This window comes from Diadema antillarum, unplaced genomic scaffold, assembly GCF_040938485.1.
Source record: "Diadema antillarum isolate AM-2024a unplaced genomic scaffold, OU_Dant_1.0 seq00000942_RagTag, whole genome shotgun sequence".
In the NCBI taxonomy this organism is placed as follows: domain Eukaryota; kingdom Metazoa; phylum Echinodermata; class Echinoidea; order Diadematoida; family Diadematidae; genus Diadema; species Diadema antillarum.
Window position 1 is genome coordinate 132,598 of NW_027271792.1, and position 132,077 is coordinate 264,674.

Consider the following 132,077-nt stretch of genomic DNA (forward strand, 5'->3'; position numbering starts at 1 on the left):
AATTATAAAGAGCTGACCTTCAGTGTAAAACTGAAGTACATATGTACTTACTCTTACTCACAACATGATTGTATGGGATGTGTGTGTATATCATGTGTGTGTAAATAGGTGTATTCATGTACATTGTATATTCATGTACAAGGTGTATGTACATTGTATATTCATGTACAAGGTGTATGTAATACTGTATACACCATATATTTAGCAAGTCTACAATTTTACGCTATAAATCAGGACTTCCTTACAATTTCACAGGTGGTCACAATTGTGGAGCAGGGCCTACAGTGCTGATCAGAAAATTGTATGCATGCACGTCACATTCAAGTCGGGATGAGAGTTAATGTTTTTACGTTTTTAAATTCGCGAACATCACCCAACTCGCGGAGTTCGCGAAAATGAAAACCTCTCAAAATATTCGGCGTTTACAGTATATGAATGTGTGCAGTGAGTTTGTTTGCCTCACCATTGATGGAGCATGATGTTAATGTGCAATAACCCGTGTAACATATGGACACATACAATGTTCTGTATAATACCATGTGCCCATTCTCTGTGCATTGACATCCACAGTTTTACAGAAATTTGGGAGGATAAGATAAGTGGTTTTAGAGTATTTTAGAGCCTCCTAGTGAAATATTTCAAGGGCCTTTACCGTAAGGAGTACGTGTACTGTGTGGCAGGGGCCACTTCTAATTCAACCCAGCTCTGCATTATTGTCAAGACCTGATTTCTTGTACAATATTGTTTCGAGGTTTCTAAACTTGAAAGTGCAATTCAGATTCCATAAAACACAGTTGTTTGAGAAAGCCTATCAACTTGAGGGTATGACATACACACTTATTGTGCTATCTGCAATGATTCGTTATAAGAACATAAAAGAAACCCATTTCATCCATGAAACAACTGTTATAATAGAGAAAGCCTGTAAACTTCAGGACTTCACATGAACGCTGTGCTCCATTCACCCAAAGGGGCAGTGGGACAAGGGCCCCAAACTTTGACCACAAACAAGTGGCCATTCATTCTACCTGCCCATTGGTCAGGCAAATTGCCCTGGGCAATCATGCAAGTAGCACCATGCCATGGGCTGTAGCAATTATTTGTCTTGTAATATCTGTGTCTTATAGGTCAATCACAATTTGTATTTGTGTGATTGTAATCATACAGCATACTCAGCTCAATAAACAACTGGACTGAAAGAATGTTTGTTTCAGAATATTTTGTTGAACCTTGATGAAGCCTTACATCCAGTTTCAGTGTGGTACAGCAGCATTGCATTGTGACCAGTTTAGTGCCCCCCACCTTGCCAAAACCTTGTTTGAGGCAAAGTCCTTTGAAGGACAAGTCCACCTTCATATGCATGTAGATTGAGTGAATGCAGCAATATTAGTAGAACACATCTATGAAAGTTGGGGGGAAGTCAGACAATCCAGCAAAAGATGAATTTTTAAAGTATCTGGGTATGCACAGTCACTGCTGGATGAGAAGACTACTGCAGTGTATGATGTCACATGCATACGATATAAGGAAAATATAAAAAGAATTTCACAAAATTGTATTTTTTTTTTTTAAAGTGCATATTTTCTTGACTTGTCACTGACGTACCAAGGTAATGTAGCTCCCCCTGTCTTCTGAAAGAGGCAAATCAAGTACAAATGTACATACTCTTTTATAATGTGAGAAGAGTGAAAATATGTTGAATTTTGCTTTATAGTGTATATGTGACCGTGCACCTCAAAACGAACATAAAGTCGCTCACACTGATTTTGCGTGAGGACTGAAAATAAGTGAAATGGGTCAACCTAGCCGAACCTGACTTTTTCATATTTTTTGTAAGAGCGGGTCTTCTTTAACATTATGCTAAAATTTGGTATCATAAAACGGGCAGGAAAGTGTGATTTTTTAGCAGTTTATCTCGAACATTTTTGGTAGAATAGTGTGATTAGGTGTGTCTGTAGAATCCCTTTTTCATTTCTGAAAAACCTTGTCCACACTCTTCACTTTCAACTCTAGTAACTTTTGAAAGGATAGTGCTACTGCTTTGAAAGTTAGCATTAATTATGGACAGAATATGTGAATGAGGCATGCTTAATTTCAGTTTAATCTGATACTCTCTTCATTGTTGTTACTCTGGTGGTTTACTTCTGTTTTTTGTCTCATTCATCGCACAGCCAGCACGGTTTGGTAAAGATTAAGCGCTTGAATAGACACTGTACTTCAGAGCCTCTTTTCTCAGTTCACACTTTTCCTGAGTTTGTGCTTTCTTTCCAATATTTAGATAGGTTAGGAGAGTCCATTTGATTTGAGTTATACATCATTTTAAAGCTTAAAGTCTGCTCTTTCAGAATATGGTCTTAACTAAAAAATCATGTCTGGCGACTTTTTGTTTGTTTTGAGGTGCAGGGTCACATATGCATATACACCACAAGGTGTAGTAGTCTCCTCATCCAGCGATGGCAGCCTTGAAACTTCAAAAATTCATAACTTTTGAACAGATACAATTTTCCTTAAACGTTCACCGATGTGTTCTTTTAGTATTGGTGCATTCTCTCAATCCCTATGTTTATGAAGGTGAACTTGCTCTTTAAGTCTGCAACATATCAATAGTCATCCCTGCCAGCATAGTCTTATCCCTGACTTACCGATGAGGAGTTGAGATTCCCGATGTGAGCGTGTGAATGTCATTACATTCATTTCTTTTTTACAGGACTGTATTATGTCATTCATCCTAGTTTAAGTTCTACTGGTAAAGGAAAAATAGGCAGGTCAAAGAACATCATCTGCAGGCATTGAAACTTTGGTGAACTTTTGTGTTGGAATTCAGGTGGGACAAATTACATGTACATGTTGCACAGTATTTCCTTCTAGGGTTATGTATATTCTGTGACACTGTACATCACAGAAGCGTACACCATTAAAGCAGCATGTAAACTGTAAAAGTTGTACACATGTACTGATAAAACCTCAACTAGGTTATCAGATAAGAGTGACTTCACATTACTATAGTCTATTTCAAACATACATGTAGTCTGGTATTCCACTTTAATTAGCACTGACATCACTATCTCTACATTGTAAGCAGCTGGCTGAAATGAGCCTACATGTCGTCACTGGTTACTATGAGGAGAAGAAACAGTGGAATCTAGTTATATACATTTATACAAGAAATAAAGACAAATATGGCAAATTGTGTTGTGCTTTTGTTTAGAAATTTATTAAAAGTGTATCGATGGTTGCAATCATAGATTTCCTGCACATTAAAGTACAAGTATGGATCAAATATATACAAATTACATTCCATTTCTGATACAGGAAAACAGTACAATGTACCAGAATTAGGTCTCACAAAAAGTTGGCATGATGATCACTTTGCTCAACAAGTTGAAGTTGATTGCAAAATGGGCATATGGATCAGTCACTTCCAGAAAGCTTTAATACAAAGAAAAAGAGAACATCAAAGCAAATTGACTGTACTGCACAGTCAACATGGATGCCTGTGATTTTCACAAAATCACGGTATCTCCCATACGTACACAGCCCTTCTTTTACACTATGATGAAGTTCATTGATAAGGACCATTTTTACCTAATCTTAGATTCCAACAATTGCCCTTCAACTCATCAGTAACTGAAACGCCTGAAATCGCCTGTCTGTTTGTTTGTTTTTTAGTTTTATGCTTTACCATTTTTTGTTTCATATAGAATATATAATTAAATGTAATTTGAAAGAGGTCAAAGGTCAACAAAATTATGTCAGCATTATTTCCGTGGCACACCATTCTCTTGGTACAATCTTAATAGGCTTTCAAATCAACATAAATACTGTATGATAGACAAAAATAAACATGCAGTGAACTATTTCACATCATTTAGAAAGTTGCCAAAGTGAGAGCAATATGGTACCTTCCAGGGAACTATAGACCATTAGGTACATAATTTTCAATTGCTAAAGGGTTAACATTTCCATCAATCATACAAATATTTATTAATTCAGTTGCCATAACTAAATATAGTCAACCTTGCCTATCAGTCAAATCTATGTGGACTTAAGAAATACATAGCTTCAACTTTTGAGAAAACTGGACTTCTGGAGGATTAGAATTAATAGAATATAAAGAGAAGAGGACTTCAATAAGCTTGAAAAGACCTTCAACTTAAGTGATTACTTGACTTATGCGAGGTGGACTTGAGCAGGGTTGACTGTACTACCACTGGTAAACCTAGCTAGAATTATGATTGGAAAATATCATATTAACCAATTGAAGTATTGACCTCCGGTCTTGACCTTTGACTTATTCCGATAGGAAAGTTTGCACAAATACATGTACATGTATCTGTCTATTCATCCTGCATCTACCTTTCTGAACATAATGTCATTACCACCAAACATTTCTATAATCTGTCACCTGTAAGTGATTGTCTATCAATTCTGACCTGTCCACTAGAATACACTACCATTCCTCACTTGTCAGAAATGTAACGGCTGGAAAAGATTTTTTGTTTTGTTTTCTGAGGATTTTTTGCTGAAGTACAGAGATCTCTGATCACTGACCACTCTTATTTCATCTACCTGGTAAATAATTGCAAAATTATTTCTACCCTTAATACCAAATTGTATCACCAATGAACATTCCAAGATCAAGTTACGGCTGAAAATAACATTTAGCCAAAGTTCAGTGACCTTTCACTTCTGTCCTGGAGTGATTTTGTCCCAAATCTTATGAATGGATAAATTACACTTCACATAGCACACCTGCAGTTGGTAATTTGGGTTCAAATTGATTTTTGGCTCAGGTAAGCTGAAAAAGTAAATCAATATTTGTGTCAAGATCAGTGGAGACAGTTACAAGCTATTTAACAACTTAAGACCCCTGTTATACCAAGAAAATTGCAATAAACCATACTGAGGCCTGCCGTACTAGCCAGTATTTTGGTGTAATCACACACTGGCCCAAACACCATACAATGTACCATCTGCAGTAAAGATTTTGGACAACCTCTTAAGGTAGTCATGGGCCGGCCCAGCAGTGTAAACAGGATCAAGGTTTGCTCATTTTAATGCAGTGTTCACTAATTCATGCTTCATTTACACACGCCTGGTGACGAGGTCACTGATGTGTGAAAGCAGTTACATGTTATTTGAAAAAAAAAAAAAAGATTGGGGGTTTGCATTGTTGGAAAGACCTCTCACACCGTGGCAGTCCTTTACATGGTGCAGACTAACCCCGTGTATACTCGGGTCAAATGCCTGTTAGAACAGCCTGTCCTCCTTGGGTCAAGGGCAATCTTTAACTTGCTTGTTAAGCATGAATTAAAATATATCGCAGATATGTACGTCAAACAAGATATTAGAAGAAATTAGGCCCTACATGTTTTGGCAGTGCCCTATTGAGGAGTTCAAAATTACATTGTAAGTGTCATTAAAAAGAGCTGTCACTCAGACTTGATCATTCTATACTTGATAGGCAAATTATTGAGTTTGGTACATTTATCAAGTCTTTAAAAATGAATTTAGAAAATATTAACATCATGCCATGCCATTAATCATGAAATTGCATACAGGTATATGATATTCCAAATAAGGTAAAGTAAATTTTGATTCTACATCACTGGAACCTTGTTTCCATTTTATGTTGGCTAATTTTATAAATGCTTCATTCAGTTTTTAGAGATGCCTCATGATGAGGTTGTGTATATAACCACTGTCAAATTAGCTCATTGGGAAAAAAAGTCAATACACTTACACTGTTTTTTGTTGTTGTTGTTTAGTCCTCGCACAGTGCTGCAATTGTTAAGGGCATCCTTTTGTTGGTCACTTACACATGACTTGGAATAAATCATCTCAGACATTTTTTCATGATGTTAACAACATAGATATTAATATGCAAGCACTGTATGTTAAATTCATCAAGTTATCTTTGTCTTAGTAACTTTGAGAAATGCTTAATTCTGTCATAAGAAAAAAAATTATAATTTAAAAAGTTTACTTCAAAATAGAGATAAAACATTCAGTATTTTTGTTTTCATTTTATGAACTGTGATATGAAAGATTATACTCTTGTTCCATAAATATACTTGTGATACATATCCTTATGAAAATAAGACATGTTGAACTTCTTCATATGAACTACTTTGTACTTGCTGCTCTAGCATTCACATTGTTTCATAACGGCACTGGGATAATTTTTTCAAACATATCTTCCTAAATGTGATTTTTCCAATAGAAGACTGCTGAATCAAAATGAGTATTGCTGTAAACCAGGGAGAGTGCTTTGATTTACTATCAATACACACCTATGGAAACCTAATCACAGGATGATTTGACTTGATTACAATACATACAATGCAGGCTTTCTTCGGTCCTGCCTGGTCATTGATATAAATCTTGACAAATGCTCAATTAATACTGTAAACAAATGTTTTAGCTGCATATAGAGTCTCACTATTGTAGTAAATAGTTCTCTACAAGAAGACAAACACAGCCTATATGAAGTCACCTTGTTTGCATGACAAACCCTGTGAGACCCTACCAATCAATGTCTGCTTGGCATTGGAGCAGGGCCGTATATTATCTACACATGTCTGGTCATATCACATACAGTAACATGTCATTTTGAATCCCTACCTTGAATTACATCTTTTTTTCTTCTTTTATTCTCAATTTGTGAATAAATGGTACATGGCTTTCCTCTGGAAGGCAACAAACGTGTTGAAGGACGTCTTTTAAATCTTCTAGCAAATTTCATGAAATTTGAGATGGCCAAGCATGTGAGAGGAAACTAAGTCATCTTGAACCCATACTTCAGAGGTGACCTGAATAATCACAACAGGGGGATTCTAATTTATACATTAAAATATATATCCAAGTTTGTACATCATAAGTAAAGTCATTGTCATAACTACATTGGGTCTTTAGTTACACTGGTAGTATCAGATCTTACCCATCGCAGCTAAGAAATTGCATGATCCAATCACCTGTGTGCTGTGCAATGTACATAGTTTCATGCGTTCTTGTAAATTTGTACATCAATTGATATAAAACCCTTTCTCCAAACCAACCACCAGACAAGACACACGTGCTGTGCTTTTTTGTCTTTTTTTCTTTTTTTGCCAGTACTTATTATCAACATTCAGGATCTTGCACATAAAACAAAAATACATTTTATATACAAAATAGAAATCACATTTTGCATGTTGGCCTATATCTCATTATCAAAATACATATTTCATTTTTGCACAAACACCATCACTATATAATTTTATTGTATACATGTGGTACAGTTCTCAAGATAAACACCTCTTTGAAACAAAACCTCTTTTTAAAATAACAATCTTTTCAAGAAAGGAAAACCAAGAATAACACATGAAGATTATTGTGAGATGCATAAATGTGAACAGCCAAACCTTTGGTGATCTCCATATTTTCTACAGTGAAGCTGTACCTCATTTTTGACTTTTTTTCCCACTCTATGGTAAGGCATATTGATGGGATGATCTACAGACAGAATTCTCGTCACAGACAAAAGTATCTACACAGTCTGAAAGACATTGTGGCAATGTTTTATCATTCCACCAATTGGTTACACAGAATGTTAATTACCATGACAGATTACTACCATGAAAGTATACTCTTATGTACCTAGCAGGTACCAACCCCCAATAGAAAAAAAAGTATACATATATAGACAAGATTGCTGAATACAGTAATTACCATAAAGACTAAAAATTGCTGCAATATATCCTAAATGATTTGTATTCTTCTATTCAGCTAAAATTGATGGCATGAAATCTGTAATGCAATGACTTCAAAACCTGGTAAAGTGATGACTACATAATAAGAGCAGCCGCAGTGTTAAATGCTTGCCATTTTCAGTACTAAAAATGGGCAATGAGTTTCATAGAGAGTCATAGTCCTTGTCAGCTCAAAGTTAGTTTTCTTCTCATGTGAACGCTCCCCACACAAAATACAAAATGCCCCTCAACCCTAAACAGGCCGGGCTTTTTTGGCTATGCTAAATCCGAAGGTGGGGGGGGGGGGCTGATTCTGCCACCATTATTTCTTTGATTTTTGGTTACTTTTGTTTTTTTAATGAAAATTTTCAAAGACCACCTTTCTATCATAAAATACCAAAAATCAATTAATCAAAGTGATGAATAGTAAAAATAGTCAGGTTTTTAAGAGTTTCATAACAGAGCACTGTTTTCAATAGGAAATGTAAACAAAATCCCAAAATTGTGCCCGTTTTGGGGTGACATGCCGTTATAAAAATGGGTGTGGCTTCATAACAGTACGTGCGGGCGTTGCAAATTTGGTCTCAAATTTGTGCGAGACTTTAAAGAAAAAAGTTAAAAAGTCAGAAATTTTGCATGAACCACCCCCCCCCCCCCCCCCCACCCCCCCCCCCCCGGCCTGATTAGGGTTAACCTGTTGAAGAAGAGTCCCGAGAATACTTGAGCAGGTGTCTATGGGAAATGCGTGTTATAGCAAAATCAGTCCATCCTCAACGGGTTTTCAAAGCTATTAAAGAAATAATACATATCAGGATTTCAGAGAGTATGCATGAATAAATATACATTATTAAACAAAGCACAAAGGAAGTTACATAATATATCATCTCAAACCAGAACACATTTTCCCTCCTACTCTAGAACCAAACAAAACAATAAGAAACAGAGCCTTTGATACCATATCTAACCATAACAAGATCCAACAATATGAACACAGCATAACTGTCTATTCACATTACATGCAATAAAGAGGTTTTTATAATATATAAATATATATTACTCTCTTGGCATCAGCATACAACTTGTCACCTTTCTTGTTTGGTCAGGATGATGATCATGATTCTACTAGCCTTTAATTGGCTGAGTTAAAAGGAAAAGAAAAAAAAAGAGAGTGAAGTTTGGTAAAGACATACAATAAATTCTACTATGGCATATGGTAAAAAGAAGCAACATTCTAGGTAATGCCTTCATAGTATGAACAGTATGTGAAACCACTGACCAATATTTCCTCTGCACTTCAGTCAACTTGATGTTGATCTACATCGCATGAAATTGTCAAAGTACTGTAGAGCCCAGGTTTGGTGCATTAAAAAGAAAACTTTCAGCTACAAGAAAATTGGGTGCATGAATTTTGTTGAAAAGGAACAAAAATAATACTACTTTGTTATTTCTGTTGTGACTCAGTGGGTAGGAAATTGTATGAGTCAGATTATGAGCTAATCACAATTGATTTTCTATGTAGGCTCTTCCATGTCTTACTCTCTGACTCAAGACTTAATTTGGCTGTAGACCAATGTCAAACTTCTCAAGACCACCTAAACAAAATATGTTTCCATAGCTGGTGTTAATAGCTCAATAAAGGTGAGAAATTTCATTCCATTATGAAATCATTTCCTGTAATCAGACTTCTAGAGGAGAAATAACTAAACATTTCACCATCAGTATGACACTAAAGTCTTCCTGATGAAAAAGCCAGTCATATACATGCACAGAGTATTACTACATGCCATCATGGCTTCATTCACATTTCCAACCCACAACATTGCCATTGGGCAGATTTTCACACAGCTTTGAAGATCATTGCTTCATTAAGTATTCAGATCAAAGTCTGCAAACACATAATACGCACAGTGCAAACCCATAGTGTCGCGAGTGATTGAACTTGTGATCCACATCACAGCTACGTGATGGAATGAGGAAGGTGTACTGTATTATCTTTTCTGAAGAGAAAAATTATCATTTCCCACCTTGTAGATGATATACACTGCATATATGCAATGGGAAGCAATATCTATGCAAGTTGTTAATTTTCAGATTATCAGTTGACTTGCAAAATATGGTAAAATTAAGATCCGAATGAATCTACAGCTCATTCAGTATTTGGGAATTGATCTTGTCCAAGTACATCACAATCAGGTGACTTTTAATGTCCTTATGCTCTTGTTTGAATAAAGCAGTATACTTTGTTAGAAAAAAATATAGAAAGGAGCATCAGTGTGAGAATCTTACTGCTAAGACTGAAGTTATGGAGTTACATATTTCAGTGGTCAGGAAAATATTAACATTTGACTGGAGGGGTTCCTTTGACTTTTCATAGGCATCATATGAACTAGCCCAAGATCTGTAAGAACATCAATTGTATGTGTCAGTATGTTGTGCATATTGGGAATCAAAGCTTTGTCCAGGATTACCAGACATCAGAATCTTACTTTTAGTCCTCAAATTTAGTCAACCAGGAACACCAAGACTACCACTATTCTTCTTGAAGCAAGCCAACCATTGCAAGCTGTGGTACCCCTCTGTTACTTTTGTATCATCTATGATTACCATGATGTAATCTGTCACAGTGTAGGGCTTGCTATCCATTTAGACTTGTTCTTGTAGACTGTAACTAGAAATTAAGCCTCAACCTCTTGAACAAAAATGTACACCCATGAGTAAGGCAGTCTCAAAGGGGCATGTATATTTCCTCCCCTTACAACACACGATTACCCCAATTATGGGGTTCATATGGGAATTCACTGTGAAACTAAAATAATCGATTCGTAATTTGTCATGAAAGCAATATTTTGAGGAAAATTCTTGATGTAATCACAGGTTGACAGTGACAAAATACAGTATTGGTAGCTGTGTGGGTTCTCATTCATTTTAATTTGTTGGTTTTTAATCATCCCTCGTATGTACACTTACTGAAATAAAGAGGAAATGTCTCCTAAGAAGATCGCAAATGAATCTCATGGCTATTGGGCATAAGCCTAAAAGTTTGGGAGTCCATGCTCAGACTGTTACAAAGAGCAGTAATGTTGATACCACATAACAACCATCATGTATACAAGTGGAATTGACTAATGAAGGCAATTTGGAGTATAGCCAGGCCGACTACATCATCCCAGCTATGAATTCATGTTGAAATACTAGTGAAGCCCCTGAGAATTGAAACCCATTTGACCATCCTTCTAAATCACTTCATTGCCACATTCCTCCATCCTCCAGGAGGGGGTGAAGACACAGCAAACTGATTACTATACACTGTACATGTAGGTGAGTTCCTTGCCAATGTTTTGATTAGGAGTGACGAGAGGATTGAGCCAGCTGAGGGACATCTTGCTTCCACACACAGCTCTAAATGCCATACAGCGTGTTTTCCTCATCCATGTAGCCTTCTGTTTCTTTAGCTGCTCAATGCCCTGAGAGTGAAGACACAAAGGCAAATATACTGATATATGCACAGAATGATACATTATCAAGAACTACAACACCTATCACAGGCCTGTCACTACCAGTAACTACTATTACTCACTGATAATGTCAGTCAGTGACACCAATTAGTGACAGGACACTTCGACTGTTAAGATGTCTGCATCAACCAAACTGACTTGTGAAGAACTCAAGAACATAAGCATCAAATATCTACATGATGACCTTAAAGGACAAATCAACCCTGAAATCAGTTTGTGTGAATAGAAGCAGCAAAGTGAGAGGAACAAGACAGAATGAATTTGAGCAAATTTTTATCAAAACTTAGAAAGCTACGATATCCTGAAGTTGTGATCAATGAAGCACAATTCGGCAACTCTGTAATGTAGCATGTGGGCTTACCTTACATTTGCCCTGTGCATCTCATCTCTCTCTCTCTTTCTTTTTATCAATGACAGATTTTTTCTTTTTTTCATGCAGGGGTTGTATGGGGAAACATTTACAATGACTGTATCAAAATACAAGTTCATCTTCATATACATGTGGATTGAATAAATGCAGCAAAATTAGTAGAAGACATCAGTGAAAGTTTGAGCAAAATCCAACAATCTGTTCAAAAGTTAAGAATCTTAAATTTTCTAAGCAGTCACTGCTGGATGAGAAGACTACTACAGTTTATGATGTCACATGTGTAGAACGATAAAAAGAAAATAAAAGGAGAATTATACTAAATTTAATTTTTTGAAAAAAGTACACATCTCCTCGACTTGTTACTGACAAATGTTAGGGTAATGTCATTTCCCCTGCCTTCTGAAAGAGGCATGACCAGTGCTCTTTTATTGTGAGAGAAAAATGAAAATATGTTTAATTTTCTTTATATTTTCTTTATATCATTCTATATATGTGATATCACAAGTTGTAGTAGTCTTCTCATCCCAGCAACGGCCGCATTGAAACTTTAAAAATTCATTACTTTTGAACTGATTGTCTTACTTTTCTCAAACTTTCACTAATTTGTTGTACTAATATTATTGCATTCTCTCAATCAAGTTGTATATTAGGGTAAACTTGGCCTTTAAGGGTGCATGTATGGTCTGAAATTAACTTGATGGAAAAAATGAAAATTTATGATTTTATAATACAAAGCAAAGTGGGCTGAACTTGTTATATGTGATGCAATGACAGATACTTTGCAGAAACTGAGACAGCCTATCATCCAGCGTGCAACACAATTCCCCTGGTCAATAACATCAACCCTTTTTCTTACTTTTATTTAAAGTCTTCCAAAAGTGCATAGGACAACTATCACTAATCACTAACTGCATTTAAGCCGATAATCACATACCATCCTGGTCATATCGGTAACACTAGAAAACAAGTTAGCATAAGGAGAACCTCTTACCGTCTCATCAGTACAGATGGCATGAACCTGAGTACCAAACATGATTGCAGTGAAGAGCACAAAAAGCATGGCTTCTATGGTCAGGGCCAGCATGAAGATGACTGTGGCTGGTGGAGAGAAGTAGCTGCAGTCACCTGTAAGAAACATACATTATACATTACTAGGGATGAGTTTACAGTCACTACAGGCTGCTATGTATGTACCGCTACATTCAGATAGTTTGTGACAAGATATTATTACTGACATATCAATATATTAACAACAGCTAGTTGAATGTGGCTGCAAAATACACATTATGTGACTTGAGAAGGGAAGTATTATACCAGTAACTCATTGACTCAGTGGTATAAGACTTGAGAAGGAAAGGAGTTTTTTTTTTTTTCCCAGCAATTCATTGTCTTAATGGTATAAGACTTGAGAAGGGAAGTTTTCTACCAGTAATTTATTGACTCAGTGGTGTATGACTTGAGAAGGAAAGTTTTTCTGCCAGTAATTCATTGACTCAGTGGTATAAGACTAGAGAAGGTTTTTTTTTCTTTTTTCTTTTTTTTTTTTGGGGGGGGGGGGGGTTACCAGCAATTCATTGTCTTAGTGCTATAAGACTTGAGAAGGGAAGTTTTCCACCAGTAATTCATTGACTCAGTGGTATAAGACTTGAGAAGGGAAGTTTTCTATCAGTAATTCATTGACTCAGTGGTATATGACTTGAGAAGGGAAGTTTTCTCATATACATTTTCAAAAGAGACCTACTGAGCAAATTTTCTTCCTTGCAGCAATCTATGGCCAATTACCTCAAGTCTAAAATCTCAAGTCATCAAATGATACTCTAGAATCATATTTCATAATAAGCTAAAGAATGATTTTACATTTTATCAGATGACATATCATTTGTGGATATATAAGTTATTGTCATGTGATGAAATACTGTATACGCCATATATTTTGCAAGTCTAAATTTTTGCGAATCGGGAATTCCCGACGATTTCGTGAGTGGTTAAATTCGCGATCATGGAGTCCTTTACTGAATGGAGAAATGTACACGCGTACGTCACATCCACATCGGGATCAGTCCATATTTTCGCCTGTCTTTAATTTTGCGAATAGCACCTGACTCGTGAAATTCGCGAAAATAAAAACCATGCGAAATATTCGGCATATACAGTACATTAATTGTATAGCTATGAAAAATAGAATCAGAAAGATTGTCATTCCCCCCCCCCCATATTTCAAAAGAGAATATCATGAAATGATTGTTATTTTAATTGATATATTTACTCCAAACAGATCATTAAAAAGTGACCTAAAGCAATGTTCAGACACAGTAATAAAAATAAGGAAAAAAAAAAGATGGATGGTTATATGAAGTGTGGTGAACTGTATTTTAGCTCACTAGGTGACCAAGCTGTGTCAAAGAATAACAAATCACTTGAGGGAGGCAGGGGCCAAGCTACCTGACAGGCAGCATTTGGCAGGGCCGATAAAGCAGGCTAGACACCGAGTACATGTGTATCTCCCCTCCCTCTCTCTCTCTCTCTCTCTCTCTCTCTCTCTCTCTCTGCTAGCTGCTGCCCAGTGCAGACTCCTCTACCAACCTTCTCCAAACAACATCAATCCTTCAGGGCAGTCCAGACAAACACAGCTCTCTCTCTCAAGCAACACTTGGCTTGAGTGCCCCTCTCAGTGAGCCTTCCTCCACACACCTTGTCCCACTCTTCAAACCTCCTACTCTTCACTGTTGGTCTCTGTCAGTCTTAAAGAAGAGCAATCTCAATTACAGAAGAATTTCCTTGGTTGGTATTTGGCCGCAACAGTAAAATCTTTTTAAAATGGTACCTTCAGTTCAAGTTATATGATGCCAATTCCTACTCCCTCAGACCCACTTAGTCTCATGCCCCAGCAACCCATCTCACCAGCCCAGCAATTTTTCTCATGCCTCCTACAGGAGGTGGATACAGGATGCCTACATGGCGATTTCTTACAATATACAGCTATTTACTATTCCAAATGAATAATCCAGAGGTTTCTATAAAAATAAATTGAGTCATCTACTGAGTCATAATGGTTATACATTTTACAAATAAAGACTCAAGTTTGGATAAATGCTTAAAATGTTGTCTTTTAGAACCATATCCATGTCACAAACAGATGAGAATTATTCATATAAAATTGCATTATGGATATACACCAAATTGCATCTAATCCCAAAATGAACTAGAAATGTCGCTATGGCGACTGATGCCTCCGCCATAATGCATGATTCTCCCAATACGTGTATAGTACAATGTCTGCACAATGTGTGATGACAGTTTCACATAACTGGCAAAATATTGAAATGACAGGTTTGTCAGAAATATTTCGAATGTTCACTTTCCTTGAACTAGGTTTGCTATAATTGTTCAAGAGTGCAGGTACACGTATTTGGGGAATTGAGGATTTTTACTTGACTTCTTACCGACCCTTTTATAAGTTTATGCATTGTGTAATTTTCAAGGTATGAAGAAAGAGTGTAATTACAGTACAATATAGATCTTCTTTTTGCATTTAAACCTGGCCTTTGACCCTTAACCTTTGACCTTCTGGATGTAAATTTCCCAGAGAATCTCCATTAGGTAATACATGTATATATATTAAGTTTTAAAACTAATAATGCAAGCATTGCACATACTACGGTATGAGGGAAATAGTAAAATCTTGAGGAGTTGACCTTGACCTTTGACCCCTAACTATTGACCAATGACCCCTAAATTCCCTAGATAATCCCTGCCAGTCAGTACATGCATATGTATCAAGTTCCATGAAGATACATTGAACCATTTGCGAGGAAAGTGAAATTGTAACATTTTCACCTAACCTTTGACCTTTTGACCTTTGACCATATGACATGAAACTCTCTCTGGAGAATCTTTACACAGTAGTACATGTCTACACTAAGTTTCAAGAAAATACCTACCGGCATTGCATGGATACGGGGGAAATAGCAACATTTTTAGCATTTGACCTTGACCTTTTGCCAATGTAACTAAATTCCACTCAACTAATTGCCCCGTCATACATCATCCTTGGACCAAGTTTGGTGAAAGCTGCTTCATTCAGTTTTGAGTTATCACGTAAACAGATAAATTTTAGGATTCAACCTTGATCTTTGACCTTTGACCTCTCTCTGATTTCACTAAAAAACTAATCAAGTAATTGTCCTATCATACATCATCCTTGGACAAAGTTTGGTGAAATTTGCTCAATCCAGTCTTGAGTTATCACATAAACAGATACAATTTCGTGATTTGACCTTTACCTTTGACCTTTGATCTTTGGCCAATTTCACCCAAAATCTTATCAAGTAATTGCCCCATCATACTTCATACTTGGACCGAAATTGGTAAAATTCCAGTCCATATTACTCAAGTTATCGCGTAAACGAATGCGGACGGACGTACATACGAACGTCACGTACGGACAGACGGAGGGACGGACAACCCCAAAACATAATGCCTCCGGCACCACTTCGTGGCGGAGGCATAAAAAGCTCGATACCGTAGGAGGGGGTCACCACCTCCTACACCCCCATCCTCACAGTCGTATGCTGTTAACAGTTACTCACTCCCAGTCAGTTGAGAAACTCGGCGTCTCTGCTCCCTACAGAAAACATACACAATATCCTAAAATACATGTAAAAGAGGGAAAATGTCCTTCAATGACTAAAACTGTAGCCTGATGATTATAACCACTCAGCTGGGAGAACCTGAGTGTTGCCAGATAAGAGTTATTATTCAAACCTACAGTAATCACAAATGTCTGTGTTGAAGCAGAGTCTTGGACTGTGGGCTACTCTGCAGTCACTGTTGAAACAACAATCTACCTTCCTGGTCCGAGCATCTCACCAATAAAAGATAAATCACTTTGCCAGAATGACATCAGCATATCATCATAATGATCATTTTCCATTCTATTAAGTCACACTTCCATTATTCTTGATACATTTCTGTAATAGATACTCGTTCTTGTTATCAAACACTAAGTTTATTTCTATTTATCTATGTGTAGGCCTCCTTTCTACGACCTCACCTCTAATCTATTAACTCTTTATGTGCAACGTTCCCACAGCCGACTAAGTCAACAGCTCGCAAAGTTCGCATATTTTGTTCAAACGCACATCCCTGCTCAAACTGATCGATAAATCCCCAAATGCCACGTGAGTACAATGAAAGCTTCACTCAAGATTCCATTCCTCACACAGCACAGATAGCTTACATTACATGGTGATCGAATAGAGCTGTTCCATAGGGATTTTTTGAGTACATTCTAATTTTCTTTTGCGCCAGTGTCTGCAAAGGTCATACCTCCCAGACCTGAACAATATAACATAACTACAGGCCATCTGCAAGAAAAGTAACCACAGCTTTGTCATAAAATTTACATTAGTGCAAAACTTGGAATTTTCACAACTTTGCTCACTGCATGTCTAGCATACACATTTTCATGAAATAAAGGTACGCAAAACATTATCCAAAAGTGCACATGCGTTGCCGTGTCAGAATAATGTGTCACACAGGGGGTTACACCATGGCACGCACACAGTGTTAACATCAGCTCTGTCCCTTTTTTTCTCTGTCTCATATGTCCATCAAACTACTAGCAGTCTACCACATTGCATTCACACAGTTCATCATCTTTCATGATAGTCTTATTCATTTTCAAATATGTTTTTGATTTTCAAATACATTTTTTTTGTGTTTGTTAAAGGCATAATTTACCATTTGCAGATGAAGCAAAAACCCAGCATTAGTGCTTTAAAATAGTTCTAAAATATGAGTTACGGATGGAAACAACCACTGTAAAAATTTGAATCCGTATAATCAATGTTAAGTGTTGTTAAATACACAAAATGTGAACAAAAGTTATAATAAAAATGTTTCCAGACTAAACCGTCTACAGTTACGGTTTATTGAGAAAAACCCTGATATCTCCTTAGATTTTAGGTTTTATTGCGAAAATGTTATATGGTAGGATGTTTTGTGATACAACAGACCTTCACATATGCATCAAATGTAATACTGTATCTTAAGCATTTTTGAAATCACTGCTCCCAAAGGTAAACTGGACCTTTAAGATTTCAGGATAAATTGCACCAAACTTCTGTGAAATTTGTTTTGAGTGTATTTCCCTCAAAATTTGAGTTCAGTTAGCAAGAGAGTAATGACAGATTTGATTATGTTCCCTTTCATTTATTCAAAGAAACATAGTGAGGGGCCGCGGAACACTTTTTTTTTTTAGGGGGGGGGGAGGCTGCAAGACGGGGGGGTTCAAGTACAGTTACCCATCCCCTTACATGGGAAGAATGTGAGGACTGAACTTTTCACAATTTCATGGGTATTGCAATCCCCCCCCCCTTTTTTTTTTTTGACGAGCCAAAAAGGTGGGAGAGGGTGGCTGTAGCCCTCCTCCCCCACCCACACTATGTAATGTTACATAGTTACATTAGTCATTTGTTAATGTTTGTACTATGAGAGTAGAGAGAATGCTACAACCCTGTGCTTTACAGATAATTATATCAACAGCCTAACAAAAAATGAATTCAGGTCATAGAATTTCCATAACATCATTACAAATAATCTTTACTCATTTTCTGCACTGGTCTTAACTGTGCTAAAAGGAGTAGAGAATGCAGAGTACTGCTGGAAAGTCCATTCACTACACATGAATTTTCTGCTTTCTGTCAACTGGTATCATACTCACGTTGCACGAAGGAAATATGATTTCCCTAGAAAGTAATCTAATGCAAATGGTAGCTACACTCATCTTGTGATCATGAGAGATGGAAGGATTCTTCTCGCTGCAAATGACCAAGAGATGTAATGCCATCAAGTTCTGTGCATTGCATTTAAATCTGATCATGCATCAAAACTGACAAGAAGACAAGACGGTTGTGGTGATGAAGTCAATAAATTATTCCCAGCGAGAATTTCCCGCAGTAATCCTCATCCTCCAATCCCACAATGACATGAATACATTGGTTGCCTAGTTTCTTGTTCCACAGACCTAGATTGACTCAAGCCAGCTATCCTACCAGCAGGGTGTGGCTGGATCCTCACTAAAGACTGCCGTCATCTCCACACTTTGATGTCATCAAATATTAACTTCAGTCATAAATCACTATCACTAATAAATCACACTTTGCATTTCATACTGACAGTGCTTCCTACAAAGTATTGCAGACTGATCTTTAAACAGAGGAATACTAAACAAGGATTTTAAAACATTTAAATGTAATATATGGCTACTCTGAAATAAATTCTACTGTAAAAGTGGATATTTTTGCGCGACTAATTTTTCGCGGTTGGCCAGGTAAGTACAGTTTCGCATGCTTTTAATTCCGCTGAATCAGGACATCAACTACTGGAACATATGGCACGCAAAAATATTTGTGTGCTTTTATTTTTGCGCTAGCTTCTGGTTGCGCAAAATGCGCAAAAATTTCAACACTGCGAAAATTTCCACTTTTACAGTATACTGTGACAGTCTATATGTGACCCTGCACCTCAAAACAAACGAAAAGTCGCCAGACATAAATTTTTAGTTAAGACCATATTATGAAAGAGCAGACTTTAAGCTTTAAAATGATGTATAACTCAAATCAAATGGACTCTCCTAACCTATTTAACTTTTGGAAAGAAAGCACAAACTCAGGAAAAGTGAGAACTAAGAAAAGAGGCTCTGAAGTAGAGTGTCTATTCATGCGCTTAATCTTTACCAAACCGTGCTGGCTGTGCGATGAATGGGGCAAAAAACAGGACGTAAACCACCTGAGTAACAACAATGAAGGGATTATCAAATTAAATTGAAATTAAGCATGCCTCATTAACACATTCTGTCCATAATTATTGCCAACTTTCAAAGCAGGAGCACTATCCTTTCAAAAGTTATTAGAGTTGAAAGTGAAGAGTGTGGACAAGGTATTTCAGAAATGAAAAAGGATTCTAAAGACACACCTAATCACACTATTCTATCAAAAATGTTCGAGATAAACTGCTAAAAATACACACTTTCCTGCCCGTTTTATGATACCAAATTTTAGCATGATGTAAAAGAAGACCCGCTCTTTCAGAAAATATGAACAAGTCAAGTTCGGCTAGGTTGACCCATTTCACTTATTTTCAGTCCTCACGCAAAATCAGTGTGTGCGACTTTATGTTCGTTTTGAGGTGCACGGTCACATATATTGTACATGATGAAAGGAATACAAAAGACACTCTGCTGTGAAGCAATCTATGTTATCATGATACAATGCTGATATGATGCTTTAGTTTGTGTACCATGGTATAATCCATATTAATAAGGGGACAGTTGGTAGACAGCCAGGTAGAGTAAAAACTACACCAATAATTTCCTGATTGTAGCTCACTGAAAAAATAAAAAAAAATGAGTTCGCATAAAAGTACAAATGGTTTTTAGGAAATGGAAGTAAAATTGTAATGAAGACAAAATAAAGGAAAATGATAACAGATATTGACCTGCTATGTGAGAGACAGCAAATAAAATTGGACATTGGAGCAATGTAAGAAGGTAATACTGGGACCTCTATGCAATGTATCATGTATGCATTTTATAAATTAATAAATGGGGCAATTCCACGATAACACCGTGGGTATAATAAAGGGTCTGGTACGGTTGGGGAGAATTCTGTCAGAAGTGGTGAGATTGCTGTGCAGCAAATCTTCCACGTTCTCTCATCCTTCTTTAAACCTCTTGCACCAATCAAAAACATGTGTGCATGACATCGTCTCATCTCCATACACTTGCCGCAGCAATCTCAGCACTTCTGAAAAAGTTTTCCCCAACCATAAAAGAAACTTCAAGTTTGTTCGTTGCTCTGTGCTCATTGCTGAACAACCTGAAACACAGAGGCCCGAATTCATGAAGGAGGTACAATCTTGTCCATGGTTTAAACATAAATGGACAAAGACCGTAGTTTTTTATGGGGCGCAAAGTGTCGCATGGCCTAGTTCGTTGCGAAATCAGTCCTTTCTTCGATGAAATGTTGTCATTTCCTTACGAAATGATCATTTTGTCGATGAAATGACTAATTTCGTAACGAAATAGGCCATGCTACACTTCGCGCCCCATAAAAAACTACAGTCTTTGTCCATTTATGTTTAAACCATGGACAAGATTGTACCACCTTCGTGAATTCGGCCCAAGTTATAGAATTATGCAGAAAAAAATCTGATGGCCGCAGAGAGCTTAGATCACAGTTAAATACTCCAGATAAATTACTTTGAAGGTGAAATCTCTTAGTTCGAATTTGGGGTTTGAAATAAATCTTTTATGACACAAGTCCTGGAACTTTTCTGACACACCTCGTATACAATGATCAATGCATGAATGCATGAATACATGACATGATTCTATTTTTCTCTACTGTGTAAAGGAAAGGAAAATGGAACCTAAGAAGAGTTCTGAAAACAAGTTTACAAGAACACTTTCACATTCTATCTATAGTTTAATTGCTAGAATAATTATTAAGAAGGGAGAAATTGTGACATTATTGTAAACATAAACTTCTCTCAAAAGTATGTTCTTCATCATACATGTACATAGAAAAAAGATTCAGCTTGGTGAAAGTATATCATGTGGACAGGGAGGCATGTTTGTGTGGATACACCACTGCAATATTTCACTTCATTATTTGTCCTCATGCCTACATACCCTGAGGCAAAAAATTGGAAGAAAGATGGAAACCTAGGTAATTTACTTGCACTCAAGATTCACATCACAAACTGGACAGCATGATAGAGTGAGAGATAGGAAGAGAGAGAGAGAAAGATGAACACAGTATCTTGTCAAAGCCAATATGTGGATAGAGAACAACAGATATTCAAGAATATCTACTTAAAAACAAAATCAATCAAAAGCAAATCAATCCCAGGGATGCATCTGCATTGTTAACATCCACAAATATTGGTTTGTCATCTTTCATGACGCACAGGAATTCAGACAGAAAGTACACTTATTACAAATCCCGGTCCCACAAGAAACCAGGAATTCATATCCATCAAGGTCTGATACACATCCATTTTCCCTTCCGCAGAGGCCAGGTAATATCTGACCCTCTTTTCCTCTTTCCCTTTTCTCCTTATAATGTAACTTATTTTGGTTTCTCTTGTGAAGCTCTGGGTATATTCAGTTCCCTTCATAGTAGATGGATGATTTCACGTAGAGAAAATGTCATGAGGGACTGCGATATTCACATTTGTCATGTGATATCATGATCCCTTCTCACAGTCTTCAAACTCTCATTTCTCCTGAATTCTTCTTTGACACTCTCTCCTCCATCTCACTTCTACTGTACAGAGGAAAGTTTTTAATAATAATCAACCATATACCTGATTATTACTAGAGGAAAGAAAAGCTTACAGTTCACTATCCCCAGCAAGCTTACAGTTCACTATCCCCAGCAAGCTTCCAGTGAGAGTAAATTTCTTGATTTCTTTCATGTCTTTGTCTCATTCTTCAACAAACAGGTTTATCCATCTCTTCTTTGTCACATGTCATACAGAACAAGAGCCACAACTACAATCGTAAGTAACATACAAAGAAAAAATAATTTGTATAATGTAGGAGGCTTATTACTCTTACATTAGCTCATAAATTCAAGAAAAACAAGTGAGTTTCATTTTGTTTAATAATCAAACCTCCATGACTGCTTTCACTTCAGCCAAATATTCTGGCATTCCCTGCAAGAAATTTGTATCTTTTCTTCATGAACTTTTGAAAACTTTTGTTAGTCATTCACAAAAATTCTCTGCAGACACTAATATTCATGGTAGTGATAAGGGCCTTTAGCTTTGAACACTTTGGAGAATAAAGAGTATTGAATGCACACTCTCATCAGAAGACAAGCTACACCATTACTTTGTGTCATAAATAACTACCATTCAAAGAGTACAAACTCTTATTTGAGCTCAGCTACGTCTTAGAAGACAAAAAAAAAAATGACTCAGAAGAAGTGGACATGGTGGGCAGTAAAGTACAGGCTTGGAATGTAGCCATGTACCAGAAGGATATACAACTTGTCATAAGAAATGACAGTTTATAGTCTGGATGTGTCCTGTAATGTCTAGTTTGATCCAGCTATGAGTCCCTCACACTCAATTTTGCTGTTGTTGTTCTGATGTCTTTCTAAACATGATTCACATCAGTAAATATTCCTTCTTCTTTTTTGTCTCAGTACATCTCCCAACCTTATTTTTTGATCACATCAGTAAATATTCCTTCTTCTTTTTTGTCTCAGTACATCTCCAAACCTTATTTTTTGATCACATCAGTAAACTTATGGTCAGGAAATGTTTTCATATTTAGGGCGCGTTCATGTGAATTTCGTAGCCAGAATCACAAACGTGAATCATGATTCAAAACGGCGTTTCAAATCACGATCTCCGCGGAAGAGCGTTCATGCGGGCTTTCACAACGCTGGTTCTGGCTCAGCTCATCCATTGCCATTGCGCAGCGCACTGCGCAGTTTGACCTTGTCTCTTCTGCAACTCGAGCCTGACCTCCTGTTAAATCCTTCTGCCAACTGATCAGTCAGTTTATTGTATGCCTTTCCGTTTTATTTCAGTAAATACCTTCCAATAAGCTGCGGCATTCAGGCTCTGCCCACAGATTGAGGAAAAATCTTAATTCTTCATCTCTCCAATTGTTTTTCTTGGTAGACACAGCTGCAGCCATTACAATTATCGACTCAATCGGAGAGTAATTACACGAATTATTATGTATTATTATAATAAATAGCTAGCTAGATACTATAGCATAGAATCGGTGTATGGCGTTGATGTAAACAAACTAGTGCAGTGCAGGTATGGTACCGAAACACACGATTCACAAGACGTACACAAGCGCGCGAACAGAACCAGAAGCTGTGGGCAGTGGCTGTGGGATACCCCGTGAGAAAGGCATGCGCGCAGCGCACAATGACATCATAGAATCATGATTGAAATCACGGTTGCGTTCATGCGGTTTCTGCGATTGTTATTCTGGCAGAATCATGATTCAAAACGCCCCTTTTTCCGCGTTTCAGATCGGCATTTTGAAACGCGTTCAAATGGAAAAATCGCATGAACGCAACGCAACTAAACGCGTTTAGAAACGCAATTCTAGTTTCGCATGAACACAGCCTTAGTTAAGCGTAATTCTACATTCATATTACTAATCTGAATGGCTTAACTTTCAAAAACTTGATTGTGAAGGTATAGCCCATCTTGACCATGTATTAACATCCACCATGGTATCTACGTTGGTGAATACTGTACACAGCATTAAGTGACTCAGCTGTTGTACAGAAAGTCATTTGCAGTTAGCAGTTGGCAAGGAGAGTCTCTTCTGTGTCTACAATGTAACACTTGATAACTCTTCACAGTTAAAATGTGTTTCTGAAACGTAATTGCAAACAGTTTCTTTCAAAAGTGTTAACACCAAGTATTACAAGTCCCTCAAATCATAATCAACTTAGTGTTGATCAGTAGATAGCATATAACATGAAATCTGTCTTGTCAAATTGTAGCATGACAGATCTACTAATGTGCATGGTCAAAAGGATGTCTTGCAATTTGCAGTCTAGTATTTGACTCTAAATAAAGGTTAAGTGCTACATTTCCATTTTCATCTACTATATGTTATAATTTTTCATTTTGATTATCTTTTGGTCTTCATTTGCACATGATCATTATTTGTAAGCAATTGTTATTTTTATTCATTTATTCATTTCCTTTGGTGGGTGTACAATCACAAAGTCATTATGAATGTATGGGTGTCGTGATATCATTCTTTTTTAGTTCCTGTCTAGGAAGTCCAAACATTTGATTCCATTTTGCTCACATGGAAAAAAAAAAAAAAATCCCTCACTCCATGTGCCACCTGTCATCTGTCACTCTACCTTTGGCTTAAACCAGAAACTAGCTTTCAAAAACTACTTAGGAGCCCATGAATCATGTACACTGTATGCATGAAATATGTGAGTTCTGCTTCAATAATCCAGCTAAATTCAGGTGGTGCCAGGATGGTGGATGGAAACCTGTGTGATGTGGATGAAATATCATGTCTTCTATCTCCACAATCTTCCTCCCAGTGTAAACACTGCAGTGATTGCTAATCATCAGCTATTCTCTACAGACCGGACTACTTGTCAAAGTGTTGCCAGTTTACCATACATGACAACTTAAAGCTATCACTCAAGGCTAGAAGCTGATTTAATCAACAAAAAGGTTTCTTGTATCGTAACCATTACTTACTCTTTTCCTTCTTTCTCAGTCTCTTTCTCTTATATCAGTAATAAATATCCACTTTAAAACTTTACAATATGCATGTCTATTTTTTGATACTTCTGAAGAATTAAATGAAGGCACAAGAAGGCTGGACATATCAACTAGCACTTCTTCATTATTTGATTAGAGAGAGATGAAAGAGAAAACTTACTCGTCCAGGAAGTATTGACACAGCTGAGAAAATGAGACACGACCAGGATGAGGGCGTGGCCAGACATGAGAGCAATATACATCTGTGGAGAATATTCAAAGAATAGAGTTAATATATTGTAGCAATATGCATTAAAGGGGATTAGCAGACATGATACAAGATGTACATTGATTAAAAACTTGTTGCAAAGGTATGGTGTTTGACTGCTTAAAGATGCACACCTTGAAGGTGACAAAATCTTAAAAAGTAGAGTGACATGAAGCTCAATGGATCTTTTGTGTATTTCAGATAAATGTTTCCTCATATTTCAGATAACTGTTTTCCGAAAGAATTTCTAACAAAGGCCTCTTTTGGGGGAATAGTTCAGAGATTTTTTACCTATTATACTACAAGCAGGATTTTGAACTAAAGGTGTGATTTCTCATCAGTAAAAGTTTGATTGTACCAACAATAGGGTCTAAGATTAGAAGACAGATGGAATAAAATAATTTTGTAATGTGGAATGAGGAAACAGTAATATCTGTTGAAATGAATATTCTAATACCTCAGCTGTCACACACTGTTTAGCTTGTATATAATAGAGAAAATTAGTTCCATCCTAGTGAGAGTAATAATAACAAACATGCATTTATACTTTCATATTTCACCAGCTCATGCCAAGTTCAAAATAACTTTAATGAAAATGAGAATGCCAAGCCATCTGCCCTGATACCAATATAATTATTCCACTCTCTCACTCACCCTTTTCTCTCTCTCTCTCTCTCTCTCTCTCTCTCTCTCTCTCCTCATCTCTGCTTTGCCATATATAACTACATTGGGATTTTTTTCCTTTCATAATGTAGAGCAAATCAATAAGCACCTGCCAAACAATATATGCTTTCATTAAATGCATTTGTCTGTTCCCTCAGGGAATTCCAATATTGTTGGTCTATGAGAGAAGGGAACAACTTAAAGAGATTTCGAGGGTAGCCTCCACCCGCCTTAAATGTCTGATCACACCAACAGCAATACTCAAAATCAATTTTGTTTCACCCTTCGTTTCTCCTTCACCCTTCGTTTCTCCTACACCTCTTGTGAATGAGACTGAAACCGATCACTCTTTGCCGGTTCACCAACTATGCCATCTTTGGCTTTACACAGACAAAAAGGAAAGCACAAATTCCTACTAACCCTTTAAAATATAAATCATGTCATTAGTTATAATACATTTAACATTAGCATTAGTGGAAAATTACATCTCACTTGGCTTTGACAGAGTTCTTTTCGTAATCTCTTTGATAAAATCTCTGAAAATACTAGTTCTCTCCTTGTGGACTAACTGGACATTACTGTATATGCCATATTTTAGCGAGTCTAATATTTCCTGAGTCAGGACTTCCCAACAATTTTGTGAGTGAATTCACGATCATGGAGTACAGCACTGAACAGAGAATTGTATGCATGCATGTTACATTCATGTCGGGATGAGAGTTGATATTTTTGCATGTTTTAAATTAACAAACAGCACCCCATCCGCAAAATTCGCAAAAATAAAAAATTCAAGAAATATTCAGTGCATACAGTAGTTTCACTGAATGTCTGCTCAGCATTAGAGTCAACATCTTATCCCAGCCACTGACAGAGAGAGAGAGACCAATTAATGTTTTACCCATTGATGACGGGCTGATTTTGCTAAAAAACACTTTTCTTGTAGACATCTGCATAAGTATACTCTGGACTAATCTTCAATGGGTCAATGAATTACTCCTAGAATGAGAGACAACAAAACATACTTGGATGAATGTGTCATGAGGTGGCATGAGGCATTCAGTACAGAAATGCCTACAGTTGTATCTAGGCCTAACCAATATTTCAACTCATCTGCCTTTATCTGTAGGACTAATAGGAACAGATACTGACATATGAAGGGCACATTAGGTAGACTGTTATAACAACATTCCACACTATAACAAAACTGCTAAGATATTCAAGTAAGCATCAGCCTTTAGATGAGCTTCATGAGATCTGAAGCAAATGGTGTTAAGATGATGTCTAACTATACTGATCAGTCAAGAGCCCCACCCAGCACTACATGCCTTTATACCGGCATTCTACCAAGGTGTAGCAGATGAATGGATAGGATGTGTGCCATGGAGGGAGTGATGACAAACACACATGTCAGTGAATGAGGAACATGACAAAAGAGTCTGCTTCTAATTCTCACAGCTGTTACCAACCCTCCTCCATCATCAAAGTCCATACATGCATACATACACATACACACATTCAATCAAGCACTAAACATTTTCTAGCCAAGCTAAGATATGTGGTTGTTGCTAATCTGAATTTCCAATAGTAAGTTAGATCTCAAGAATACTGTACTTACGGTTTCATATCTTGTATGGAAGGAAAGAAGTGTGCCATTCACACAAGTATTCAACTCACACTTGCAGCATACAGTAAAATAAATTAACTGTGATTATGCGATGTTTATTGCTTCAATACAGCTTTATACCACTCATGTTCCTTGCCATATCTTTCAGTGTATGGTCCATATGTTTGTCCCAATGGAAAGGCTTCAAAAAGGAAGAGACATTTACTACTAATAATAACAACTGTGATTAACTACACTGTATAAAGTGATTAACTACACTGTATAAAGTGATTAACTACACTGTATAAAGTGATTAACTACACCATATAAAGTGATTAACTACACTGAATAAAGAGATGTGAAACAAAGCTTTATGTTCAAAGTAGACTCAAAGTTCACTGGATATTTTTCTTCACACAAACCCATATTACTTTCGTTGTATTTTCCTCATATTTTTCTTACTAGAATTCCAGCAATAAAACATTTGATGACAAGACTTAACACCCTACATTTTTAATTTCAGTAATTTTTTTCCCAAAACTTAATTCCTTCCCCTTGTCATAATTATGACGGCTGAAAAAAGAAGAAGATATGTACATGTCATAGAAAGCATCACTAAACCCACCATGTTTCATCGGAAAAGAGTGATTTTGGTCATCACTTTAGATATGACTGTATGACCCTCCTTCTTATTCTGTGCATTCTCAACTTCTCACTTTTTTCCAGAATGATCTCATTTCATATTTTTACACACACTGAAAATCTCTTCTTCTTTCTGCTCTTCATTCCTCTTTTCTCCCTCAGTCTATACACAACAGTTTTCTTGATTACTTATTGTATATATCAACTTAATTTCTCTTTTCTCTGTCCCCCATCTTATAATACTAACCAATTATTAAGATTTCTTGATTTCTTGAAAGCTCCTAGTTTTATTTAATCATTACTCTTTCATATTGTTGAACAATCTTTTTGAAGTTGTTGCTTCAGCTTCCACCTGATTTTCACATCACTCCTCACTATGTCATGTTTCACTATCCATTCCTTCTTTATTTCTATGTCATCTGTATTACACCTCCCTCTATACTCCAATCAAATACATCACACTCATTCCATTCAACTCTGTTTTTTCCAACAATACTTCCATCACTCACTCACTGGAAATGCAGGCATTCATCATATACCAGCGATGTGTGTTTTGTATGCTCCGGGAACCTTTCATCAACAGCACAAATTTCTAATTCATATGTCATCTCTCTGCCAAGTGAGCAAATGGTATTAAAGACTGACTGGTGTTTGCTGAGGGCAAGACATCCCAGCCATGTTTGCTGGTGAATACAGGAAGGAGAAGAAAACATGTAGAAAGAAAGATGGACATCAAAGGGCAGAACAGGTATTGATTGGTTTGAAGACAATCTATGCTCCAGTAACAGACTGTGACGGGCAGACCTAATTTGGGTTTGTAGGTAAAGAGAGGGGGGGGGGGAGAGAAATATGGGCAGGCCTAATTTGGGTTTAAGGGTAGAGAGAGGGGGAGAGAAATATGGGCAGACTTTACTTGGGTTTGAAGGTAGGCAGAGAGAAGGGGAGAAATATGGGCAGACCTAATGTGGGTCTGTAGCTACAGAGGAGGTGGGGGGGGGGGGGGGGGGGAGAGATAGACAGGGAGAGACCATAGAGAGAGACAGGGCCAAGGTGCTTCTAGATGTTATTCTAATGATTCATGCAGAGTCAATACTGGCTAGAACATGAAATATTCTCTCTTTTTTTTTAGTATCTACAACAAGAAAAGCATTCTTCATGCAAAATTTGCAATGCAGCTAATGGACTGAAAAGTAAAACAGGGCTTTAGTGTGTGCATAGAGACAAGTGTAGCCTTACAAAAACTAAGATTTGCATGAACTATCTGCAGGAAAAGACCATACATGCAAAGTGCATAGTACAGATAGATCCAAACAATTCTTTATTTGACTTCCTGAAAACTACATAGAACACCTTCTTAAGTAGGTACATCTTCTAGTGCAATAATAATTGGTCTATCAGTATGACAGGTGTGTGTTTGTTTTGTCATAAATAAAAAGTATGTTTTATATTTTATAGCACACTTTACTACACTGGGGTGACAAGAGCTTTTATCTCAAATTTTGGTGAAAATGACATTTTTGGACTAATCGTCAGATAATCAGTTAAGTGATGTCCTGTCCAAATCCTAGCTGTCTTACCCTAAAAATGAAGCCCTCACAGCATGTCGAGGGAAAGGCTATCCCATTTGATAAAGTGCTTTGGCTGTAACTTTTCTTTTGTTCTGTTTTTGCTCTCCTAAACATTTGACAATTTTGTTCAAACCGGTTCTTGTTGCCCAAGCGACGTTATGCCTCTTGTCCTATTAATACATCTCATTTTTTTTCCAGCTGGAAGACTTCTCCTTCTCTTCTCTCGTTTATATTTCCATCTTGTCTCTTTCTCCTCTCGTATCAGTCTTCTCTAATCATCATTCTAGGAGTAATTGACATGATGCCCACATTTTGTGCTCTCATTGTGTGAAATTTGGCCTTCCCGTTTAAAGTTCCCCTCCACTGTTCCATGAAATAAATTCTTCCAACTTTAATTTATTGATTACATATGTGTCTTTATGATTGCAAACATTGTCTCTAGTACTTTGACATGTTTACTTCGATTTAATCATCATGACACCTTATCCTATCTCTATTCTCCCCATCATCTTCCTACATTATGCTGCCTGGTATGGTTCATATTAAGTATGATATCGTGGCTAGAAGAACTCTCCTGACAGGTAAGACTGCATGGATGAAGCTGTGTCATTTTTTGGCAGACCATTATGTTTCACTGCATTTCATTCTCTTGTGCTCCAACAACATGCTTTCCTCTAAGCTAGTCTAATACTAACACACATGATACTACACACCTCAAATAAGATAAATCAAATATTTCTAAACATATTCACAAAAACTTGCAGCAACAGATTAGCCACATGGAGACGGCACTTAAAGTGGCAGCATAGGGATTTTAGTGGATCAATGTGTACATCTCTGCAACCAGTCATAAACAATTCAACCTCTGTTCTCTTTCAAGTGAGATGAACTTCTTAGTAAAGTGTGCATTTTCTAAACCCCTAAACAAGCATGCCATGATAGTGCATATTCTCTTTTTATCAAGATGAGAGCAAAGGAAGGAAACTGTAGCCACCAAGCTCTCTCTGAACATCTGTTGGCATTTACTTTCAAATTGACATCTCTTTCAACAAAGCTTTCAACCTTATTTCAACTTGTTACCCCTATCATGCACTTTCCTCTCAAGCTCTGCACATACGCACATACACACACACACATGTTTACAGACACACACATGTAACTGCAAACTAAATAAAATATTTCATCAGAAGAGGGTCTTCCAAAAATTGACTATCAATTCGACATCAAATAGACTACCACTCTGTAGTGACCAGAGGGTATATTGACCACACACACCATGCACAGACAGTCAGCCTAAATCTGTGCCATGATAAGTCATTTGAACCAGCACACATCCAATCCTCTGCTTCGGCACTCAGAGGAAAAATGTCAACACACATGCTTTTAGTTCTATTAGGGAGCAATTGAGTGGGGTAGAAAGCTAACTAGAAGCAATTGCTCAGCCTGGTTACAACCTGCTGCTGAGTCTCTACCAGTCTCTTTCACTCCAGCCCCATCTCTCCATGGCAACAATTTGATTCTCTCTTCTATATGTAAATGACTGGACGACAGGATGCAATCTGAAACTAATCATGATTCCCTCAGTGCAGTCAAGTCTGTTCCCTCTGCCCAAGAAGAGAAAAATTATCTGTGGTGTGGCACAATTTTACTCGACTCCAGAGAAATGAAGCTTACTGCACTCATTTTCATTCATACATAACATGTTTCAGTTTCTCACTTTGAAAATTAATGAAATAATTATAATGTTCAATCACTCTCTCATTATCTTGCTCATCAAACAAAATCCCATGATTAACAGTAATAATGACATACAAACAGTGGAAATAATGATGAAACAGGTTAGATATACATGTAAGCCTACGGACAGAGGTGTGTAACAAAAACAAAAACAAACACAACTTTAGGAAAAGTCAATATGTACTTACCGTAAATAGAACAAAGTATTTTTGATTTGACTCTCCAACACAATTATTCACCCATGGACAGTGGTGGTCCATTTTCCTAGTCGCCATAGCGAGAGGAAAAAAGGAAGGAACAAGACACAAATACATTAAAATTACTTACAGGTCAGAAGATACCTTTAAAAACAAGATTCACATATGGCCCAGTTGTCAATTGGGAAGGATATTTTGCAATCCTTTGATTCACTTATAGTAATGAAGAAGCCTGACAAAGGAGGAACACACACATGCTAGCATACACTCAGGTTGATTGTTGGTACATAATGGGATGGTACTGCAGTTAAGATCATTAACACATTTGTTGATCACATGTACATTGACGTAAATTCAATCATTTTTTTCTACATTATACAAGTCTTATCTTCTTGTTGGACAAAACTGGAACAAAAAGAACATTTCACTGAATAGCCTTCTTGTTACATTACAAACTTATTTCATCCATGATAACAAAATGAAATTATCTGTGTGACATGAGTTTGCATCTGTCCTGCCATTGATGTTCAATATAGTGGAACTTCCTATTAAAGTGCATCACATCTTTTCAGATTCTTTGTTTTTCAGCATCACTGAATGACATGCCACATTCTTGCCAAAAATTGATCTTTAGAAAAGTACAAAAAGTCAAAATGAAATATTTGATCAAGGGAAATTATGAATGGAAATTAATGCACATATGTATCTAAAACAAATATTGCAATATCGCTTTATACACACTTCAATTAATAATGAATTGCCTTAATAGTATGTGTGCCAATAATCCAATCCAGAAACCAGATAAGAACACTTGGAAAGAAATGCCAAGCTTTTAATCCGACATGTAGTCTGATGTGTATATCGTCGCTGGGGCGACAAGACCTCGTATCTACAAAATGTCAAATGTTCAGGGGAGCCAAAAAACATGGCGGCCAAAGCACTACAGCGAATGGGATAGCCTTTCCTTGGAAATGCCGTGGTGGCTTCATTTTTGCGTTAAGACACTTAGGATTTGGACAGGACACCACTTAACCAATTATTTGATCATTAATCAAAAAAAGTTTACTTCATTTTCACCAAAATTGCAGATACAAGGTTTTGTCACCCCAGCGACGATATGGGCTATTTTAAAGATGTTAGATGGTGAGAAGACACTGGTAGACACAGAAGAGAATGAAAGTTTGGCATCAGAATTTGAATAGCATAAATGGGTCATGCTTCAATCTGAATTAATTTCTTGCATGTCCATGAGACTTTAATCTTATACAAGGCTATGTGCAATACTATGAAAAAAACAAATTAATTTCATAGAGATTAACACTGAAGGGCTTTTTGAATGAAGACAAGACAATATCTTACAGTTATCATTTACAAAATTACACATATAACAGTGATTATGAAAATAGCTTTTAGTGTCCTCTAATTTCAAAGTCAAATTACCATTATGAGAAATGTTTACTCAACTAGAAAATAACGTAATGAGTGAATAGAAGGTAAAAAGGCAGTGAATTTTCCATACAGACTTCTTGAAATATGTCTTACATAACATTATGAACTGCTGTACCCAAAGTAATTTCGATTGCAGTTTTCACTGTAGGATATACCTTCAAAGACAAACCACAAAGTGGCTTAAATATCTCTTGTAATCTTCATTGCTCTTGTAAGGATATCTGCTAGATGGATGAAATCGATAATTTTGCAAATATTTGCACAATATAAATTTTAATGTATATTTCAGTGCACAAAACTTTCAACAACAGAGGGTGACTATCATCCACACAACAGTAGAATGAAATAGGCTGCATCAGAATTTGAAAAAGAAAAAATGGGAGACACACTATGAGCACATATCATATCATGAATAGAACCACAGAGTATGGTAGAGTAAGATAAAACATGGGACAGTAAGATAGCCTTATTACGAATTTCAACAAAGTTATGGCTCAATTACTGTTTACTGCAGGCCTTCTGAGTTTACATACTCATATCTTTCATGTAGAAAGCACAGATATCTTACTTGATGCATCGTTGACAAATGCTACAATGGTGTGCCCTCTCTGGTTTAATACTGATGCACTTTGGACAACGGTACACCACCTGGCCGACCTTTAACCCCAGATTGTTTAGTTGTTCTTTGGTTGCATTGCCTAGGGGAACGGCACCCTGTGAAAATAGAACAAAGTTTATTGGGTGAGGATTGTATTCACCTGTTGGCTAAGAAGAAAACAAAAAAAAAACCTTTGATGCTGTGGGATAAGGCATACAAGTAGATAAATATTAAGTAACTTACAGGGAAACATACTTTGCAGTAAGACACCAACTTGTATTAGGATCCAGAGGCGGCGCACCGGGCACACGCCCCCTATTCCTTTTTTGTTAAAACGAAAATAAACAGAAAAAAGGGGGGCGTGCGCCCCCCTTTTATTTTGTAAAGGCGCCTCCCCTTTACGCAATTCCTGGATCCGCCTCTGTGTATAAATCGCTTGAGCTGGCACTTGACCTTACATCTAAGAAGTACTGACAAACTCATATAGAAAATGTTTGACAAATCATAAAATGCCAAAGTAGTTTTCTTGCTGTAGACGTCTCATCTACTTCTCTCTGGAAGTCATGTGAGAAGAATGAAATCCGAAGCCATCCTCTTCTTGAGGCAGGTCCTCCAACAGACAACAGCTGGTATCAGGTTAGATGGCAGCAACCTAAATCTGGGTTTCTTTCACAAACAATCAACAGTAACTAACTCACAAGACTGGCTCTCTCCCATACAATCTATCGTATCCATGTGCAAGGGCTGAACTTTTTATGGGTTGTTCTCTCATCCTCATACACAATGCAGGAAATGTCAATGTTCAAAGAACTTTGTTACACTTTTACTTCAACTCTGACCTTTTTCCAACTTGGGAGTCAGTCTTTTCTTTTTTCTTTTTTTGTGGGGGGTTAGGAGTACATGTGATCTGATGAGGTTAGGAAAGAGACAGGGTAAGGTGAGGACAGACAGGGAGAGACTGAGTTCATCTCACTGACAAGACATATTTTAATATATTTGAACTGTCCCTTTAATCTCCCCTATAATAAGTATAAACTAGATGAGCGCATAAATGAGAGATGAAAAAAAAAAGAGAGGTTAACATCTGTTTTCTAATACCTTGGTTTGTTTGTTCTTTCAGTTGGTAGCGTGTGAATTAGAGGCAACTCCTTACCAAATTCTTTAAGCAAAAAACAAAAAGACCACTGCTACATAGAGTGAAGGGCACATTCACTATCAACAGTTCTGGGTAAAGAAAAATATCTATATGTGCATGAGTTTGTATTCTCAGTTGTAGAAAGCAAAGTTACTTTGCTTGGAGTCACAGCCATTTCCCCATCTTTTTTCTCCCAATATATTCCTAATGACTGCCTCTCCAGGTTACTCTGTACCTGTGTATAATGAGAAACTCTCTAGCTTGACTTTTCCTTCTATCCCTTTCCTTACTCATAAACAATACTATCACTACACCAAAAACAACAACAGCAGTGACAGCTATTATATGTGCCCACGTATAGTGAAATGACAGGGCAATGATTATAAAGGCAATGTCTGTATCAGGTATCGCTCTTCATTATCCTCCTGAAGTCAGTCTAGAATCTCACCCTGACCGCTACCCCGCCCCACCTCATCCCCTTCTCATTCTGTATCCTCACTGCTTGAGAGTCACGCCTAAACAGATCCTACTTAAAAAGGCCAAGCTAAATCCTCTATACCCTCACCAAAGAAACCCAAGTGCTTCTCAAAGATATATCCAAACATGATCAACACAAACTATTTGCAAGTCTGACATCATTTTCCTTAGTTTTCCATTTCATATGACCTTTATTATGGAAAGTACCATTCCGATGCAATCTTTGGATGTGATTTTATGGAAAGTGGATGAGAGAATCTACAAAGACTGTTTCCATCGTTGGTCAACATCCAAAGTACAAAGAGTTCATGTATTCATGAATAAAACTTCTAAGGTTGGTGCACTCTATCTGAATTTTTTTTTTTCAAAAACAGAATAGAATTTTTTGTAAAGTATCTTGACTCTACAGTGCTATGCTACTTGAAAACTAACAGCATGTCATACTGCCTCCATAATTTATATTTTGATAAAATCAAACTGCAAGTTATCTCTGTTATTCAAACTGATAAACAGAGATATTTTCTCTTCATTTGTTGGTTGATCAAGAGCTCACTGCTTATGTTCACTCATGATCTCTACAATCTTGATATGAGAAACATATGAGCCACTCCAAGACTGGGAACAGTGTGTGTCACCAAATATCACTTTCAGGGGGCTGTCAGTAAAGTTACTCCTCTTTAAGGATTTCTCATCGTAACAAACATAAAACCTACAACATCATTTCATTCTCTTACTAATCAGGGCGTTGAGCACATGTTGTAAGTTCTCGATATTACTGCTCTTTTATTTTGTTTGTACAAAAAAAAATGTATCTTTCTTCATATACATAATGATCACAAAGTGTGTGTGTGTGTGTGCGTGTGTATGTCTGTGCACACCCACACATGTACACCTTTCTAATCAGACATTAAGTAAAGGTATGAAGTAAGTTTATAATATCAAACATTATATGACATAATGGAAGTACAGTGTATGAGTACAGTGACTTCACATCTACATTAGATGACTTACAGTGTAGTGACTACCAGTGTAGATGACTTACAGTGTAGATGACTTACAGTGTAGTGACTTACAGTGTAGATGACTTACAGTGTAGATGACTTACAGTGTAGATGACTTACAGTGTAGATGACTTACAGTGTAGTGACTTACAGTGCAGATGACTTACTGTGTAGTGACTTACAGTATAGATGACTTACAGTGTAAATGACTTACAGTGTAGTGACTTACAATGTAGATGACTTACAGTGTAGTGACTTACAGTGTAGTGACCTACAGTGTAGATGACTTTATGGACAGTGTAGATGACTTACAGTGTAAATGAATTATAGTGTAAATGAATTATAGCGTAATGACTTACAGTGTATTTGGCTTTATTAACAGTGTACGTAGATGTAGATGACTTAGTGTTGTGACTTACAGTGTAGTGACTCGCAGTATAGTGACTTACAGTGTAGATGACTTTATAGTGTAGTGGCTTACAGTGTAAATGACTTACAGTGTGTGATAATGACTTACAGTGTAGATGACTTACAGTGTAGTGGCTTTAATAGTGTAGATGACTTACAGTGCAGATGACTTACATTGTAGTGACTTGCAGTGTACATGACTTACATTGTAGTGACTTGCAGTGTAGTGACTTACAGTGTAAATGACTTACAGTGTAGTGACTTACAGTGTAGTGAATTGCAGTATAGTGACTTACAGTGATGATGACTTACAGTGTAGATGACATACAGTGTAGATGACTTACAGTGTAGTGACTTACAGTGTAGATGACTGACAGTGTAGTGACTTTAATACAGTGTAGATGACTTACAGTGCAGATGACTTACAGTGTAGATGACTTACAGTGTAGTGACTTGCAGTGTAGTGACTTACAGTGTAGATGACTTACAGTGCAGATGACTTACAGTGTAGATGACTTACAGTGTAGATGACTTACAGTGTAGTGACTTACAGTGTAGATGACTTACAGTGCAGATGACTTACAGTGTAGATGACTTACAGTGTAGATGACTTACAGTGTAGTGACTTACAGTGTAGATGACTTAGTGTAGATGACTTACAGTGCAGATGACTTACAGTGTAGTGACTTACAGTATAGATGACCTACAGTGTAGTGACTTGCAGTGTAGATGACTTACAGTGTAGTGACTTACAGTGTAGATGACTTACAGTGTAGATGACTTACAGTGTAGTGACTTACAGTGTGGACTTACAGTGTAGTGACTTGCAGTGAAGTGACTTACAGTGTAGATGACTTACAATGTAGATGACTTACAGTGTAGTGACTTGCAGTGTAGTGACTTACAGTGTACATGACTTACAGTGTAGTGACTTACAGTGTAGTGACTTACAGTGTAGATGACTTACAGTGTTGTGACTTTACTGCAGTATAGTGACTTACAGTGAAGCTGACTCTAACACAGTGTAGTGACTTACAGTGTACAAGATGACTTACAGTATAGTGACTTCCAGATTTGGTAGAGATTAAATCTGTCACTGATTACTGTATCATTGCAGCATGATGCCAAACTGATTGATTTTAGTAAATTAAAACTGAGCATCACTCATGTTACAAGAGCCATCTGAAATCATGACACAAAAGTAAATGTTAAGACCACAAAATGTTTTATTTCATGCACACATCATATACATGTACGGTATGTATTATTCTCAACTGTGCAAATTATGGCTAGATTGTATACGATGTAATTACCAAACCTGGGAATAATGTGTTATTAATTTGAGCAGGGACCAGCATATTTGTATGAATGAATGACTGAGTAATGATTAGTGAGTAGGTCAGTGAGTCACCAAATCAAGCAGTGATTATTTCCTATGCCTCATTTCAATGCCTCCAGTCCTGTGATTTTTCATAATGTGTACTGCAGGCATTCAAGACACCTTGTAGTCGAAATAGCCTTCTTCAACCACACACTGTGATTGTGTGGGATCTTAGCTCTGACAGATATTTCAAGATACTTATCCTTATTCAATTTAGTCCAGTCAAAAGACATTGTATCATAAAAGATATTCTCAAGATGAACACGTCTGAAGAAATACTGGATAGTCTAAAGAATGAAATCACATCCGTCTTACACAAAATTTTAAAAAATACAGATTTGGGTGAACTTTGAGCATGTTTCTCAATGCTTATGATTGGGTAGAAATGCAGCCTAAATACACTGTTTTGTTTCAGAGAATAAAATGTTAACAAGAGGATCCCTACGCATCAATTATCAAAATCAGTGAAGACCTAAAGGAAGGGGCCAGAGAAAAAGAATACAGGTGTATACACTTCTTATTTTACCCCCCTCCCCCCCCCCAAAAAAAAACCCCTCATAATGGGGAGCTCGCTTGATACACAGCAGCAGCTAATTTTGTGCACAGAAACATAGTTTACATCCGCAGAAGGTCATCCTGGTAATAAGTTTTGGTAAGATTTAATGAGTAAAATGCAATGTTCTGCAGCATGTGAGGTGTTATTTGAAAGTATACACACAGAGAATTACATCTTAGCACGAAAGGTTGATAAAATTATAGATTTATACAAATGATGCACAGGTTTATGCGTCAGTAGTAATTGTGTGCATAAGGTAACTACAAGGAATGCTCAACTCACGAGGCAAAGCCAAGTGGGCTTAGGCTAAATTCCATAGTTACCGCATGCACACTATTCCTTCTGATGCATGAAAAGACATGTACATCATTGTTTTATAAAACAGTGACAAACTTTCCCCGAAATCCATTGTTTTAATCATATTTCTGACATTTGCAAGTCTTTCTTTTTGGATTGTCAAAGATGAAACCATCACTTATGCGTGGCTAGCCATCTCTTGCCATGTGTACAAATGTTTGCCAAGTGCCTGAACACAGGCCGCTTGTTATTACTGTATGTACAGCAAGCTACACTTCTTGCTAAGTGTGCGAATGCTTGCTGAGTGCTCAAACTATTTGTTACAAGTATGCATGACAACATGTTTACTGTGTTTATTGCCAGTGATCAAGTAAGCTGCCAGTAAAAATTGATTCATGGTTCTCTAGTCTCTCTACTCACTCTATAAAGCACACTGATAACACCTTGAGCCCAAGATCAAACTACAGTTTGAAACACATGCAGAGATTCAGAGCTTTACACCAAACAGACGGCTGAGGCACAGTCACCTATTTATATTTATAAGTAACAATCATGATAAGCAAATAAATGGATTTTTTGTGACCATTTTTTTCTTTTTTTGAGGGGGGAGGGTGTATACCCTTATTTTTTTTTTAAATCATGGCTACTATTGAAACACTGATTAATCAATGCTTTAATATCTGCGTCGATTAAGGGCAATGCGCCAATCAGTTGCAATGATAAAAAACATGATGATTTGCTCAACCCCCTCACAATATGGTAGACTCATCTCTAAGTGAGAGGAGAGTGGTGTAGAAGAAAAGATTGACTATCAGTCTCCTGTCTACTGATGAGCCAGCTAACCTTGGAGTCTCAAGAGACTTGAGGGAGGTACGAAGGAAGATTGTCCACCAGTCTCGAGTCTACTGATGAGCTAGCTAACCTTGGAGTCTCAAGAGAACTCAGGGAGGTGAGGAGGAAGTCGGCCATCTTGTATATATTGCATTCCATCAATATTTCATTGACTTCTCACAAACAAACTTTCTGTCAAGGATTCTCACTATCCTCCAAATGGTCACATCATTGAGTTCAACTAATCCAGTATCACCCTTCTCCCATGATACCAACTCCAATCAAGCCTTTCTGCCTGCGGCTGGCTGAGAACCAAGTTAAGCCATACCAAGAATAAGACTGGCTTTTTACTTTCATCAGAAGTACTCTGTGTCTCTCCATCAAAAATTTCTGAAGTACTTGAATCATCCAGGTCATATAAACATGAATGCAGTTTACACATTGTTGATATAGAAAATTAACCACGAACGAGTGCCAAGTATGCAAACAATGTGAAAAAATTCTCAACAGTCAGTCTCTCTCTATACTTAGAAGTAATTCAAGTCTGAAAAAATACTTTGTAACTCACTTCTGCACACCATATTCTTTGTAGTTTGAAATTTGTTTTCTCCTCTAATGAGATGAGCACTATCATACCTCACACATGAAGGAATCCCAGCTTCCTTAGATAGTCTCTCTTTATCTCATTGCAATTCACACACAGCCATGTATTTTTCAAGATAGCAAAACACACACTTCAAGCATGCAAGCACTCCAAATTGAAGTGTTTTAGATACACTTATTCTTGAATGAATATTTTTTTGCTTCCCACAGATTAAAGCTGTAAGGCTTGATTCTGAGACAGGTGACAAAAGGAACCAGAGAATCACTCTGAGAGCACAGACCTCTGCCAAGCAGCTCATTCCCACCAATGATGATGTTCCTCCATAGAGATCAGTGATTTCCACCCATACATATGCATGCTAAAAGTTGCCCGAATTCCCAACAGAGAAGCCTTTTGTTACGTCATCAACCCTCAGCTGCGTACCACGCCTTGCTCTAGCAGAAACTAGAGCACGCACTTTGGGGCGCATATGGTATATGAAAACCTCAAAAATGTGCAGCTTGAACTCCCAAGTAAGTTCATCTACCCTACCTGCCAAAATATTGGAAATCCTTCATAAAATCCATAAAAGTTTCTGCATCTCTACCCAAATTCAATCATCTGTTCCTCGTGTCATTCTCAACCTTTCCTGCAAGTTTCATCTAAATCCATTCACAACTTTTTGAGTTATTTTCAACATGGACAAACAAACAGTAATGAAAACATAACCTCCTCCCTTGGTAGAGGTAATTAAAGAGGCAAACCAGCAAACGCTCCTCAGCAAGCCATGATATATGTTGTTTTAAAATCTGGGGAGATGAATGTACTGCTTCAAGAAAGAGATCTATGTACGAGGGAAGAAACGGCTTTAAACCTCTTCCTGCATTTCATGATTACAATTTAATCTGGTAGGTCTAAGTCAGTGCAATGACATAGAATGCATTAATACATTCTAAGATTTGTGCATTTCAATGATTTCTAGCACTGTTGGACACATGCAAACTTTTCGATGGAACAAAAGGAATGTCAGCTGTGTTTTCTACAGAGAATAGGGGGTGAGTCACAAGTCAAACATATCTTAAAGTAATCCTCTGGGCATTTCAAATTATCAAAATTAGGCTTTTCTTTGAAAACAAACAGAAACAAAAAAAAACACATATATAGAAATTGTATTCCAATAGAGCAAGGCTGACATTCGTTCTGGTGATAACTACACCAACACATCTGTCAATAAATATATCTTTTTTTTTCTCCCACTCTAAGTTCTCTTCACTACACATCGATGGTTTCTCTTATCTCCACAGAACACTTCAGTTCCCAATTCTGGCCCAGTACTCTCCACTCACAGTAAAACTTGACCTAGAAATTTAACTAATCGCGTGATCTGCTACGTGCAGTGACTGAAAAGTGTGAACGGTGCATTTTCATCAAGTCCCATTGCGATCTAAAATCTGTTCAAATTGTTCAGGGAGAAGCGATGCACAAGAGATATCTCCTTCACTGCACACAGCTAAGCTGCTTTAGCATCTCTAATTCCCATCTCCTGCACAGCAATGGACCTGACATTGACACAAGGGTAATGACAGCATGGTGAAATCCTGCTGGTCAATAACAAAACAATCAACACTAAGTGATCTCCTTGTTTGGACACCAAGTATCATTGTCACACTTCACTTCTGCATGAGTGCCATTGCGGTACAACAAAATGCTCTCAGCAGTGAACAGGGTGAGTGATGGAATTCACCTCTTTTTTTCTCCCATCCCCAAACCCTTCCCCGGCCCTCGGGGAATCTGCTTTTGCCTCAAAGCCCCTCAAGTGGATACCTCATCAATATCGCATCACTTCAGATGAACTTGATATTGAGTACTTAACAAGTGCGTGTGAGTTTTTTTGCTCTCTCCATTCGCTCTTTCCTCTGGAGACGCCCAAATATATACGTTAATTGACTTTATCCTGCTGGCTACACTAGTCTTAATTCAGCCTACATATATATATGTAAAAACAAGATGTGAAGAACAAACTAACTTGACTGACCAGCATGCAGTATGGAAACTGGATGGCACAACATTTTGATGGTCAGGCTGGGGGAACAAACCTAGGTCTCCAACATCAACACAGTTCTTGTCATCGCAACACCTTTTTTTTCCCCACAACGAAAGCAACGGTTTGCTCTTTTCATCTTTTACTTGATGCAATGTGCGCCAACAAGCCAATTACCCTAGTATCATCATCTCATGAGTCCCAAGTTCATGCCCGTAAAAACCTACAATCTTTGATTTCCTGAAGAAAGATAGTACACATATATGAATTATTCACCCATATATGAACTTTTACTGCTGAAAACAAACGGTGTTAATTACACGCAATAAGGAATATACAATGACAAGTTTGAATCCAAACTTGGTTTGTAGTATGAATCCTGCACAGACACTTGTAAGCAACATTTAATAGCTTTTATAGAGATGTTTAAATGTTGATTTTGATATCAGCAATAAAATCAGAGTTTGTCACTGAACAAGTGAAAGAAGTTACAGATTCTGTAATACTTCAAATGCATGGATGGTTTCTCTTTTTTTCTGAACAAAAGCAGTAAAAGTTTGTACCATGACCATAATTGCTGGATGTAAAGTCATGAAAACATCTATCATTTAAGCCAGAACATGACACGCAAAACTGAGATATTGTAAACAATACATGCTTACAGGACTTTTTCAACAATGCAAATATAATACAAGGCATTCATCTTTACAGCTCTGCAAAGTTTCCCAGTGTGTGCTCCATTCAGTCCACTAGACTCCATATGGGATAAGATAAAAGCCTTGTTTATTTTCCTCCTCCGCTTCATTGATATGCTGTATACTTTCTTCTCTAAATCTGAGAATCTTGCTTTCCTGACGTCTCCTCAAACAGGATGCTGTATTCTCTGACTGATTGATTAGCCTGTATCTGATCTACTACAATCCCTGACTAGCATGGCACAAACTAATTAGGCTGCTGGGTGGGGGAAACATTTTCCACCATTGCAAGTTCTAAGAAGACAAACAAAGTATAGCTTCTTACACTAGAAGAACATCTTGATATAAGGTACAAGAAGATTATCCTAGTTATACTGGTGCATGCATTCAAATGTCAATTTATGTTTTGTGTTCTGAAGATGCAGATGCTTTAAGCAAACTTGACATACAAGAGTACAAATGTATCCATTATTTAAAAGGAACAGACATGCTAATCTTTTATGTCAGTTAATTCACCTCATTACATTCCAGTTGACAAGCCAGATGAAAAAATATGTGGTATACACAGTACATTAGCACACACAAATACAAACAAACATAAACCCCACAATCTAAAGTGAATGAGTAATTACCTGGGTTTTTTTAGCACTAACAACTAATTTTCACAGTGTCACTGCACAACAACAAACCTTGCAAATGTATGGATTCTGTTTTCCGCCACTGGAACCATTATGGACTTAACTCTTGCAAATTTCAGCTGTGCTAATACCGCTGACTTTTATGTTGTTGTGGACGTTGTTGATGTTGTTGATGTTGCTGTTGTTGCTGCTGCTGCTGTTTTCAAGGCAGCCATGCATTCTTATTGACATATTTTATCTTGCAGCACTTCCGTGAAGAGTAAAGTTACAATGGTAAGGTAATGTAAGGTTAAGGAAATGCATAACAAATTAATCCCATCAGGATGGTTCTGGAAATGGAGGAAAGTCTCCTGCAAAATACCATTTGATGATATGATAATTTACATCAGTTGTTTGATAACATAGCAAATTAATTGATATCTCTGAAAATATACTGTTTTTTATTGTACAACAAATAGTACTGACCATATCTGGAACAATGTTCTCCTGCACATAGAATGCAACAAAGAATCACACAACTTTCTTGACTAGTGGTAGAACTTTGTATCCCTATACAGACATGGGAATATCCTGCTCCTGTTGTTTATGCACATTAGATTTCACTATTTTCCTTGCCAGTCTATGAGGAAAAAAAAAATCATCATCATTTAATGGCCAGTGATGACATGACCTACTGTAGCCATTGTGGTTATGCAATATAGAAAGATGAGATCCCATGTGATTGATCTCGCTGTGATGCAATCATGTAGCAATCACATGATAGTCAGTGCATCAATGCCTCAGTAATGGCAACACTCACTAATACTCAATACTCAGATGCTCAGTTGTCATGAAAACCTTTCATTGCTTGAAATAACTTGAAATAGTAAAGGCATCAAGATATACCCCAATGTTTGAATCTTTTATACTTTCTCACACACAATAAAAACCTGTTTCTCTCTCTCTCCCTCCCCCCCCCCCCCCCCCCCTCTCTCTCTCTCTCTCTCTCTCTCTCTCTCTATTTTGGTGCATGTCTGTGTATTGTGCGTGTGATTTGGTTTATTGTTATGGAGTGTATGATCATTAGCGTGAAGATAATCCTACGGCTAAATGTAATATTGGCATATACCGTAATATAGTAAAACTCATAAAGAAACACTGCAGAAGGCTTGTGAGTGCCTACAAGTCCTCTACAGATGTACATCCTCACTAGCTTAATTATGTGTTCTCATACGTAACCCTATACTAGACAAAGACTGACTGAAAAGCTCATCATATCTTACAACCAAAGTGAGTACATCATGGTCCTTGGTTTGTTTGTGTCATTGAAAATGTCATCTCATTGATATATTCACATCTACCGCTGATTCCAACACACTCCATTCATCACTCCCACACACCACCTGTCCCTCATATTCAAGACTGCATTATTCACAACAGTCATACATCATCATGACCAAATACCTTTCACAGCAGTGTTTGCTACAAAATGAATCGCTAAAAGACCATTGAAAGTGAAAAATGATAGATGAAGTGTTATCACAATCAAATGGACAACTCACCATTAAGTCTCTGCACATTACAAAGTCTGTGCTTGTATACATACATTTGCCTCCAGGCATATGGTTCATAACAAGATTTTTTTTTTTTTTTTTTTTTGGGGGGGGGGGTCATTTTTCAATCAATTAGTGCTTGTAGTCTGTCAGTGCATATTAGTGGTATCCATTTCTTTTGATTAACCCTGAAATCCATTGAGGGTATAAATTCCTGTGAAGAAGTCACTTTGGATTTGCCAGGGAACCTTTGACTCCTGTTTCTGTGCCTGATTTACACTATGATATCACTTGGCCTGTCTCATTCACTAGTACACAGCAAGGAAATCAGCATTTTGTCAGAGCTGCCAATTTTTGTAAAGCCTTTCAGTACTTTGATGGCTGAAATCAGTAATTTGCACCTTTTTGAGTGAAAATCAGTAATTTCCACCTTTTTTTCAGGGAAAATCAGTAATCCTTAACAGTGTACTAGTTGGCAGCTCTGTTTTGTCCATAACAATTTCCTTTGCATAATGTGCTCTTAATAGATCATCAAGCTTGGAGTGTTTTACATATTGCCAGCCGGGGCCCCTGCCTACCTAAATTAGCATCCATGCCACTCAGTACCTGAAGGAACCCTTGTCTGCATGTATTACCATAAATCACATCACCCAGTTCCCACAGCTCCAATCACTGTACAGAAGTCAATTGAATAGCCTGGCCTGAAGACAGACAATTTACACAATAGCTCCTTCACCAAGCATACCGCCATGTGCCTCTCATATTGGGTTACAGCATATTCATCCCTTGGAAAGTAAATCATAACCAACGTGTGCATATTCACTATAATAAAGTAGGAAATGGTAACAAGAAATTTCACTCAGCTGCTACTAGTAACAGAAATCTGGCCAGACAACCTGACACCAAAGCTATCCAATTAGAAATAGATGGAGACAGTAGATTACTTGAAGTCGCCATGTGGCACAGCTTTGCAGTAAAACAGTTTTCCAAGTTTAATGGACAAGTTCACCTTAATATGTGTGGTTATTGAATGAATGCAGTGAATATGGGTAAAACACATCAGTGAAAGTTTGAGGAAAATCTGACAATCCATTTAAAATTTTCAAATTTTTGAAGTTTTAGTGCTGCTATCTCTGGATGAGAAAACTACTACAGTTTGTGATGTCACACATGTGCAGAATGATATAAAGAAGATATAAAGAAAATTACACATACCTTCACTTTTTCTCACATTATAAGAGAACACCTAACTTGCCTCTTGCATTGATCACAAAAGCAGAGGGAATAATATTACCCTTGACATATGTCAGTAAGAAGTGAAGGGAAAGTGAATTTTTCATAAAATGTAAATTTTGTGGAACTCTCTTTATATTTTATTCATCATTCTGCGCATGTGACATCACAAATTGTAGTAGTCTTCTCATCCAGCAATCACAGCAATGAAAACTTCAGAGAATCATAATTTCTGAATGGATTGTCTGATTTTCCTCAAACATTCACTCAAACATTCAATTTTGAGAGGAGGTTTTTACTACCTGTTTCAAAGAAATATTATTGTTCATTAAGATGAAGACAAATAATTGCTTTGGTAAACAAATATGCTTTATTGGTAAAACTTATTTGATTTTTCAACTAGGTCTACATACATCAGGGTCAACAAAAAGAATCACAGATGCAGGATTGCATGCCATGGTGTCACAGTCTTGAAGTATAAGACCACAGATGAATATAATTCTGTTCTGAAAGAAAAGAGAAGGAGAACTTCTCAAATGGGCTACATGTCCATTTTGAAGATGCCCTAGCTAAGAGAGATTGATGATGATAATATAGTCACAGTATATCCAAGATGAGCAAGAAAATAATAACTTTGTAGACAAGGTGTTTACAAGCAGCTGGTCAGAGGGTTTACACTGCCCTTATCCTACAACAACAAAACAACAAAAAGAAGAAAAAGACTCTCATCAATGCAGCAATAACTATAGTACAAAGACCTGGGCACAGCAATGGCTTACTATAAACATCTGGAGGGAAGATTTGGATTTGGGATTGAGGTGAGACATAAATCTAATATTCAGTGCTGACTTTCCACACTGCTGACCAATCCACAAAAAGTTTTTCTCAACTTTGACTGCCATGAAGCAATTCAAGCAAATATTCCGGTGAACTAGTAGATGCTATGGTAATAAATGAAGGGAAAATAGGTCACTTCTCTCTGCACATCTCAGTATCTGTTATTCTTGTATATTAAATGCTGCCTTCCAGCAAACCAACCAACCCAAGGCTTGCTTCAATCACATGGTACAATGTCCCAGAGAGTCTTTGCTTTGAATATTAAAGACAGTCATTACACAAAAGCCTATACCAGCTTTGTGAAACATGATATCACATGAAACAGGATATCAGTATCATTAATGACTGATATCATACATAGTTTTGCAATTCTATCAAATCTACAAGCAAAAAGCAATGTACATGTAATACTTCTAAGAATACTGAAAAAAAAAGAAGAAATGTTCTTTTCAGAAACAGGAGAGCCGCTTCCATTTTGGAGTATATTTGGGCAGATAATTAAGTGCATCGAAATCAAAACTCATTTCCTTATGCCTTATTCACATCATTCAGACTGTACATTCATGCAGTCTAATCTATGGAATGATTGAATAATTGATGCACAGACCTACCCTCCTGACTCACTAGGTAGCAGGCATCCTAAATGGCAAAAGGTTCCAATCAATACAGAACCCTAACAGCCAGTAAGATGGCAATCAGAGGATTTTTATTAATATTGCATTTATATCTGTTCAATTAATAACAGATCATTTTCAACTTTATCACATTGATTTTCCTAATCTATAAAAACAAAATGTCAGTAATCAGTATAATGGCATGTTGAAAGTATTCCACATTTGCTTTGATCTCAATGAATTCTGCCGCTAGATGAAATAGAATTACACTCTAGCAGGCCAAGGATTTTTTTTTTTTTTTTTTTACCAGCAGGCATGAAGCAAGCACCATAGATCGGTTGGAGGATTATGTGTACAGTTGCAATTCAATCATTTAATCTATCATGTCCAACTGTGGTAGAGATTTCACTAAGAGCACTTGCATAATTTCATTACATGACTGGGCTTATTAATCTCTACCAGTCAGTATGCGATCCATTCCCGCATTGCCTTGATAAAAATGGAGACATTACGGCTGGAAAAATAATAATAAACATTAAAAAATCTGCATTTAAGGTAATATCATGGCTTAAAAACTAACAAGTTTATGTTTCTTGAAATTATCATGAGTTTGATATCTTACTGTTCTCCCATTTGCTCCCAAAGTACAATAAATGTTTTGAAATGTGAAGCTTTTCAGATACCATGAGGCCTGTGCATCCCTGCATACACGCCATGTACATGTGTAGATGCTAATTACATGCCAAGCACACTTCATTTCTACCAGACACATGACTCCAACACCATTACTTACTACTTTTAGTCTGGTGTGGCACCATCTTACTGGGAGCAGGTCACATCAACTCAACTCCTCAACTCCTACATGTACATCATCCTCTTTCTCTCTCTCTCCCATCTACAAGAGACAAGTATCACACCTTACTCACCGTGGTAACGGCCTCACTCCCCCTCTGAACCTCTCCTCTTATCATCAAATCCACTTAACGATCCTAAAAGGGCCACTCAGTAGCATGGGTCAATGTCCCAAAGGTTGGGAAGATTCATTGATTTGGAACCTATACTCCTTAGGTGTCAGTATCTCCCCCCAGGGTCTGCCCTTTCCTTCCACAACACCATGCTCTGAGTCAATCTTAGCTGAATTAATGGCTTCATTAAATGAGCTCAGGGACACTTGTACATGAAAACAGAGAAAGTTTTAATGCAACTTTAGAAGGACAAAAAATTATCTGCTCCCATAACTTAATGCCATACAAACTGCAAAGGACCTGCAAGTACTTTGCTGTCCTCGCCAGGATTCCAAAAGATTTACTCCAGTGTAGCCGATCAATGAATTCAGAGCAGGTCACCAATCCTTTTTACTATAAAATCTGCAAGAAATTATTTCAAAGTTTGCTGGATAGAAATAATCATATCCAGTATCAGCTGCTTGAAAGACAGGATCTTGTTCTCAAGAGCAATCACACACACATACACGCAAGAAGAATTTTTTTTAACCCGTTGAGGAAGAGTCTCAAGTATACACTGGTTAGTGTCAACGGGAAATGCGTGTTGTAGCAAAATCAGCCCATCCTCATTGGGTTAACAAATAATCTTGGCTTTGGTTTCCTCACACAATATAGTGTTGTCATCCCATTCATTTGCTATGGATGTTGTGGCTTCCATATTGAGGACAAAGGTTTCAAACTGCAAAATGCTGGGTATGATGTAGTTGTTTTGTTTTAAGTCATCCTAACAGCACATGCTGAAGTCGCCCCAAAGCAATGTCCTCCCCGGTAATGTCACTGTCATAATCAGACTTGACTATCATCAGAGCAGATTTACTGGTTTCAATTTCATTTTTATGACATGCATTCTTTTATTATTGTCGATCAAACAAACTGATCTCCCATAGCTTCCACAATAAATAAACTCTGATTCCCTTATTTCCTACTCAATGTCCTCTCCTGATTGTCCAGTGTAATATAATGGTGTATCATAAAATGTCTATTGCACATCAATAGTCCCTGTCTTTCCATCCAAATGTTTCCACGATCATTCTCTGACTAAATATCATAGATGTATTTCATCTATCTACTCAATCCCATACTCTAAAAATATTTCTTCTGTATTTTGCACACTCTGTCATTTCCTTGAATTATTCATTTTTTCCCTTTACAAATCCATATACTTTTATTTCTTCTCTGAACTATCAGAACAGTTTGCTTCTCACCATATCCATCTTTGACCCCCTTCCCCCCCCCCCCCCTCCCCACTACAACCACCTAGCCATGATACATGAGATGTAATCCCCTTTGCACCAATTTTCTGCACATTTAGCACGCTTGGCTCCCCTGGCGCCATCACTAGACAAATTAGATCTTGTCGACAGGAGAGTGTTGGCTGGAATACTCATGCTCAGGTTGTGCCCTCTATGATATGGGAGGATTCAATGCAGTCAAACTGAACTCATTTATTGGAGTATCTTTTGTTTTGGTTTGTATCTCAACATATACAATGTCAGAGTTGATGTTAACAAGTCATGGGTGACTTTGTGGGAATTCTAACCTCTACCATTACTCATAGCTATTGTCAATCAAACTATTATAAGATACTGCACATAAAGTTTTCACAACCTTTCATGAAGGGCATGTTTTCTTCCTGTCAAGTTATTTGCTTTCTGAAGCCTTTGAAATCCTGAAGTTCATCATTCCTCCACAGTTATCAGAACAACTGATTTTTGGATAACATTTGGCTTGATTGATTGGTACATAATACAGTCTTTTCTTCACTTGATCTCTCTTTACAGCACTGCTTTCCTTTGTTTTGTTCTGGTTTGGTTTGGTTTTTGTGTTGTTGTTTTTTTTCATTGCTCTTCCTGTGTTCAGAAATATGTAATAAACATCACTACCTTTCTATATAGTGTAGTCATCCTGTATCCAGTGGTATCAATATGATCCAATAATTTAAATTCAATATATTCAATTTTCATTCTATTTCAAGTGTCTCTCACTATATTTGTCCCAAAGTAAGAACAATTTGCCAGTGATGTATTCTTTGGTTTTCTTTCACCATATAAAGTTAAAACATGCACAAACACACACACACACACACACACACACACACACACACACACACACACCTGACACAAAATGATGTAAACCAGGTATTCAGACTGATGTCTCAGATTCTGGCAATTCGGGCATCCTGTTATATTATCTGTCTTCCTTAAAGATTAACCATCAGATAAAGACAGCGGTAGAAGCTGGGACACCATACACAGTGGTGGAGATTGCCCCAGTCTCTTCAGGGAGGTAGACTCTCCCTTCTACTAAGTAACTCCCTGGTCTGTTGACAGTGAAAGTGAAGACTGTTGTTGATCCACACAAGCTGCTTGATGGAAACCAGCGGTGAATATGACGCTCACAAAACAAGAATAGCAAGATGAGATCTTGCACCTCACATAGTTGGGTTTTTTTTCTTCACACGTACAGTGTCTTCTCCCTTCACGCTACATTCACAAATCAATAAGTGAGAGTGGGGCTTGTGTTATCACCACACTCTACTATCTGGTCTTTGGAAAAAAAGTGACATATAGCTTGCAAACAGATGAGACCAAGTAAGGGATAGTGAGGAATATTCACCAGTCTGTAAGTTATTATATCATAGCCCTGAGTCTTGTAAGAATGGAAGGCTAGTATCACAGGGTAACACACTCAACATTATGTTTCTACTTCAACTGGATATGTGTCCAATCATGCATTTATAATATTTTTTTGTTAGTAACAGCTGGCAAAATTGGTGCAAGACTAGAGCAATGACATTGATGGACTAATAATCACTAGAGAATGATGACTTATAAAAATAGCATTTGTTAACTTTTGAACATGTTTAGACTTCAGATGTGGATGATTTCTGTCAAAAAATAGATACTTTACTGGCTAACTCCGTAACAGAAAATATGTGACTTTTCATGGTGATACGTACATGAAAACTAAACCCCTTCCAACTTTCATTTTCACCCATCCCAAAAGCTACTATGGGAAAGGTTGATATTCTTAATCCACAGAGACACCCTCACACAACCAAACCTAATGCACCAGTCATAGACATCCCGGATCATCCAAGACCACCCCGGATCCGATCTGGGGTGATCCGGGGAGAGATCTGTGTTGACGCCTTGGACATCCTTGGACATCCGTGCATGTCCGTGTAGATCCGGGGACATCCAGGAGGCCAACACGGCAACTTTTGGGAGGTCAAAAACATCCGGCGTCATCCGGGGATTGCCGTGTTGGCAGAGCAATCCGGGATGCTCCGTGTGGCTGCCATGTAGCTGCCATGTTGATCCGTGTAGATGCCGTGTTTGTGCGTGTAGACGCCACGCTCTTCCAGCCTTATCCGTGTAGCTGCTGTGTTGATACCGTGAGTACAGTCATATCATATCAACGCTCGTCAACAATCCATCGAGGTCGAAGCTATCCCGGATCTCCCTGGATCACCGTGTAGATCCTTGAGGATCCGTGTTTAATGTGACTGGGGCCTAACTGGCTATCAAGGTCCTCAGGTTATGAACGTTTCCAGAGTTTTCTCATAAAACCTTTCAGACTCTACATTCAGCCTGGTAGCAATCACTGAATCCGAACAACCAACTGATAGATGATGATATAGCATCATCACCAAAAGATGAAGAAACTGAACGCTCCTCATTCAGTCTTACACCTAAAATCTGTTGCCCGAATGAACGGACCCAGAGCATAGGATTAAGGGAATACATACTGTTATCAACAAATTATAAATCTTATCACGGCAAATTCCACATTTCAATGAAATGATTTATGAGTTCCAGATCTAAAATTAGTATACATGAATTTTTTAAGGTAAATGTAGACTGCTGAGTCTTGCACATAGGCCCCAGAGAATGGTCTCAAATTGAATAATTCAAGACTTCTACCTTATATAGATTGTTGTATCAATATTAGTAAAAATGTACCAGTATCTATTACAGGATGATGCATACTAGGTATTTTTTAACCCTTCACAGCCAATGCACACATTGTACTGCCTCCTGATGGGAAGGATAACACAAATATTTTACTTTGGTATACTAGACATGTCGACCTTAGAGCTGCATGTTTGCTTCTAGAAATGCCTTTTGACACATTTACACTGAAAAACCAAAACAAAACAAACAAACACACACACATACAAACACACACACACACACACACACACACACACACACACACACACACACACAGAATACCAAAAAAATTACAATAACAGAAAATCACCACAGCATATCACATTTAACCCCCCCCCCCATTTGTATGATTTACAGAATTTCATCATGGTATCAAAACTGTCATTGATCATTTCTGCAATTTGCACAGTATTGATATTTATCTATCAGAGAAACTTACAGTTGTAGATTGCTCTTTAGTAGATTGATCAAAATTAACATTCTGCCATATAAGCCATCAGATATCTTTTGATATCAAAAATTGTATTCAGTTAACTCCAAAATATTCTGTACTAAGCCATGCTTTTAGCCTTTCAATCACATACTGCTCCAAATGAAATACAAATAAGTTCAACTCCTGTACAATTCAAAAATAAAAGGACACCACACCAGACACAATCTGCGCATGCAGTTTTATCACATACAGTGTGGAAAGTGCACTAAACTCCATTTTTGGATTGTATTATAATGATCATCAATTGTGATGAAGAATAACATATTACAGCAACTATCTGATTGAAATGCTGCACAGTAATAATCCTGGCATTATAGGCAGCGCAAGCTGAAAACTTGTGAAATCCTCACGGTTTAATTAGTTTGAAATCCATGTCTGTGGACAACGACACACATGAGACCACATCCAGGGCCATCAACCTTCTTTTGCATTTAACTTTGACAATCTAGTCATTTATATATGTAGGCACGCGTGATAAAGCCTTCTTTGCACACGGAATGGATGCTGCTAATTGGAATTCCATTAAAAGTAGTTAATTTCATGCCATTACAGGCTAATCCCATTTCTCGTTAGAACTGAACACTCCTACCACTGCCAGAGCTACCAAGTCTCACGCATTCTGCGTGAGACTCAAGCATTTAGGGGTCGTCTCACGATCTCACGCATGGCACCCATTTTTCTCACGCATCGGGCGAAGTCTGCAACTTTAGCCTATAATAATGAGCATAGCTCAACAGATTAAAGTGATAGTTGCAATTGAAGGTACATTTCCCTTTTGTCTTTCAATATAAGTAAAAAATGGTCACTTAAGTATGCACCTGATCGCACCATTAAGAGCTAAAAATTGAAAAAGCTCCCTACCGTGGGAGGCCACAGGGGGGAAAACCCCTCCCACACCCTCACTCGCTGGCACATTCGCGCGCCGAGATGCCGAGCAATGCCGAGTCATGAAAATCTCACTCATAAAATTTTTTTGAACTTGACATCCCTGCACTGCCAGTGATTCCTGATAACACACACCATTTCTTACCACTGAATGCACTGTATACCATCACTCCTCTCTGAGAGAAATGATGTACTATATGTAAACTCTTACAAATCTAATTAGCTTCATGCTTCTAAAATATACTTGCTTTTTAATTTTACTGTCTGTAATACGGAATATATAATTCATATTGATTAAAACAGATGAAGGGTTCAGGCTTATGTTTGTTTGTGTTTTCTTTTCTGACTACAGAAAGAAGCTTCCACTATGCAAGGCACAGTATGGACATACTACATGTTGGTACAGTATTCATCGCATAATCGGGCATCTGATAACCGGGAACCTCGCTTAAATGACATACGCTTCCCAGAAACATTTCCAATGCACGTTATTTTCACTGGATAATCGGGCGGGGACCTCTGATAAACGGGCCAATTTTTCTTCAAGCGATCTTTGATTTTGTTGATACATGTATTTAAAAAACATGCCTCGCTCACACAACTCAGGCTGTGTACGTTGTTTAATCTCAGTCATACACTTTGAGGGCAAAGTCTAAATTCCTCGTCTCTGAGTGTTTCAACTTTCAATACACTGTGATCTGTGCGTACGTCACAATCTTCCTCAGTTGTGAATGAGCTAGAGGGTCGCGCCGAGGGGTAGCGTGGTAGTGTATTCATGCACATGTACAGTACGTCAGTATGTATGTGTGTGTGTGTGTGTGTGTGTGCACTACATGTTATGTCGTATGCCGTAGTGTATGGTGAATGCTCATCGCGAAATCGGGCACCTCGCTTAAAGGGGCCTTGTTTGCTACTCCCAACCTGTCCCGATTATGCGATGAATACTGTATTTTGGATCCTCTGTCCTTGACATAGTGCAAAGTTAACAGAAATGAAAAATTCACATTTTGGTCAATGTATTACTCCTATAATACTGATAATTAAGTCTTCTTTCAATTCTGGAAAGGTTGTACCAGTATTATTTCAGACCATGTATCATTCGGTTCCATGACTGCGACAACTGCTTACATGAAATATCTGCATAAAGCCAAACATCAATTCTACCCACAAACATAACCCTAACCCTAACCCTAATCCTAAAACCCATCACAACCCCAAACCTAACCCTAAGTCCTTGGAGAAAATAAGACCGGAGCAATTGTCGCAGGAGCAAATGTCACGTCACCGTATCATACAAGGCATCGAATGTCTTTATTACAGACTATACCTCAATATGTGACTATCACATGATATGGGTTCATAGACATCAGATCCATGAGAGATCAAGCAGAATATGATGAAGTAAAATTGCTACCTTCTTTCCCCAATAAATTCAATGCAAGCTGTTGCTTCAACCTGCAAGTGCTATAAAGGCCATAAAATGGGACAGTTCCATACTTCCTGGAAAGAAAAGAATACTGTGGGGTCAACACTGAATCACTTTTATAGACAACATCATCCTTTTTCAAACCATTGATCAACATCTGTTGAAACTTTCATGATAGATTAGAGAAGTTTCAGGGATGTGAAGTTGACTGTTGTGTGTCTGTGTGCTCGTCTGGAATCTCTATATCTCATCAGTTGGCCATTATAGGTGAAGACACATTCAAATCTTGATGGACCAAGTTTGCAGGCTTGACTCTTTTGATGGCATACCACGTTTACATTATTAACCATACCTCCAGACACCTAACAACAGAGAAACTGATGAGCAATAAAAGAGACGGTAGAGAGACGTATGAGCCAAGAGTAGTCTACTCCCTAGACGTTGTGCTGGTGAGACATTGAAAATGCCAAATAAATACTTCATACAGTATATGGTGGAATTATGAGTGAGTTCTGTTTTTTCAATTTGGTGCACTGCAGCCATGACGTGACGAACAAGACATGGCAAACAAAGGGGCTAATTACATGACATATTGTATACAAGACATTCACATAATTTCCATTTTTGAAACAAAAATGGTGTACGCACTTTGTTGAATTACTTCAAACTTCCTTCACTATTTGATATGCAGTGGGCATAATAAATGATCAGTATGGCAAGTCATGTAAGATACGCAATGAAGACAACTGGCTACAATGGACATGGCACACATACAATTATAGGATCAACTCAAAGCATGCTTTAAGAACAGTGCCATGTTAAAATCACCAGAAATCACATGAGAAAATGTTTTGAACATCCTGAAAGAGGTATAATCATATTACATAGACAAGTCTAACAAGAAAGTCTGAAGGTAATATATTGATAACAGAACTTTAAACCTATAATTTGTGTAGTTCACAAGGGAACAAAATATAAATAACGATAATTGACGAAGTCTATCCTCAAGTACAAGTACACTTATCAATATACATGTAACTGTAAGTATTTATTATTCTTCACTTTGCTTGAATTCACAAGAACACCAAAATTGTGTATCAATTGTTACAGTTCTCTCTTGAAGACAAAAAAAAAAAAAAAAAGGCTGTATATTCTACATGTAGATGTTTATTATTCTTGGCATCGCCAATCTAAAAGAGTGGGATAATGAGATTTCAGAAAGTAGCCATGCCAACATGGCTTCTCATGTATGACTTTAGTATAAAGGCCATCTCATTCTCATTGAGTGATTGACCAAATGGTCCTGTCTGACACACTCAGTCTGCCTACAGTAAGAGTACAGACATTATTAGATCATAATAACATGAAGACCAGACATGCCTGCATTGTAAAGACACAACATGGTGCCTTATCTGCTGGCAAAGGCTAGACAGACAAAACAAAATTTCAGAGAGAAACAAACCTGCTACTGGTGTTCAAGGCCAAGCATTCCGACAATGTGCCACCCCACTATAATCTGTATGTCACAGTGCACAATATCATGCATAAATCTACCTGAATTGGTGCACTATGTGTGTATACCCACAACTACTGTTGAACACCAACTGTTGCATGCACCCTTTGTATTACACTATATAACCCAGTTATAACCTCTACCCCTCTCACAGATTAGGAACTCTAGAAATCAGAATATTTCTTCTTCTAATCAGCAATTATGATTTGGAAATTCAATTCAAGGAGTGACAAGGGCACAGTTCCAATATTCAAGGAATTCATAGGTAGGCTTTAACTTCATGGCAGTGCAGTAGGGTAATTGCAGTAATCACAGTTCATTTGCTCCAGACCTTGAATGTACTGCACCAGAAATTATTCGAACAAGATCTAATAATTCTAAAATTAGGGACATGTAAAACATAATTTTTCAAAATGCATTCAGACTGGTCTTGGTGAGATGGGACTATAAACTTCACATGCACACAACATGCGCTTAGGCAGGGGCATGTTGTTTATCTTCTTTTTTTTTCCATTACATACATAACAAGTCATTTTGTATGCTACTTGTAGTGTATAAAAACAAACATGTTTAGCAACATTTTTTTCATGAAAACTGACACTTTATGATATTTAATATGTGATTCACATTTCACATTTACTTTAAATTTCATAATGATATAAACAAGAAGAAAGAATTACATGCAGGCAAAATACGGAAACATGAAACTTTAAAACTTTAAAAATAAGAATGCACTGATGCTTCAAGCTGCTTGTTCCCCTTGTCAGAAATGGCTGCATTTATGTTTGCAAGCAGTACCCCTTTCTTTCATATCCACATTTTCTTTTAATTTTTTTTTTTTTTTTAGAATTAAATTGCATGAGCATGGTAGTACAATAAGGACACATATCACAACACAGATTTTTGACTCCTTGTTTCATAATTAGGAATCAAAAAGAACAAAAGAACCATTTTTCCATCATGCTTATAATTCCCTGCAGTTTGTTGCAGTAGCTGTTTCTGAGTAGAAGTGCAGTGGCCATCATTGCATATAATGATGAAAGACTCTCAGTAAATACATCTCATGCTTTAGTAATAAATGTCAGCTAGAATGCCAAATAATGACTATTTGAAGAGAATTATATTGACATTATGAGTCCCTGGCCAGATATCATGATATTGACACAGTAGCTTCATATGGTGAGAGAGTTGGTAATATGTACAAAGTGCATGTTCAGCTTGCTTCATCGATAATCCAGAGGCCTCCTACCATTACTGTAAAAGTGGAAATTTTCGTGGTGTTGAAATTTTCGCGCATTTCGCGCAACCCAAAACTAGTGCAAAAATAAAAGCACGCGAATATCTTTGCTTGCCATATGTTCCAGTAGTTGATGTCTTGATTCCACGGAATTAAAAACACGCGAAACTCTTCTTACCCTGCCGAGCGCGAAAAATTCGTCGCGCGAAAATAACCACTTTTACAGTATTTTCATTTGGCTCTCATTCTGCATGGAATGTTTGGGAACTATAAAACTGTGCAACATTTTCTAAATGTTATGTAATCTCAATTATTACATAAGATTTTTTAATCAGTGTTCTGATGTCTGATGCATTTATAATCAACACATTCTTTATAGCAATGAACAGGATTGTGAATAGTTCACAAAACTGTACATGCAAAATTCTGTAGACTATCATACTACTTTAGAAATATCAATCAGTACAAAGAACTCAATATGTTTTGTCATGGTAGGAAGCAACTCAGACAGGAATACATTCCTTATCCCTGGTGTAAAGATTTATTATAAAGGTTAAGATTTAGAACCAAACTCAATAGCCAAAATGTTTTGTCTGGTTATGCCATATCCTAGATAAGAGTTAGTTAACAAAGGATATAAAAACTTTAAAAAAAAACTACACACAGCAATATTCTTATGAGGCAATACAGTTTCCTTCATCTTCATTCTTTTAACAAATTGAGAAATTGAGTGGTTGTATGGATCAGCGTGCCTTGCTTGAATCTTAAACTGTAGATGTAGGTTGAGAAGTGTGAGATAAGAGAGAATCTAGAATCAGCACAGGGAGATAAAAACAGGGGGACTCTCATCTGAGGTGATGTGAGCATGAAGAATGTATGAGGCTTGGTAACACACATTCTGTTGCCAGAGAGCAGTCAATTTATCATCCCAGTGAGTGGATCATGTTACATAGTATAATATATTCTAGATTTAGTTGACTTGAAGAAAATTAATGACCACATCCTGCTGGAGACAATGAACCATCAAGTCAAGTCCATTTCTATGGGTATGTACATGTAAGACTGGCAAATTGTGATATCATCCTTTGTAGCAGTGAAAAAAAAAAGCATGATGACTAGTATAACACTGTCATTATTTCAGTCATTGTGCAATGTATAAAACCCTTCATGTGTATTCATTTAACATTTTTCAAAGCAAATGAAGACAAAAGCTATACTACCACATGAACAGCTGTACTCACTGGATCTGTCAACATTGACCTTGCATGTGAGATTGAGGCGAAGACAGCAAAGAGGTTGAAGAGAAGTCCATGGATGATTGTGTACGGCCGGATGCCAGCCGGCAGTAAGAGCACCACATTGACGGCAAATTGGCCATAGCCAATCAGGAGATAGGTCATTACAGCACAGATGATACCACATGGGTCCTATATGGAACCAGAAGAAGAAGAAATGGATATTGGTTATCATCACTATGACTACTACATCACTAGGCCACTGGGAACAAGTACTATAATTGTCTGACACTACCTACTCAACTAAATGGATAATTGATTTAAAGCTTATTAATCATTTAGGTTACCTGGGAATTCTGTCATAAAGAAAATTACAAAAGCTCAGCAATTAATTAGATATAAACAAGTGACACTGGGACTATAGGGCAAAGATCATACTTATGGTTGTACAATGTATTATCTCAGTCTTGCTTCCTTTACTGAAGTACCACAAGAGAAATGATGGAATGTGATACACCTGGTATTCAAACCATCTATATAGGTGATAGCATAGAGAATTTACACTAAGCAGTCACTGTGAACAAAGAAAAAAAAACAGTTTATCAAATCATTATACCTGGGCCACCTGGAGAAAATTCTACAATATCCATCAAACAACTAACCAGTATGAGTGTAACACTGTCATACAAACTCTCAATACTACAGAGCAGTGGCTATGGCTACTCAATGATAGAAATGCCACCCACACACACTTCTCAGTGTGTCACATGACCTACAGCAAGCAAGAGAGCTTCAGGGATTTCACATCTAAGCCTGATAGCAGGGAGAGCTGAGCTCTTTAATGGTCATGTGTAGACATACAGGCTTATCAGTGAAAACAAAGGGAATATCCCTCCATGGTGAGATTGGATTTCACTTTGTGCACAGCAGTCAGCACTAACACAAGGCTTGAATAATATACTGTGTATGTTCAGATAACTCTAATTGGCCATAACACTTTGACTAAAACTATTTCGAGTTCAATGAGTCACAAAATGTGTAACAAAATATCAAATTTACTTCACTTCACTACCAAAAATCATGTTTTATCAGTAATACTGATCCTGATATCACATAAAAATGGCCAGTGCAAGCCACCAACACTCATCATAATGGGTCAGTGAGGACTGTCTGTTTTGGAAGAAACATTACAAATACACACACATTATCTTCAGCTTGTTGAATATTTGGTCAATCCTAATACTCTTCTTTCATAATCATTTAACTCTTGCTGGAAAAAAGCCATAACTACACTCAATATAAGCAATTCAGTTATTAAATGAAAGTACAATGGATCTCACACTTTTATTTCAATTACAACAAAGATGAAGAAAGCAATTATGATAAAAAATTGCTTCTTCACATCACGTTTACGGATGAATGAAATCTCTGTACTACAACAATTAAAACAAATCCAGCTTCTTCCAATCTTTACACTTGACTTGGTAGCTTTTGTACATTACTGGGGACTTTTTCAAGCATGCTGATTGTCAGTTTTTATAAGTGATATCTTTCCCAAACTGATGACAGTTTTCTGCATCATTTCATCATTACATCTGTCACATCCAACATAATGTGAATCAATAAGTGATATGAATTATTCTATGTATGAATGAATTCTACCAGAGTCACTGCATATGCTACAAGTCCTTACTGTGGAGATAATGAATACTGTATTGGATGCTTCCCAGTCATTTTAATTACCGGTAAACACCACTAAAATATTCAAAAGCACACACCATCATCAGTTTTTGTTATCTTGTTCAAACTCGGACCATAAACAATACCACAATCAGAAAAGAAAAGTTGACTTTCTTGTGCTATCTTAAAACATTGAATGGTCAGTTTCTCTGATTGGGTTTTTGGCTCACTTGTTACTTATGAGTATAACATGCACACAGCTTGGATTTATGTTTCCTTAGGTATGTATGCTGATAGATTTCATTGTGACATAAATAAATTCTCCGGATCAACTCTATAGCCTAAAATCAGGATGTTTAAAGATTTAGGCCAACTTTGGGACCCACTCATTTCCAATATCAGTTGCATGTGAGTCGAGTCTCAGGAACTAGTACATGTATAAATGTCTATCACACTCTGTGTATAGGTATGTGACTTTACTGCACACAAACACTTCATTTCAACTTTGAATGCAGACAATTAACAAATATTTCATCAGCCCACCAACCCATCATGCAATTTACGGACAAATGACTGTTCCTCAGTTGAATAGATATTGTCAGAACAAGGGAATCCATCAAATAGAATACAGCATCATGAACTTTAGCTGTTTGCAATGAAAGCTGCAGAAGTGTACCAGTCCATCAAACCATGGGACCAGGAAGATTTGGTGAAGAAGCGATAGTGAGTACCTGGTATCCTCTGATGACAGCAGTATTGTGGATCTGAATGGAAAGCTAGCAACACACACCACTGATTTGAAGCGCTTCAGATAATATCATACACTGATGTATATCTCACTGTGAGCGTACATGGACTGCTCAGAGACTCAAGCTGAACCTACAAATCATGTATTATGCCTTTGGTGTGTGCCTCTACTTAACTTTATACAAACACAGACTGGTACAAAACTTCTACAAACAGTAGCTTCATATACTACAGTAGTTTGTACACAGTCCACAAACCTAGCTAAACACTTAAGTACAAAAAAAAAAGTTTGTAAGCAAGAAATTATCATCCCACAATCTGTCACCTTTGCTTAGCCACACATGTACAGTATAACGGTGTTAATATAGCAAGAAATTATCATCCCATCATCTGTTGCCTTTCCCCTTGGAATGCTACAGTATTAGCAAAGACTGTATTTATAGATATGTAATGGTACAGTTTTGTATGCAGGGAGGTCACCTCCCTGGTATATGATAGAGCCACATTCATTTGAGCTCTGCCATCAAAATTACAATAGTCACCTGTATTGTTTTCTCCAGGTTGTTGTACGATTTTAGCAAGCAACGCAATACACTGATTGTTACCTACATAATGCTATTAGGAACAGTGATGTTATGAAAGTGACAATTCCTATTGGTTTTTTATCTTCTTCTTCTTTTCTTTCTTTCTTTTTTTTTTTGCTTATTTTACAAGTAATCATCTTATAGCACTTGTACTTGAAGGGAAAAAATATATACAGAGCTCTAAAACCAAACAACACTACACATCTTATTATGATTAGTGTTATACACTCTGTAAGTTTGGCTTTCTGACTGTCATGTCCATTATTGCAACAAAGTTGAGGCTGTGTGTCTTATGTGTGTCATTTCTCTTAAATAATTTTACGTTCACTACGCTTTGTTCCCTTACGATGACTGCACTGTACTACAACCAATATTTCCATTTAAATGATACTGAAAGAGAAAGAAAATAAGTGAAAGAACTAGAGCAAAAAATTGCTAGGTGAAATTATGTATAACTATCAAGAAGATTTCTTTTTTTCCAAGAAAATAATTTCTGATAATAAAACAGTAATGAAAGCTCAAGAAAATTCAACTCAGATATGAACACCTGTAAGGTGCAAACCTGACTATTAATTGGAGCTGCCTTGTATCACCAAGGTAACTAACACCTGTCGCCAAAGGGCATCCTTCCCAAAGAAAGCACCTCACAGCAGTCATACCTGCATCCAGGGACTCACCATGGAAAGTCACAAGGAGACACTCAGGTTTTAGATTCTTTTTTCTTTTCTTTTTCTTACTCATTTCCTTTCACTGCGACTTGACAGTGTTGTCCTTCGGTGATTGCTGACTGATAATTGCTTGCCATGGGCTAAACATTTTGTTCTGACTGTGAAACACATTATGTGCCAAAATAACATGCTGACGGTAGATTATTCCCTCTGCATATTAATTATAATCATACGGAATCTATAGACAAAAATAAAAACACCCATGCAGCACTTATAACATTGTGGACAACAATTCTACTAGCCTCAAGTCTTGCAAATATAACATATGTCCCTCAGTGCACTGACCATCCTGCCCAGAAACTAATCCCAGCATGGTGGATTCATGAAAGTTGATCACTAGTAAACATGGATTCCATACTAAGATTGGTATCTACTGACAATTCTCCTCATATTCCTGTTTACCAGTACACTCTCAGCTATCATCTCTCTTCCAGCATCCTTGAGTCTGTCACCTCTCTCACATCCACTGGGTTTTTTTCTGCTGTTTGTGGCAGCCAGTCATTTCAAGCAGAGCTCCATTACTGCCAGGAGGAAAGTCAACCTCAAAAATTGATCAAATACTTGAAACATTTTTCAGAAAATGAAGGAATGGATCAGATAACTTGAAACCCAAGCCTAGGCTGCCATCAAAGGCTGAAATACATGGGTCTTTCTCTATCTTTCTTTCACCTGTCCTCAGCACTGAATCCCACTCGGACAAATCCCCTTGAGCATGTTCTTGTTTGGTTCTCATTTTGGTTTTTTCCCTCAAACTGCCACTGCTCAGGCAAGAGACAGTAGCTCAGATGGCAGGTTGGATGACAAGGGTCCTGCATCATGACACAGTTGTCATAGTTACTGCCCACTGTGAATTACAGTGAAGGGAACTGGGCAAATGGTACACTTGTATATATGGGCTAACAAGGTCAGTCAGAACTCACTAATGGACGAAGCATGCCAGACCACATATTCCTACACCCTAGACTTCATCTCTATGATGATATCTCACATCCCCTTTCTCCCTCTCTCTCTCTCCCTCTCTCTCTCTCCCTCTCTCCCTCTCTCCCTTTCTCCCTCTCTCTCTCTCTCCCTCTCCTTCTCAGTCTTTCCTTCTTTCTTTCTCGCTCTCTCTCTCTCTCTCTCTCTCTCTCTATCTTTCTTTTGTTCTATCACTACCATACTCCCTGAGCTTTTATCTGTACCATATACATGTACATAGATCATTCTGTGCTGCCGTATATTGCAGATCTTAGTTTATATAATCTGTTTGTTGTTGGGTTTGTGTTTTTTCAATTGTGGAGGCATGCATCTTATTCCTAAGAAAAATTAATACTTGTGTACAGTCATCCAGAATTATTCCATGAAGCTGCCATACTTCAGTTCCTTTCAATACTTGTCTCAAAATTGATTACTGATATCAAAAAAAAAAAAATAATAATAATAATATCTATATATATATATTTATACAGCGTGTCCCAGAAAAAACAAAACCGAGTTTCCTTGCAACTTTTTATGACTGAAATCATACATTTTCTTTTAGAGATATACATCAATGGAAAGATAAACTTTTCTTCTTTCATTTGATGTACAACTTAATGTTCATGGTTCATGCATGACTGAGTTAGAACAACAAACAGTGGTGCTATCAAATTTTCATTTGCACTCGCAAATGGTGACTTTAAGTGAATATTTCAGACTTTTAAGGCTACGTTTTCGAAAAAACAAAGTTCATAACCTAAATATCTATATTTTCTTCTTTCCTTTGAGATCTTATACATCAAATATGAATAACCCATGCTTGAGGGAAATGTGCATGAAAACATGCTTCATTTCTACCGATTCTATAAACGGATAGTCGAAAACAAGCATTCAGCTCTCCCGACTTAGCATTAGACAATGGGCTCACCTGCGCCATTGAATTCACACAAAACAATGGCAGTGCTACAGTGAATGTTGTTCGGGAGGGGGGGGTATTTACAGAGAATGCTGTATGAGACAGAAAGCCCTTTGTTGTCATTTATTTAGAATAAGCTATGAAACTTAACCAATAATTGAAGACTAATACCGTGTGTATTCTCAGGCTGCATGCAGTCCAATGGCTATGGAAAATCAACCTTACAACAGTGGTAGTGTACACAGTTTGATGATTTTGTATACCTCAAACTTATCTCACTGTTTTCATTCCTCTCTTCATTTCTCTCACAGGTGGTTCATCCTCCATCACTGACAGAGTTTTGAAGTTTTTGAAGGGGGAGGCAAAGCAGGAAGAGGGGGGGTACATCACCTTTTTAATCACTGAACCTGCGCTTCTAACATTTAAAAGGTACAAGTGCAGGGCTCAAAGTCATCTTCTGTTTTTGTTTTTGTTTTTGTTTTTGTTTTTGTTTTTTGAGGGGGAAGGCTACGAAGGTTTTTTCAGTCGGTTACTCCCCTCCCCCTTCAACACTCCTCTGATGAACACCCTTTGCTCTGTGGTTTGCTGCATGGTCAGGCAAGCTCACGATCATGTGCTAATTTACGACCTTATTCCGAACCGTTTGCAACATTCCCTTTACCCCCTCCCTTCATGTTTGTGTAAATTCAATGAAGCATGAAGGCCATTGTTATCTGTCAAGTCGGGCAGGCATCGGGAAAGCTACCTGGCTCCTTATTCACTATCCATCTTTCTGGGTAAAATGGAAGCATATTTTCAAATGAAGTTTTCTCGAGCAAGCGTGGAGTAGTTTTTACGCATGAGATGTCATATGAAAGGAAAAAGAATGGATATTAAGGCTATGGTTTTATTTTTTGCAAAAAAATTGCTGGAAAAATCTGAAAAACTTACTCAAAGTTGCCATTTGCTCGTGCAAATGAAAATTTAGTAGCACTACTGTCTATTGTTCTAACTCAGACATGCATGAATTATGAACAATGAGTTATGCATCAAATGAAAAAAGAGATGTTTATCTTTCCAATCATACATGTACATATCTCATAAAGCAAATATATGATTATGATCGCAAAGAATTGCAATGAATCTCGGTTTCCTTTTTTTCTGGGACACGCTATATATATATATATATATATATATATATATATATGTATACATATAACATATATGACTCATGTTTATGGCTCTGAGGATTGAATAAAACTTGTAGGATAAGAGAATTCATTGATTGCTTTGATTAATCAGAGCATATAATACCCACATTTGATACTTAAATCAGCTATATCCATGTATAACTCTAGCTCCTATTATTACACTCATACAAGGCTAGGATATTTCTGCGATTATATCTCTATTACCTTGTTCTTTCTCGCGTCATTTTTTTCCCACTCTCTTGACATACTTCTGACGAGATCGTTGTCTCTGCTGAACGTTTTTGTCTGTTCTGTTCTGTTCTTTTACTGTTTAAATGTTAGTTCTGTCTCATTTTGTCTCGTCTCGTAGTCAACTCTCCGTTGTACTGCTACTCCTATTTCAGTCCCGTTTCATGTTTATTTGTGTGTATATATCTGCCTGTTTTTGTTGATCTCTCTTTCTAGTGGGCTTCCAGACTTTTTTTTTTTTTGCTCTCAACTGATGTTTTTCTTGTGAGGGGCCCACATCCTACAAACTTTGTCTTTTAAGTGGGTCCCTCCATTTTTCAAATTTTGCATAATTGTTTACTTACTTCTAATCACTAGAGTTTTATGATAATGTATAATTATCGTAAGGTGCTAATATCATTGTACATTCTTTTCATCCTACATAGTTTTACGCACCTTATTTTCTGTTACCCAAAAAATTAATGTCTATATGTTCTTGTCGAAAAATGAAATAGAACATTGAATTAAATTGAATTGAATTGAATTGAATTGAATTGAATTGAATTGAATTGAATTGAATATGAATCTTATATGTGGCATTTTCATACAACCTGGGATACAGGACAAAATCTGGAAAGCACACAACACGGAATTAGCTATTCTTTTGTTAGTTTTCCAACCATTATTGTAGCACCATCCGATCATAACTTCCTCTATGTACAGGGTAATATGTCATCTGTACTTTTCACTGCATCAGTAAGACAGACTATCTCATTTTTCAATTTTTATTCTTCTTGGAAAGTAAACTTGAATCTTTGCCAGTGAATTTGCTGATAAACTGCTGGTATTTATTCTTAAAAGTACATGGTAGCTGGCACTTCATGATGTGGGCATCACAGACAATTTATGTAACTCTCATACAGTACGGCAGGGTCTTCTGGAAGAGCAGTGGCAGCACTGAAGAGCCTACCCTGGATAAGGAAGACTTTATTAGATCATCATAATCATTATTATTATTATGAAGCATAGAGCCAGCCTATATAATAACTTACAAGGCATTTCAGTTTCAAGTAAATAGACTCAGACATTCCTAAACAAAACTGACTACAAATTTGTACTTCACACTTCATATTTCACACCTGATTGTATGCCAGTTAAACCAATGGGTTGTGTACACTGTACATGTACCCATTGGCATGATACATCAGCATGGGTGAGCTAGAAATTGGATTATGAATATTTAATCAAGAAGAAACTCTTTGCATACTCAATACTTGTACATGTTTGGATAAATCTTTCATACAGATATTCATCTCTTGCCTCAATTGAACGTGACGCCAGCGGCTATTGCGGATACCAGCTTCAACTGACCGCTCTAGTGTCATAATTTAAAGGAAGGAAGAGACAGCAACCCCATAAACACTGCACCAGTGGAGAGTGCCTATTTATCATCGTCTGACAGCAACCGACCAAATTAAAATGAAACGGCCTTCCAGATTGTCACGCGACACATTCAGATTTCTAACAACACACACATCACCCTTTGCTAGCACCAGCAGAATTTGACGGGAGTAATGTGGGAAATGGAGCCAAATGTAATGCCTTTCCCTCTAGGAAACAGACTTGAACTGACATTCTTTACAATTTTAGTCATTTTATCAGGAAGAGAGTGATGTTGCTTTACAGCAGACAGTGAGAAGAAATAATTACATATCAACAGACAAACAGATAGACAGACAAAGGAGACAGAGACATACAAGAAAACAAACTACAAATACACAAGCTAAGTAAAACAGTCTGAGACTTAGAGTAGAGTATACCAATAAATGATTCAAGAGTGCTTGATCACTCTCCTATTCATACTGATAGCTTAGAAAGGTCAAGAGTTTGTGAAGGATGAGGCTAAGGCTGCAAGTCACCTATTTCCAGAACAAAGCTCGTTCTACATACATGTACTTCTTTTTCTCATGATGAAACAATATTCCTCTTTGATTTATTATGTCATACATTCACTAGAAATACACGGGGTGTAAAAAGCACGTATGTATGTATGTAAGCAGCCTTGAGAGCTTCGGCCTCAATACTCCAATCCAATGGAACAGAGAGGGCTAGCTGGCATCACCATGTACCACTGAGGATCAAATCTCTCTTCATACTATTGTATCTTGGTTAAAAATTCAGAACAGTTTATCTTGTTTTAATGCCCTATTAGACTCTAAACATTTCAAAAAAGAATCTCTGCATTGAAAAACTAACAATTCATTAAAAAAAAAAAAAAAAAAAACATGTTTGTATTGAACTATCACAGTATATTTTTAGTTACTGCAAGACACTCCCAAATTACAAGATTTAGGAAACTACATGACTTGATATGTGTCACTAGTGTTCATTTAATGATTATAGACAATGCTGTTGACCTTGAGTTCATCTATCCACAAGTACAACTTGTATTAATAGCATTTTTTCAATTCATAATAATGGTAAACAATAAATGGTTTTAAAAAAGATGGCTCACAAGGAATGCTTTATGTAATCAGCATGCAGCCTGCATACAGACCTGACCACTAGCGACCAAAATGTAAACTTGCATTTATGCGATCCATTAGATTCTCCACTCTTGCAATGTGGCAAGTCTCAATTTAAGAGGGACTTTAGGCTGGGTTCACAAAGAAGTATACGGTATTCGCTATTCGCTATTCGCTATTTTCTATACGCTATACGGGCATGGCGGGTCACATGTAGCATGCGTGTCCTACTTTGATATTCTTTTGGCGCTTATACCTGAAGTTAATTTCTGTAAAACAAAAGAAAATAATTTTTTTCTACATAACTTATTGATATTCAAAAATAAACTTGTTTTGGACTAACTTAAAGCAGAGAAATCACCTCTGTAGATTATTGAACTTCTATAAATATAATATAACTTTTAATGATTTTCTAATGGGGTTAGTTCAGTCAGTCGATCGAGATGGGGTTATTTGAGCCATATGATTTTACACACTAAAAACAAAAATTGTATTTATTTTTGGGGGTGGGTTGGGGGGTGGGGTGGGGATGGGGCTGGGGGTGGGGTGGGGGAGGGGGTGGGGGAGGGGGAGTGATTGGAAATACTGTAGTTCTGTTTCCAAATATCTATTTTAACATTTCAAACATGTATCAGCCTAATTGATTTTCAGTTATTCCTATTTTTGCTTTGATGACGTCATTTGTTATGGTGTGGGGGGGGGGGGGGGTAGCGTAATTCTACTACCCCATCCCAGCTCTGTGAACTCATAGCAAAAGTGAAATAATAAAGAAATCATTTGATAAACAATATTTTCTTGGATTAAATCTATTTCCACATTATTTTCAACTTATTATGAGAATAATTAAGTAATTAATTAAATATTCCAATGAAATGAGTACCAAGAAATCATATAATTTATAACTTACCTCATTTAACCAAAGCACACATTCAAAACACCAGCTGCCACACCCGAACAGGATGGTATACGCTGCACAAAAATCGAACAAGCACGATTCCCACTATGCTATACTATACTATACTATATGCAGCTACACAGCATTTTCGAATAGTGCCCTCTTACGTGATCCGGTATTAGGAAATCCTATTGTTCGATTCAAGCTATTCGCGTGCCCTCAAAAACGTGCACCATATACCCGAATAGTATACTCCTATGTGAACCCAGCCTTGCAATAATGCTGTCTACAGATGCTTTTTATCACCCTTAATGAATAATGGACATCAAACAGTCATTCACACTTTGTATCAAACTCCTTGAGTTACTAATTCAGGTATCCTTATGAATTTAAACCAATTTTTCTTCTGCAAAATGGATTAGCATAATATAACATTAGTTTACCATCTGCAGATGAAACAAAAACCAAGCATTTGTGCTTCAAAATAGTTTTAAAATGGGAGTTAGGGATAGAAACAACCAATGTAAAAATTTGAATCAGTATAATGGATGGTAAGAATTGTTGAATATATACAAAATGTGAACAATAGTTATGTTTCCAGACTAAACCATCTACAGTTATGGTTTATTGAGGAAAAACAGTGATATCCTTATTTTTTGGATGTATTGTGAAAATTTTATATGGCAGGACGTTTTGTGATACAACTGACCTACACATGTACGCATTAAATACGACATTTTGAATTATTTCTTAAATCACTGCTCCCAAAGGTAAACAGGACCTTTAATACACCAAATACATTGAAAAGTGAGATGCTGAAAGTCTAGACATGTCAAAAATATCTACAATTGGGTCCTCAAGGTGGTAAATGCAGGCCTCGAATTAACCGACGGCCACCGACGGCCATGGCTGTCGGTGCCCCTCTCGTTGGCCGCAATGCCTTTTGTTTTTTGATCAAAGTTACGGCCAAAAAAAATGTGCCCTTTTTCTTGGGGCCGTGGTGCCCTTTTAGAATGAAAGTTATTATTTATGATGTATGATATGCCCTTTCTCAAAGTCTCTTTAATAAGCTTGAACAACTTTCCTGATCTCAAATATCATACCTTCAGTTCACTCGCGTCCCGATATATCTGATTCAAACTCAAAGTATCTTTCCGAGATACGAGACGACGTGTACGTACATGTACGCCCGACCGGCTTTACCGTCCCGACTGCCTCCGCAGCGCAGCGGCCGCGAGTATGTACTAGCTAGGCAGCGCATATTCAGATAGAGTAGTAAAGAGTGAACTCCAAGTTCACCAAGAAAAAAGAAAAATCCCACGATGCCAAGGTGTGCCAGACTGGGGAATGGGGAGGGGTGGAGAGAGAGAGACCAATCAACATAAGAAACCGCGCGTACTGGCGCATTCTTGGAGGTCATGAACTGTCTGTCACAGACTACTAGTAATCATAGCAATCTACACGCGCGCAAATTCCTTTGCCTTGTGGTTTTGCCAGCCAGCTGTCGGAATGTGCTTTGAAGTTTCATGGCAGCCTGGCCTGGCTGGCCTGAAAGGGTGTCGAATTTCAATCAATACCTACAGTTGTTTTATTCCTGTTTTAAAAAATGTCGTTTCACCTGATAGAAACGCGGAGATCGGGAATGTGTTACAGCTGTAGGGAAGAGGTTTTTGTTGTGTGTTGCACTTTGTGTGTGTGTGTGTTTGTTTTTCTCGGTTTGCTTTTCTTTCTTTTTTCATAAACACCAAACATGCCCTTTCCAATGTGGCCTTGGTGCCCCTCTGACTGACTTAAGTGCCCTGGCCTCTTGGAAAAAGTGCCCTTTTCTAAATGGCCTTGCCCCTCCAAAATCCTATTTCGAGGCCTGTAAATGACATATTGCATGTAATTTTCAAAAGATTACTGTACATAACATATACAACACAAGTCTAATTTTTCACGTATCGAGACTTCCCGACGAATTCGCAAGTGGATAAATACACGATTGTGGTGTACATTATTGAATGGAGAATTGTATGTGTGCATGTCACATTCATGTCTGGATCAGAGTTCACATTTTTACATTCACAAATAGCACCCGACTCGCGAAATTCACAAAAATAAAATCCTCCTGAAATATTATGCATTAGTAGTTGGTGACAAACATCTCATGGCAGCAAACTGTGCAAGATTCTATGCCCAGACTATTCTGAAATCTGCTGGAAACTTTGTGTGTATGAGTGTGTGTGTGTGTGTGTGTGTGCTAATAAAAGCACACGCAAAACAAGCATGCATCGCATTTAATACCCCCGTCACACTAGAGGCGGAATGAGCCAGAATGCCGTTGGAATGAAAATTCTTCCTGCATTCCTGCATATTCGAAGTGCATTCTAAAAATTCTGACGACATTCTGAGTGCATTCCGAACATTCGGGCCCATTCTTGTGGCCAGCCCGAATGTTTTACCCATGCTTAAAACATTTGAGGAGCATTCGAAGTGGAGAAATATTGATCTGCATTCGAAGGGTGTTCTAATTGGACTCTGATTGCATTCTAAATATTTGTACGGCATTCTAAATATTCCTACGGTATTCTAACAGCATTTGAAACATTCTGACCTCATTTGAGGGAGAATCGGAATGGTGTTGCACCTCAAATTCTGCCAAAATATCTCAAATGCTCAAATGCTCATACAAACCAGTTAAATACTGGTTGGTGAAAAGGTTAGAGTAAAGATTAGAGTTAGGGTTAGGCTTGGAGTTAGAGTTTGGGTTAGGGTTAGGATTACAGTGTAGGTTCAGGATTAGGAGTAGGGTTAGGGCAGGGAGGTTGTTCCACCTCCCTTGTTAGGGTCACGGGAAGGGTCTGGGGTAATTGCCCAGGGGGTAATTGGTCTAGACACTCTCTTTCAAGGAGGTCTTGCCGGAGGACAGCAATCTGTAGCAAAGCAACATGGTCCAAGGATGATCGGGTTGAAACTGCATGGTGAAAATCACCATTTCATACGCTATTGGAGACCATTCCGGCGGCATTCTTGACACACACGGGACATTCGTGTTGCATTCTAAGTACATTCTAAGTGTATTCTAATTTTTCGGGCTGCATTCTGTTTGAATTCATGAACATTCAGAGTATGTTTGGTAGCCATTCCGGGAACGTTCTGACCGCATTCAAAATGAGTTTGTACTGCATTCAAGGCGCTTTCCGACCATCAAACTTCGGGCAGCAATCGAACCACGCTTGTGCGGCATTCGAAGTGCTTTCTAAAATTTCTGGCCGCATTCTAACAACATTCTGAATATTCCTACACCGTTCCAAGTACATTCGAGCAGCATTCGAGAGCTGATTCATTCGGAATGTGCAAGAATGATTCGAGAAGGGTTCGAAGTGCATTCCAAGTATTCTAACAGCATTCCCTACCAAGCTGTTAGAATTTGAATTTTTCTCCCGAATGTGGCGCGAATTTTGAAAATTCTGAATTCCGGCTGGTTCTGCTTGATTCGTGCTGATTCCAAATTAGTGTGACAGGGGTATAACAGTCTGATCAAAAATCACAAATGATCACATCATGCTACTGATGGAACTTGGACAAACAGCAGAATGTCCGTCATCCACAGACAAATATCATATGATATGGAAACAACATGTTGTTTCTTATCTCTTTATTGCTGAATTCAGTAGATTAAACAGCTGGCACACTGGTGCACGCCACACTTGCAAAAGATAGAGAAGTTTAAGATCGCGATTTGTAAGATCTCGATCTTTTGCAGTGTGACCGCAAACTTCCTGAGAAACTTTGTGCGAAACTTCTCGCAAAACTTCCCAATCAAACTTGTAGGGATATTACCCCAACCCTGTCTAACTTCTCAATCTTTTGCCAGTGTGATGGCTTGAAACTTAAACTTCGCAAAGTCTGTCACGTGACCAGTCCACCACCTGTTTGCAGGCTGTGCCTCAGAAGTGCGCATCATTGTGATGTACAGTGGACTCCCGTTATAATGAAATAATGAAGTCCTCGGGACTGACAGTTTTCTTTCGTTATATCAATATTTTGTCATAACCAAACAGATAAACAATAAACAACATAGAGCCGATTATGTTGTGGCCTGAATTTTTACTTCGTTGTAACCGGAATTCATTATAACCGTGTTCGTTATAACAGGAGTGCACTGAACAGGTGTGCATTGTTACATCACAATCACCAGCTGTCAGACGGCGCGCTCTTTCTTCTTTTTTGCGCTCACACTCTAGTGGTCCAAACTTCTTGATCCAAAGATCAAGAAGTTTGGTTGCCAATGAGAATGGACGAAAAAAGATGGCAAAACTTTGTGATCTTAAACTTCTTAATCTTTTGCCAGTGTGACCACAGCTAGTGATCATGTTGCATAGAACACAGACATAAAACAGTAATGATGACAATGCTTTAACTCAATGTAGTCTTTACCTTGATAAACCAGGACCTGTCTAGTCGTAGAGCCTTTGTCAAACCACAGCACCTACAACACTTGTTACTGGTCCTGGCTCTCATGATGGCAGCGCGCTCCACATCATCACTGATGGCACTGGAGCCTGGATGTAATGGCTCTAATCTCAAACTCATCCTGCTGGTGTGTGATCTCAATCTCTTCACTTGGACTGTTCTGAAGTGGTATGAACAAAAACAGGGGAATGTTTGTAACAGCAGACAATTCTCACAGTGATAAACATGACAAAAATTGTTTTGTATGAGACATCATCTTGGACTAGGTCAGTCACTTCAAATCAGTAAAAAAAAATATATATATATATTGACCATTTTTTGCATGATAAACAGATAAGAAACAAAATGATTGAAAGAACACTGCCAAATTATTATTTCTTAACATGATCTGGAAAACATTTAGAGGTTGATTGTTGGCATATTTTTATGGTGTATTTGGGATGATGTATGAAAAAGTTTGCCAACAACCAGTTTAACATTTATTCAAAATTTGTGTAGTTTTCTGAAATATTCTTGGTGTGTAGTATTTCACCGCTTTTACTGAAAGTAACTTAGACTTTGAGATAAACACATGATAGAGTATTCCAACACACTCACTAGCATCTGAAATGTTTGTCTAGAGGAAGAGAGGTGATGGGTGAAATCATATTCAACAGAAACTAGTCTAATCCTTCACTCATGTTGATGTGGCAAATAGAGTGAGAATTGAGAAGAGTGAACAACGCAACCACAATCTCCTTTCGAGGGTAAAATCTAGATTGTTTGCATAGACACTGCTCTCTCCTGGTACCCCACACTCAAGGTGTACATAACACCTGGATACAACTGCCCTCGTAGCAGGCTGCACACCTGTACTGAACTTGCACACCCATGTACATGTATGCAATACTGCCATCAGCCCCCTCCCCCCCCCCCCCCCCCCCCCCCCACCACCACCACTGTGAGGGTGGACAGGATTGTCTGCATGCACTCGCATTTCCTGAACACACCGTGACCTGATTCCACAGCGATCTGGCAAACTTTTGTGGAAACAGAAATCCAATTATTCCCAGTTTACCCTTCTCCTTATTTTCATCTGTAACCAGATATGATTGGGAAGGCAGGGATGTTACAAGAAAAATATGAGCGGAAGTAGTGAGAGAGGAAGGGAAAGGAGAAGGGGAAAGCAGATCGCAAGCCTCGAGGATCCTAATTTATGAATCTTACCCTCAAGACTTGATTTTACACTGCAGGTGTTTGATTTAACCCTTTGCATTCTAAACCATGTGCCAATCATTGTTGCTGATTCAAACCAAAAAGTCAATATTATAAAGTATAATCAGTTTATTTCCTTTCCCAAGAAATTTCAATTATTTCTGGCCGGCTGTTATTTATCAATCCAGGCATATCTTTGGATTGTTTCTAATTTATTTCCTCATTTCAGCAACTTCAACGAATTTGTGGCCTAAAAAATTTTGAAATTTTCAGATAAATATTTGGTGACCTATAACCTTGACCTTCAATCTGTCATTTCTGGTTCTTAATTTTTTTCTCTTATTCTCATCTGTCTTACCAGATTTTATTCTAACAAAGCATATTAGCTGACATTGTGGTTTGAAAATTGCATTCTTACTTACATTTTAGTGAAGTTTGGCCCTGCCCTATAACCTACTGTATCACCTCTCCCCTGTTTAAGAAGTTAATTGGCAATTTACTTTAAGTCTGTCCATCAATTTACATATAACACAACACATTACCACTAGACACTTCAAGCTGAAGCAATGGCTGTAAATTACAATTTTTGGCAAAGGTACTGTGAACTTTGACATGACTTTGGCCTGACTTTTACCACTCATTTTAGGTTAATAATTATCTATCAAAATCTACATCCAATTTCTCCAACAAAATTATGTAACCCTGATAACTTCCAGATGAAAGAAAATGGCTGTAAAAGACCATTTGGGGCCAAAGTTTCTTCACATTTGACCATCTTTTTCAATTCAATTCAATTCAATTCAATCATAGTTTATTTCCAATCAACGAAAATCAAAAAACATAGTACAAAAAGCCTTTGACCATAAGGTTTTTTGCTCCAACCTACACATATACAAAGCACATAGACACCTTCTGAAGCACTGGACTGTGTGAAAGCCCACAGAACAGTCACTTATTGGTTTGTTTGTCTGTTTGCTTGCTTGTTGTTTTTCCAGTCTTGATAACAGCATCTGGGACAGATGGACATGACAGACAGAAAGACAACTCTAAAACACAATGTCCAAAGGACCCTTTAGGGCAGATCTTCAAAAAGAAAATAATTAAATCGGATATTCATGAAGTGCGGTTAGTTTCTGTAGGATTTATAAAACCAGAAATCTACCAATACTCATTATCTCTTTACATCATAGAGAAACTGTGAATTCAATCCTTATTCAATATAATGTGCACTTGGAAATAAGTATTTACTTGCACAAAGCTTTGTCAGATGAACTAGGTATTGCACATACATGAACTGTCACAAATGAACATCTTCAAACAGTAATTGGTTGCCTAACCAAAGAAGTACTAGTAATGTATCTCCATGAGAAGACTGTATGGCAATTTTACCTTCTGAGTTTATTCACTACCGCGTAATTTACGCAGGACAACAGGTACAGTAAGCAGGACATTTTCACACAATTTCATGCTCTGTGATACAAGAACATAGTCATACAAACAGGCAGACATTTTGAATGATTTTTTTTTGGTCAACATGCTTTTTGATTTTTCCAAAATGATAAAGAAATAAACAAATATCACTAGTGTGATAAAGCTAGAGCACTCGCTCGGGGGAACCAATCGAGCACATGTATCCCCCGAGCCCCCCCCCCCCCCCCCATACCCCATTTGGATGATTTTTTTAGGCTAAACTGTAAATTTTCTCCTGATCAAGGTGACCTTTGACCCTGTAAAAGGTGGAACAGTGGGGGCAGCAGTTATCAATACGTAAAGGTGTCTAGATTTGACTATACAGTCCAACCTTGATTATCCGGCCTCCTTTTATCCGGAAATCTCTATTATCCGGACACGTTCACGCAGTGAAGGACTTTTTTTTTTCATCCAAAAATTGAGAAAAAACAATGACTTTAAACTCAATAAAAATTTCTACAAAACTCACACGATTTACCTACAATATTCCCGACAGAACTACATGTAACATAAATTCACACCACATTATCATTGTAAAAGTAAGGGACTACAATTTTGCACAGGCTAGCATAGATTACACCACTGTCGCGGGGTACGCTACACGGCGCTACATGTACCTGCAGGCCTAGCTGCCAGTGCACTGGGACGGCAGCTTGGACGGCAGCTATACATTAACATTGTGTTTCCCATATCCGGCCAATTCGCTAAATCCGGATGAGTGCCAGTCCCGACATGGCCGGATAATCGAGGTCGAACTGTAATATGTTTACATACCAAATTTGAAAAAAAAAAATCAGTCAAGAAACACAGCCAGGATCGTACACAAAAGCAGACCCTGAAATATTTACCGCTTCATGTATAAAGACGGAACAAGCGAGTGCGCCACCGCCAAAAACAATAGGCATCTTCATTTCGCTATAATGCACCTTTTCGCCAAATTTGAAGAAAATCTGATAAGAAATGTGGCTGATAGAGCGCACAAAAGAAATGTGACATGGCATCACACTGAGGGCGCCGTAACCACAAACTGTTGTGTCCTTCATGTAGAATGACCACCCATACACCTCCTTAGCAAGTTAATAAAATCTGTTGAGTAACAATCAAGTTATTGCATAGATAAGCACTTTTGCAAATTTTGACATGATCAGGGTGACCTTTGACCCTGTAAAAGGTGGAACAGTGAGGGCATCATTATCAATAGGTATAGGTGTATAGATTTGACTATGATACATTTACATTCCAAATTTGAAAAAAATCGGTCAAGAGACAAGGCCAGCATCGCACACAAAAGCAGACCCTGTTAAATTTACCTTTTCATGTATAAAGACGGAACAAGCACGGGCACCATCACCAAAAACAATAGGCGTCTTCGTTTTACCATACTAAGTAATACACCTTCACCATAATATACCTTCCTGCCAAATTTGAAGATGATCTAAGAAGAACTGCAGCCAGTAAGCTCTCACAAGAAAATCTCTGCGGCGGATGCGGCAGCGGCAACGCAACGAGGCCAAATCCATAGTATCTTCCGAACTCTGTTCGGGGGATACAATAACACAAACACACAATAGCATATTAAAGGTGCATGGTCCCGGTGTTTTAGTCAAATGCGTACGCGGGCGCACGGCGCATGTTTCCTATAGAGACCTACGGACGCTATCGACTCCTCTTTAGCGCTTACGCTGTGGCCCACTTCCCCTAGTCCGAAGAAGTCCGATTCACTGTTAGTCAGTGGTCCGATCACAGTTTGGCTCATGATTCGGCCGAGGGGGATGACAGTTTCAGCAAACTTCTTTTGTGATGTCATAATAAGAAGCACATATGCACGCACCCTGGCATTACTACAGACTGCGCGATGCGCAGAGAAGACAACGAAGGCAACGTTACTTAGCAACACCTACGCACTTTACTCTTGTTGACAGCTCAACTTCGGTAATCTTCGTATCAAGGCTAACAGTGATCGGCAGTATCATCAACAGCGCCCTCTACACTACCGGGACTATGCACCTTTAAAGGGATAATATAGTATTGGTGTAGATGAGGATTGGGCTTTTAACTTTTTGCAAGATATCATTCTAAGAGGAATTCAAAGTTTATTTTATGAAAATCGGTTTTGGATGGCCGAGACATCAAAACACAAAGTAAAAGAAAGCGATCATAATAAAAGGTGGGTCCCACCTTGTATTAGGATTGCTCAGTTTTGGGTATCTCGGCCATTTCAAAACCTATTTTCATCAAATAAACGTTGAATCCCTCTTTGTATTACATGCTCTTTCATACATCTGTATTTCATACATTCTAGGTTTCTTATTCCTTCACACAAAAATGTTAGAAACCTGAAGTTAGATGTCAACCAAAACTATACGATCCCTTTAATGTCTAAAGCATATATTGATCATTCATCATACATGTATTGATATTTTGCATACAAAAGATGTTACCTGCAACAATGCTGATGTTCCACACAACATATGAATAGGAGCAGAAATATCTGGCAACTAATTTTACTTCGGTAATGAGACCAAACACCGATAAATATTGTTTTCCACATACTGAACAAATATGGGACAACAGGACCAAATGTTGACACATAACTTGTATATCTAACAAAATGTCCAACAAGTATGTGTTTCTAATTGTTAAAGCCAGTTAAAAAGTGTAATCAGGGCTTTTTGATTTGCACAGGGCTCAACATTAGCAATGGCCCAGGGCCACAAAAATTGGTGTCAGGCCACCAAATTTCCAAAAAAAAAGGTTAACATTTGGTGACCAGATCAGTCAACTAAAATTCAAAATGAAATTTGGTGTAAAATTTTCATTTTATTTTAGGCCACAATATTTCTTTTTAAGGCCACCAAAATTTTGAATTCCAATTTTAGTGGGCTGAGCCGGCCACCAGAGGAAAATGTTAATCTCAAGACCTGCCTAACGACATGAAATTTACCTTTGATGAACTAGAATTTTTTAAATTTTATCACACTGAGTTAAAACTTTTTAGATAACCTCAATATTTTTACAGAGGATTCTTAACTCGGGGGGGGGGGGGGGGGGGGGGGGGGGGGAAATCCTTCATTTTTTTTTTCTGGTTCCATACCTAACAGCACATATTTTCTCTTGCAAAATATGATTTTCAAGGTAATTTTTCACCATTTTTTTTATATATTTCTATTAAAGAATCACATCTTAATCACCATGATGATGTTCACTGTGAATCCCTTAACACTGGTTTCAGATCATAATGAGCCTCTGTGATATGCTTGATACAACTTGTATCTCAGATTGCCCTTCAAGTGCGACAAGTAAAATGAAGCAAACATTGAAGTGCACGCAAATCTTCACTACATTTCATATACCTCCCTAGAAATTAAATCATGTAAAGGCCCATTCTCAGTAAAAGCGTTCAAATACGGAATTTTGGTGTCGCCGACATTCCATGACAGTTTGCGGTTCCCTGAAACCTATTAGATACTATTTAAATGTTTATAATATATCACGAGGACTTTATTTGTTAAAAATAAACACGATCAAATGCGGTTGTCTGCCTTTTTGTATAAAATTTTGCTGTTAAACTTCGTTAAGACCCCCAAAACGCAGTGTCGCCGGCTATTTCAGAATTATGTTTTATTGCTCCTCTCCGTCCACAAACACACTTTCCAAATATCATTTTCATGGACGATGAGCATATCATATGTGCTAATCACAATACTCAAAGAGTTCCAAAATTTTTATTGACTTCTTTTTTTATAGCCTTTTGAAACCTGTCGCCAAGTTCACCGCCAGATACGTTACCAGTTTCTTTAGTGTTACAGCATTGCGAAAATAACAAGACTATGCAATGACCCCGTGTATATGAAACCCTGAGGATATACTTCATACATTGCAAGTACTTAGATTTTTTGTGCAACAGCTCTTTTTTGAGAATACGGTACAATGTTTGAAATATCGGTTTTCTACACTTTTATTTGGACAGATACGTGACATACTTTTCACGCCACCCACTGCGACAGATATTGCAATGTCAGACAAATTGTATATTATACATTACTCCTTGGAATGACGCATCGATTCAACATTAAAGTTTAGTACAAGTGAGAAATATTTGGTAGATATCGCTCTCATAATAATATGATCGACCATATACGTTACCACAGATACGTTACCCCAGATACGAGACCGAATTTTGCTCATTGGTCTTGTGCTTTCTGGGGATCAAATCTGGTCAAAATTCATCCCTACACATTACATGCTTCGTTTTGTTGGACCTCAGGATTATATTCTTACACCAAAAGGACAGAGAGGTGAAAAAGATCAACACTTCCACATGATTTTTCTTTCTGCGTCAGTGTCTCACAACTTAATGCCAAGTTTTCCGACAGATACGTTACCACATAATCAAAATGCTGAAAAGAAATTGTAAATGTTTTTACAAACAAATCGTTGTGTGATCATAAACTCCAAAGTTCTATTCTATAAAACCCAGCCACTTTCAAATTCTATGCAACAACTTTGAACATTTATTTTACAAGACGAAGCTAAGATTCAGCATATCAGTTTTTTGCTTTTCAGATTTAGCAGATACGTTACATATAATTCAGGGCACCCACGGTGACAAATAATGTTATGTAAAGCAAAGTGTTCATAAAACAATTCTGCATAGAATGACGCTTCCATAAAAAATTAAAGTTATGTTCAAATGAAGAATATTCAGTAGAAATTGCTCTGTAACTTCACCGACAGATTCATTTACAGTACGCCAGATACGTTACCAAACTTTGAAAGAGTAAAAAGTAGTTTATGAAACGCTTCCGAGAAAAGTTTCAGTGTTCTGTTGCATATTTATTCTAGTGTTTTTCAACATGTGAAGAACTACTCAAGATTCATTGATAAGTTGAACAATTATTTATTCATTTTCATTAAAAGGGATTCAATGAGCCAAATACGTTACCATAGGTCAAACAACTGTTTAGCATATCGAGTTCATAGAGACTGTACCTACTTCCTTCTAAATGCCTGCTAAAATATATTTTTTTTAACCTTGTTTGCATTATCCATCAAAACTTAATGAATATTTATAGTCAGATGGATAAATACATTCAGACGTAAGATGAGAATATTCTGTGAATGAAGAACTCAGCTTTCACATTTAGGGCTCTTTTCCACTACAATTCATAGTTTAAATATTACGTACAATGTTTAAAATGGTTAATTTGGGCTTACATCATTCATTTTTACATCAATTCATGAGGTAAATAATTAAACAGGTGATATTTATTAATTCATACACAACTAAAATTTTTACTTATATTTTACCAGATACGTTACCAAAGGTGATTCGATGTTTTTCAATAGTTATTTACCCAGGAAAGCAATTCATATTTGTTTCCTGTGAAATTCCAAATTGGATCGTTCCCTTTCCATGATTTGTGGGATTTGAAACTTTATTTGTAAGCGAAATTTGCTAAAAATACAAAGTGAATCTTAAGGTTATATTTCATTTCAGCAAAAAGCATATTTCAACCTACCACACAGAAATAATTTCTACCAATTAGCAAGGGATGACAACATCTTTACCTCTTGAAAAACCCCAATATCTTTAGGGGGGACAGATGTCTTTTCCTAAACAGAAATTGGATCAAAACAATAAATTTAATTCAGAGTTAGGAGTCCATTACAACATGTAAATTTGCGGTAACGTATCTGATTGGTGATCAAAAATCATATATGATGCTCTATTTCAATTCATTTTTACTCAATGAATGGCCATCATTTAGAATGTTCCACTTTTTGTTTCGTATTTGACCGGTTTTGAAGTTTCCGAAAACACATCTTTGAATGTATTACTTTGTGGTTGATTTTTCGGTTTTACTCACATGGAATTGAACACTTAATCTGAGAATGGCCCTAAAACAAATTGTAATTGTATACTACATATCATGTGTAATGCAGTTGTTCACTTGTAATTACTTAGCTTTGAATACAGAAAAGGGTATTACAGCTTCAAAAGGTCAATCAAAAACAATGCAGTGTTATATAATTTTTTTGCTACTTTATGTTTGTATCAACCACTCGGAGTGTTAAAAGTTTACTGTAGGCACTGACACCATCCTATAGTTGCTTAATACAAAATAATTTATAAAGACATAATATCATAAAATTCCATTCACAAATCTATTTCTCAAGAATGTTTTACTAAGCTGTGTTGTTTGACTTTTAAAACTTTTTCACTTGATAACACTGTTATGTCCAACTCAATTATTTTGTTAACCTTCCCCATTTTAACACCAGATTCACTTTATCTCTTTATCTCTATCTACAATGTATCTATCTATCTTCTATGTCTGTCTCTCCATCCCATTTTTTTTTAACAAACTGACCTTTGCAGTACAAAATTGTAAAGATGTACACAGGAATCCATCCCAAATACATTGTACATGTATCTATACAGTGAAAGCAGCAATATCAGTATTTACACATGGACCATTTGTTCAAAAGTTGTGAATTGTAAACACTTCTACTCTGTAACTGAATCCATATGCTACTAGTACATTTTGTAACTGGCTGGATAAGAAAGCTACAGCTACTCATGAATGATGTCATAAAAGTAGTTCAAATGGTATAAAAAATATAAAGAGAACTTCACATATTTCTACAATCATGAAACAATATCCGAGTATAGATTTTATGAGAAAGTACAGTCTATAGAACAAACACTTTATTCATTTGCTTACTTAGAGTCAAAAACAAAGGAGCAAGTAAACAGAGAAATGATTTCAAGCCTATTGTATTGTATGTTCTTTAGGGCAAGTCCAAACCATTTGATCTCTCATGACTGAAAATACAAATTGGTTCGAATAAGATAGCTTGGTATCAATAAAAAGCCAAGATGTACGATGTTAAAGTACATGAATTTTAATTTATAAGAAGAAAGTTGCTTGCGCATGACCAGTAATAAATAAATACATTTGCATAAATAAAATATTGGGGTTCACAATGTATATGAAGAGGTTCACAGAGTAGCTAAACATTCCCCAAAGAAACAGGGTAAATTTGTCTAAACTATCCATGTCACTCTTCGATCTTATTGGCATGACAAAGCCGTCACTCTGTGTTCTCACAAATCTCTGGTATGGTATCTCTACTTAGTACTACACATCGACCACCCTTTTTTAAACCGACCATGTAGTTTTGGCGCACAGAACTCTTAGTACGCACTGCACTACGCGCAGAGCACATAAAAATGTATTGGCTTTGACTGTTGATGAGGATGTGTGGGAAAATGCAAAAATTCACTTTTCATTAATGGTTTAAATCAAGGACAAAATTTCGAATGAATATTTTAACCGAATCGTAATGTAATGTCAATGCATTTTCTAAAAAGCTTTGTACAACACGGTGTTCAATACAACTCGGTTTGTGTGCATCGTCAATACAAAAACAGCGGTCGATCTACAAAAGGAGCGGCACCGCGGGGAGCTGAAAAGAGGCCACTCAAGTTCGACGGCGATATTTTTGCACTGAAACTTCGAATTGAAAAGGGAACAACGGCATTTGATAGTGCTGGATTTTCTTAATCACGTAGGTCAAGTTTTTACGTGAATTTCAGTGTTAAATATTCTTATCAAGCAAATAAAAATTAGGCGGTCGATGAGTAGTAGGACCGACCATACTCTGCTGATTCTGATATTTCTAGGATCTATATCTGCAGTGTACGTCATTGCATTTCATTTCATATACTTCTAGACTAGAATCTAAATAAATAGTAAATTTAATAAAAGGAGGTTTATCTGGGTGGAAAACTTACATAATTAATTACATACACAACTCGCCTAACTTCCAGAAGTTCCATGCTGCTTGGTTCTCTACTGCGTGACTCGTACAACTATCAACAATCCAATTCCAGATTGGAAATTTATCTCACTAGATTATAGGCTATAATACTATAATAGTAATGTAAATTTATTGTGATTTGTCTGTTGTGTAGCACACAGCAACAAAGCTAACTATATGTTAGACAGAAAAATCCGTCTGTCCGGAGGAACTTTTTATCATTTTTGATATTTACGGCTCTCCTCTGCCCTCTGGGATTCCGTGAAGCCAAACGGAAACGTAGTCTCCGCGCCCGCGGAACATCAATACCCGACGTCCGACAAGAATCACACGATACAGACAGATGGCGGTGATGCTGCTGGAGGTTGAAAACCGACATACAGAACAGTAAGTATGTGGGACTACAGCGAGCAGGAAGCGATACGAACTCAGACATACTCAGTTCATAGATGTTTCCGCAGAATAAGGCTGAAAATAATAAGTTAATACTTACCATCCACATAGAATTTCAAATGGCAGTAAGTCACACATTAACAGCACACAGGTCACGAAGTCCTGATATTCATCCACAGTGGCGTCTGGGAATGGAATTCCGGAGTAGCACGTCTGGCCTTTGCAATTCGTGTACTCAACTGGAATAAACTTTTGCGTGTTGGCGATTCCTAAAAATAACATCAGCATCATCATCGTTGAATCGCACCACCGCTACTACCCCTCGACCTGCCGATAGCGCGTCGCATCGGCACGTTCCACACACTCGCGCGGGCGCGCCGCGGCGTGGCATTCCTCGAAGTTGAAGAGGGGTGGTTATGTTCGGCTAAACACTGCTAAAGTAAAAGGAAATTATAGGCTTGTTTATGGAGTGCACAGCACCTGCTTTGAAACTATCTCAACTACATGTATGATGGGCCTACTTCTTTCCAAGCGCAAGAGTTTCACCATACTTTCTTCTTTTTTAGCTTTTTCCTTTTTTTTTTCTTTTTTTTTTTTTTTTTTGGGGGGGGGGGGGGGGAGGGGGCTGTTGATGTTTGAATAATCAATTATCTATTTTTGGAATTCTGAAAATGCTAAAGCCTTGTAAGGGAGGGGTACTATCTTCCCCCCCCCCCCCCCATTCCTGATAAATTTTCAAATAATTTGACAGAAAATTAGAAAACTGCACAATCATACACAGATCTCAAGGGAGAAGAGGCCCTACCCCATACCTAACCCTTGTTTGCATGTGACCCCCATGCATACATTGATTTATATACCGGTACTTGCTTATCCTTGAAAACATTTCATGAACCCTATGTATAACAGCTTGCACTCATTCACATTGATTCATTACCAATAATGCCTCCGGCACCACTTCGTGGCGGCATAAGAAGTGAGCAACCTAAAGACAGGGTGGTCGCGACACCTTCAGCAGCTAGCTAGCACATAAATCCAAGAAGGTTGCTGAAATTCATATATTTATCGATAGGTCAGTAGGGCCTATAATAGGCACAAAAATCTTGAAGACTTTTTCTTTGTGGCAGATAGGCCCCCCTACATGTCTCAAACCAGTTACTACTGTAAGTGTTTATTTTCGCGAGGGTTTAATTTTCGCGAATTTCGCGAATCACAGCTAGTTGGATCGCGAATTTAACAACATGCAAAAATGTCGCCATACACTAGAGTAACAATATATGCAAGATAGCATTGGTGTCAATTCGCGAAATCAACATCTCGCAAAAATGTCTGTCACCTTAATTTGCCAAAATATCTGTATGTGAAAATAACAGCTTATACAGTAGGCCTATATCAAAGGTGAATAGTCAATTGATTATAATTCTCTCAGACCAGACCCTGCTTTAATATAGCTGCTTCATTCCCTCAGAAAGTTTCACTGCGTTTCAAATATATATGATTTGATCACCCACCCCCTCTATCATAAAGATCCTAATGGTTTGCCTGACATAATTATGCACTATTCATGTTCAGTGACAAGGGGGGATATAGCATCAAGTAAAGGGATATGAAGAATATAGACACTGTGGAGTCTTGCTCAGGTAGGCATATACAGAATCTTGTGCATTGTAATGTGTCAGCCCTAAAGTCAAACGAACATTTTCAAACAGCTTTAAACAGTCAAAATGGTTGAGAGTAGTCATGTTTTTATTCATTTAATTGGTTTTTCTCTCTGCCAGCTATCAAATATGTTCAATACGCTATTTGGTTGCTTTGTGCGAGTCCATGCATCATTAATTAGTGGTCATTGAGACATAAACAATTGAAATAGAAGCCAATGCATGGCTGTGCTGAAATCACAATTTAGCATGAGCCTTGCATTTTGCTTGTTGGATTCAGGATATTCTCCCATCTATGTATTTCCTTTCTCCCTCTTCCTCTCTCCCCCTCTCTCCATCTTTATCCCTCTCTCCCCCTCTCTCCATTTTTATCTCTCTCTCTCTCTCTCTCTCTCTCTCTCTCTCTCTCTCTCTCTCTCATTTCTATTCTCTGACTCTCTTTTTCCTCTCCCTCCCCCCCTTCTCTATTTTCTCATCCTTCTTCATTCTTCTTGTTCTCTGTTTTCCTCTTGTTTAATACACATAACTGAATCACAGGATAGAAGGCTTTAGGATAAAATGAAAAGTTTCATTTACACATTGGTCCACATGTGTGTTTTATGCTTTCTGATTTTATACTCTGAAAGAATTTCAGAAGCCAGATTCATGTTCCTCTATCTTAAATATTTTCTCAGTATTTGGATGATTATCTTATTTTAGCTTGTACATATGCCTCATATATCTGTATATCTGTATTATCTCATTGTAATGTAACAATTCAGCCTGTTCGCTGCTGTTTTAAAGTATGCATGTATCTTTATCACTACACCACTTCACTTTCAATTCAATTGTGAAACAATTATGAATAAAATTTTAAATTCTGATCATGATATGAATTGTGATGGTGTCATCATCTTTATCAACATTGACATTACAAAATGTATTATCAAACCAACTGTCGTACAAGTCAACTCATTACAGCATTTCTTTGAGAGCATTGCTTCATCGCTGATGTTACATCAATTCATTAAATTAAATGCTCTAATGAACAGATTTGATAAAACTGTCTTGTAGGGAAACATGGGGTTAGTGCAATGAATGAAGAAATTTTGTTGTCGGGAAGACCTCATGGAGGAACAGCTATAATCTGGAAACAAAGTAATAAGTTGAAAGTGGAACCTGTAAGATTGGATTCAGTTAGTAAGAGAATGGCTGCAGTTATTATAACCTTTGAAGATATGAAGAGAATGTTATTATTCAATGTATACATGCCGTGTGATGATAGGTCACAGTACGGTAACTTACGGCAGTACCAGGAAATTTTAAATGATATTGAGATTTGTTTGGAAGGAACCAATGTTGACTATGTCTGTATTGGTGGTGATTTTAACACTGATATCTCCAGAGATACTTATCAAACCAGATTATTTTTAACATTTTTCAATGATAATTTTAAAGTTTGCACACAAGATGAGTGTTGTATGTTTGATTACACCTACAGAAGTAAAGGGACTAATGCTACATCATTGATTGATCATTTTGTTACAACTGAAAATCTAGCAGAGTCTGTTCAAGAATATGAATGTATTGACACAGTACATAACTTTTCTGATCATGTGGCTGTGAGATGTTTACTGGATCTGAACGTCTCTGAGGCTGCTGAGAACCAATCTATTCCAGGTCCCCTAGGAGAAAAGGAGGTTGTGTGTAACTGGAAATATGCCAAAAAGGAAGATATCAATAGGTATGAATCAATACTAAGAGGCTTGTTAGAGAAGATTGATGTCCCCTTATGTGCTATTCATTGCAGTGGGACGAATTGTAATGATCATTACTGTGATATAGATAATTTTCATGAGAATATAATTAATGCATGTTTGACAGCAGCTAATGTAATATTTGATAAAGATATTTCAGAAGTCAAGAGTAAAGTGATACCTGGCTGGAATGAATATGTTGATCCGTTTTTTAAAAATGCATTGTTTTGGCATAAGATGTGGGTTGAGAATGGACGTCCACAAGAGGGTCAGTTGTTTGAGATTAGAAAGAAATCAAGGGCTGAATATCATAAAGCTCTAAAAAGAATACTGAAAGAGTCTGAATCAATAAAAAGTGATAAAATTGCTGCGGCTATTGCATCTGGTAATTCAAAAAATTTGTGGAAAGAGGTAAAAAAATGTAACAGTGTTAAAAATGTGAAAAGATATCCAAATGTAGTTGATGGAAAGCAGGGAAAAGAGGATATTGCTGAAATGTTTGCACACAAATTTGAGAATCTGTATAACAGTGTTTCCTTTGATGAAAGAGAAATGGCTATTCTCAAAAACAACATTGATAGTCTACTGAATGAAAAATGCAGGCGTGATTCATGTGCTCATGGTGATCATGGAATATCAGCAGCTGAAGTGTTCAATGCTATAAAAAAGCTGAATAAGTCGAAGAAAGACGATATTACTGGAGTAATGTCAGATCATTTTATTTATGGTAACAACGCTGTAAGTGGATATGTTGCTTTGTTGTTTACCGCAATGATTAGACATGGGTATACACCTGAAAATATGCTTAGAAACACAATGGTCCCTATTCCAAAGGGAAGATGGGCAAATCTTGGAAACTCATGTAATTTTCGTGCAATAACTTTGAGTAGTATAATTGGAAAAATCTTAGAATTAGTTATTATGAATAGAGAACTAGATCATTTATGCACAAGTGATCTACAGTTTGGGTTTAAAGAGGGGATATCTACGACAATGTGCACAAGTATGGTTAGAGAAACAGTTTCATATTTTCTCCATGATAAGAGCAATGTTTATGGTCTTGTGTTGGATGCCAGCAAAGCTTTTGATAGAGTCAACTTTGTGAGATTATTTGAAATTATGTTATGCAAAGGGGTGTGTCCAATGTTTTGCAAGCTGTTGCTAAATATGTACTTAGATCAGAAGATCAGACTCAGATGGAATGGAGTTTATTCTGATTTTTTCACAGTTTCAAATGGAGTTAAACAAGGCGGTATATTGTCTCCATGTATGTTCTGTCTCTATATTGATGGGCTTCTGCATCAACTGCAGGCACTCGGTGAAGGATGTTACATGGGTCAAATGTTTAGTGGCGTTTTCTCATATGCTGATGATTTGATCATTTTATCCCCAAATGTGTCAGCTCTGAAGGAAATGATTACTATCTGTCAAAAATATGCTTCTCAATTTGATTTGAAGTTTAATAGTGACAAAAGTCAGCTTATTATATTCAAATGTGATGGAAAAGAAGTTGTAGATCCAAGGATAACAATTAATGGAGAGTATGTGAAAGTTGTAGACAATATATGTCATCTTGGTCATATTATTACAAATGACATTTTGCATGCTGATTTGTCTAAAATTAATGGTGATTTTAACCGTCAGTGTAATATTTTACTGAGTAATTTTAGATATGCCAAGTGTGAGGTACGTAATGTTTTGTTTCAAAAATTTTGTTGTAGCTTTTATGGCTCTCAGTTATGTCCATTATATGACTCCTCTTTAGATGCGTTATATAGACACTGGAGAACTGCTGTTCGAAGAGTATGGAAAATTCCATGGCAGACACATAATGCATTCTTGCCTTTTTTATCAGCAATGATGAGCCCTGAATTATGGTTCCATAGAAGGTGTTTGAATTTTATAATAAAATCTTTAAATACAAAGAATCAGATTGTTTCTTATATAACAGGAATGAGTAGATTTGGAGCATATTCTGTACTAGGTGGTAATTTGAGATTTTTGAATAGTAGGTATTTTTTAGACCAGTCGAAGATAAATGAAAGATGGAAGGCATTATGCTGTGAGATGGATGAAGCCATGAGGAATGCCGAGCAAATAAGGGAATTGATACATATGAGGGATTACAAAGAATTTTCTTTTTTAAACCCTCAAGAATGTAATGAGTTGATTTCGTATCTGTGTCTACATTAAGGTGGCATAGTGTAGCTGGAATGGAATACTTTCAGGGAGAATGAGTTTTTGTACTGGCTACACTATTATACAGAACATAGAGTAAAAGATGCAATTTTTTTTTCTTTTTATATCATCATGACTGCTTCGGGGACAGTTGTGCGTATACGGGTGCATAGTAGAACATCGTACTTATTGAAAAATGTGTGCATGTCTATGAGAGCATGCACGGGCGCACGTGCGCACTTGTGTGTACACATCATGTACATTGTACTAGTAGTCAGAGAGTGAGGTACATTGTGCTGTATTGGGTGCGTAGTTTTTTAGCCGGGATACGGATGGGTGCTGTGCTCCACTTACTTCCCCGAACAGTCAGAGCGGGCACGGGTGAGGGAGGGTTGATGGGCGAAAATATGGATATCTGTTGGATCTCCCTGAGGGCAATTTTAGACCTATGTGTGTGTATGTTTAATTTTTTTTCTTCTAATATTTCATTTCTGTATCCATGTCTACACATTGTATCTGCATGTTTTTAGGAATATTTTACTGTATATATATGTGCTTTGTAAGAAGCGAATAAAGAATATAATAATAATAATAAAAAAAAACATAAGTGTTCATCATGTAAGCCTGCACAAAACAGTCAAATCCTGTTCAAAAGCTGTCAAAGAGGGCGACACACCAGAATGGACTACTGTTCCAATTACTGTGTAGATTTTAAAGGAAAATGATGTTAGACATTTGCCACTTTCTTTGATGATGAAAAGCAAACAAACAAAAAGGCTCAGATCTGTACTTTTATGAATATGAAATGGAAAAGCAACATCATTTTCCGTTTGAACTACGCATGTTGAGCATTCTGTAAATATGTGTGTAACAAAGAGTACGCATACATGTACTGATACATGAACACATGCACATTGTAGTTCCATTGTTTTAATTTGTCTGTATAATGAAACTTACACTGTTGAAAATTGTTAAAGGACAAGTTCACCTTCATAAAGATAAGGATTGAGAGAATGTAGCAATATTAGTAGAACACATCATTGAAAGTTTGAGGAAAATCAGACAATCCGTTCAAAAGTTATGAATTTTTGAAGTTTTTGTGCAGTACCCGCTGGATGAGAAGACTACTGCAGTGTATGAATAACTTAGATGTCACATGCGTACAACAATATAAGGAAAATATAAAGAGAATTTCACAAAATTCCATCTTTTGAAAAAAGTACACATTCCCCTGACTTGTTACCGACAAATGTTATGGGTAATATTATTCCCCCTGCCTTTAGAAAAAGGCAAGTCAAGTGCTCTTTTATTATGCGAAAAAAGTGAAAATATGTTGAATTTTCTTTTACATTTTCTTTATACTGTTGTACGCATATGACTCACAAGCTGTAGTAGTCTCCTCATCCAGCGGTTCCAACACAAAAATTTTATAAATTCATAAATTTTGCATCGATTGTCCAATTTTCCTCAAACTTTCACTGATGTGTTCTACTAATATTGTTGCATTTTCTCAATCCTTATGTTTATGAAGGTGAACTTGTCCTCTAAATGATTGGTGTTCAGGGTTACAAAAGCATGGAGTGGAAACAAAAATGTGATAGTCAATGTACATATGATAGCTGATTTCTGTAGGAGAAAAATGAACTTATGTCCCCTTGTCAAGTTTGAAACACATACACACACATACACACACATGCACACAAACACACACACACACACACACACACACACACACAAATGCACACACACACGCACACACACACAAACAAACACACTCACAAATGCACATACAAACACACAAACACATTTAAGATTAAAAACAGGAGTATAACAAAACACACACAAACCCATTTGAGCATTGATCATTAATATTTTTTTATTTTTATACAGTTATATGACTGTTTCCATCCCTCAGTATGATTCTTCAGATGCAACCAGTTACCACAAGATAAGGAATGAAACTTCACACTGTATTAAAATCATTTTGGCCGAGATTTTAGCAGCATTGCTGTTTCCAATTTGTTCATGGTTACATAACTAATTATGTGTTTAGAAATAACCCTTTATGAGCCCAGGCACATAGCTGTAATTTGCTATACTCTTTTCAACTGCTTTCCATTTATTGCCCATAACTTGACCTAATGGTACACTAGCCACCTCATTCAAGCGTATCAATGTGCCTCAGTCCAAAACAGATCTAGAGGCCATGGTGACACAATAGGGGTTAAGCGGGGTTGGGCAATCTCTTTTCATTTGGCAGTTATAGCATCCAAACATCTGTGCCAGCAAAGAAAGCACTCAAGCCGACATGCTTATCAGCAAGTAAAGCAAAGAATGGGTTTGAGAAGAGATAAATAAACAATATTCATCACAGTATTGTAACCCACAATATGGTTAATATGCTACTTCCATAAATTAAAATGACACTGTATGATAATCTTTACAACAAAAAAACAAACAAACTAGAGGAAGCACTCTGAGTGCGCAGACCTCCGCTAAGCAGCTCATTTCCACCAATGATCTTGTTCTTCAATAGAGATCAGTGATTTCCACCCATACGTATATATGCTGAAAATCACCCGAATTCCCAATAAGCCCTTTGTTACATCATAAACCTTCAGCTGCGCGGCACGCCTCGACCTAGCAGAAACTAGAGCACACTTATAGTGCGCGTATGAAAACCTCAAAATGCGCAGCTTGAAATCCGAAGTTCATTGACCCTACCTGCCAAAGTATTGTAAATCCTTCATAAAATCCGTAAAAATTTCCGGATCACTACCAAAATTTAATCATCTGTTTGTTCATCGTGTCATTTTCAACCTTTCTTGTAAGTTTCGTGCAACTCCGTTCACTACTCTTTGAGTTATTTTGCACACAGACAAACAAACAAACCAACGGTAATGAAAACATAACCTCCTCCCTTGGCGGAGGTAAAAATGATAATTCTCATTAATAACCTTGAAGTACAAATTTGATTGCAATTTGAAGAGTACATCAATGTCTTGACAATATTGACAACCAAACATTCTGAAGCATATTCTTTTTGAGAAATTATCTTCAACATTTAAGTTATATTCAAATACTATAAAAATAAGAAATTTTGTTGAATCTAAGCCCGTCTTAAATTCCTTTTGAAAAAGTAATGATCACTTACTGGCAAACTTGTGTTGCATCACAGAGCAAAGGCATAAGATGCACAAAATGTGCAAACTACCTACATTTGCTTGTCATTGAGTTCTAAATCTTCTCCTCGAGAACCAGAAGGGCAATTCCGCAGTTAGATGGACATGACATACATAAAAGAAATGTGCCTCTCTATCTTACTCTTTAATCTAGTTATAAACTAATACCATGGATATTCACCAATCATAAAGGGCTTTCAAATTAAGTAGATTTTATTTTTCGTATTTATTAGTTTTGCGAGATCTAAAACCACCATTTAAAATGTACATGTGGGACTGGGGATGCTGAAATTCACTTAAATGTAAATTACAGTGGGTTCCTTTGAAATTTTTTCCTCAAATTTTTGCTAAAGGGTAAAAGATGAATACATTTAAACACTCCAGAAGTCATGCGACATTTTGTCAATTAGAAAAGGGTGAAATGACCTGCGAAATTACTCCAGACAAATGTAACGTTACTAACCGTAACGTTACTAACCATGTTTTTGGGAGTCTAGCTAATGAACTATTGGTTGAACTGCTAAAAATATTTGTGTGAACATTTGTCATGATGCAATAATTGAAATTATTGCAACACTTTGTTTGAAGTAACTTGAACTTTTGCACACTTTTTGTTACAAGACATTGATTTCTTTGTCATGTTCTTTTTTCGTAATATTACTAACCAGCCCTTTTATTTGCCATAGCAATTCTAATATTAATTGGATTGTATTCATTCTTTTCTATATCATAAACCAGGAAAAGATGAACATGTTTTTAACATGGTTTTGACTTGAAATTAATAAATGGGGATTTAGTAGTAACAAAAAATATCTAAATTTGTTTAAATGCAACGTTACTAACCACGGAATTGCCCAGAAGTGATAGAGCGAAGATAATTCTAAGAGTAGATTGTGAACTGCAGTTTATGACAGATCTGGGGTCCCTCCTGTGGGCCATGTGTGTGTGTGTGGGGGGGGGGGGGCTCAAATTAGGGCCACATTTTAATGTTTTCCTCTTCTTCTTTTTGCATGGTAAAATTTTCACCAAACTTGGCAGGTAGCATCCCTATGAATGGCCACCATGAATATGTAACATCTTTTTCTTCCAAGAAAAAGAATAATCACAATGCTGTAACTCCAGCCTTAGCCTTGCATCATACATATAAACACACAAAAATGAAAACAAACACAAACTAGAGAAGCACTCTGAGAGTGCAAACCTCCGCCAAGCAGCTCATTTCCACCACTGATCTTGTACAATAGTTTCCATAGAGAGTGATTTTTACTCATGATCATACGTATGCATGCTGAAAGTCACCGATTTCCCAATACATAGTATAGAAGCCTTTTGTTACGTCATCAACTTCCAGCTGCGCGGCGCGCCTCGACCTAGCAGAAACTAGAGCACACACTTTTATGCAAATGTATGAAAACCTCAAAAATGCGCAGCTTGAACTCCCAAGTTCATTGACCCTACCTGCCGGAATACTGAAAATCCTTCATAAAATCCACAAAAATTCCTGGATCACTACCTACATTTAATCATCGGATACTTGTGTCGTTCTCAACCTTTTCTGCAAGTTTCATGCAACTCTACTTTTTGAGTTATTTTGCACACGGACAAACAAACAAACAAACGGTAATGAAAACATAACCTCCTCCCTTGGCGGAGGTAAAAAAGAAAAAAGAATATGAATGGACTGTCCCATCCTCTCCTCTGAGCCATCCTCTCTTCCAGGAAGATAGAGTTGCTTCCAGGGAAGATCAGAAGTGTCTCTGCTTAAATATTTCCAGAGAAGAAATGAAGTCTTTGTTTACTGATCTCAAGGGTCAGCTATCTGTGGCTACTCTGCTGGTCTTTTCGTTTCCAAGAACTTCCCTTTGGTTTGAGTCTTCTCATCATTTTCTGCTCCTCCTCCCTTCTCTCTGCCTCCAGTTTGGCCTTGTACGTCTTCTTGGCATTTATCATCTCCTTTGACAAGACATCAATGCGCTCCTGAACCAAAAGAAAAGAAATTGACACTTTTCACTATTTATTTCACTCTTTTGAACAGCTATATACTCAAAAAATACAAACAAATCATGTAATATCAATGGTTGATGCTGAACTTTGTTTTGACTCCCCTCTATTACCTAATCTTGTAAAGAATTTGAAAATTCATGCCTGGAAGGAATGAAATGACACAGCCTAATACCAGTTATATAGACACGAAACCATTTGCACAGCACTCCTTCCAAGAAGAATACTAACTTCTGAACATCTACTTAAGATCTTTTGGAAACACAGATGAGAAATTTACCAGAATGCAAATACAATATTTGCCAGTCAGCCATTGTGATGAATGGCAAAATTAATGTTGAGCAAATTTTCATCTTGTTTGGTTATAGACACGACCAAAATCATCGCAACCCCTACAAAAAAGAGGTATTAAAATGAACTCTCACATTTCCACTGATTGACGGCTGTAATATTTTATATGAATAAGTAAATCAAAGACACCTTTCTGATATGTGCAATATTCACTAATAATTTCGGAGTAGCAGATTCAAATGGTTTTCAATCATGCAAAAGACTTTTTATGGCACTGTTTGGTTATAAAATTGGCATTGGCCTTGTGGTGTGAGAAATGCCTGACCCTGTGTACAGTGTCTTCATCAGTTATGTAAAAATGGGAATGAAAATTCAGGTACACCAAAAGCCCACAAAAGTCAAATTGCTCAAAAAGTCTTGAATGAAATGGTGAGCAAACAGTACAGTCTAGGAATACTAGTAAAAGTTAATAATTTCAAGAGGGGGTATGAATTGTGACCATGACAGTCCTCTATTACATTCAAGCTATTATGATACCACATGAACTGACATGACATGTCTTATCCATCTTATCAAATGTTGTCAAATGACAGATGAACTCACAGCTAGCTGACGCTGCTCTGCTTTTCGCTCCAGCTGACCCTGCCCAGGTGGAGCTGGTCTTCCATCTAAAGTATGAAAGAAGCATCCAGGAAAATATGAAATCACGCTTGATATTGCTTTACAAGCATGTGAGAGCTGGATACTAAGAACTTCTTTCAGGAAAAAAAAAACAGAGAGAGAGAAATACATGGAACAAAACCTCATGTGTAGTGCACAAATAATTCCCAATTGGGCAAAGACAATGACAGCTTGATGCTAGATAAGATACAGGATAAAAGGGAGACCTGAAAGTCTGTGGGCCTAAGCAAAGTGGAGGTCAAAGGTCACATATGGGCTATGAGAACAGTGAGAACTAGAACTCTACAGGAGCACTGGCCTTTGTGTCTGGGGCAAGAGAGTGTAAAGAAAAACAAAAACAAAATCAAACAAAATCAAACAAAAACAAACCCCATAGCAAATCCACACAATGAAAATGGCTGATATTAAAAGACTTTTTTTTGGGGGGGGGGGGTGGGGGAGTCTTTCTAAAGTTCTACACACAAGAAAACACATCTATGAACAAAATGTCTGACGTGGCTTCATCTTTGACTGTTCTTTTCAAATTATAGGAAAGTTGGCAGGTTATCAATCATCTAGTTGACTTGGCATTCTTTGACCATGCCTGGTCCTTGGCCTGTATCTCACCTGCATAAGACCAATCAGGACGGTCAGTCAGAGGTCCATACTCGTTACCACTTCTTGCGAGGCCCTGTCTGAAATTTCAGGAAAGTAATAGAATGATTCGAGTTACACATTATAATTAATTGCAACTTAGATCAATCTTAAATGAGTTAAAGTATTCATTCAATGCTTCTTACAGCTTTCTCCTGCACATGAAATTGATATCAGAGTTCTGCTTTGGCACAACATTATGTAATTTTGAAGCTTTAAACGTTTGTCTCTGATGAATTTCACTTACTGATATGCTGTTTTGATCATATTATGTAGTTATAAGCATATTTAACATGCTAACAGAAGTTGGAAAAGGACAAACATTTTTTGACTGTGCAGTTTAATCATTGCATATTATCTTGTTGGCAATGGTGCACCTGAATGATAATGACCGATAATTGAAAGATTCATATTCAGCAACCAATGAAACTTGCCTTTCTCTCCATGTTTTTCCTGCTGAATACACACAGCTGCTGGTGATCCTTCTCACAGCTGGCATGCCTCCAGTCACCAGTCTCACAGCACAAAACATCCTGGCTGAATTTAGATGTCCTGTAGTCTGAACAAAGGAACAAATACCTCAAATCAGTTGATGGGCTTCAGGATAATTTCTATTGAAAAATGAATCAGATGCATCATCTTGGAAAAAGTGTCAATAATTAACATCTCTCCAATTGGGACTCCAAACCCATATCATGTGTCATTGTATTCACAATCAAGAACCACATTGGTGGAATTTATCATTTAGTTCACAGGAGTATGTTATCATTATCATTGTCTATTATTGGGGTCTTTTATCATATCTCTATCAGCCATTTCTCATCTTGGAGACATAAATTCAGTTTCAAGGTAAACAACTGCCTGTATATTGAATATATCTTTTTGTCACGTTGGGCAACATTTTCATGAATATCTGTCAACTCACAAAATTTGCAAAAGCAAAAACACCATGAAATTGAAAATATACTGCACATAAAGCACAATATGAGTACATGTGACTCTCCTATGTTCAATCCTTACACACTCCTTTTCTTTAACCAACTCTACTTGAAGCAGGAGAGTTTGCCAAAGCTACAGTAAAGGGAGTTTTTCCGCAGACACCATAAACATGAGGTTCTTCTTCCATTGTCTCTCGAGGTGCCTTCCGTTACTACTTGTGCAGAAATATCTATTAAGTCCAAGATCAATTTCTCTTACTAACAATTGATAGTTGTAGTGTATGTTTTTGCTCACTGATCACAATGATGCACTATTGCACTATCTGACGATTGGCGTTGAGAACGGTTTCATTTTGCTACAACACGCATTTCCCACAGACGCTTTCCCGAGTCTACTCGGGACTCGTCCTCAATGGGTTAATTATGGACTGGTTATGAACACCGCCCACCTTCATTCCATGGGCGTAAATCCCGGGGGGATGGGGGGGATATATCCCCCCCTGAAATGGAGGAGGGGGGGATGGCCTGTACAATCATCCCCCCCTGAATTTTGAGGGGAAAAAATGGAGGAAGCAGAAATGTGATTGTATCAATTTTGGCATATTGCATGACGTTTGTACGCCGGCCTTCAGACAGGTAACAGAGCTGAACAGTATTCTATCTTGTAGGAAAATGTATACATAATTTTCTCAAGCGCTCGCTCGCTTCGCTCGCTCGCGAAGAAAGTAACATTGACATACACTGCAAGGTATGGCTCAGACGTTGACAACGTCAATATAGGCCTACATGTAGGCCTAAACATGCGCGAGTAACTGGGGACCATCTGCAAAATATATATGTACGAAAACAAACAAACAAACAAACACAAAAACTTATATATCGCCATAATTGAACCCCCTCCATTTCCTGAATCATTCCTGAGAAACGACAGTGACTAATGACTCAGTCAGGATACATCTATGGGCATACCCAGGGAAGATCAGGGGCGTCGAATCTATTGGGGGGGGAGGGGGGGGCAAAGGGGCATTTGCCCCGCCCCCGCGGAAGTGTTTAGGCAGACAGATAATTTATCCCCCAAGCAATTCCCGAGATGAGAACAAATCTCGAACTTTCTCAATGGAAAATTGTCGAAAAATCGCCAGAACTCTGCATCAGATCGTTGTATTGCAATCATAAACATGCAAAAGCTCCGCTATACAGGATCCCTTTCGATAAACTTTGTACAATTTTGACATTGACGTATATTTCCCTAATTTATCCAAGAGTGTGCAGCAGATCTTTCACTTAACAAAAGCACCCTCATATGCAGAGGCATCAATGGGGGGGGGGGGGGGGGAATGGTTCCCCGATAAAGTGGGACGAACAAAAGCGAAAAATATAGCTACAAACGGCAGTTTTTGGAGTGTAAAATGTCAAAATTTTCAAGCTCGCTTGCTCCGCTCGCTCGCATTTAACCGCTATGCCATTCTCCTGATGTTCCTGATAGTGACTGACAGCAGTTGTGCCCAGTGCGCCCCCCTTAATTTCCAAAGCGAAAAATTTATCTACAAACGGCAGTTTTGGGACTGTAAAATGTCAAAATTTTCAAGCTCGCTCGCTTCGCTCGCTCGCATTTAATCATTATTCCATTCTCCTGATGTTGCTGCCAGTAATTGCCAGCAGTTTTCACCCGATGCGCCCCCTTAATTTCCAAAGCGAAAAATAGAGCTACAAACGGCAGTTTGGGGATTGTAAAATGTCAAAATTTTCAAGCTCGCTCTCCTCGCTCGCTCGCATTTAATCATTATTCCATTCTCCTGATGTTGCTGCCAGTAATTGCCAGCAGTTTTCGCCCGCTGCGCCCCCCTTAATTTCCAAAGCGAAAAATATAGCTACAAACGGCAGTTTTGGGACTGTAAAATGTCAAAATTTTCAAGCTCGCTCGCTTCGCTCGCTCGCATTTAATCATTATTCCATTCTCCTGATGTTGCTGCCAGTAATTGCCAGCAGTTTTCGCCCAGTGCACCCTCCTTAATTTCCAAAGCGAAAAATATAGCTACAAACGGCAGTTTTGGGACTGGTAATGTCAAAATTTTCAAGCTCGCTCTCTTCACTCACTTGCATTAATTAATCATTATTCCATTCTCCTGATGTTGCTGCCAGTAATTGCCAGCAGTTTTCGCCCGGTGCGCCCCCCTTAGTTTCCAAAGCGAAAAATATAGCTTCAATCGGCAGTTTTGGGACTGTAAAATGTCAAAATTTTCAAGCTCGCTCTCTTCGCTCGCTCGCATTTAATCATTATTCCATTCTCCTGATGTTGCTGCCAGTAATTGCCAGCAGTTTTCGCCCGGTGCGCCCCCCTTAGTTTCCAAAGCGAAAAATATAGCTTCAATCGGCAGTTTTGGGACTGTAAAATGTCAACATTTTCAAGCTCGCTCGCATTTAATCATTATTCCATTCTCCTGATGTTGCTGCCAGTAATTGCCATCAGTTTTTGCCCGGTGCGCCCCCCTTAATTTCCAAAACGAAAAATATAGCTACAAACGGCAGTTTTGGGACTGTAAAATATCACAATTTTCAAGCTCGCTCGCTTCGCTCGCTCGCATTTAATCGCTATGCCATTCTCCTGATGTTGCTGCCAGTAATTGCCAGCAGTTTTCGCCCGGTGCGCCCCCGCCCCCTTACTTTCCAAAGCGAAGAATATAGTTACAAACGACAGTTTTGGGACTGTAAAATGTCAAAATTTTCAATGCAAAAAGATTTCACCGTGGGAGGGGGAAATCCCCCTACCATACCCTCCCCCCCCCCCCCCCCCCCCCGCTTGCTTCGCTCCCTCACATAACCGCTCCTCCTAAGATCAAATCCTGTCTACGCCGGTGATAGGCCCCATTATTTAGTAGGCCTTCACAGTGATGTCGCACAGGCGGAGCAAGAGCTGAAATACCACGATTTAGTCATTCAATAATATATTGTGAATATTTCATTTTCTTATTGTTTTTTAAAGAAAAGAAAACAAAATTTTCACCAAAAGTGTGCACCAGATCGCTGAATTTCAGGTCTGAAAATGCAAAATCTTCCACGTGTGGGAGAGGGATACCCCCCCCCCCCCCACATACCCTCCCCCCGTTCGGTCGTTCCGCTCCCTCTCATAGGTATTAAAAAAAAAAATGTTTTCATACTTTTAAGGTCTGATTTTCTGCCGAAAGTCATCTGACAAGCAAAAAAACAAAAGCAACAAGAACAAAAAGTCTTCATATTTTTGCTGCCACTTTCCTCCCACTTTATATTTCATGCAAAAGAGTGGGACATCCGATCCCTGTAAAGTGTGTGCGTGTGTGTGTGTGGGGGGGGGGGGGCACCAAGCTTTCTCCCCCCCCCCCCAAAAAAAAAAAAAAAAAAAAAAGCCGGTCCGGTTATGGGCTTGTAATCGTGGTGATGGTGGCCATCCCCCCCACTCCTCAGTACGGATTTACGCCGTTGCTTCATTCACCAGCCACGACTTCAGCTCACACTGAGTCAGTCACACATCAGTCAGAGCTAAACATTTACTGGATGAGCCGCAGGCAAGCATAGCTTTGTCCCAATTATTTCATGACAGTGGCAAACATGTTGCCTCCGTGACAGAGTGAATACGTACATATTGACATTATGCACTTGTCAATGTAATGACTCACCCCACTACCCCCGGACATGGGTGCGTCATTTCCTCGTTTGGTCCGTCAAATTTGTGACCCAGGTGTTCGTCATTTTACCAGCTTTGTCCGTCAAATTTTTGACCGAGGGGTGCGTCAAAATCCCATCATTGTCGGTCAAAATTTTGACCGAGGGGTGCGTCATGGTACGTCACTTGGCTATGGAGAATAACACGCATTATTTTGAACCGAGGGGTGCGTCATGGTACGTTACTTGGCTATGGAAAACTGCACGCATTTTTGCACGCTACCGCGCGTCCCGGATCAAGTACACGTACGTACCGCGAGTGAAATTACAGTGAGCGCTTTCCCGCGGCAAGTGAAAATCAAAGTCGGGAAGCGTTTTAGAATAAGAGGAAAAAATGCTTGCCAGAATCTGGCAAGCAAAGAATTTAAAAGCCACCCTTTCTCCTTACATTTTCCCTCCAACAAACCCATGAAATCATGCATACTCAATCTCAAACCAGGGACTGTTCAGCGATGTAACAACTTAGTTCAATCTTTCCTGTCGAAACGGCAGCAGAAGAACTGCATGCTATTTTCTGCTCGCGGGATAGCCCGACCAGCTGGCCAGACGCGCGCGCGACGCTGTTAGCTGTGCGAATCTCTACGTACCGCGACTAGGCTGTAGCTACGCAGTACTCGAGCGCGAGCGGGAATATGAATGCCGTGGCGTGGTGTGTACCTACCTGCGCTGCAGCAGTATGCATCCACCGCACTAGCAATGGCCGCGCACACACAGCGCATTCTGCACATATGTGATTGTCATGTATGGATTGCATGCACAGAATACATACTGTCCGGAATATCGTAGCAGCAGCGTGATGTACGGTGAATGACAATACGGTGCTTACGTGGTAAGGGAAACTTGCCGAAACTTTTACAAATTATGTGTACGAACCAAAAGAAAATGAAATTGCTTGAATAAAACGTGTGCAAAAATCGTTTCAGTATTTACGGGGGTGCGTCAAATGTACCGAGGATGTCCGTCACAAAAGTGACCGAGGTGTGCGTCACTTTCAACGTGTTGTCCGTCAAAAAAGTGACTGTGGTGTTCGTCACTTGCAGCGTTATGTCCGTCAAAAAAGTGACTGTGGTGTCCGTCAAAAACCCCGTGTGGTCAGTCAAAAAATGACCATGACGCACCCATGTCCGGGGGTAGTGGGGTGCGTCATTACATTGACAAGTGCATTACTCTACTACACATATATCAACAATCCCTGGCTCATACACTTGAAGAAAAGGTGAAAAGGAAGAACTCGAAAACAATATTTTAAACTTCAAAATGATTGTGTACTTGTAATCAAAGACAGAAAATTAAAATATCATGGAAACTATTTCAATCACAAGTATGGAAAAACGAAACTAGGGGCACAACTGCTCAGTGGAGTACTGAGTGTACCCTAAAGCTACCAACTCTCGCCTGCACAAAATAAAAAGAGTAAAAAGTCCTGATCCGTTATCTGTGTGTTTATTGATTGCATAGTTTTACATGTTAATCAAAGTGATCGTAACTATGAAATGTCTTCTTCTTCTTGATAGAATCTAAGTAAAAAAAACCTGCACCATGGTTGGACCTGCCGAGCCAAAATTTGGCCACTCGCAAAAGCATAGGTTTCTACATGTAGACCCTATCAGGCAGTCAAATTTTGGATGGCGTTATGGTCGAATCATGGCCTGGGCGGCTTGCTCTACAGACCGCAACAGTCCACATCGGGCGTAGATTCTATTAATAGTCGTACTATTTGGCAAGTCTGGTGTGGGGCATACAGACAACAGTGACTCTTTAAAAACATTCCTACATTCCTGCATCTTACTGCTTTGTTGTGATACTAGTGTTGAGACTTATGGGGTATGCAATAAATTTAATGATTTAACAAGTTATACTTTTGTCTTTTCTTAGCATGCTTAGAGGTCATTGAACAACATTATTGAAGGAGAAGCACTTCCATCCAGTGCAGTGAATTGAAGGCATCAATATGTTTTCGATGCTAGCCCGTACTTCTCAACCAGTACACATGTAAAATTTTACAAGATTCTGCAATTCAGTCATCTAGTCTAGATCTAGAGACTTATAGGTCTAGAGTCTATTCTAGATCTATGTCATGGCTGCAAATGAATTTTCACTAAGGCAAACCACTTCTAGTACTACACTACAAAACTAATTTTGTTAGATCTATTTCCATCATCCCTTTTTCTTACTACCCAGACACAGACAGACATGCCCCAACCAAGGACCGGGGGACAGCCAAAAGGAAGCGATGCAGGGTCGGACTCGACTCTCCCTCTCAGTCTCAGTCGTATGAGTCAGTCTCAGTCTTTAATCCCAGATCAGATGTAGGTCTGGTGAACTCACCGCAATGACACTGTTTTGGTGTCCTTTGTTGTGATTGTATTGAGCCGACTCCGAGACGTCTTCAGATGCTAATCGTGCAAAATGCAATAGACTAGAGGTCATTAAACAACATTGAAGGAGGAGCACTTCCATCCAGTGCAGAGAATACTGTCGTTGCTGTACACCCTTACCACCACCTGGATCAAACCATGTGTGCACGCACCGCAACTTGGTGCACCGATAATCGCAGCTACGGAACGCCCAATGTGTTACATTATCACGGTATGATAAATGAAATAAAGTCAAGTTTAAACACACAAAAAAAGAAACCATACCGGGTATATAGATGCGATTACATTCATAAAGATACACAAATTACATATGAATGGTTTTTTCTAGGGCCCGTAATTGAGTGCTCTTTCAAATTTCATAAGAGGTTTCTCATTAGGGTTGACAGATCTCATCCATGCAGTCAGACATGCTTTGTTCCTTCACAATGACACGCAAACTTGGAAAAAGTTCATTTTGTCATAGTTGCCTTTAAAGTTCATGTGCTCAGTCATGCATGACAATTATCAACATGATTAGGTATCATTGAAAAGAAGAAGAGTTCCCCTTTCCTTAGAACCAACATTGCGCTCTTAATAACTGATAATTAAGAAATTTTGTTTAGTTTCATGTTATGATATCACATGTATATTAGTGTCGGATATACCAGGGAGGTGGGAACCTCCCTGGATATACCGAGTGTGTTTTCTTCTGGACCCCTCGGTAGAACAGCTCCACCATGAGGGCAGAGCTGAGTAGGACCATCAAGCCGCAGTTTTATGTACATTTGTAATCATATATTTGTAATATAATGAGAAGTCATATACATATTTTATTTTGCGGAAATACGATCAATCAATCAATCAATCAATCAATCAATCAATCAATCAATCAATCAATCAATCAATCAATCATACCAAATCAGAACGACTATAATGGAGCTGGAACAATGAGGTAACCACGTCACAGGTCTTTCCCTTAACCCTCTGTGTGCCACATTTATTTCCTGTCCATAGGTTTATGTGTGAAATTTGCGCACATTTGACTTATTTTCATAGAAAGGGTTAATACGTTCTTAACATAATTACAAGAACGACCCCCCTCCCCCTAAAAAAAACAAACAAACAAATGAAATACTTCTTCAAATTATCATATTCCAGAAATGAATTTGTAGCAAACACTAACTTGTATATTGCAATCAGTGTGGCATGACTCAGTGCAGGGCCGGCGCCACTCTTTTAGAAGTGTATGTGTGTTTGCGGGGGGGGGGGGGGGGAGTTTATGGCAACAGAGATATTATATGATGGAAGGGAAAGACAAAATGTGACAGTTATAATTGTGTCAAAAAGTCACAATTTTGATGCCATTTCCTTACCAAAATCGGCTGACAAGTCTCACGATTTTTTATGCTACTCCTTTAACAACATCACTGACAAACAAATATGATAAACAAAAAGTCAAACCCTATTTTCTGAAGGAAACAAAAATGCATGGGGGGGGGGGAGACCTGGCCCCACTGCCCCCACCCCTCCCCTGGTTGCGCCAGCCATGCAATGTACAGAAATTAAGAGGAGATGTCGGAAGAGCGAAATGATGGCAGATCTTGGATCTTGGACATTCTTTCTCTCAACATTACTGACCATCAACAATGCCTAATTAAGTTGTGAACTACTATACTGTTTCATAAAAGCCTGAGAAATTTTATGTTTCTTTGATTTTTTTTATTTCTAGTGAATAATGAAATACATAGAATTTATAAATTGTTTTATGTATTTAAACACACAAAAAGAGTTGGACACATCTTGTCTTATCTTTGTTATCATGGCAGGTATACCTAAATTTTCATATATATTTTTTTTTTAAAAGAATACACGGCATCATTATCATAATACTACAATGTACACTATGATTTCAAACTTCCTTTCGATTTGGCAAAGGTCGGCGTTTCATAGACAGATTATCTTAGTCTGTTAAGCGATTCAACGCAGACTCGATATACTAGTATGACTTTTGAGTATGACACACAAGATCAAGAGACACAGTTAAGTTAGACCTCTCATGTCACTTTTTTAAGGGCTAGGCAAACAGACTAACAGTCAGGCCATCACATTCCTAAATGATTATAGAAATTTATGTTTAATTGAGAAACTAATCGTGAGCCGATTTTTTTTTTTCTCATTTTGCTTTTTACCGCACAGCTAGTTACTATACCGGTACAAGGTGTTTTGAAATGCAGACTAGCATTTGAAATTCTTGCGTTCGTTTCGACGAGACGCCCCCGAAAATGCCTGGGAAGAAAGAGAAAAAACAAAATGAGAAGAACAAGTCGCTGGTAAGATTGATCTCCATACTCATGATTCTTTGGCACATAGGTTGATTATTGTATGATAGCAATTTGAACTGAAACAAAAGTGTTTAGGTAACAAAAATACCCGTTGCTAGTCGAGTCTTCGAATCGCGTCATGTTCCTAAGCAACACCGATTTCTTTTATGTAGTCCCACGTGTTATGATTTATGTCGGGTTCGGTAATGAGACATTCCCGAAAACAGAGCTAGCGAGCGAAAGCTAGTTAATAGACAATGTCGAACAAATAATTCAAGTAGAACTACCGGTATGTAATTTACCATTCAGAATTTGGGTTTCTACAGGCAAGAGAACAGGCCAGTTCACAATATCAGTTCGGGAAACCCACTCACAAGGGGGGCCCCTCCTTATAAGTAACCCGTCCCCCTTATAAGTAACCCCGTCCCCCTTACAAGTAACCCCCGGGGCACCCCTTATAAGGAGTCTCCACGCTTTTTTGCAATGTAACTAGGAAACTTGCGAAGCTTTATGGACATAATCAAGCGAATTGCCGCAGTCCTTTCATTTTCGCGTTGCATTGCAAAAAAGCGTGGAGACTCCTTATAAGGGGTGCCCCGGGGGTTTCTACTTATAAGGGGGACGGGGTTACTTATAAGGGGGACGGGTTACTTATAAGGAGGGGCCCCCCTTGTGAGTGGGTTTCCCGAACTGATATGTCCAGTGAGTGCCAGTGCCATACACGTGCACACTCGGCACAGTGTTATTCAATTGAGTGTCGCATGTCGGGGACTCCTTGACCGAAAGATCGGTCTGTATCTGTCCGTCGGGGAATGTTCCGCGGAGACTGCGTCTGGCTTCACGGATCCCCTCAGCGTCAATGGCAAAATGTAAAAGAGTCCTCCGGACAGATGGATCTTTCTGTCTAGGGACTCCACACTCGGCATTTATCATTGTCACATTCTTTTATCCGTATAGACAGAAAGATCCGTCTGTCCGGAGGAGTCTTTTATTTTTTTGACGTTATCACTCTCCTCGAGCGGATCCGTGAAGCCAGACGCAGTCTCCGTGGAACATATCCCCGATGACCAGATACAGACCGATCTTTCGGTCAACATTTATCATTACTTTGCACCGATCAGTAGGTGCCAATCGTGATAATCTATGCCATTGACCGACATTGTAATTGGTTGGTTCCTTAATTATGATACGGCATTTTGTATTGCTACTATTGGCTTAAGAAAGGACTTGGGCGGGGATAAGGATGGCCTAATTTGCATTGAGAAGTTCCTAGGAAGAAATTTCAGAATACCAAATCTGTCTTTCCTATTTCTAGTAACTGTTAGATGTACATCTACATGTAGTTTCTACTAGGCGCTTAAGTTTTTGACTTTATAGGAAGAAACTTATTTAGGAAAAAACTTAGGAAGATTTTCAGAATACCACCCATGGTGTCTGTAGAAACCACATCCACCATATCCTAGACACTTTTGGAAAGAGACAGCACAGTAGCATGAAATCATGTGTGAATCTTGTATGAGTAGCACTGGCAGCTAAAAACATTACTGACTGTCAGCTGTAAATGTGTTGATGAAGTTTTGCTCACACTAGATCTGTAGAAACCCTATGGCCTATTTGTAGTAAAAGGTCACACAGTTAAGTACCACATTTGGGGTTGACAATTGAACTTATTGTGGATCTAGTATACATTCGTCTAGGAAGTGTCAGTGATTTTGCAAAGCTAAATAAACACAGGTCTTCCTAACATAGTCCATTGTGTGCGCCCTACTGGACTAATGAAATATCATTCTTAGATGGAACTCACACTTGTGTACCCAGTGATTTATAGAATGGTAAATTTGTTGGATTAGAGAAGTGTACAATTAATGTTTTATTTTCTCTAATATTCCAATCTCCTATATATATATATTTTTTTTGTGTACAACATAGTCCCATATTGGGACAGCACTGTTCCCTCGGGCCATGTTTGCTGCTGTGCCGAGGTCCCCTGAACCTCCCAAGCCACCCACTCCCACAGGGAGTCGGCCTCCATCAGCCCTCTCCACTGCTATCATGGATGCAACGTTTGTTGGCAGAGCAATAGGTATGCTGTAACTCTTACGCAATACTCAGAGAATGGGATCATAGACAATAGGAAAGCAAAATAGTGAGAAATTCTATCCCTATAAAATTCTGCAGTTTCTAGATATTCAGAATATTGTAATCAATAGTAAGTTGTTGTTGTTTTTTTAAGAATTACAAGTATCTTGTTGATATAACAGTGGAAGTATGAGAAAAATAGGCGTGCTATGAAATGGTCATGTTAGACCCCATTATTTCTTCATTGTGAAGTTTTGAGTTACATGTTCTGGGCAATAAACGGGCAGGTAGGATCAAATAGGTAGACTGAACCAAAGGAGATTTTTCTTTTTCCAAAAAGAAAGAGGGGATATGTACTTTCACCTTCATTAAAAGAGTTGATTTTAGAGAAAACCTTTATTCAATTGAAAATTGTATGGCTGGCAAATGACAGTGTCAGCTCAGAGTGCAGAGAATCTTGAACTTACTAAATTGCATCTTGGTTGTTGTTTTTATTCTTTTGAGGGGAAATATAATTAAACATTCATAACAATCTGTATGATATAATGCTTTGATTGTATTGTCATGATGATGTTTAAAAGAGGAAATAATGGAAGGAGGCATGGTAATGGCATAGTGGAATGCATCAGAAGAAAGTGACAGAAAAGATGTGAGTTGTTCAGTTACAAGCTTATCAGAGAAGATATAGTTTATGGATTTGGTAAATGCAGTTTGCAGAGGACTGTCATGTTGTAGGGAAATTTAGATGTGGAAAATGTTATTTTTTATTGGTATGAAATGTTTTTGGTAGCCTTTTGAGAAATGAGTGGCCAGTGATCAAAATTTCAACCCTGTTGAGCCAAGCAGTGAAATACTGTCCTACTGCCAACTGTCAAGCACTGCTGAGAATCTAGTTTTCCATATGACGACGAGAGGACTATAAGTAATTTATATTGACACAAACTAATATAAGTGTGGAAATGTGTGATTTTTCTTTGCCTTGATATCTAAGCAGCAAGTCCATCACCAAACAGCACTCTGAGGACAACAGGAGAACTGTCTAGGCGTGTTGAAGGACCAGAGGAAGCAGAGTTCCAGCGAACAGTGGAGAACACCAGTATGGCTCACAGTAGCATGTATGACTACGGCGACAGTGAGGATGAGGATGATGATGATGAGGATCTTGACATCATGGGGACGAGTCGGAATCACACCGCTATGGACTATGATGACCCTGGGTATGATGTAGAAACAATCAGTGTTTTTTGTTTGTTTGTTTGTTTGTTTGTTTGTTTGTTTGTTTGTTTGTTTGTGTGTTGTTTATCTCACTGAGTGAGAACAAACAAATGTCCAAATGAATCTTCAAGTTGTCTTCCATGGGTACAAAGCTGAAATATGGCTAGTGTTGTGTTAAATTGAAATCAACATTGCATTAAAATATGAGTATTTTGCTATGGACAAAAAGAGTAGATATTTGGTGTATTTTAAAATTGTTGTACTGCAAGTCAAAGTGTTTTTGTTTTTGTTGGGGTTTTTTTTAGTCATTTCAAAAATTGGAGTCATAAAAGTGAAATGTGATACTGTCTTTATTATATTTCCTGTTTTGTAACTTTTGTAGTAAAGGGTGTGATTTTACTGCTCCAGTTGCCCCATGTAATATCTAAATGATTCCAAGGGGGGGGGGGGGGAAGGCATCAATACTCATATAAGAAAACCAAAGATTGTGTAAGTAGGTTGCTTTGTGATTTATGTAAAATACTGGCTGCTTGGATGGAGACTTCATCATGTTATACACAGATTCCTTCCAAGTTGAACTGCGTCAGCTGCACCACAACAATGAGAAGATGAAGTGAAATGAAATGATCTTATTCAGAAATAGCATATCTGGCACATCTGCCAGTGGCATAATGAGAGTAAAACATTGTATTATCATCCAGGTGAGAAACTGAGCATGTTGTTATGACAAATTACCAAAGGTCATGTAAGAAGAGCATTGACAGATCTTTTTTTTCTTGTTTTATGACAAAAAATGAAAGTGTATTAAAAAATCAATCTGTGGTATTTTTCATGCATAACATAATTAATGCTTTTTAGAATCTAATGCAGAGAACCAGTGAAATTATGAAATGTGATATTATGTCCCTTTGTGTCCAAACTTTGAGTGAAAAGTGATTTTGTAGAATTTATGATTGATCCTGAATGAGTTTCTGAATTAGGAAAGAAGGCTAGCAAAGGGAGATGTCTCAATATATCCTGATATATGATTCAACATCTTTCATTTTTATTATTGTTGTTGTTTTGGGGGGGTTTTGGTTTCTTTTTGTGTTTTGGTTATAATATACTATCAAACTGATTTTAGTTCTCATTTTTAATCACTTAACAGCTATGCAAAGGTTGGTGACATACAGGATATGCTTGCAGAGAATAAGCGTGGTACCATCTCAAACCGTGCTAGGTTAGACACTCCTCCCATGTCAGACGATGAGGTCAACTCTCCAATGACAACAGATCGCTCAGGGACCACCAGTAACCGTTTGCTACAAGACTCCAGTGAGCTGCCTGGTACCAGCACTAAAAGTCTGTCAGCTGGTCATCCAGCTCAGGTCAAAGGTCAAGTAGAAGAAGATCCTCAGGAAGACGAAGTACATGGCAGAAAACAGTCGGGGAAGAAGAAAGCAAAGAAAAAAGGAAAAGAAAAGAAGAAAAAGAAGGCTGGAAAGGCAGCTGATACAGAGGATGATATTGAGGCTCTGTATACACAACCCATGAAGAAGGTGATGAGAAATCCAATGAATTATAGGAAAGAAGATAGCATTTATAACAAATCTTTAGAACTTATAATGATAAGTTTAATTGTATTAGTCACCAAAATCTTGATTTAATTCATGTTGGACATCAGATAATGAGAGATGAAAAAAAAAAATATAATATCCAGACATCTTAAATCTTGTCTGCATGTCAAAACATTTTTTGATTGATGCCAGGTTGATGAGATATCATAACTGTAATGATATTGTAACTATTTTCATAACATCTCAAACATGGCATCTTGATTACTATTGTCAAATCAAAGTGTGCAGTCAGTACTTTATAAGCTCATTCCTTTTTACTGATCACTTTTCAGCCTGTAGAGAGAGAACTCTCAAACCATTCCAACAGCAGCAGTTTGACCAGAGTGACCAGTCCAACAGCTGATGACTTCTCAGACCTGATTTCTCCACCTCCGCCTTGGAAGAAAAATGTTCAGTCCCCAGGTATAACGTGACACACTTTAGTTCATTTCAAATGCATTGTTGCCCTAGCATAATAATCCACATATCTTTGGATCACCTGTGGTTTCGACACAGCGTTGGCTGGATGAGAATTGTCAATAATGTCTAAACTTGTTTATCCTTACCCACTGACTGTCATCTGAATTCAAGGAGGGATTAAAACAAATGAAAGCTGATATTGCCTCAAAGCTTGAATGTTGAGTGAAAACACCTCTCAGAAAATGATCTGTGTTCACAATTTATTTTTGAAGAATCCTCACCAGTCTTAGTGTGACAAATGTATATAAAGAACCCTTGGCCATCTAATTAACTTATTGGTTTGAGCATGAGACAACCACTATGGCAGGATAGAACCCACTATGTGGTAGATAAGTGTGCAGACTACAGCCAGGATTGAAGACCCTGATTACTCATAGTGTGGAAATCCTTTTTGAGAATGCATTCGAGAAGGTTGATGTTCATCTCATCATTCTGATTGACAGGTCGAGAGGTGAAGGATGTGCTGTCTGGCAGGAGTAAGACGTCTGGGAGGACACAAGAATTAGTTCAGGAACCAGTAAGTAGTGGTCTTACAAGAATTAGTTCAGGAACCAGTAAGTAGTGGTCTTACAAGAATTAGTTCAGGAACCAGTAAGTAGTGGTCTTTCAAGAATTAGTTCAGGAACCAGTAAGTAGTGGTCTTACAGGAATTAGTTCAGGAACCAGTAAGTAATGGTCTTTCAAGTATTAGTTCAGGAACCAGTATAGTAGTGGTCTTACAACCAGCTAGAGAAAAAGATCTCTTGCCAAATTCGTGTTTCTGGAGAGGTACAAGGAAGCAGGAATATGACCATTTTTTGTTACTGAATAATCACAAAGTAAACCATGTAATAGAAGAAAAAAAATACTATCAGTGTTTGTTGTCATTGTCATGCATTCATCTGTTTGAATAATTTAAAGGAATTTGTTTTGTTATTTAACCCTAAGTAGTTGCTAAAAATGCCGAGGGGGGGGGGGGGTTGATTCAACCCCCCTGCCTTTTTAGGGTTAAAGGTTAGTTTTGTTTTTAAAGTTTTTTTTTAAATGATGAAAAATCTTCGCTGTTTAAGTTCAAGTATGTTTGTTTTGTGCTATGCCAAGAAAGAATTGTGTAAAGCAGGATGAGTCATTTTCTATAAGAAAATCAAACACTTGGCAATGAAAAGCTTTGCTGGTAAGGCACTAGCTAATCATTTCAGGTTAGCTTTTTCTTCTGCCTCCACTCACTCATCGTTCCTTCTCATCCTGTGTCAGGTGATTCAACAAGTCAAAGCTACCAACATCCATCACGCTCCACCAACAAGCATCCATGATGATGGTATGCCATTTTCTGTCTAATCATAATCAAATCAGTCCTAATTAACCAAAGAATTAGATCTTTTAGAAATTTTTACTGCTAATGGGAATGCCACCATATAAATGCTAAACCTGCTCACAAATATGCAGACAAAACAAACAAATGCATCCATGAACAGGATGTTAATTCTTTAATCAATGTTCTTGTCAAAGAGTAATGGTTGATTGTGTCGTATGTATATTTGTATGGTTATCACATGTTACATATTGTATGTAATTTGATTTTGATGTGATGCTGCAATCAAGTGAATATTAATTTCCTTCCACGGACAATAAATATCAAATATTGATTGTCCCAAAATAAAGACAGCAGACATGACAGTACCCCTAGTTTTCTGTCTAGGCATTTTACTAAAATACTTTCCAACAAAAGAAACAGTCCACAACTGCTCAGTACATTCCAACCAATAGATTATGTCCCAAAAAGCTCATCAGTCTCTAGTGTGTGTTAAAGGAAGACACAGAGTGTTGCTACCTCAGTGCTCTATGTACACTCCTCACAAAGTGTCATTTCTTTACCAGTCACAGTATTCTGCTAGGATTGAGAAACATATTTTTTCCATTGCTTCATATTGCTTTTAAATGGTTTAATACAGACATGTACAGCCACATAGACAGGAGTCAGGCTCTTGGCTCTTTGATGGAGGACCGTCTCCAGCGTACCAATGCTCGTTTGGAGCAAGAACTGGAGCTAGTGAAACAGGAGCGAGATGAGCTGCAAGGCTCCCTGGAGCAGCGGACCAGACAACTGATGGAGGAGAGGGGGCGGAGCTCTGCACAGCAGCAACAGACCTCTCAGGGCACTTCAGCCATCAGGGCGGAGCTTAGGAGGACAACAGCACAGAATGGTGAGGGGTCTCCATGGTGACATCACTTTATCATCTTCGCTTTCTACTCTTCCATTGTTTTACATCTCATCAACCGCTTTTCATGAGTACACTGTATATTGTATAAGATGCATGAAAACTTTCTATTTCAATAATTTCCATCAGAAAGCATGAAAATAGTGACTGATATCAGAACAAAATCAACATATTATCATTTTAATGATTTTTTTTGGGTATAACATCAGACATGAGCATGTATGCATAATCAACAGTGTCAGACAATATTTGTATTCGTTTAAGTGCTATTAATCTATGTTAAAATCTAACAAATGCTAGCAGAGTGAATATTTTCTCTCAAAATTTGCATGAGTGTGTATCATGTGTTTGTCAATGTTTCATCCTCAGCTGACCTCCAGGCCCAAGTGACCGACCTGACCAGTATGTGCCAGCGGCAGAGAGATGAGAAACGTTCCCTGCAGGAGGCCAATAAAAAATTGCGAGCTGAGAACCAAGCTATGCTGGAGACTGCAGAGAAAACTAATGACCAGGAAGATGGTTAGCAAACATTTATTTCATTGTCAATTCTATCAAACTGTTTTTTTGTGAGTGGACAAGATGAAACATTGATAACAGTTCTCTACATTTCACTCATTTTTGTACGACGTTGTCGTACACATCGTGGTCGCAGAGCTCACAAACCACATCTATCATCTCGTGTCGTTACAGACCGTCGGACAAGATCTAGGCCTACAGTAAGTGACATATCCTCTGTAACTCGTATTGGTATTTGGAATGCTCGCTCCCTGAACAACAAGTCTGCATACATATATGACCTAGTGGTAGATGCCAAGCTCGATATTCTCGTTATAACTGAGACTTGGTTAACTGGCACACAAAAAGACGACCTGATAATTGCAGATCTGAAGGCCTCTCTTCCAAACTTTGATTTTGTACACTGCCCTCGAACAAATTCCAGAGGTGGTGGCATCTGCTTGCTTGTCCGTTCAACTGCACGTATTTCCAAAAATGACACTTTCATGTTCTCATCATTTGAGCTCCTTGATGTCACAATCAACCTTTCTCATTCATCTGCTCTCAGAGTATATGGCATCTACAGACCACCTCCTTCTGCTAAGAACAACTTAACAAATAACTTATTTTTGTCAGAATTCCCTACACTTCTGGAATCAGTGGCAATTGATGACCATCGTTCCATTCTGCTCGGGGATTTCAACATACATGTTGATGATTGCTCGGATAATTTGGCTGTGTCTTTTTTAAGCACCATCGACTCTTTAGGATTTCAACAGCATGTTACAGGGGCAACTCATAAAGCCGGACATACGCTTGACCTAGTTCTTAGTAGAAAAGTCGACAATATTGTATCAAATGTGAATCTTGTTGCATCTCTGCCCTCTGACCACTCCGCCGTCATCACCACCCTCAACCTCAAAGGCCCGGCGAACCCTAGGAAGCAGATCACCTCCAGAAATCTACGGTCTATGGACCTCTGCTCCTTTAAATACGACATTGCAGCATCACTTTCCCAGGTCAGAGAGCCAGCGTGTCCCTCCGAGGCTGTCCTGCAGCTCAACTCTCATGTAACAAGACTGCTTGACAAGTACGCTCCGCTCAAGACTAGATCAGTAACAGTGCGGCCGAATAATCCTTGGTACACGGCAGAAGTGAAGGAGGCTAAGAGGCGCAGACGCCGCGCAGAGCGCCGCATGATCAAGTCTGGTCTTTGCATTGACAGAGAGCTGTATCGGCAAGAGTGTGAGTCCTACTACAACCGCCTTGCCGACGCTAAGTCAAGGCACCTAAGACAGGAGATTGCTGCCGCAGACACCAAACAACTTTTCAACATCATCAAAAAACTCACAATTGCACATCCGGATTCTGTTCTTCCTGACCATACTTCAAATCTTGTACTGGCCAATCGGTTCGCTGAGTTTTTCGACAACAAGATTAGCACCATTGCTTCTTCATTCCCAGTGTCTCCTGAAATCTCTTTCTCAAATTCCTCTCACATAGATGTAAACACCGAGTGTGTATTTTCAGAGTTTGCTTTAATCACTGAGTCACAAGTGAAACGTCTCATTAATTCTCTTCCGTCCAAGTCATGTTCTCTAGATCCTCTTCCCACATGGCTACTAAAAGAGTGTCTAGATGAATTTCTTCCTGCAATAACTCACATTCTGAACCTCTCATTGTCATCTGGCGTAGTTCCTGAGCACTTCAAAAGGTCTCACATATTGCCCCTTTTGAAGAAACCAAGTTTAGACCATAATGATTTTAACAATTTCCGCCCCATTGCTAATTTGTCTTTTATTGGTAAAGTTCTTGAGAAAGTGGTGGCCCGCCAACTCAGAGATCACCTCGATGAACACCAGTTGTTTCCTACTAGTCAGTCTGCCTATAGGCACTTTCATTCCACAGAAACCGCCTTATTGAAGGTACTCAATGACCTCCTCTTAGCAGTAGACAAAGGCCACGAAGCTGCTCTCCTGCTTTTAGATTATTCTGCTGCGTTTGACACTATCAATCATGTGATTCTTCTGAACAGATTAGAGTCCAACTTTGGTCTTACGGGAACAGTCTTGAGATGGATTTCATCTTACTTACATGACCGCCACCAGATGGTAAACGTTAACGGCGCACTTTCTCAGTCATTCCCTCACAGACATGGTGTCCCCCAGGGGTCTGTGGTTGGTCCTTTACTATTTATTCTATACACAGCCCCTCTGTCTTCTGTAATCAACTCTCATGAAGATATTCTACATGTTATGTATGCCGACGATACTCAAATTTATATAATCATACAACCAAATACTCAAGTCGAAGCACTCTGCAAACTCAGTAGATGTGTTGAAGATATTAAGCAATGGTCGTGTGATAATTACTTGAAATTGAATTGTGTTAAATCAGAATTTTTATATGTTCATTCTCAGTTTAGGCGAGGTGGTTCTCTCACAGAATTTTCCCTCGAAGACAGTACTATACCCACCTCTCAGTCCGTCAGAGATCTCGGAGTTATTGTAGATAAGCACCTGAATTTTCAACAACACATTAAGAACTCATGTCGTTCTGCTGCTTGGGGTATCTGTAAAATTGGTAAAATCCGTAAGTTATTGGATCAGTCTTCCACTGAACGTCTCATCCACGCATTTGTTTCTTCCCACCTTGACTACTGCAATTCCCTTCTTGTTGGTCTCCCTGCTTCTAGTATTGCACCACTTCAAAGAATTCAAAACACAGCTGCTAGGCTTGTAACCCTTACAAAAAGATCTGACCACATTACTCCTGTTCTCCAATCCCTCCACTGGCTCCCCATACATCACCGTATCACCTTCAAAATCCTCCTTATCGTTTACAAGATATGTAATAATCTTGCTCCATCTTACCTCAAAGACTTAATTTCTTTCCGCTCCTCCACTTCAACCCGTTCTCTTCGTTCTTCCTCCACTCTCCAACTATCACATGGTCCCCGCACCTGCACCCGCTATGGTGATAGGGCTTTTTCTGTTATTTCCCCGTCTCTCTGGAATAAACTTCCTCTCCATATTCGTAATGCTGATAACGTTGATAAGTTCAAGTCATCGTTGAAAACTTATCTGTTTACTCAACTTTAATTATGTTGTTTTGCTGTTGCATGTTATATCATAATACGTATATTTACATAATGCTGTATTTTATTTTAATGTCATACTTTTTTTTTTTTTTTCCGGATCAATGCGCTTAGAAACATCAGTATTAAGCGCTATATAAATGTTATTCATTATCATTATCATTTTATTTGCAGTATCACATATTGCAGCATGTTCTTCTATGCGCTGCAAACAAGTTTACGTATTATGAAAATATTGTAGTAATAATGTTTAAAATTCTGCCGTTTTTGGCATGTTATGTTTAGCTGTTGTCATTGATATACTCCTGGTTTCATTTTTTTTTTTCTGATTATGTGTAGATTTTGAAACTAAAAAAGCATTTCACATGAATTCCCTATCAGCAAACATTTGATCATACCCTGTAATTGTTATCAAACATGTTGCGAGTAATTTCATATTGAAAATATAAGTGTAAAACTTGTCATTGATTTCTCTGTTCTTTGTTCAAATCCCAAACTTGTCAGGTGTCTACATAAAGCAACTCAAGGAGCAGGCAGAACGTGTGATCGAAGAGAACGAGGAATTGAAGAATGTCGTACACAAACTCAACATTCATCTCAGTCGATACCAAGCCAAATACTCTTCCCCACAAGTAAGCAACTTGTAATTTCAACTTGATTCCATTGTCAGATTCTATTACTAGTATCCTGATTAAAGGACAGCTGTACATTTTGATTCAGGCATTGATTTTTTTTTTTTTCCTGGGGAATGAGAGAGAAACTAGTTTTTTGGGGTGTTCAATGTATCAACAAAGAAAGGAGAAGAAGAAATTCTCCCATGTGATATGAATCCTTGAATGAAACAAGAGAACAAGACATTTGTATATACTGACTGTGATAAAGTCACCTTTCTATTTCAACAAGTTTGTTACTACTCCATATGATTCTTGACCTGCAGAGAGTCTTGGTCTACATCTTACACCCAAGCAGTCAGTTTGTGACAGTGTGATACATGCAAGTAAGGCAGAGGTGTACAGACACAGTGTGATGTCAACTGCTTTTTCATATCAAGTGCTATTGAGAACCTAGTCCCTTTATTACCATTATCATCATCATCATTATCGCCATCGTGATCATTGCCAATATCATCATGATTTGTGTGTGCCTAGAAGGGAGACCCGCCCGGTTTGCCGTCGAGGGGAAGCACCCCCCGCTGGCTGACAGACACCAAGTACCTGTCTCCCCTCATTGCTGCCTATGAGGAACAGCTGATGGAGAAGGAGGCAGAGATTGAGGCTAACCTTGAGGACATCCAGGAGCTAAGGAGGAATACTGAGGAGGTGATAAGGGAGAACCAAAGACTCCATACCAAGAGACTTTCAGGTGGAGGAGGTGGAGGTAGGAGGGATGCTGCTCTCCATCAATCAGAGAGCTGGTGAGTATTATACTTCATAATTCCTTCAGTGATTACCTTGATACCTCAATCATTGTCATTCTCTAGTTCAAAAATAGTACATAGAAGAGCAGATTGGTCGCTGCATGGCCTGAGCATTAAAAAAAGAATCTACTAAAAGAATATTATGAAATGCAGTACAAACAAAAATAGACAGAGTACTTCTGTTACAGAAAGAGCAATGCGGTTGATATGCAATACCACTTATAGATCACCTACTGTTGTCTTGTTTAAAGAAAACCGCATTCTTAAGATTCCTGACTTATATTGATTTCAGCTGGGTTGTTTATGTACAATGTAGAAATTAACGCTACCACTGCTGCATTCAAGGAAATGTTCCTAAAGAATAAAGTTATACATGATTACTCGACATGGCAAGCGAAGGATTATCATCTTGCTAAGAATAGAACTATTTTTGGTAACAGAAATTTGATGTTTACGGGTCCTAAGCTGTGGAATTCCTTCGATCATTCATTGTAATAAGCTCAAAGTTTTAATAGCTTTAGGTGTAAGCTCAAAAAAATGTTTCTTGATAAGTATATTAATCCATTTCATGGTAATTATATGTCTGTATATTTTAACCAATGATTTGTTTTGTATACTTGTAATGGTTATTTTCTGTTTCATTCTTATTCTAATGGCATATAAATGCGCTCAGTAAACATTTTGTACATAAACCTGTACTATATGTAACATTTCATGTATATCCATACCAGGGTTCATAAAATCAGCCCTTGTACATATATAGTGTTTTCATTATAACACTGCCTTTTCTTTCATATTATATTTGTCTGTATTCCGTAGGGGGTCTATACATTTTACAAGCAGTGCTTTTTAGTAGTCCTCTATACATTTGTAATTATATCAAAAAATGTCTCAATATTTTGTTTATATTGTACTCTGTATACGTATATATACATTTATATATATATATATATATATATATATATATATATATATATATATATATATATATATATATATTATCCATTGTATGGAATATGCATAAATTTCAAATAATTATAATCATTCTACAATGGAAAGAATAACAATTTGGTTATTGCTATTCAAACCAGTTACATTGTCATGTACACTTTACCCCAGGCTGAGTGAAATGGAGGAACAGGCAAGACTGGTGTTGGAAGAGAACCAAGTAGTCCTGGAACAAGTGGACCTACAGCAGAGAAAGCTCCAGGACCAGCAAAGAAAACATACCCAAGAGAGTAAGGACACCAGTCACAACTTCTCAATAAATCATGGTGGCATATGGGATTCACTTGACTCTTAGAGTCAATAAACGAGGGCAGTATATATTGAAAGGTATCTCACGAAGTGTAGAGATGTAACAATGATATTGTTAATACTAAAAATGAATGCATTGTGTATTCAGGTATTCAAGTCCTTGATTGTGAAATAAATAAGAGGGGGCTTGACAGAAGGAACATGTACAAAATATTTGATTTTGTATGTATGCCGCATGTAGGACCAAAACAACTTTTCCATTCTCCAAGTACATTTTAGGTGTAAAGTGACCATTCCGTTGTATTATTTTTTTAAATGTAATTTTGTGTATTTTGTGTATTTTTTGTTCTTGTTTATATTCTAGCCATCAGACTAACTAAGCAGCTGGCTGCTTTGGAGTCTGAGCGAAGCTCTCTAGAGGGAGACCTTTCTGAGCTGCAGATGAAGTATGGCGCCCTCAAGGACCAACATGAGAAAACCATCAAGGAACGTGAGAGTCAGATGCCAGTTGAGGAACACATGAATGCAGTTGCTGAATACAAAAGGTTAGATATAAACCTTAGCAGGTTAACACATCTTATTGTCTAGGTTGATAACAAATAACAGGTAGGTTACTTTGATGTAAGCCTGAGGCCACACCCTTTGCTTGCAGTATGAACAGGACAAAGAAAGTATATCTTTTAGAATATGGGGGACAAAGGAGGCTAACAATACAATTCCATAGTAACAGCATTTTTGTGCGTGTGTGTTAGAACTGAACAGTATCACACCAGATTTTGAATCAAACTGACAAACAACAGTATATATCGAAGATATAGCCACATATCCTCACTTTGAAGTTCTTTTAATTGTAAAAGTGCAATTCTCGCTATCGCCAATGACGTAAAAAGTACCCGGACGTTGATTTAAGCGTTATTTACGGTGCATTATGGGATAGTCCGGTAGCAAAGTCACTACCGTTCGTACGCACGTGATACGTGACTAATGCTATTTACACATACAACAGACTGTATTCTACGTGTACTTATACTGTTTTCTCGACTTGAATTTTAGCTTTAATACGATTTGAAATTTCTCCATTCTTAAGAAATTGCTGTTAATACGACTATGGGTTGTTACTGCGAAGCTGCCATGTATTGTTCGCATGACAATAAATGAACAAATTCTACAGAAATAGGTCCCTTAGTGGCATGCGAGACGTGACGTGGCCGCGCGGGTGAAGTTTGCGGGTGACTCCACAGCGCAGTGCGCGCGCGACTTACTAGTAATAGTTCGTACTTGCTTGGAAGAAATTGCTTCGGAGACAGGATAAGTTTGAGATCACGGTTCGTTCCCGATTGCGTTCGCGACACCTCGACAGAGAACAAATAAAAAAAGATGGGCATTCCATGACGATATCCAGGTGGGTGAATATTTTCCAGCATATTTTCAGCGTATGCAGAGATGACTGATCAGTGATGTGCACATCGATCGCATGATCAAGCAGTACGATGTACCGGTACTATGTGTTAGCTTAACTTTTATGCGTGCGGTGGTGCATGCTAATGCAAGGCCGGCTTAGGGCAATGCGGGGGCTATAGCTACAGTGTACGAGTATGACAGGCCTGGCCACTGGATAGTGGCTCGGGTACACGGTACAGCCGCCTACTGTACTAGTATCCGTGGTCGGCGTGGCGCTATAGGTAAGGTACACATACGCTAGCGCTGTGCAAAATATGCCCCACGCCGGAAGTGCCCCAGTCCTAGAAGTGCACTAAATCTTGACGAAAAAGCCACATCCGGGTACTTTTTACGTCATTGGCGATAGCGAGAATTGAAGGAGCTACATTGACTTGATAATCTAGTAGTTTTATCATTGGAGGTAGAACTTTGACATTGGTATTCTAAAAACTACTTCCGTGTCTGGGTATATATACTTTCAGGAGCATGCAGGACTTGAGGAGACAGACCGAGGCCGAGACGGAGACTACTCTGTCCAAACTGACCTCAGTAGAGGCAGAGAAGACCGGTGTGGTGATGAGACTGACCAGTGTCCAGGCTGAGAATAGCCAACTGAAGGGAGAGATTCTCGCTCTGAACAAGGCCAACAAGTATGTTACCCATTCTGCCTGTCAACCATCAAACTTTTTAGTTTGTCATCTTTGGTCAGGGATGAAAGTGTTGTCTCATTTTAGTTGTTAGGTGACTTTATAACAAACATTTCTTGGTCAGTTAGTGTAAGTCACTAAGCTCACTGAAGTTCATATGTATCATGCTGATGAAAGGAAGATAGTATTGGTGTGTGCAGTTATCATCTTTGTTTATGTGTAAACCTTTCCAGCATAACTAAATCAACCTAAGCTAATGATTAACCTTAATGTAGTCCCTGTATATTAACAAGTTGCAACTTCATCATGTACATAAAACAGAGCTACTTGTATGTACTGCAGAATGGCATTGCATAGACAATCAATGGCCTGATACTCCACTCACACATGCAGGCGAGCAAGATACGCACGGTGACACAACATTTGCTCCTCCAACAATTGCTCCTTTGTTATTTTCTCCAAGGTCTTAGGATTAGGGTTAGGGTTTTAGGTTTAGTCGATGTGAAGATTAGGATTAGGATAGGGGTTATGTTTGTGGGTAGAATTTATGCAGATTTGTGCAGATATTTCACGGGAGCAATTGTCGCAGGAGCGAATGTCATGGAACCGGTACGCACACACATAAACACACAACCAAGCAAGCAAAACAAACACAAAAACCCAGATCCTATAAATGCAAAAATGCTGGTTCAACTAATACCTTACCTTCAAACCTTGCTTTTGAGACTCATATGTAGGTGTTACATTTTCCTGTATCAGTGTCAAGATAGCCATCTTCAAACCAGAACCGATTCCTGTTTCATTCTATTCCCTGTCTATGGTAGGCGGCTGCAGCACCAGATGAGTTTGGTGGAAAGGGAATTAGAACACTCTCAGACCAGAGAGCTGGCTGCCAACCAACATCTCAATCGTGTCTTGGAGATTGCAGAACAGACTGCAGCAGAAAGAGACTCTTACAAGAAAATGGTTGGTTTCTTTGCTAGCTTGTCTTCCTTAAGAGATTAAAGCAAAAACCTATCTTGCTTTTCTGTTTATTCCACATGTTTTGTTATTTGTAACCATCATTACCTATGGCAGCTTTCAAAACAAGCAATTTAAAATACAAAAATATTCTCTGAATAGGTTGAAACCAAGTTGATAGCCATTGTCCATTGTGAATGTTAACATGTTATAATGATAAACTTGAAAGCTCCCACTTGTGAGTAATTTGTGTGCACACAATCTGGTGTACCATGGTATGTGGGCCTATCAAACCTGTATAGTGTATATATGTACCTTGCTCTCTGATAATAAATATCATCAGTAGTGATAGATGAGATCAATGGTCTCAGTCACATAGTGGATGTAATAAAGGGCAATCACAAAGATGTAGAACATGAAAAAGTTTTTCACTTCCAAACTAGTGTGGATATTTGATTATTGTGCTAGTTTGCAGTGTGACACCCATGATTGCATGTAATAGCATGATTCATTGTGTGCTCAAACCATACGACAGTGAAACAATTTTACACAACACTGAAATGGCATGACAAAATGTGCTCTCCTTCATCCAGCGAACAGCTACACACGAGCACAGCTAAATGCTAGAAAATGTTATGCTTATTTGGGTAATAATGTGACCATCTTATTGTGTACATTTGTGGCGCAGTCTAAATGACCTATTTTGGTAATGTAAAATCACCTATTATGGATGATGTTTAAATGGGTATGAGAGGACATGAATGACAGGTGTTTTTTTTTCTGCACGAACAGTTTATACATTTTCTGTTTCTTTTTTCTTTCTTTTTTTTTTTCAGGCAAAGGCCCAGTCTCAAGAGAAGGAGAGAGCAGTGAACAAGATGATGGCTGGAAATGTAGCCATCAGCAGGATGGAAGAAAAACTGAGGGTGAGACAAGGATCAGTCCTAGGTCTTTACTTCTGTGTCTCCATTTTTTTACGTCTCAGATCATCTGACCATGTAGTACAATTACTCTACACTGGGAGGTATTGTCAGCAGTAGCCTTGTTTTGTGACACCGTCAACTTCAGAGGATACTTTCCTGGAATATTTGCCTGCAGTTTTAGGAGTGTCAACTATTGTAACAGATGTACTATTTTGATGAGAAAAATGCAATTTGAATAATTTTTAAGGCTATTCTTCTTCAGCAAACTCCTTCAGGCAATATAAGAAGATGGTAGTTTATATTAGCTTTGCATCCATTAATGTTTAGGTGAGATTTCTCCTTATTTACATAGCAGTGAGAAAATTTAATCTTTACTAATTTCCTTTGAGTTTATGGAACATGTACTGAAGACATTCTCCAGTCACCTTGAGACATGAGGGGATGTAAATTACAGCAGTAAATGTCACAATGCTGATCTCAAATCCTTACAGTTATAATGAGTCAACTTGTTTTAAAGACATCCTTAATGTTTCCAAGTTAAAATCAGTGTCCAGTAAATCATTTTCAAGGTGACCTCATGGTGCTTTGAGAGGCTCTTGTACATGAGACACAAATTTGAACTGCACCAATAATACCAGCCTGAGGTGGGCTCAAACAGGAGTGTGATAGGGCTACACAAATGATAAAACAAAATGAAAAAAACTTTAAACCTATATTGTGATGTTTTCTGCAGATGTACAAGCTGAGAGCTGAGAGTAAAGTGGAGGACGTCCTTTCACAGATGAAGGATCAGGATGAGCTGCACACATCTCGGTTAACTCAGTATGACAGAGAGATGAAACATCTTAGCCATCTTGTCAGAGAGAAACAAGATGCTCTAGACTCTATCACGGCTGATAAACAGTAAGTGAAAGTCATGTGGCCTCCATTTTCTGTCAAACAGTTTAAAACATTGTTAGTGGCAATCTAAATTTGGATTTATTTGTCACCACTAAGGTAGAGTCAAATGCCTTGAAGCAAGCAACCGTGAGATTAATTGGCTCAAACCAGGTAACATCAATCTTATAGTAAGAAGTCTTATCCACTGAGTCACAATAGCTCTTGTGATCTTTTTTTCTTCTTCTTCTTCTTCTTTATGTCACATCCTTTTAATTAAATCAGTAAATGTGAATTTGGTTTACATGAAGAATTGCCTGATGGAATACATGTGATGTCAGGCAATACTGCATAACTCTTATCATATTAAAATCTATTCTTTGCTAAAGGTGATTGAAATCAGTTTAAGTTGGCATTCACCTTGTTGCAGGTTCCGTCAAGCATTTTCACCATGTGCCTTATCAGCTGTTATCAAGGAACGTGTTATAGGGTACTTTTATGGGCTTTATTGAAACAACATTATTTGCACCACTTGATATACATAATTGTTATTCAAACTCATAATGCAGTACTAATGAAGAGTTTCAAAACTTTTTTTTCAAAACTTCATGCAAACTTGACTTCAAGGTTTCCAATGTTTTTATCTCAGTCTGCATGTTGATCTTTCACATGACTTTAAGCTCCTCCCCCTTCTCTCTTTGTCTGGATCATGACAGGAAGGTTGAAGACCAGTTGGAGGTTGTGTGGCAAAGTGCAGCCCAGGACAACAAGAGGTTAAAGGCCAAACTAGCCAGGTCACTGAGGTCATCATCTGCTGTAGACTCTAACTTACTTCCATTTGGATCAGACTCAGACAACAGAGGGCTCTTGTCATCGGAGAGTGACTGAATAAGTCACTCCCTTGATTATGGCCTTGTTTCACCAACGTTTGCTAGTGACAGGTTGAATACAGACCCTGCATCAGTTGTGGTGTACAGATTGGGGTCTTTTATAGGAAAGATCTGAAGTTTTGTAGATGCCATGTTCTCAAATGAATTTAACATTATTTGATCAAACTAGATATAGTTAAAGGCCACATTATATGAGTGCAATTTTACATGTCACACTCTATTTCAGACATGTGACATGATTTATCCATCTGTGATACATAGGGCATATGACTGGTTAGATTTGGCAATAGATTGATACAGGTCAGTAGTTACAGGTCAGGACATGATTCTCAAATATCATTTAACATGAATCTTCCAACTAAGAATATGTCTGGAGTATTTAGGGCAATTATTTGAACAAATGATGTTCATCCTTTCACAGGATACACAATTCATAACACATGCAATGAATTATTTATTATACGAGTGAACTTAACAGTACCAAATTTATCTATTTTGTATTTTGTCGTCTTAAAGTGATATGAATCTCTCCTATCTATGCTCATTGCACCTAGCACACAACACACATGGAGCAATCCATATGTGCCTCATGATAGGTTGTTGTTTTTTTCTTGATTTGTTTGTTTTTAGTTTTAAACAGGGTATATACTGAATGAGGTATAAAGTTAGAACATTCCATTTCTGTCGAGTACCAATTTTATGTTTTCCGAAGTTTTTACAGACTTGACAAAGTCAGTGATGTATTAATGTGAACAAATCTTGCAGTTTGAACAATTCCAAGATAGTAACCTGAATTACCGGTACCTTTTTGTTCATTGTGACCCATGCACTGACTAAAGAAGCTACGGAAGGATATGAATGAGCAGTAAATATGACAAAGACTGTAAACTAGACTTTATGATAACTAGTTGCAGATCTAACACTTAACATTGTGCATGCATTCCCTACCCAAAACATGCAATGATGGAACATTTGTAATGGAACAGCTTTAAAAAGTAGAGAAACAGAAGACATCTATTATGTGTCTAGTGGTAACCATTAAACTACTTAGGTCAGAAGCAATGACAACCCTGTGGGTTTGATAGTCATTTACTGACCACACTTTGGTGATTTCAGTTAGTGTTGTGTGGAAATAACAGTAAATCCTAGGGTTGAAGTAACTCAACCACAACTGCCTGTAATACCCGGTGTGGGGTTGTTGGAGGAAACTTAAGTCAGTCTAGGCTAAATCCTTTTGAAGGTTACATGTGTATGCTTCAGAGATCTTATATACAAGTAAAGTGAGCAGGAATAGCAGGGATTCATTATGGAATTCTAAATCAGCTATTTAATGAAAGAGAGGTCTATTCAACTCTTAACTGAGTGAGCTATTACAAGCAGATATTCTACCTTTTTATTATCAATTTGAAAGTGAGGTAAGCACAAATCCAATCATACATGTAATTCATGGCTGTACAGTGTCTCTCTATATTCCACTATTACCAGTGCCAGAATTTTTGTATGTAAAAAAAAAAACCAAAACTTCATTTTGTTCCAGTGATACACTCTCCAATCCTAGTGTGACACAACCAGTGACATCTACCTCAGTGCAAAGAATCAACTTCCAGTAAATTGAGCTTCTAAAGCAGGTACACCCAAATAACATAACAGAAGTGCACCAAACACGTTTTTTGAGGAACAGAAATGGCAAAAAGTAATGTAGGGAAGATCTAATTGGACTTGATTTATTTGCATCAAGTACATTTTATTTGGTCCAATGTCCTTGTTCTAAACAATGTTTGCCTGCCTTCATAGATAATTGCCATGTGTGTACATGTACTCTGTTTTCAGTGTAAAGAGTATGACAGTAATACATGTGATTTTACTTTTCATATGTACATATAGTTCATGTGGTGTGTCCAGGGAACAGAGTCAGAAGTATACGCCAAGTACTGTAAAGTGATCACGATTTCAGAGTCTCTAACTCTGTCATCAATTTTGCCTGTGCAGTCAAGTTTTAAATGTCTTAACTCCTTATCTGTACAAGTTTACATCAAGTTTGTTCAAGTGTAAGTGGTTTTCTGGGAAGTTTTAGCATTTGATGTCATCATTCTTATGTGTCAATTGCAACCAAATGTCATGTTTTGCCTCTTTAGATATTATGATTTATACCTCACATGTGGTTGTGAACTAAAATTCAAGCATAACTTTTGTAAAGGAAACTTGTATAATACATGTACTATGTTTTGCAGCAACTCATTGTTTGAGTGCTGAATGCCAACATTTTCAGTATGGTTGTTTTACTCACCTGTTATATGTAAATGATAATAAACATTTATTCGGATTTATGAAGAAATTAACACAAAATCTTAGGTAAATGTTAAAGAAATGAACTATTTGTTTTGTTACAAAATGAAAACAGTTTTGAATGGGTAGGCTGGCACCTTCCAATGTTTTGAATGCATAGTGTTACCAATTGATGTAATTAAAACCATGTCTGAAGTACATGTGTAGGTCTTCTTTCGAAAATATTAACTAAGCGATTTTTAACGACTTTCTCTCTTTAAAGTACTCATGTATTATTTGATGTGACTAAGAAGTGTCAACACACATCAGCCATGGGAGCATGTCATAGTGAAGTCAGAAGGTCATGATTTGGCAATCATGGTGGATTGTTTCTCACTGGATCAGGGCAGGAGTTGAAAGAAGTTAACAAGTCAAGTAGATCCCTGGTTAAATCTGAGACAGGGAAAGGTGTAACTAACCAGGAACAGCTTCCAGGCTGTGCTGTAAGTGTAGGTCATGCAATGTCAATTCCTTTCCACTAGCCTGCATTGTTAGATTTACATACATGTAGTTACTAAAAGCAATTTTTCTAAGAAACTGCACACATTGAAGCATTCCTGTTTTGACAAACACACCTTGATTTCGTATGTACTGCAGAGTGGCAATGTAAGTGTACTTGTAGATTATGTCATGACATCACCTTGGTTATTTCAATATGCTTATTTTTCAGTAAAAAGAAACAAGATATCAGACATCAAAATGCCAAATGTGAAAGATCTTCCATAAGATATTCCTCCTGCCTAAGACGTCCAAACTATTTCAACACACACACACACACACACACACACACACAAACAACAACACATGTAACAGTTATGATTGGCTTTGATATTATAACACGTAGTACATGTATATCAGTTCTTTATGCCGTTTACCTATGTATCTTCAATGATTAGGAAAATGAATTTATTCCTTGGGTGTTTCTTGCATGTTGCTAGGGCAGCCATTTGTCTTGATACACAGATATTCTCTGGATCTATGTTTGAGGTGTTTACTTGGTGCAACAGACCTGTTGGGTTCACTGAGACATCAAAAGGTGTAATGAACCATCAACCCTCAAAACATTCTGAACAAACTGATGCAGATTCTTGTTTTATCTTTCCTTTTGAGGACTGGGATTTGAGACAAGAAGGGATGGATTGAGATTAGTTACTAGACATGTGTATTGTAGTTTACTGCAAGTTTTCTTCTTTTTTCTTTACAAAAAAGTGGTGTAATTGATTTTCATTTGTAGCTTAAAACTCAAAATTATTTGAATGGCAGATGAATCGATAAAGTGATGATATGAGATCAAGTAATCTTTCACTCAAGCTTTTTTTGGTTACTGTCGTAAAAATGAGGTACATGTATATGAGTACTCCCCACATCTCTATTGCTCACAGTCATTTCTCTTACATCATTATTACTTTTCTTTTCTTTTTTTAAAGCTAACTTTCATCAAAATAAAACATAGCTAGGTTTATGTGTTGTGGGTAATGCATGCTACAGTATGTGGGGGAAAAGGCTTTCATGAAATGTAGCTTTCCAAACACATTGTTGTATATAAGTAATCTGTCATAATAGTGATAGATGTTAATACAGTAAAGTTTACACTGGGCCTGGTGCTTAATAAATTGCAATACTTGTGACCAGAATGCTTACACTCTTGTGTGATTTCTAGATATTTGTGTATGTCCACTGAACTCTTTCTATAATGATACCTGACAACACAACAGGAATCCTTACGCAAAGTTTTTTCCAAGCAGACATTTTGGAAACCATAGCGTATTCTTCAGTCGTTCATTTCTTGTACACAAAGCTACAAATACTGGCACATTACTCCTACTACCCAGGCCAATCAAGTGATGGGCACCCATCTGTATGGGACATGTTTACAAGAAGTATGTTGATGAAAATCATGGTAATTGAAGGAATTGGGGTCCTGATAATTAAGAAAAATCCAATTGGGAATGCAGTTGTGGATTTCATTTAGATCCTACACAATTTATGTGAAGTTTTTAGTCTTTCACATAAATGATGTTAAAAAGTGGCATTTAATACATGTAGATATTTTGTTAAATTTTAACTCAGTACACTTGACATGACACTGTCATCAACATAACATGCATTCAAACACATACGCCCACTCAGTGAATTCAGCAAATACACACAAGATGGACAGGATGTACAACACACTTCATTTGGCATCCATAGTACAAAATCCATTTTTATTTGATCAAAAGTGGCAAAATATTACATCATCAGTCACAAAAATATAAGATCTATTTCCTTCCAGATTCATGTCCTAATAATCACCATGTGAATAAAGAAGATACCATCCCACAACACCTCAGCAGTCACCGACTGATAAGAATCTAATTCACACATTCAGCAATCTAAAATGAACCTTTCTCCTCCAGACTAGCTTTGCATTATCAACATTCTGCACGTCTTAGTGGCAATAAATTACAGAGATCATTTCAACACACTTCAATCTCGCTCAGAAAAAGCTTGAAGCGACGAGATTTGTCAAGAAAATAGATAATTTCCCCCACCAAATCTACTTGAGAAGGCATAGAAGAGCACTTTGATACATTGTCTGCAATCACATGCTAATTTTGAACTCTCTAACAGTTGTTTAGCCTGTGCAGGACTACACTGTATGTTACACCACCTTCCCAGTCGTGAGGAAGGAGATGCTAAACTCTGTGAAAGGCTTTCTTGATTCCAGTCTTCTCAACTATCAACTATATATTGCCTTCCCCACAAACCTCTCTATAAACATCTCTCATAACTTTTACTGCACAATTTCACAAATATGGACGCAGACACAAGTATGCATATTTAATCAAATTCTCAATGTACTAATTTTGTAATGTCTGAAAGAGAAAATTCACATCTTGGAATGGACATATTCTTTTATGTTTTGCTATTGCAAACTTGCATCATCATCATATACCTACTGAAATATCAAATGATCTTCATAATGATTTCATTTATTGGACTGGTGAATATAAAAAGGTATGAAGGATGTTAACCCAAGGACAAATCCCGAGTATACTCGGGCAGGTGTCTATGAGAAAATGTGTTGTAGCAAAATCAGTCCGTCCTCAACAGGTTAATGTGTATGCC

At 37.8% G+C, this 132,077-nt stretch overlaps 3 protein-coding genes across 3 annotated transcripts; 1 reads left to right on the plus strand and 2 right to left on the minus strand.

The window, feature by feature from the left end:
* Nucleotides 1–10,230: 10,230 nt before the first annotated feature.
* Nucleotides 10,231–85,629, minus strand: LOC139741649 (palmitoyltransferase ZDHHC3-like). Its single transcript, XM_071652229.1, has 8 exons — nucleotides 85,498–85,629; nucleotides 74,478–74,673; nucleotides 59,633–59,818; nucleotides 33,589–33,734; nucleotides 31,563–31,638; nucleotides 25,075–25,156; nucleotides 12,607–12,740; nucleotides 10,231–11,194 (listed from the first exon to the last, which is right to left on the minus strand). The coding sequence occupies exons 2-8, from the start codon at nucleotides 74,631–74,633 to the stop codon at nucleotides 11,030–11,032; spliced, it is 945 nt and encodes a 314-aa protein (XP_071508330.1). The 5' UTR covers nucleotides 74,634–74,673; nucleotides 85,498–85,629; the 3' UTR covers nucleotides 10,231–11,029.
* A 10,315-nt stretch (nucleotides 85,630–95,944) lies between these two features.
* Nucleotides 95,945–98,289, minus strand: LOC139741641 (large ribosomal subunit protein mL52-like). Its single transcript, XM_071652221.1, has 4 exons — nucleotides 98,188–98,289; nucleotides 97,731–97,794; nucleotides 97,047–97,111; nucleotides 95,945–96,128 (listed from the first exon to the last, which is right to left on the minus strand). The coding sequence occupies exons 1-4, from the start codon at nucleotides 98,287–98,289 to the stop codon at nucleotides 95,967–95,969; spliced, it is 393 nt and encodes a 130-aa protein (XP_071508322.1). The 3' UTR covers nucleotides 95,945–95,966.
* Nucleotides 98,290–107,033: 8,744 nt separating this feature from the next.
* Nucleotides 107,034–126,639, plus strand: LOC139741642 (uncharacterized). The gene is made up of 18 exons (XM_071652222.1): nucleotides 107,034–107,081; nucleotides 109,002–109,155; nucleotides 110,146–110,368; nucleotides 111,514–111,904; nucleotides 112,255–112,384; nucleotides 112,885–112,958; nucleotides 113,675–113,738; nucleotides 114,373–114,624; nucleotides 115,009–115,158; nucleotides 118,736–118,863; nucleotides 119,380–119,645; nucleotides 120,768–120,886; nucleotides 121,270–121,450; nucleotides 122,828–122,995; nucleotides 123,817–123,958; nucleotides 124,789–124,878; nucleotides 125,609–125,778; nucleotides 126,468–126,639. Exons 1-18 carry the CDS (start codon nucleotides 107,034–107,036, stop codon nucleotides 126,637–126,639), a joined length of 2,922 nt encoding a protein of 973 aa, XP_071508323.1.
* The last annotated feature ends 5,438 nt before the right edge of the window (nucleotides 126,640–132,077 follow it).

What these genes read in the sequence shown, in the direction of transcription:
- LOC139741642 (XM_071652222.1), top strand. Translation starts at nt 107,034, where the DNA reads ATGCCTGGGAAGAAAGAGAAAAAACAAAATGAGAAGAACAAGTCGCTG. An exon ending in GAGACTCTTACAAGAAAATG is followed by an intron (nt 123,959 to 124,788) that starts GTTGGTTTCTTT and finishes TTTTTTTTTCAG; the next exon opens with GCAAAGGCCCAGTCTCAAGA. An exon ending in TCTATCACGGCTGATAAACA is followed by an intron (nt 125,779 to 126,467) that starts GTAAGTGAAAGT and finishes GGATCATGACAG; the next exon opens with GAAGGTTGAAGACCAGTTGG.
- LOC139741641 (XM_071652221.1), bottom strand. Translation starts at nt 98,289, where the DNA reads ATGTTTTGTGCTGTGAGACTGGTGACTGGAGGCATGCCAGCTGTGAGA. An exon ending in AAACATGGAGAGAAAGGCAA is followed by an intron (nt 97,795 to 98,187) that starts GTTTCATTGGTT and finishes AATTTCAGACAG; the next exon opens with GGCCTCGCAAGAAGTGGTAA. An exon ending in TCCTGATTGGTCTTATGCAG is followed by an intron (nt 97,112 to 97,730) that starts GTGAGATACAGG and finishes TTCATACTTTAG; the next exon opens with ATGGAAGACCAGCTCCACCT.
- LOC139741649 (XM_071652229.1), bottom strand. Translation starts at nt 74,633, where the DNA reads ATGAGTTTGAGATTAGAGCCATTACATCCAGGCTCCAGTGCCATCAGT. An exon ending in ACAGGTCCTGGTTTATCAAG is followed by an intron (nt 59,819 to 74,477) that starts GTAAAGACTACA and finishes GGTTCCATATAG; the next exon opens with GACCCATGTGGTATCATCTG. An exon ending in AATACTTTGTTCTATTTACG is followed by an intron (nt 25,157 to 31,562) that starts GTAAGTACATAT and finishes TATTCTCCACAG; the next exon opens with ATGTATATTGCTCTCATGTC.